The sequence below is a fragment of the Mixophyes fleayi genome, chromosome 2 (genome assembly GCF_038048845.1).
Source record: "Mixophyes fleayi isolate aMixFle1 chromosome 2, aMixFle1.hap1, whole genome shotgun sequence".
Classification (NCBI taxonomy): domain Eukaryota; kingdom Metazoa; phylum Chordata; class Amphibia; order Anura; family Limnodynastidae; genus Mixophyes; species Mixophyes fleayi.
The window spans coordinates 53,194,465-53,338,643 of NC_134403.1; the positions used below are offsets into that span (position 1 = coordinate 53,194,465).

At 40.6% G+C, this 144,179-nt stretch overlaps 1 protein-coding gene across 1 annotated transcript; it reads left to right on the top strand.

The window, feature by feature from the left end:
* Positions 1-14,685: 14,685 nt before the first annotated feature.
* On the top strand, positions 14,686-103,593 carry PDS5B (PDS5 cohesin associated factor B). Its single transcript, XM_075198980.1, has 34 exons — positions 14,686-14,861; positions 26,570-26,696; positions 27,792-27,995; positions 28,214-28,300; positions 28,384-28,481; positions 29,231-29,357; positions 30,446-30,526; positions 31,035-31,175; positions 37,487-37,602; positions 38,092-38,186; positions 38,850-38,995; positions 59,991-60,142; positions 62,103-62,216; positions 62,487-62,568; positions 64,639-64,687; positions 65,957-66,096; positions 68,380-68,495; positions 70,798-70,903; positions 72,558-72,718; positions 73,039-73,162; positions 75,556-75,714; positions 77,567-77,635; positions 78,741-78,877; positions 80,785-80,908; positions 81,401-81,605; positions 83,430-83,544; positions 84,566-84,698; positions 84,786-84,905; positions 88,065-88,127; positions 96,959-97,104; positions 98,917-99,468; positions 99,590-99,688; positions 101,097-101,220; positions 101,936-103,593. Exons 2-34 carry the CDS (start codon positions 26,589-26,591, stop codon positions 101,963-101,965), a joined length of 4,323 nt encoding a protein of 1,440 aa, XP_075055081.1. The 5' UTR covers positions 14,686-14,861; positions 26,570-26,588; the 3' UTR covers positions 101,966-103,593.
* The last annotated feature ends 40,586 nt before the right edge of the window (positions 103,594-144,179 follow it).

Sequence of the window (144,179 nt, forward strand, 5' to 3'; positions counted from 1 at the left end):
CACCGTTTATCATACTGACCTTCACCATTTATCATACCTGACCTTCAACACTTATAATACCTGACTTTCACCATTTACCATAACTGACCTTCACCATTTATCATACTGACCTTCACCACTTATAATACCTGACCTCCACCGTTTATCATACTGATTTTCACCATTTATCATACTGACCTTCACCGTTTATCATACTGACCTTCACCGTTTATCATACCTGACCTTCACCGTTTATCATACCTGACCTTCACCGTTTATCATACCTGACCTTCACCGTTTATCATACTGACCTTCACCGTTTATCATACCTGACCTTCACCGTTTATCATAACTGACCTTCACCGTTTATCATACCTGACCTTCACCGTTTATCATACTGACCTTCACCGTTTATCATACCTGACCTTCACCGTTTATCATAACTGACCTTGACCATTTATCATACCGACCTTCACTGCTTATCATACCTCGGCTCTTTCCTCTGCTGGTTCTAGATAAAGAGCCAGAGCAGTTGTTCCCCATGTTCGATGCCAGCTGCTGTCACCAAGGAGGCAGCTGAGATCAGCAACGGAGGAACAGAGACGACAACACCAATGACAGTGACAGCGATGACAGTTACTCTCACTAGTTCCAGCAGAACTGAGATGTATTCAGAAGATCTTCCAAACACCCCTGTCCTTGGTGTGATAACCACCGTTTGCCTTTACTTTGTGGGAAGATGATTATATTGGATGTAGGACACAGAGCTGATCTAATGCTCAACTTCTCCAACTGCCGTCCGCATGCCACCAATAATAATGAACTAATAATATAGAAAGTAGTTATGGAGTGTAAATACAGGTGCTGAGTTAGAGGATAGAAATTGTGGTCTTTCTAGTAAATGATCTTCTGCCTCTTCCCCTTCACTCCCCTTCCCTTATCCTCCTTCTCTCCCTCCCTCGTGTCTCTCTGTCTGTCTACCCCACCCCTTAGATTGTACGCTCCTTTGAGCAGGGTCATCTCTCCTCCTGTCTTCACCACTTTTAACTCTGCTCTCCAGCTACCTTGCCCTCCTCCTCCCCGTTCCCTCTTGCTCCCTCCTCTCCACTCTGGGGGTTTCCCTGCCTTCCGTGCCCTCTTGGGCTCCGCTGTATGCGGGACCTTCCCCTCTCCCCTCCCCCGCCCCTCTAGCTGTGCTTTGAGCTCACGGAGTTACTGTGCGTTTTGTTTACTGTATCGTGCTGTCTCACCTTTGTATTGTAACTTTGTTTGTCCCTGTACGGCGCTACGGATACCTAGTGGCGCCCTATAAATAAAAATGAATAATAATAATAATAATAAATGATAATATGGATCAGTAACACTTGTAATGCTAAATAACAATTTCATATTAATTCCCACCTATAGCTACTTACTGTATATCTTTACGGACTTTTATTCAGTATCATTCTATTTCCCATCGATTCTGGCCACACCATGCTTCTTTATTGCACCCTCTTACTGTATGACAGAGCTGCAGTGGAATGTTAGGGTAACACTGTTTACGGCTATGGTTCATATGTAAAAATTCCTTTAAGGATGTGTTTTACTGAAATAATAATTTTGAAGAACTTTTGTAGTATTTATTTCTAGTAAATGTATTTATTTTAGTTTAAAATGTTTTACGAGCTGTCTATAGCGAAGTAATACTTACTATAGCAATGTACCTTTCCTGGCACAATTTTACAGTCCAAGGTAAAAAAACGAAATAACTGATATTACAATTTCTATTTACTTGGTACTGTATTATTGTCACAAGTGGGAATCCCTTATTAGAATGGAGGAGATGTTCATTCTCATGGACCTAATAGCATAATAAAAGATTAGAGGGGAGATTGCTTGTACCTCTCTCCTTGTGGTACTAATTCATACACACTTCCAGAGAGTGTGACATTCACAATTAAAGGAGATATAATTGCTGTTCATTGCATTACTGGGAGAAGAAGTCCTCATCCTGTTTTTATTTAAATGTTTTTTAATAAGAGCGTTTATTAATTGTAAAATGCATATAAATAGGTCTGTGACTAGGGGCCTGATTCATCACGGTATGCAGTCTGACACTCACACTCAGTATTCTATGCACATATTTAGGCTTTGCGCACTCCCAAATTCCCCAAGGGACGGATCTTAAGATATGTAGCTAGATGAATTAGTTTGTAAGCCATTTATGTCATGTAAACTTGGCGTGTGTACCACTGCGGCCGGCTACATAACAGTGCCATGTCCGACATGGCATTTGGATTGCTATAAGTAGGGATGCTTAAGTTTACTTTCCAGGGATGTTCTTAGGAGCTGATTTTGCTTCATCTAACAGGAGTTTAATTTTATTTGAATCACACAACGTATTACAGATGACAGACCCTTCATGTAGGTGACCAATAAACATGTGTTTAATTTATATCATTAAAAATGATGTTTACACTTGTGTCTGTGTTGTACTTACATGTTTCTTTGGGCGATTACAGATCCCAGCATGACCATGCAGCGGTGGAGTATAGTTGTGCTTGTAGTCCTAGTGCTATTTAATTGCAGCCTGGCCATCCTGGGAGCTGTAGTGCGCCAGGGACAAAATACTTTCATGCATTACACTATTATTAGTAAGTGCAGGGGTGGGTACCCCTAGGGAGGGGGTGGAGCCTTGTGCCGACTACTCTGGGGTTGTCTGCCATCACGGTAGGGTGACCCCATGCTGGATTCCCTGCTATAGAGCCACCAGCCCAGGCAGGCAAAGTCTAGTGCTGTAGTAGTGAAGTTGGGGTGGACCCACGTTGCTCGGACCCTCTTCTTTTGCTAACTTCTGTCTAGACTGGCATCACTACAGTTGGTTAAGTCATTTTTGGGGGGGGGGAATTGTTTTTTCTTTATTTTTTTTTGCTTTAAGCTTTGTAAAAATGTACTGATTTATGGCAATATTGTGACTGTATCCCATATAATGATAATATCATAATGGCTTTGAGCCCTTATACTGCTGGATAGGGGGTATTCAATTGGCCGTGTTACTGTTAAAAGAAACTCATCCTGCGCAATATTACCGTTATGTGTGAAGCAAAAAACTACTTTGTTCATTACAGTAATAGGGGATGATGTTTACATTTTTGGAGACCTGCACACACTTCCTTATGATTAAAATTTTCTAGGAGTTAATATCTAGTAGGAAGGGACAAATGTATATTAGATATTCATTTATGTTGAAAATGTCCCATTATTATTGTGCAAATTTACATTAATACACATTTTATTTTTTTAAATAAATACACACACAGAAATATCTCAAACAAATTTTTTTTTTAACTAATGAAAAAAAAAAAAACTAACAAATTAACGATAGAACATTTCTCTAGTAGTGCTACATTTTTATTATTTTTTCGTGATTTTTTTTTTTGTGACAGTGAAGACAAGGGTGGGGGATTTTAGACTTGGTGAGGGGTGCGGGTATCAAGATCAGGACTGCTGGTAGGTAGATCAGGGCTGCTGGAAGGTGGGACAAGGCTGCTGGAAGGTGGGTCAGGGGTGCTTGAAGCCACGGCAGTGCTGTGGTGAATATGGCTGTAACAAAAAGGGAAAAAAATTAGATTACCAAACTTAGGTCCATTTGTCAACACATGTATGTTTAAGAATCATAACAGCCCTTTACTTTCTACATTAAGTTTACAGTTTAAATATATTATGATAAGTATCACATAATATTGCAGATTGTGTTATTAAATCTAGCTACAGCATGTCATATTGTCTACTCCAAAAACATACTGGTAGGTTAACTGGCTGCTATTAAATTGCCCTTTGTCTCTTTCGGTTTGTGTGTGTGTAAGTTAGGGGATTTAGATTGTAAGCTCCAATGGGGCAGGGACTGATGTGAAAGAATTCTCTGTACAGCGTTGCGGAATTAGTGTCGCTATATAAATAAATAGATGATGATGATGATGACATATGAAATACCGTAGCCTTCGACTTACCTATCTTGTGGTGTGATCATCTGCACTGCAGCAAGTGTTATTGCCATATTTGTTGTTCGGTTTAGTCTCATTTAGTGGAGTGAAATCTGAACACTATTATTTATGCCTTCAAATACAGACACATAAAAAGGCTGTGCAAGCTGCGTTATAAAACTACTCTCAGGTTCTCTCTGCTCATACAGGAATACTAAACAATCCAGCTCTACTGAAAGTAAGCCAATGGGCAGAAAATTAAAACATATATCAAGTACTGAAAGATAGATAAAGTTCTTTAAAATGTTTACAGACTGCAAAATATTCACTACATAAGACAGTAATTCAACAACAGTGCAACTGGTTCAGCTAGAAGCAGACAAACATAAATGCTGATGCAAACTAAAGACCAATTGGCCTATTTTAATGATTCATCCATGTAGCTGTTGCCAGTGTTGGACTGGGACACAAAGGGCCCACTGGGGAAAAGCAATGGTAGGGGTCCCCAAAATAGTGTGTGTCACCGCAAAGTGGCAGTGCGGCTCTGAAGGTGCGTGTTCAGCCGCCAGAAAGGCGTGGCCAGCCAATACAGTGTGCTGAAGAAAAGAACTACCCCGGTAACCTCACCAGAATGATTCTACTTTACTTCTGGCACAGTGCGCGTGGGGTGTAGGTACCATTTTAACGAGTGCAAGGCCGCTCTCCAACTTCTTCTCACCCACTTGAATATACACAGGCAATGCTGCATGCACTGTTAGGTGCACACAGCTTGCCATTCATAACAAGAGCCGTAAGAAGCGGGACAAACCTCCCAACTCCCAAATGCCCCACCAGAATCAGGACAGTTGGCAGACTGTCCTGCTCTCTCCTACCTGTCCTTTCCTCAAATGTGGCGGCCCTGTTTTGAAAAAATATAGGAACATGAAATATGGAAAGTGTAGCAATGTGTGATCGCTCTAAGCTTCCCTCTACCAAACCAGCCCCAACTTAAACCAGTAGCACCCACTTGTAATAATTAGGCCTCGCTTCTGGCAACCAGCCCCAACATTAAATAGCACTCAGTTTATGACTCTTGAAGACTGCACCAGTGTCAGACTCTTCTGGTACACAAGTAATAGGAGCCTGTTTTTGTAAGTGTAATTTGGCAAGGTGCATTGATGAAATCAGTGTTGGAGTGGGGCAGTAAGGGCCCCCTGGGGGAATACAATGATAGGAGCCCACAATTTGTGCATACGCCGCCACAAACGCACAAATTCTAGATGCCTCATGCACAAATTGTTCATGCCTCTTCAACGGCATGCTGCCACTTCGTTGCGGAGTGCCGCTGAAGAGGTATGAACAACCACCTGAGACAGGTATGTTCAGCCTATGAAGAACAAGTCTAGCTCCATAGTGTAGTAAAAAGAAAAAAATATTGGGCCTGATTCATTAAGAAAGTAGGCAAGAAATTGAGTTTTCTTACTTAGGTTCTCTGGACAAAACCATGTTACAATGCAAGGGGTGCAAATTAGTTTATTATTTTGCACATAAGTTAAATACTGGCTATTTTTTCATGCAGTTATATGTCACATGGGCAGAACTCAGAGCACTGCAAATCCCCAGGTTATAAATTCAACTGACTGCTATGTCTAATTTGCTTAATTTTTGGGGGATCCCAAGTTTTTTCGCCCCTAAGATTTTGCCAGTACCGGCTGGCAGCACTAGTGCTGATATTGGGAATTTCGAGGAGGGGGGCCATGCTTTTTGTCCCACTGATTTTCCCAGTACCAGCCTAGGCTGGCAGCACTAAGGCTTGTTATGCTTTTTTGGGAGTGGGGGTACGAAGACAACTCACATGTGAGCCCTGCTCACAAGCTATGCGTTGTTTGTCCAATCAGGTACAATATACAGTACATACCCACAGATGTCTCTCTTTCATTCAACATGCCATATAAAGGGGTACACATTTCCAACGTGAAACATGAAATGTTGACTTTATTTTCACACATGACACATAAATGTCATAGGGAGCGGGTAAAACAGGATTGCTATTGATTGTCCATTAAAAGCACATGATTTGCCTGATGTTCTGACAACGCACCAAGTGGGAGAAATAGAGACATCCTAAATTTATATACACACGCCCAGAAAGGAGTCGCTGGTTTAGGAACTATAGGCAGTTAGTCGAGCAATTGGTCGTGAATTCATACACACTGCAGGATCGGAAGGCGGTTGGAACTAAATTTTTAAACAGAACGACCAATGAAATGAAACGACATTCGGAACTTTGGAACAACTCTCTTTCATTGCGTAAGTATACACACTAATGCGCTTTCGGGCTAAATGGTCGTTTATTGGGTGTTTGGTCCGATAATTGGCCGAAAAACCTCTATTGTGTATCTAGCCTTAGAGTTGAATGCAGATAATCCTGGTGGTACCAAAGAGGGGGAAGAAAAGCACAACCTCCGAAGGACTCATAAGGACTGGAAGAATACCAGGCTGGTACAAAAGTATACAACCCTATGAAGATAATATCTGATGGTTTGCTATGGGCTACATGCATTTTGAGCCTTGTAATGTTTCATTTTATAACCAAATATATGCATGTTTTTTAAATAATGTTATCCCAAAATCAGCGCTCCCTCCCGTTTGCAGCCTAAGTATATAATAAATGCCACTACATTAAAAATAAATTTGATCAATAAAATACAAGGCGCATTGGGCAAGACAATATGACCAAATAATTCTTTGATCTTCCAATACAAAAAATAGGAATGAAAATATATTTATATTACTTTCTATCTCTTTTGTTCTCCAAAACGGGATAATAAAATCATGTGGTACTACAAATAAACTTAGCATAAGAAACTGTTAAACCAAATAAATAGTCCACAATGTCCATAAATAAGAGAAATCAATCCTTTCAGAAAAAAATAGAATATTCTTAATAGGTGTTTATCCAAATGGATGTCATGCAGTAAGATCCTCTCTTCTTTTGTGGTGTCTCCAAATGATTGGATGGACGGAATAGAACAGAAGTAAAAGGACACCTAGTTAGTAATTGTACTTATACATAAACTCTGTATCTCAATTCCACGTCCAAAAATATATATATAAACCAATCCAAACTGTGTGCTGACTATTAAGTACTCTAATCACCACCACACGTGTTGATCATAACGAAAGGAGCTGAATCACTTACATAGCACACAAAAAAGCGATCCCCATATAGATGTGATTTCCAAGATCGAGTCCTCTTAGTAAATCATTACCCGATCAAATCATATAGAAAGGGAAATATATAGAGAGAGAATCTGGCATATTATCTTCAGGGTTTATTTCGTAAAAAACGCACAACATAAAAGCATTAAAACATCAAAAAATCTCTTTCCATATGAGATCCAAGCTTAAAACAACTGATGGACTCGTACCAGATAGGAATGAGAAGTCAGCGTGTAGTTAGAATAGTCCCGGGTAATCACCGCTGTACAAATCACTCTCCTCCGGCTTGTGCACCACCGCTGTCAAATGGGCGGATCTCCGTTAGACCGACGCGTTTCGACCCCGCCTCTGGGGTCTTTGTCAAGGTATACGTAGACACAGAGGGAATCCTCCTTTTACGTATCAAATGTCCAATCATCAATAAGGGTAATGTTTAGATTAAGGTAATATCACGTTACGTGATTTACATTGACATTATTAAGTTTTGAACATTGCAAATGATTCTCTATGAGAACGGAAACCCTTATTGATGATTGGACGTTTGATACGTAAAAGGAGGATTCCCTCTGTGTCTACGTATACCTTGACAAAGACCCCAGAGGCGGGGTCGAAACGCGTCGGTCTAACGGAGATCCGCCCATTTGACAGCGGTGGTGCACAAGCCGGAGGAGAGTGATTTGTACAGCGGTGATTACCCGGGACTATTCTAACTACACGCTGACTTCTCATTCCTATCTGGTACGAGTCCATCAGTTGTTTTAAGCTTGGATCTCATATGGAAAGAGATTTTTTGATGTTTTAATGCTTTTATGTTGTGCGTTTTTTACGAAATAAACCCTGAAGATAATATGCCAGATTCTCCCTCTATATCTTTCCCTTTCTATATGATTTGATCGGGTAATGATTTACTAAGAGGACTCGATCTTGGAAATCACATCTATATGGGGATCGCTTTTTTGTGTGCTATGTAAGTGATTCAGCTCCTTTCGTTATGAGCAACACGTGTGGTGGTGATTAGAATACTTAATAGTCAGCACACAGTTTGGATTGGTTTATATATATATTTTTGGACGTGGAATTGAGATACAGAGTTTATGTATAAGTACAATTACTAACTAGGTGTCCTTTTACTTCTGTTCTATTCCGTCCATCCAATCATTTGGAGACACCACAAAAGAAGAGAGGATCTTACTGCATGACATCCATTTGGATAAACACCTATTAAGAATATTCAATTTTTTTCTGAAAGGATTGATTTCTCTTATTTATGGACATTGTGGACTATTTATTTGGTTTAACAGTTTCTTATGCTAAGTTTATTTGTAGTACCACATGATTTTATTATCCCGTTTTGGAGAACAAAAGAGATAGAAAGTAATATAGAATATATTTTCATTCCTATTTTTTGTATTGGAAGATCAAAGAATTATTTGGTCGTATTGTCTTGCCCAATGCGCCTTGTTGTATTTTATTGATCAAATATATGCATGTGCTTAATGACCGTATTCATACTATATAATATGACGAAGCCGAAAAATATTTACTGTGAGAAGTATTAGCAAATAAATGTACAAAGTTTAACTGTGTTTACATTCACATATGACAACTGCTTCTGGCAATGAAAATGAAATGCTTGTCTCTGTGGTAACAGAGCTAATACTTCCATTAGTTTCCTTGAAGCTATGCACAGATGAAGATAAAGTCAGCATTTTTGCACTGCGACACTGCACCTGGATCTGGTGCTTCATTGACAATTAAGAGAAAACATGCAGCCTATCAATTCTCTAGTAGCTAGTGATGTGCTGCACTGAAGTGTAGGATGACACAGCTAGGATGCAGAAAAAAGAAGGCTAGCGAGAAGGAAGTGGTGCAAGCTGAAGAGTATAATACGATCGATAACTGGCTGAGTGGGATGCTTGATTATACAGGATGCTACATAGTGCCCCATCCAGGGATGGCGATGCCTATGTTAAAGTACACTCATAATATACACAGAGCCTGATTCAGATGAAAATATACGTCATTATCTTTGCATTTCTTCGCACTGCGCATGCTCAGAAAGTGAACACACACAACTGTGTATGGGCAGCATGGTGGCTAAGTGGTTAGCACTTAGGGCAGCACTGGGGTCATGAGTTCAATTCCCGACCACGGCCTTATCTGTGTGGTTTGTACGTTCTCCCCGTGTTTGCGTGGGTTTCCTCTGGGTGCTCCGGTTTCCTCCCACACTCCAAAAACATACTGGTAAGTTAATTGGCTGCTAACAAATTGACCCTAGTCTCTCTCTCTCTCTGTGTGTATGTTAAGGAATTTAGATTGTAAGCTCTAATGGGGCAGGGACTGATGTGAGTGAGTTCTTTGAACAGCGCTGCGTTATTAGTGGCGCTATGTAAATAAATGGTGATGATGAACTGTGGCTATTCAGACCTGTAACTGACGGCACTTACGACTCCTTATGCCTGAGGAGGAGTGACGGGGAAGAGAAGGGGTGTTGTAACATAGGCTATGTACATTAAGTGCATGTTCGAGCATTGTAACGCATGACAATGATGAACACGGTCCTGGTTTGGGTGGTCACATGATTGTGGCTGGGAGGCGGCATATTCTGCAGTGTACATAAAGCTCACTCTCACACTCTAACAGTGTGAGAGCAACAGGTTTCCATACCCAGACTGACTCCGTTATGTAATATTGCTGCCGGCCTTGGTTTTCCTTGTGAATCCTTCTTGGAAATTGCTTCTGCCTGTTAACCCCTCCTGTACCAGTCCTTGTTTGTTTTGACCTCTCTGCCTCGGATCCTGATTCTGTACTGCGCTACTGCCTGTGTACCAGATTCCGGCCTGTTGTTAGACTTTCCTTCTGCATACTGATTTTGTACCTCGCTACCGCCAGTGTACCAGTCCTTGGCTAGCTGACCTGGTTCAGATTTTAATTTCTCTCCGCTGTATTACGCCTAGTGACTGTTCAGAGGGCTGAGACCTGCGTGTTCCTGGCCGCTAAAGTCCATCCTGCCTTGCGGCGGTTCTTGGTGAAGACCGGGGAACCCGTTAGACTCCGCGCCTCTGTTCGGCAAGTGCTAATCCAGGCTAACACATGTATCCATCTCCCCAGACAATTGTTACATTCCTGCTGTATTAGCTTAATGGTTGTCACACACACCAGGCGATCGGGCTGCATACCCGATCGCTTGCACTCTTACCTGTCTTCGCTGTCCGTCTGCTCCGTCCTGGCCGCCACCATCTTTCTATACATTTTCTCTGCTCCTCTCCTATTGGTTAATGATTTTAGCTCCACAGTTTAAAAGACACCTCCCCTGGATGTTTGGTGCCTGTTCTTTTAGTTACTTCCTTGGTGCTAGACATGGCTCCCTTGTACCTGTTGACCGCAGAGCTGACACTCTTTTTCTGCGCTTCACCTCAACTCCAGTGGTACCTGCTGTCTTCAGAACTGACACTTCCTAAGTGTTCCTGCCACCATCCCAGTTGTAACCTGCTGTCCACAGAGCTGACACTCCACTCTGTGTTTCTCCGCTATCCCAGCGGCACCTGTCTTCTACTCTTCTCCACGTGTTGTCTGCCGCTGCTGACAATCTTTTGCTTGTTCCTCTAAGGGGTTTTGCCTGGTTTATCTTAGTGAGGGCCGCGACCTGCGAGATAGAGGCAGCAAAGGCAAAACCGCCCTGCGGCTGGTCCCTGGTGAACACCATCTCCGCGTTAAGACTCCGCACCTTGCTTGAGTAGTGCAAATCTAGGCAAACCATAGGATCCAGCCTTCTGAACCGTGACAATTGTTTAAAATTATGCTTCATAGCAAATGCGCTCTTAACTTAAGTTTTCTTTTACATGTTGGCAAATTGGATGTAAGTGTCTCAGGGATGTGTCTGTTATCAAGCAGCTGCATCTGTTACTTATTTCGATCTGGACGCATCTTCCCTCGGAATACAGCGTACATATGCATACACTTGTGTGCTACTTTATCAATCGTAAGTTGCACCTACACTTGTGGTCCACCCTGATTTGGGACCTCATTATATAAGGAGTTTGGGGGGGTCTGTCTGGAGGAAATATGATGAGGCATTTAGGCTAAAGTCCCAGGTCAAAAACCAATGGATTTGGGGTAAGAGATGTAGACCTTTGGTTGAAAGCTTATAGTAGTATCGTAATGGAAAAAGAATGCATGGCAGCAAATACTAGGGCAGGAAAGCCTAGGCACAAAAGGCTTCAGTGCTAGGCTTTCAATGAGATGCAGCATGCAAGGATGCATTGTAGGTGTAGGCATGCGTATACCTTTCTGTGGAGGAGACCATTCTGCAAAAGAGTGCACAGGCAACATAAAGGCAACGAACCAGGTGAATCTCGGCAGGATGCTAATGTGTCTGGCTAGCTATCCAAGGCAGTTTGTTTTAGAGACGGGTATAGATTAAAGTTATGTCATCAATGTGCAGCCAAATGTGGCTATAGAGGATGTTGTCAAAGAGATTATGTTGGAAAGAATTGCTGTCCAGTATGACGATCCTCCCATGAAGGCTTTGCCTGGACTTGGTAGCCAAGAAGGTGGCTTGGAAGTTCAGGCTCATTTCTCATCTGTCCTTCCTGCTTGATGTGTAGCAATGTTTAGTTCAGTATAAATCATTTAACAGTTAAGTCAGGATGATTATATGGCACGGTAAGGGGGCCCTTACGCAAAGCTGAACATTGAGTCAGCTTTCCGACTCTTTGTTACTCCCAGTTTTAAGCTCATGTGGAATGAAGAGGAGACATCACATGATACACACTAAAAAGAAGCTTAGAGAAGACCTGATGGTATGTGAATGTTTCCTCCAGCAGTTCAACAGTGTTTGCTTATGGCCTAGTGGAGCCCTATCTACCAAATCATGCATTGCAGCTATTCACTGACTACTGGTTTTGGGGTGCATCTATATGGAGGAATAGTGGCCAGAAAAATGGATTAATAAGGGGCTAAGAATTTAGGTGCGCTGGCATTGTTTCCGATGCTGGTGGCAGAGGAGATTGAAGGCACAAGCTAGCTAAGAGGCACATCATATTTTGGTGCCACAACTTAGTGACGGTGCAAGCCATTAGCTATCAGTCAAAATTATCCCCAACCGTCATCAGGTCACTGAGGTGGTGACTAGGCGAGTTGGTGGTGAAGTCCTTGGCACCAAAGACATGGAGAGCGTATAGTGCAGCCTGGGAAAGATGGAGGCAATACAAGCAGAATAGGTTGTCGGAGGGTAAGGACTCCCTGCAGTTACTATTAGTGTTCTTGGGCAAGCTCCACAATGCTCGGGCCACCAGCGCTAACAACAAGCTGGGCGGCATTGCATTTTTCTCTGGGCTGCATGGTGAAGCGGATGTATAAACGACCTTCATAGTTCAAATATCATCCCAAGATTGTCTTGGCATGGTGCAAGAAGGGGGTTGGGGCATGGAGAGGTCATGGAGAAGAATGAACTGAACAGAAGCAAATGGCAAATTAACATTGGCATGATATGTGCGGGATTATATAGGAATACACCTGCATAAGTTGCATTAGACTTGTTGAACAACGCAATCCAGGTGGCACAGGAGGGAGTTTTGTGGGTGAAAACAGAGTGCAATAAGCCCGCAGCGGAGTGCACAATCACCCTGGGAATGGAGGTGTTCCTGCTCTATCTTCCACCTTTGGGCCTCCATGGTCAGCATGCCAAAGGTGAGTGGATTGTGTGCACCAGTCACGGGTTCGGGGGGCATTGTTTTGCGGCGCTAACATGGTGGGCAGAACATACTCCAGTTGGTGAATTGGAAAATGTTATAGCCTTGTGCACTGCTTTCTCATGCGCGGTCTTTGTGTGTGAATACAGCTGCAACGATTCTTTCACAACACCAGTTTGTGAGACGATATGTAAGCTAGTGTGTCAGTAGGGTGCCAGGTGATTGACCTATGCTCCCCTTACAGATTACAGACCAAGAATAGAAGCATCATTGATGCATCCCTCCGTCTAGAATGTATACTCTCATGGACATGGCCCTCACTACTCTTTGTCTCCTGACGGTCTGTTCTTCTCTGTTATATTGTATACTGCACATGGTATGCTGTATTGTGTTATTTACTATGTTAGCTGAATGTATTGTTGTATTTATTTTATTCTAATTTGCATCCAGATATTATTTGGTTATGTATTATTATTGTATTTTTGTATTATTACTGTATGAATTTTGTTTTGTATTGCTGTACCCTAGCTGTACAGCGATGTGTAAGCCGTGGCGCCTTATAAATAAACAATGATGATGTATACAACTGCCAGATCATAATTAGGATGCATTTAATATAGGGATATCACTAGGCTTACAGACGTTCCAGCTGCTTACATCATACATAGAATGAAGAGTTAAAACACCAGACCACAGACTTATCATAAATGCCGGTGTTTATAAAGCCAAGACAGGCTAAAAGCAAAGCCAAAGAGGAGAAATGGGAAATCAAAGAGGAAATGGTCCAAGAGGCACAGTTTGAAAGAAGGGACAAAGCTATCCAAATAACATATTCAAACATTCAAGCAAGACCCAAGGGTGTGCATGACTAAAGCTGGGTACACACTACAAAGTTTTCATCCAATAATCAGCTAAATCAGCCGACATACGACTGCTCGTTCAAAAGTGGGGTCAGTGTGTGCAGTGACACGATGGTCGAAAGTCTGCCCAAATGGACGATTGTCGCCTCATTTGGTTGGTCTTACCGTTTAATATTTTCGTTTCCGCTGGGTAGTGTGTATAAACTTCCGACCGATCCACAACAGTGAGTACGAAATTACAGTCATTGCTCACGACAACATGGCTGTAAATAGTCGCTAAAGGGACGTCCGCTCTTCCCTTTATCGTCCTAAACAAGGCTAGTGTGTATGCAGTCCATGGACCGAGCGATCGGACCATCGATCGCATGTAAAATCGCTCGGCATAAAAAGTTGGTGGAAAATTCTGTAGTGTGTACCCAGCTTAAGGCAGCAGGTTGTGACAGCATTAAATGGCAATGCATATATGAAGTCAGGACAAGGCTAGCAAAATACATGTTTTATAACTATAATAAAATACCAATATTTCTACTTTGCTGCTGTATCACTTATGCTTGGTCAGTATTGAAAAATACGGACATTTTCAGCGACAAAATCTGCAGGAGACACAACATAGTACAGTAAATGGATATTAGGGGCAGTTAGCATGTATTATTTCTAGAAACTGGGTTTAACCTAGAAGTAGTGTTTGTACCTGGACGGAACTTTTGCGTGTTTGTATATAACATAATTTGCAGGTTGTTACAATGGAATCTAAAACGCTTACCAAGGTACAAGAGAAACGTTGAGTGACCTAATTACACAGCATTGTACAGTACAGGGCATGTAGGGGCCCGGGCAGTCATTACACCCAGTAACACCACCTATCATATGTCTCACGCTTCAGCCAGCCTGGAGGTCGCAGGGGGCTGTAGTAGTAGATCACGGCCGGTGACGTGACGAGGAGGCGGGGCGGGACGCTTCTCCGTTTTGCCGCTTGGTGGCGCTGCTCTCCCGCTGTGTGCAGCAGGCCGCGCTCTTCCCACCGCCGCTTCCATTGGAGCTGTGGAGACAAATTGGCGCCATTTTGAAGCTCGGGGAAGGCGACACGGTACGGGTGACACGGACGGCTGAGAGGACGGTGGGGGTGTTTGAGAAGCAACATTAACGGCTGTGGGCGAGTGAAGGTGAGAGGCGGGGAGCTGGGCTGCAGAGCGGCGTTCTCTGGTGCGGGGACCTGTACGGTAGATGTACGGGAGCGGCCCCGGTGCGGGGACCTGTACGGTAGATGTACAGGAGCGGCCCCGGTGCTGGCAGAGGCGGGCTCGGGGATTCCTTGTGCTGAGGGGAGGATTAGATGTGCTGGGGAAGAAAATTCCCCCTGTGGTGCCCAGGTCTTCTCGGCCAACCCCTGGTATGGGTGTATAGAGCAATCACCACATCCCACCCCCTTCTCTTGGCTAGGGGTGTATTATAATATATATATATATATATATATATATATATATACACACACACACACTAATCATTGTATGTGTACACTTACTGCCCCTTACCTGTCAGGATGTGTGTACACTTTATGTCAGTAGTAGAACATCTCTCTGTGTCTATACTCTATGCTTAGTACAATATGCCTCCAGGTTGTGATGGGGGTAATGCCCCTTTGGTCATAGGCTGGTGCTGGTGGCTGGGTGACCCCCTCCTATGACATGCAGACTTGGTATATAGGTTTCTACATTCTTTTAAGCTATAAGTTTTAAGTCATCTTTCCTTAGCTTATAATGCTCCTGATGAAGAGCAATTAATTATTTCTGCTTTTTATGTGTCAAAAGATGTATTACTATCAATGATCAGTCTCCTGTATTGAGGGATCCGTGTTTTGATACACGAGTCGGGCTCTGTCATGTCCCCTCTTCCCCTGAAGGGGTTGTCATGCACTGTTGTATTTGTCTGTTAGCGCTGGGGGTCCTTCCAGTGACTTAGTATAATCCTCACTGGCCAGGGGGCTGCAGCACACATCGCTTTTTGAAGGGGTCTTCTGAGTTCATGTCATACTAAAGCATTGCTGACCCCCTGATCTCTTGTTACTGAGTGATCTTTCATTATGACTTGTGGGAGGATTCATTGCTATTAATATTTGCAGAGCATTGTGTGTTTCTACTTCTCTTGTGAACTTCAGCTATTTTGTATAAAAGTTGTGACTTTGCAACTTTTGCTCAAAAATGAAACTTATTTTTAAAATTCCAAACATTTTGTATGTAATACTGTGTGTTGACCGTAATGTTAAGTGTAGTAAATGTTAAAAGAGCTAAATGTCTGTCTGTTACTAGATGTTAACATCATTCCTGTATTTCTGCTAAAATTAGACAAGTATATACATTGTAATCTTAAATATAAGATACACATTCTAACATCACATTATTTTGGTTGTTTCCTAGCTATGAGCTCTTAAGACTAGGACATAAATAGATGCAAAAAAATATTTGTAACAATTTGTAAATGAACTCAGCTGACCCATTGCAAGTAAACTTTTGTGTTTAGTCCCAAGAGATACAGTGTGCCATTCAAACATTCTATGGGAAGTTCACATTGATCCTATTTAAACACCACTTCTCCTTTGGTGTTTTTGTTGCTCAAATCAGTTTAATGAGGGAGGAGGTTGGAGTAGTAAATTTTAATGGATTGTGCCTGGTTGCTATGGTGACAGTCTGGTATTGTTTTACTTCATCTGTTAAAGACATTCTAATGAGTATAATATTTCCTTATATAGACCATTTTTGTAAGAAAGTCTAGTTAAGATCTAATGTTGATGTTAACGGTTGAAGTATTAATATACTCTATAACTTCAACTGGGGTGTACTAGGTGTTAAACACCATTTACTAATCGTTCATCACGACCTGTTTCTCCCAGGAGACACGGTTTTATTTTACAATCTCTGTAATCTGAGCTGATCTAAATAATAGATATTATCAAGGTGTTTTCTAAATAAAAAAAAAACCACATGGTACAGATTTTGGAAAATAAGAATCTATGTAATGTGTCCATTTGAAAGAATCAATTTAAGGACTGTTAAATGAGTACTAAATGCAGTTTTCCTAAGTAAATGATCAAACTGGCATAAAATTAAGATTTGCAGAAACATTGCACTTTAGAGCTCATTTGCAGGGCGCTTGCCCTGCTTTGTCCCCTCCACCTGAGCTGCTGTCAGAGTTGAACAGCCAAAAGCATGTGAGGTGTCTTAATGGAGGGTTTATTAAACCCAGGATCTCAAGACCTAAATGCGAACAGTTAGAGTAATGTTTGGAGCATGCAGGATAGTATTGCTAGAAATAATTGAGAAAATGTGTCTATTCTCTGTCCTGAACTATCCTGAATGTGCATGTTTTTGGCCCATGCGCTCCACGTTGAAATGTGCTCTATTCATGCCATCTCGGGCATATATTTTGTGTAATGTGGGTAGTGTTCATTTGAATGAGCCTTTATACTCTCCATAAAGGTACTCTGTAGATCTGATTTATAGCAATCGGTGCATTGAACACAATGCACCAGTGCTTATATTAATTTATTAGACAAAGTGTGGTTGAAAATTTGAATATCTGATTATTGACTTAAAAAAAGATGTCTTATACTTCTTTCTTCACTAAACAACATACAGTTTAATAATACCCTGCCCTCCAGGTACTGTTAAGGCTGACATGACTTGGGTGTTTTACAATACTTCTAGCTATAAATTGTTTAGTCTCATTATTTAATTTAAACCCCTATCCCCTCACACTTATGAGCATGCATCGTTATAGCTGAAAAGCATTTAAATGACAAGGAAATGGTGTTCCACTGTTGAAAGCTATACTCTTCTAAATAGGCTTCTGATTGCTTGTGTGACACTGACCTATGGCACAGATTCTTTACTTCCTCCTTCTCCATCACTTATGTTTTTCAGGTCATTAGTAATCATAGGTAAAATATGTGGATGTTTACTGTAATGTTGGTTTTCTAACTCAACCCAAAACTACATTTTTTGTTTTTGGTTCAAGCATGTGTTAGACTAAAATCTGAAATGTTTCTGTCAGGTTTCCCAATCTAAAATACCTGCATATGAAATCCTGTCTCCTGTTTGAGCAGATTGTCAGGGTTGTGATATCCCCTTATCCGTGGACTTCTAATTTGCATACATAGGAAGTTCATGTGGGGAGGGCCTTTGTCAACCCAGTGTTATTGTGAGCAAGGCAGGTGTAAGGATCCACTGCTCTGGATCATTGCCTAAACTGTCAAATTAATGGTGTGCAGGTAAGTAATTTCACACAAGCCCCTGGGACTGTACAGCCAGTACTTAACTGGCGAGGTGGAGCCCAATCTAAACGGTGAAAAGACTTTGTGACGCACGTTCCATCCAGCGTCGATTTAATAATGATCAAAATATGATTTTGGCCTGTTGAGTAGATGCCCTCACAGAGAAAAAACTTCTTGGTAATACCCCTTGGTATCTGCTGCCATCGAGGGAGAAGGGGAAACTAACAAATGATTCTAATTATTTGATTAGGTTACCTTGCTATCCTCCATGGCATCTCTGGTGTTCTGTTATAGTTTGTATATTATATGTTCATGGATTGGAAACCCAGATGGACCCCTAAAGGAAAGTGGAGTTGTATATACCTTTTATACCTTCCACATGTGTTTTCTGTCCTGACTTGGCTAGAATGGAGTACCTTAGTGTCTGTTGCCATGGAGGCGATCAAGGAAAACTAATTAATTGGGTTAGTGTAAGAAGGAATTAACTTTGGATTTTAAAAAAAAATCCAGTCTCCCCATGTTTTGAAAATACAACAGTCTTGCCTTATTTGCTTACAGTTTGTTGGCGCTTCAGTAACAAAATGTTATGGCCAGTTATATAATCAGAAAGTTTACTGTTTAAATGACCATTGCAGCTGGTTGCATAGGATGTCATAGTGATGCTACGAGGAGCATAGGGTAGAGCAGGGATCAGCAACTCTCGGCACATGTGCCAGACGTGGCGCGCATACCACTTCTGTCTGGCTTGCAGGAGCTCTGCAGCTGCCTCACTAAAGCAGCTTGTGATGGCCAAAATGGAGGTTTTGCGCATGTGCATCAACTGCTTTAGTGAGGCAGCTCGTCATGGAATGGAGGAGGGGCGCTGACTCCAAAAGTATGTATGGCGAACACGATGAATTGAGGGCACAGCAATGTGGTTTGCTGTGACATGAATATTTGTTTAATTGTCAGTCCCATTACTATTAATATTATATCTGTACAAACTGTGCAAAGAGGTTTGTATAATACTTCAGCACTAGAGTGCTCCCCATTGTGGTGGGAAGTCTCAGAGATGCTACCAGATCCTGGGCTAGTTGTTCCTCTTTCATGCTGCTCAGTTGTGTTGATCTCTGCCAGACCATCTCTCCCACCTGGCAACGACAAATCCTATTACAGGTCCTAAAAACTCTCCTCGGTCCTTTATGCATTTAGGAATTGGTGGGTAGACCCTGGAGTTCCAAGTGCACCTTTCCTGGTCCATTGTGGAAGCCAAATTCACTGAAAATTGACAGCTATAAAAATAACTATCCTCACTTGACTAGGGAAGCCATCTGCTAGTCTTAATTACCCCATTACTATAATTTACTATCATCCCATTACTATTAATAATTACTATATTATTACCCCAAACTAAAGTGTCCCAACTAATCCTGCTGTCTTTACACCCCCCCAACCCAATCTAGAATGTAGGCTCTTATGTGCAGGGTTCTCTCTACCTTCAGCCCCATGTCTGTCCATTGTCCATCTAGCTTGTCTGTTACTTATCACGTCTTATCAGACACCTCAATGGGGAACTTTTCTGTATGATGTGCAATTTGTTCTGTTATTTACATCCATCCATTTATTATTCTGCTCAACTGTACCGATGTTCCTATTATATACAGCAATTGTTAGGTGCTGTGGAATCTGTGGTGCTGATGATGGTTTACACAAGTCCTTGGTATTCTGTCTCGTTACGTGGTTATGTTCTGATTACCATTTGGTAAGCCACTGACTGCAGGGGGTACCATGTAAGCTTGTGTTTCCAGAAGTGGATTTACTTATTTGCAAATATTTACATTTCAATGCTCAATTTCTTGTTCATCCTATTTCTTCAAACTGCTTTCTGCATGCTATGGTGGGTTCTGTGGAACGTCACGGCCAATTGAATCTTCCTCTACAGGTCATGATACTTCTGAGGTAAAATGTGACCATTAAGGCAGAAATAAATGGAGTATGAATGTGTGTAGTTCCCAGTGACTAACAATTGGTTTTGGACTAAAATGTGATTAGACTTTGGATAGACTGTAATATCTGGTTACTAGATGAATTTCATAGAGTGCACATGGTGTTAGTGGGCAACTAAAATGCATGCAATCAAGTCACTAGATCATATCTGGTGGTTCAGTTCAATTTGGGTAACATGCCTGTGTATGGCCAAATTTTTCGCAGACCTTGTTATTTTGCAGTTGGCCTGAGCAACCTGATTGCTCTCTTTAGGCCATTCAAAGTGTTTTCCTGGCCATTTTAAAACTATATTACATCTTCTGATGTACGGGCCTAATACACTTATACTGCTCGATATACCCATTTAAAGGTTTCTGGAAAGCTGACCATTTACTGAATGAGACGGGTTATGACTAAGGGGCCTGCAGTTCAGGACACATGATCCCTGCAGTTATGCTAGCTGACAGAGAAGATTTATTTTGATAAGTGGAGTTCCTTAAGGAAGGTAAATAGTGCATTTAGAATACTTAAATCATAGAAGCTATTCATTAAAACAATATTTATATTTAGGCTTACTAGTATTTGCAGTATAAAAGTCTCTGTTTAACAGGAGTGGTATTTATCCTGATTTGAATTCCTGCCTTCACCTATGTGTGCAGACAGCAGTAACTCAGGTCGTCATAAGAATCATTGATTCCTTTGCAGAAACGGTCAGTGTACACATGTTTTGTTTTGTTTTTTTTAAATAAAAATGCTTGCAGGATCAATAACTGCAAATGTTGTGCTAGCAATCCTGGGTACAGTGACTTAACAATCACTTCCAGTTTCAAACATGTTAATCAGGATCCATACTCCTGTGTAAAGCCACCAACAGAACTCCAATTATATAGCCCAAAGATAGTAATGCTGCTCCAGCAGCAGAACATACAGCCTAACAGCTATTGTTGTGCAAATAACAGGATATTCAGGTTCAAATGGTTGAAAAGTGGGGTGGAGATATTGCTGCTACTCAGTGCCCTGATAATGTGTGATATGCTGCCACTAGGGAAACGTGAGGAGTGAATTTCCAGAGAACTTCCAAATAGAAAATGGTACAAATATGGTTTCTCAAAATGCCTTGGAAAACTAGATTTGTAAAATAACAGGATAACGAAAGTCCACTAACATTTGAAGGGATACATTTGACATCTGGTCAAACCAGAGCCCTTCATCCCTCCAATAGATCAATTAACTGTTGACACGGGCAGTCTTTTGCGTTAAATAACTTCGATATTTTTAAACCAACAAATGTTACAATGTTCGGATCATGAAAAGTTGTGCAGACATCATTTTTCATGTTGTGAAGAAGCTTTTTAAAAACCCATGAATGGAGGTGGTATGTGGCGGTGACTTTTTTTTTTTTTTTTTTTTCAAAACCCATTTTTAGATTTCGGGAGCAGTTGTTTGATGCAGTTTAGAACCTTTTGAATTCTTGTAAAATGTTAGAAATAAAAAGCACCCCTGTGTACAATTATCTGCTGTAAATCTGTATTATAGAACATTTGATGATAAAGAGTGCTGTCTAGGTAGACTCAATCCCTATAATTTTACACACACACTGATAGAGGTGTATAAACCATATATTGTCATTTTGGTGTGCTGCCTTGGTGGTTTTAAAAATCTGGCTTGTGTAAATATATATATATATATATATATATATATATATATATATATATATATATATATATAATATATATTTTTTTTGGTATAAAATCAAGTAATCTTTAATGGCCAGTGTGATCTGTTCTGCTACTGTATCCAATCTGAATTTTAAACTGGGGTAACACAAAATCACTCTCATTTATTGCCTGTGCCCACAGGTGTTTTTCTTTTACTTTCTATTACAACTTGTCTAATGCAGCTGTTATAACTGCTCCGGTACATGTCACTGCTGCAGGATTGTAATTTTCAGGTATCGCATTTAAAATATAAAACAAAAAATTAAACCTTGCTGTGTCTTCTAAAATAGTGCTGCACGTTGAACTTGCTTATTACATTGACAAGATTGTAGGTTGTAGACCTAAATCTATGATAATTCATCCCTCCCATGCGCAGTAACTGTTTTTACCCTGTTTTTATATTTGATTGCTTGTAATCTAGTCAGACAGTTACCTGGGCTTTAATTATGTAGCTGGTTTTATAATTCTGTCCTCTAATCTTGCTCTTTTCTTGTGAAATCATGAGCTAATTTACTTGCTTTTGTCGCTGTAACACAGCACTGTTTAATTATTGAATTTCCTCAGCTAGTTCACTCACACCTGAAAAGCATCCACTTTCATTATTCTGCTTTTATTTAGACATCCATTGCATGCATGTGTCAAGATTGAGGGCTCATTCACACAGACATTCCGGGGAAAATGGGGGAGAACATGAAAACTAACACACTTTAGACGTGGTTTTTTATTGATGCTTTGGCAGGTTTTTCAGACCCTCTCGTTTTTAAAGCTGGTACATTTTGAAAGTCCTCTAAACATTAGATTGCAGAGAATTTTAATGAACAATTGCAAGGCATGAAATAATCGCCTGCCATATTACACTCGTACTTATCCACTTATCGCCTGCATGGTTTGGACAAGAAGAAAAAAAATTGTCCCCACCCTTTTTTACTGCTCACAGGAGGACCTCCAAACATCTTTCTTCAAATACAAGTAGTGGATAGAGGAGGGGATGAAATTAATTGTTTAACAAGCACATATGGATTGGTCTGGTGTGCACATACTTTTGGCCATCTATGTATGAAATGGTCATCTCTCTTCAGAAAGCATCTGACTCTTTCCTACCATTGGGGGACACTGCAAGACATTGGGGTATAGTAGGTGGGCTAGTATGTAAAAGCCATTCTGGTGGGAGCATCGGAGAGAGAAACCCAGGGGTGAATTTATGAATAGTCTTGGGGCATCTTTACCATTGAGTGGAAAGTTCTTATTGGGCCTTAGAGAGCAACCGTGGGTTGCTAGGTACACTTTGGTCTATGTGATGTGGCCATCCCGAGAATTAAGAATTAATCTTTATCCCACTACTCTGCAAAGCTGGGCTTGGGAGCTAAATATTTCCTCCTAAAGTGTTTTATAAATGTTTGATATTGTGTGTTTCTGGGGAGCCTGTTCTGTAAACATGGTTTCAAACTGGAATATATTTTGTGTGTGTATAAGTGCTAGCAATGACATGTTTCACATGCATTCTCACTAGGATTTTAAAGATTGTAGGCATTTTGGATGAGCTAACCAAAATAGAGCAAGATGTATTCTAAAAAATGGAACACTACACTGGTTAATAAAGAAAAGTTGGTCGGTATGGTGACACTAAAAAAAAATCTGAATTAGGCTTACCATCAATTACTTTTTTCCTTGAAATACTCCAGATCTGTTCTTTACAATGGGTAGGTTCTCTTTCCAGTTTAGGTAGAGATTGGTTAAAAACTCCACCAGACAGTATTTTAGCCCATGTTAAGTGGGCTCTCAATCTCTGGCACCTTTCGCCAGTTTCTCTTGTATACATGTCTAATTACTTCTGATCCATCTGGAAATGGCTTGCTTAGAAGGGGCATGCTCTTTGCTTAGAAGGGGCATACTCTTTCCAAGGTGTAGGAATCTCAAAACGTTGTTCTATGCTACTAAATCCTTCTGTCCTGGTTAAATAATACAAAGTCCAACAAGTGCAGGACTTATTCCTTTTCGTCACTAGGTTGTGGACAAAAGGATGGCAGTATGGTCACTTGATGAGAAATGTGGATGCTACTTTAGGCAGTAACTCTTTGGTTAACTGATTGGTTCTAAGTTTCAATTTTATCTGCATAAGTATTAAGAAAGGGTTCATTGCACCATGGTGCTTGCATTTGTACCACTCTGCTAGTAGTAGTAATTGCCACCATGGACACCCCATTTAGTGTCATTCATCTTGGAAATTCTTGTATTTCTGTAATTATTGAAGAGTTCTTCATTCTTGCAAGTAAAAGCGTGTTGATACTTGATCTGAGACTCCCTTATGACCGAGCAGTTTACATTCAGTCTCTGTCATTAAAGGTAGCCGATTTGGATAAAAAATTGGGCCTTGGTGCAGTCAAACTGACCGCAGAGGTCATAACTAGTCCCAGAGCATCTGCCAGGCTACAGGAAACCACAAATAGTATGACTGAACTGGATGGATCGCTATCGCTTCTGCTTTATAGAATGTGAGCAATGAGTGTAAACTGAGGGAGGCCCTAATCAAAACGAAATGTCCATGGAACAGTTAGATTGTATATTCTCTCTGTTCCTGCATCCGTGAGAAGAACTTTGGTGCCTTGGTATTCTTGCTCGTTACCATAATGTGAACTTGAAGAAGCTCAGATTTTCCTGTTGGTAGCTGAAATACTCCTAGTGTAGATTACTCTTCTAGATGAATCTGTTTTTGATTGAGGTAATCTGCTATTATGTCCGGCTTGTCTGCTACATGCAATGCTTAGAGTGACCTCAGATTTGTTACTTTCACCATCATGGTTCTGCTTCTGGTACCTCCGTTCTAGATGAAAGTGCTGAATTGCATACTGGAGTCTGTGAATAATATTATCCATTCTGGCTTTATAAGAGGTACTTCCCTTATCTTCAGATTTGGGCATCATCACTATCTGATACAAAAAAAAAGTTCCCCCTGGGATATTAATGACCTATTTTGTGTCCATTCGACTTGATCACCAATTTATCTGTGATAGTGTAGGTTAATAATTTTGTGTATTATGTAATTCTGCCCCTTTCTAGGTGCTGATGAGCAGAGGAATAGTAGAGGTACTTAGACCTACTATATTGCAGTCAGTGGCTAGAGGAGGGTTTACTCCCAGAAGACTTATGTGCCTCTTCATCACTGAATGGAGACATACCTTGTGATTTCTAAGTTAGACTGAGGCTTTTCCAGCTGTGCTCCATTTCTTATGAATGTTATTTCACTGCTTGACGTACAGGAGAAATATTATCCTTTTTTTATTTCAAGCTTCAAAAAAAAGTATTTGAGCCTCTGTGGATATTGCTTCCTCACCCATGGTCTTGTGTATACTGTCTCCACATTATGTAAAGTAAGCATTTTAGATGCATCAATTCTCTATGAATTCATTACTAAAGGAGTCTTCTAAATTTTTGGGGAGTATCCCATTTTAAATGAACAATTCTATCCCCTAACTCCATACTTCTCTGAGAATTTCCCTTGGCTGGAGAAAAACTGCACATTGTTCAAAGACCCCATTCAAACTCTGTGATAAACATTTTACAATGGACTCCACAGACTATGCTGTTGTGATATGCTCTCATTCTTTCCTTCTACAGCCTCTACGAGTGTACTGTGAGGACGTTTGCTAACTTAGTGAAATGCGTTAAGACCAAAGCACCCCTAACTTAGGGGCATACCTCAGATGGGTGTGCTTGGACTGTTTGGGGTTTGACTCTGGCTTCATTCAGCTGCAGATTTCCAACTGCTACTCTTCCTATGAGTGTGGGTGGAAATGGTTTACAGGTCAAGGAATGCTTTAGAGCAGTTAAGTCATCTTTTTTGCCTAGTTCTCCATCTTTGGGCCCTATGAGCAATGGCAGGGCACAGACTGTCGGGGATTAGCAAACAATTTTAATTTTTACACGATATCTGTTCCCTGGGTAGCTAGCCCTGTCCCTTAGCTTACACCATTGCATGGCTTGGTGCTGAGAACACAGAAGGTAAGCCTCATACACATTACTGACCTACATATTGTTGGAGACAGGAAAAGATTTCGGGAAAGGGGAGGAGCTGCCTCATATACTGCCTGGGGGCATTTCTAACTTAGCGCTCCCTAAACTAGAAAGGGAACCTACCCATTTAATGGCTGCCATGGAGGATTGAAGATGAAATTGGTTCTAGTGTCGGACCTATTTAAATGCATTTTATTAGTGAATGTTAGTGGGATTGAGCCATTTCAATTATGTCCTGACATGTAGAAACACAATTTGATAGAGAATGTACTTTCTTTTTCACATGATTGTTTATAAAGCTAGGCTCTGAAAATAATATTTTATGAAGTTAAAGCAATAATTGCTTTCTCTGTAATTACTTAGTCCAGTTGTCCAAATAACTGACTTTACACCCTTGCTTTGCATGTTGGTCCAGTCTCTGTTACTCTATGCAGGTTTTGCACCCTACAAATTGTACAACTCGTGTTAGGTATGGAGAACAAAATAATGCATTTATATTTAAAATTTCTGGATAGGGAATGATTGTTTTATTGTTGCCTATGTTGTTCTTGCTACAGGGTGAGTGTGGACAGTCTGAAAAAAAGATGCATCTCAGGGGAATGGCTGCAACTAGCTTTTCTTCTTTTTTTTTTTTTTTTTTTTTTTCTTTTCTTAATTCAATGTATTTTTGGGATAGGTAAATATAACACAATCCAAGTGTGTTTTTGCTTCTTTGCACTGCAGTCTCTTGCTGTAACTTTAATTGTGGTGTTTATAATCTATTCAGTTCGCTCATCTTTCTGATAGAAATAATCTAAAGCTACAAATGGACTCTTTGTAATCTCATGTCTGTGTAAAATGCTTTATTATCTTAACTATGGCATAAAGTTTGCGTGTGTGTGATCACTTTCTATGTGTCTTGTATTTGTAGCAATAGTAACTCTGCCACCATGGCTCATGCAAAGTCGAAAATAAATGATGGAAAAATCACATATCCACCTGGAGTCAAAGAAATCTCTGACAAAATTTCCAAAGAGGAAATGGTTAGACGACTGAAGGTGAGATATAACTATTCATACCGTACATTGTACGTCTTAGAAACGCAATCATTTCGCCTGTTCGTAGACAGATTTGTGAGCAGGCTAAAGTGGAACCAAACATTATGTTTAAAATTGATTGTGAGGTGCATCAATTTGTCCTTTTATAACTGACTAAAACACTTATCTATCTTTTTTTCAATAACTGAGCCTGTGCTGTATATACTTAGAATAAACCGTTTTATATTATTTCAATAACTCTTTTTGTTTACTGCAGTAAAAAGCTAAAATTAAAATGGCCGCTAGGCAGGATGGTTATTCGCATAGCCGACTTCTTTCCAGTTCTGAAAGCAAATGTGCAGCGCACCTAATACAGCTTCTCAAATCCCTTTTCTAAATTAATAGAACAGACCAGGCATACTAGCATAAAAATAAAAACAATGACCCACAAAATATATAAATAAAATTCCCATCAGAATGTAAGTATGCAGGAAACATGACTAATGTATTAAACCTCTCGCTTGGAGGGAGGAATAGTTTAGATCCAGGGGTCTGCAACCCCTGACACGCGTGCCAAATATGACACACAGACCACTTCTGTCTGGCACGCTAAAACAGCCGAAGATGGGCAAGATGAAGGCGCTGCGCATGCGAAGCGGCTCCGTTTCATTGCTCTTCGTGGGGTGGAAGATCAGCATAACTGTGCAAGATAACATAAGCTGGGGTGACAGGGGCTGGGGGCACAACTGTAAGGGTGACATGAGCGTTTATTTGTTGGTCCAATTAATAATGTTGTTGATGGCATGATAAAATAAGAAATAATTTAAAAAAAAATGTATACATACATACATACTAGTTGAAGTGGCTGTATGGACCATATGGCATACCACTGTATAACAGCACTCTTCAACCACTAAATAGATATATAGTGTTATAAATGGCACTCCTGGGCTTAGAATGATTTTTGCCAGCGCTCTGACAGGAAAAGGTTGCTGACCCCTTGGTTAGATTATGTGTTGATGGATTATGAGGTGCAAGTGAATGAGAAATAATTTATATCCTGTCATGCTTTTATTTATGTTATTGTATCATGTATAACTCTTTCCCACTCCCTAGATGGTTGTAAAAACCTTCATGGATATGGATCAAGACTCTGAAGAAGAAAAGGAGCACTATTTAAATCTTGCTCTTCATCTAGCATCTGACTTTTTTTTAAAGCACCCAGATAAAGATGTCCGCTTGCTTGTAGCTTGTTGCCTCGCAGATATTTTCAGGATTTATGCCCCAGAAGCTCCATACACCTCTCCAGATAAACTGAAGGTAATTATCACACTGCACCAGAAATTCTTTATCGGAATAGGAAATTACTGATTGCATAAACTGTATTAGATGAGCCCAGGTTTTACCTACATTTTTTTTTTTTTTTGGGTGTTTGTTGTTTTGCTCTTAAATTGAGTACTATTATATATTCTCATTTCACTAATTAAATGATCAATTTATACAGTACTATTAAATGCTAATACCCTGTATTTTCTTAGGATATATTTATGTTCATAACTCGACAGCTGAAGGGGCTTGAGGATACAAAGAGTCCCCAATTTAATAGATACTTCTATCTGCTTGAGGTAAGTATGCCTTTTGGTTTTCTTTATTGCCTAATTCTAAGTCCTATTTTATTTTAATGCTGCACTTTGGCTCTCCTGAACAGAATATTGCCTGGGTGAAATCATACAATATATGTTTTGAATTGGAGGACAGCAATGAGATATTCACACAGTTGTACCGGACATTATTTTCAGTCATCAAGTAAGTGCACTAAGGACCCAAAATAATTGCTGTCCAGCTATAAGAATGGCATTGTTTGCTTTAGTACCAAAAGATTTGATAGATGTTTTCTAAGTGCTGTAACTTTATGGAAATGTGGTTGTGCTCCATTTATGAATGCACTTTACGTTTTAACACTTACTACGGTCTCAAAACTTTTTTCATATTTCTGCCCAACAGTATATTTATTTTTGTCCCTTGAACACCCCCCCAATTGGCCCACCAGACCTGTAATAATGCACACATTTGCTTTCAATGTAAAATATTCTTCAGAATAGCTATATATATATATATATATATATATATATATATATATATATATATATATATATATATATATATATATATATATAATTATTATTTTTATATTTTTTTTTCATGGTTTAAACTGATTTCTTGAAGGTAACAAAGGCAACACTCAGAATATATATATATATTTTTTTTTTTTATAGTACTGATTGCAGAAGCTATTTTTTATGCTTTTTATGTTAGATTTATTTTTGTACCATACTCTCTTTAGCCTGTCCTTACTCGGTGGCTTGATACTTTTTGTTGTGCTGTAAAACAGTAGCTAGCTGAATATTCATCTATAAGCTGTTAGTTTTGTAGGATAACGCTATATATTTAGAAGAATAAAATGTAAGTGTTCATCAATCTATCGTCCCGGTTTGGTTATTTTATTAAGCTTACTACTTTTTTCCCTTTTACATTTTTCTTTTTGTTAATTTCAGTAATGGCCATAATCAGAAAGTTCATATGCATATGGTGGATTTAATGAGCTCAATTATATGTGAAGGAGACACTGTTTCTCAGGAATTGCTGGATACTGTCCTGGTAAATCTGGTTCCAGCACACAAGGTACTTTGTTTAATGTTTTGTCTCTTTTTGCCTATGTTTTGTTTTGTTTTTTTGTTTAATGCAATTGAAGCATTGTTATTCTGTGCCTCACGTTTATCTTGATTCTATAATTAACTTAATTGTGCATTTCAGGTTCCCCTGTATACTCCATTATTTAATGTCTGTGTGTGTGGTATTTATTTTTTGTTGCTTGTTTTAGCACCAGCTTAACGTTTTGTTCATTAACGTTTTACAAGTACTACTGTGTATTGGCCATCATTTATTTCCTGTTAAATGGCCTAAGAAAGAGGTTCAAGGACAAGTAAACGTTGCTTTAATGCTGAAATGTCTACTGCAGCACTGTTTTCAATGGTAAAATGTAAGAATATTTTCCCTCTACCACATATGGTTGTTAATGACTGCTTAAAAGGTACTTATATAGGGTGCAAATCTCAGATGACTATATCTTTTTTTATACATGGGCTTAATGACTGTATCTGTCAGATTTTAACATGAGTATGTGATCAAATTCTAAAAAGTTTGAGAGCACAACTTAGTGAGGCTTGGTCTTGGCTATACAGTACTGTCAAATCTGGTCAATGTCTGACTAAATTTACCTGTCTTTAATGATATTTGATTTATCCCAATCAGCATAAGTGTGTGTGTGGTGGTTTGTGTTTCTGGGTTGTGGGGAAACAGACATGAAAATTGTAACCTGTGAGTGCTTTTTGGAGGTGGTTTTTGTGTCCCAACTATTGAACTTCAAGGCTAAAATTCATTCTGACTTCTTGACTGTCCAAGAGCGATGTAAAGATATTTTAAGAAAACGGATGGACCTTATAGCCTACTGATCATATTTAGTTTTGTATAAACAATCCAGTCATGTAATGTATGTGAAACAACAATGATGTTTTTATTTTGTCTTTTTTTTGTGTGTGTATATATATATATATATATATATAATTTATAAAATCTCACCATTAAGGAATAACTGTCATTGCCTTTATTCTCCATTGTTTGCTAACTGTACCTCAATTGTAATCCCAACTCCCCTTCTGCATGCTTAACATTCACCATCCTTGAGACTAATTGTTGGATTTGCATTTCAGAATTTAAACAAACAGGCTTATGACTTGGCAAAAGCTCTGCTGAAGAGAACTGCTCAAGCTATAGAGCCATACATTACAAATGTAAGTTCATATCCTCAAAATTAGTGTGGGCACTTTTTTTTTTTTTTTTTTTTTTAGTAGAAGGCACAAAACAATGACTTCAGTGGAAGTGTAGTTAACAGGCATCTTTAATAATTTAAGGAAAGAGTAGCAACCAGAATAAAATGACGACAACTTTCACTAGACAAGGGCTAGCCGGTGATTTTGAATCCAGTCATTAATATTGAAGTAATGAGGTTAATATCTGTTAATTTTTTTTTTGTTTTGTTTTTTTCTATTATACATAAACATACGTAGTGGGGGGAATCCATGCCAACACTAGGAGAACTTGCAAACTGTTTAACTGATTAGAGTAGAACCTATGGAGAAATGGTTTCCCTCCATTGAAGTTCTGTGCCATCAGCTGGAGGAGGGAGTATTCCTGTTTCTACATGACAAATACATAGTAGACCCACCTGTTCTTCTACAACTATAGGTTTTATGCACATTAGGAGATGCAACTCACCCCTTTCACGTTTTGTTTTTACAGTTCTTTAACCAAGTTCTTATGCTTGGAAAAACCTCCATCAGTGACTTGTCTGAGCATGTGTTTGATCTGATTCTGGAGTTGTATAATATTGATGGCCACTTGCTCCTCTCTGTCTTGCCTCAATTGGAGTTCAAGCTGAAGGTAATTACCCTTTTGTTCCAAAACGCATTATATAGGACAATGGTGTAAATGTTTTGTTTCTTTAAGTCTGCTGAAATTTACATATTGAGTAATCCACTACCTGTGATCAGAGCTTTGTAACTTTTTATTCAAGCTGTTAGTGTCTGAGGCTTTTATATTCATGGCAGTTACTGTTTACATTTAATTTGCTTGAGTCTTGCAATTTATACTATTTTCAGGTCCCTTCCATACATTCTCATGAAACCTCATTCCTGCTTACAGTTTGGCTGATTTTGGCTTTGTACGTTCTGCTTGATCAAATTTGGTTGAACTTTTTGATAGTTCAGAATAACTGTTTGGTGGACACTCCTTAGAGGTCAAGGCAATTTTGGAATGAAAAGATAAATTGGGTGACCACATCGGCTCTGGTTCAGCCATCATTGTGCCGTAGTCGCTGTCTGTTCAGTGTGGGCTGTTACAGCTGCAGTTTGCGACTTGCTCCTCACATCACTTGTCCTAATCTCTTGCTGCCCTTTGTTTTACTACAATGCACATTTCTAATTGGCTGTAAATGTGCATTAAAAGCCCATAGCACTTGTTGTGAACAAGCCTGTAGCATGAATAATGTAGGACTCGGTAAAAGCCACATACTAGTATTGTTTCATTAAATGCTATATACATAAACAATGATGAACATGGTTTAAAAAAAAAAAAAAAAAAAAAAGTCTAAGGGGGTGTTAGGGAGTTTAGACTGTAAGCTCCAATGGGGCAGGGACTGATGTGTATGACTATGCTCTGTGTAATATGATTGGCAGTATATAATTGAACAGAATTACATAAATAATGATTAATACTTAATCCATATAAATGCACAGTAATTAGGCATCATGTCTAACCTGCTCCTACAGGTCCGGAACCAGGATTTCAGACTTGCCTTATTGTGTTCTTACTATTGAAATGTTTTAACCGGCTTTAAAGTCATATTAATGGCAACAGTAATATCTCTAACCTGCTCCATAACTTGAGATGCTGTCGGCCCAGAGGTCGAAGGCTTAATTTTAATACAATGTTTCCTTCTGCCATTTAAAACATATACAGTATGTACAGTTTTTACGCAAACGATGGTTTGAACTGCTTATACACTGTATAATATGGTTTATTATATCTTCCGTTTTCTCCATTGTATTTAGCGGGTATAATTATTTTAAAATATTTATATTCCCCCTCAGTCTCTGAGCTAATCATTGACTTAAAGTATAATGTACAACATGGAGGGAAATTGTCTAACAAATAATGAAATGTTTTATTTATACAACCTATGTACAAATTGCTCTGATAAAGGTGATACAATGTTTAGTTGCCTTTTTGTGACTCCTCACTGAGTAAGAGGTTGGTATTGTGGAATTCTCCTAGAATATAAGGATCTGCTCTAGAACTGCCAGGGGTTTGAGTATTCTGAGTGGGATACATTTTTACTTATTGCGTGGATTTCTCCATACAATATGAATCTCATTTTATTCTGAGACCTCGGTCAAGAAATTACCGTAAACTTCATTACTTCTGATGGTCATGGTCCATGTTATGAGGTTTTCTGAGTGGGAGAACATCATTTTGTTAACATCATTAGATTGCAACACATCTGATGGCTTTTAGTTACCACAGATCAGTTGATCATTTAGGATGTGATCCTTTTTTTAAAAAAAAAAAAAAAAAAAAAAAAAGTCACATAGCTTTGAGTAAAGGGGTGGATTAAAACCAGATCTAACAAGAATGAGTTTTTACAAATGTTGGAAATGGTCGCACACTGTGTGGTGTCAAATGATTGCTCATCAGTCATCAATATTTACCTGTCATATTATGGACATGCAGAAGATATAGAATGTGTTTAATGAGTTCCGTTAAGTCTGTCTTTCGTGCTTGCCTTGGAGGAAAACCAACATGCATTTAGATTCTGTCGGGACTTGTTCGTTTGCCGTGGTAGTACTTTGCTTAAGAAAACTGACACGGACAATCCTTCATATAAGAAATAGTGACGTTGTTTCTGCAGGATTATTACTTGAGGAGCAGGTGTTCCCTCTATTTGTGTAGAATGTAATTTATTCCTGCCGGTAGTGAGTTCCGGAATTATTTGCATCTTTAGTAAAGAGGAATTGCACAGATAAAGGGCTATGTTTTAGGCCCCCCCCCCAAAATAAAAATGAAAAATGCAGGCTTTTATCCAAATACAGTTATTTGAAAACAAAATATTTACATGAATAATATTACCTATTTCCCAACTCGAAAACATAAGATTCACAATGACTGCCTCCCCTGTTTTGTTAAAACCAGAAAACCCCACACACAAACATGTAATGAAACTTCAGGGTGTATAAGCAATTCCTAACCCCCCCCCCCTATTTTCTTCCTATTTCATTTTGGTACTGAGTTTCTAGAATTCTTGAGCCCACTGTATATGCCAGTCATATCTGAATTAAATCTGACACAGCTTCTGTACTATAGGGTGAATAGTTGCTTCAACTTACATTGTTCAGTTGCCAGTAACGATGTACTGACTTTACTAGACCATCCGTTTCTCTGCTGACTTTAATTGTGTACAGTGTCTTTTTTTTCTTTTTTTCTTTACAGTAAGATCCTACAAGTGAGAATTTTCCTACAGTCAGGGTTTTGTAGAAGGTCTTGCTGGTGTAAACACTAAACGTAAAGCAGCACTTAATGACTGCAGGTACTAGGGAGATTGCCTGCCTGTTCCATACATGCTTTAGTTGATGCAAAATATGATCTACATACACACATATATATATACACACACTGTTTTTCGGTCACATTGTGTTAAAAACAAACATTGATTATGTTTGAAAGTCTCAATACCTCAGGCGGGGGTCAGATGGCTCCTGAGAGATACTGAAATTGATGGAGTGCAATTGAGCAAGGATGAGCTCCAGCTATATAAAGCTTTTTACTGTACTTCTGGTACACACATTTCCAAGTGGCTGGGTTTATACTTGTGGTACTTGTTTTGAAGATATTGCACTATTTGGTTCTCTCTCCTTTCCACGAGTATACAAGACTGGAGTGGATCCATATGATGGCAATGAAGTATCCCAGGCTTCTTGTATTGATGAGCATACTTTCAAGTATATATTTGGTACGCATATGCACACACCTTTGTTTCTGGGACTATTATCCCTAAAATACTACACCATAGGCGCCTTTCCCTTCTGTTTTGTAGATTTGATTATTGGTTGTATCACCCAAAGTTGAAGGGAGGCTGACACTTTGTTTGAAGGAGATTTTCCTGGTGTAGACAAACTTTGACGCGCGCACTCACACTCACACTCTGTTTTCGGTAATATTGTGTTTAAAAACAGGCATTGATTATGTTTGACAGTCCAGTATCTGTTTTTAATTTTACTTCTATCTGATGAATGGTCCCTGTTTTCGGTACATATTGTGCTAACGCAGCTCAGCTTCTTATAGATGGATGTGTGTTCTTATGAAACCATTCGTATTGGGTGGGTTAAAGGTATAGGGCAGTTTGTTTTTTTTTTATAGTGCTGGTTCCCTGTTTATGCTTACATGGCCAGGCAACTAGTCAGTGTATATGCTGTACCATTTTGTTTACAAGAACATTATTTCCTTACAGTACCTGTATACAAAATATCCACTGTTTAGCTGCTGCAAAAATGTATTGCCTATTGGGGATACGAATAGTGCTAGGATTCTTTTATATTTTATGTGATTCCTAAGGGAATTTGGGCTGCAGTTGGTTTGAGCTCTCTGAGAATTTATGCACATATTTGATTTAGACTTTGTATATAAGAACATGATGATTTCCTTACACTGGCTGTATACAATAAATCCACTGTTGAGCATCTATTCATAGAACGGAGCTCAGACTATTTTTCTGCGCATATTCACATAGAAATAGCGATGACTTTTCTATACTTGTGCTGTGAGTGAATTAAGCTGGAATAGAACATACAATAAGAGGATTTTTGTACTTGCGTTAAATCTATTTCAGAATCCATCTGGGGGGATTTATCAACAATATGAAAAATTTTTGAGATGTTTATCAAAATTTTTAAAATATGGCTTTTTGAGAATTCAAATTTTGAAAATTGTTAAATTTTTTAATTTTTATTGAAACATGATAATGTTGCATCATATCAAAGCCCATAAATAGAGGTTTAAAATGAGACCTTACTCAAATCTAGCTCAATCAGGTGAGCTACAAATTCAATTTTAAAAAGCAAATTTGTCGTTAAAGTGCAACTTTAAAGGCATATAACTTCAAGACCAGTGTACATATCGGCCTAAGATTTGGTACTTTTCTTTACACCCATGGCAGCATTTATTATACCAAATTTCATTGCAATCTGAAACGGTCCGTTTTAAACCCTGTGTTCATTTTGATGTGGAATGACCTGGTAGCCAGATAATGTTGGAAGAAAACTGACAGTTCCCTGAAGGTTCAAGTCTCTGCTCTAAGTCGAAGTCTAGTTTCCAGACTATCTTTCAGAAAAGCCAGGAAACAGGACATCCGGAAGACTCTGTTATAAACACACCCTGTGACATACAGTATGTGACCTGAAATACGCCTCAGGGTATCCACTACCCTGGAGGAAAATCATTTAGGCCTTTTCAGAGATTGATTTCAACAGCAGTAGCCCCAGTGATCTCCCGGGCAAAGACTTCTGGCCAGGACAAGATCTTATTTGCAACTAGCATGATGCCTACAATTTTTGTTCTTCCATGACTGTTTGCCACGTCTCTGGCATTGCCCTTTTTGTAAATGGATCGGTTTCCCTTGGAGGAGGTGTTGACACCCCCGAAGATCCAGTTCTAGTATATTGAGATATTGATAGGAAGTGATGCCTCCATGCTGGACCAAGGTCCTTGCAGGTGAAGATGAATCACCACCTCCCCCCAGCCCTGTAGACTGGTATCTGTTACCAGGGTCCATGATCAAGGGACAGAGGACTGATCCATCATTAAATGGCTCTGATTCAGCCACCAACAAAGGGAAATGCGAGTTTCTGTGGAGAGATGGATCCATAGGGTGTTGAGATTGACTGACTGAAGACTATGACCTTTGCCTTAAAAGGTTCCCCTGGAATGTGCGAGAACAAAACAATCCGTAAAGGACCGTTTTGAGGTGGATACAATGAGCCCCAGAAGCTTCAAGTCTAAGAGCAGGGAAGGCCGGGAAAGAGTGAGAATTATTCTTACCAAGATCTTTAAAACAACAAAAAAGTACAAACTGATTGCTTTGCAGCTTCCGGTCATTGACTATGAGGCTCATATTGCTATTACATCTCATGACATATTTAACGATTTTCTCCAGGGATGTCACTTATACCAGCAGTCTTAATTTTATATATTTTATTAATTTGGCAGAAAATAAAGTAATCTCATTCAGTTACGGTTAAATACCTGGAGGCCTGTAATGTTAGCACACTGTTTTGTTGTTTTGTTTGTTTTTTTTTGTAAATGTGGTTGTTTGCGGTTTTTTTTTTAATGTCTTATAACTTTTCCTGAGTTTGCTAATCAAACTTTAGGCTACATACTAGGGCAGCAATGGGCAACCCAGTACACTTCTGTGTGTGCAGGAGAGGTCACATGACGCGGGAGCAGACTGCTCTCATTCAGTCTTAATTGTGGCTGTTCTAAATCTGAGAATACGTCAGTGGGAGTACAGAGCTGGTGGCTGCAGGTGTGAATACTTCCCAGTACACTTGTTGCCCCCAACTGTCCTATATAAGGTGGGGGGTAAAGCTTAAGTTTTTAATATTGTCATACCCAACATTGGTGATGAAACGGTCATATGAGCCTGCGTCTACTGCGCACTCGCTCTTTATTTAACTGGCATACTATTGGGAGACTATGTAACGTACAGTACAATATTTACACTGCCTATTTTTGGGGGACTGACTTATGTGATGGGATTTGTCAATTTTGCATAATCTTCCAGCTGATTCTGTTCATCTATAAACCAGTCACACGCTCTGAAATGTGATAATTCTTGTTTTACGTTTATTGCAGTGGAATGTTACCCTGCCACATGCAGGTCTCCTTTCCATACTATAAAGCAAATCATATTGTTTTGATTTGCAGGCATGTTTGGTTGTATGACAATCTGCTTGTTTTGTTGCTTACCAGAATAGGGATTTTCAAATCCTACTGCTTTTGACTTGCTATATTCATATTTAGTAGAATGTTGCTGTGATTATGTGTGCATCTGTTTTTTTTATGTAAATTTGTAGGTGTTTTTCTATTGCCTTTTATCTGCATATGTAAATTAAGAGCATCATATCTGTTTCTTAACAAAACAGAGTAATGATAATGAAGAACGACTGCAGGTGGTGAAACTTCTTGCAAAAATGTTTGGAGCGAAGGATTCTGAACTAGCTTCTCAAAACAAGCCACTGTGGCAGTGCTACTTGGGGAGGTAAATGTTTCTAAAGTACATTATAAACTATCATATATCACTTTGACCATTTTTAAGTGATGCCAATGTAGATTCAGCATTTATAAACATTTATTCAAGCAGTAGGTATTTATATAGCTAAGGTTCACCCTGCTAACAGGGAATTATCTGTCCACAAATTTATGCATGAATGATCACTTAATACCCCAATACATAAGTCTCTTGAGCTTAGTAACAACCTAATCCTGTCGCCTTTGTTTTTGGCCGTTTCCGCGGACCTATAGACTTGTGTACTGCAAATTTTAAAAGGACCATGCTAGTCATAAATATAGCTCATTATATTTACTGTCGGTAGCACTTGTATAGGGGACAGCTGCATGATTCTTGTATTAAACCATGCAGAAATGTTGGGCATTTCCACTTCATCACTGCTACTTATTTGAAATATAACACAGTATTAATGGTTTATTTTCTTTTCTTTTCTTTTTTTTTTTTTTATATCCTCTGCAGATTTAATGACATACATGTACCTATTCGTTTGGAATGTGTGAAGTTTGCAAGCCACTGCTTAATGAATCATCCTGATTTGGCAAAAGATCTAACCGGTATTGGAGAACTTTTGGTTTTATAGGACTGTATATTCCAGCTTTTGGATCATTAGATTCTCTGGGAGTGTACAACAAAATAAGAATTGCAGCAATGTTTTTGTATTGTGAACAAGTTAACCCGTGCATGATACTCATGCATTCTAGTCACATCAAGCTACTTAAGGTGTTAAAAAGGTTCTTGTCATGCATTTGGGCCTAGCTCAGGCCACCTCAGGGGAAGAGCGTTACTTCCCGAGTCAAGCGCCCTTTTTTAACGTGGTTTTGTCCACATGTCACCACCTCATCATTTTTCATCCTTCATCTTCATCGCCACATCCTTCATCAAGCTACTTAAGGTGTTAAAAACTCCCCACTGTCACCCCCGGCAACCACCAACCACTCCCAACTGTCACTTCACCTTCAAGAAATATATAGGTCAGTGTATAACTCTGCCCAGCAGGTGGCGCTGCAGCTTGTTTTTTTTTTTCCACTAGGCATTTATATAGTAGATAACATAATCTATTCTATTCAACCTGTTTGATGCTTTTATTTTGTAGACTTGCTGCATTATTCACATAAGAACATTTTTACTTTAGTTGGCATATAGTAGAGTATGGCAGCACTCTACACTGTTTTCCTTATGTAAGAAATAAGACTAACACCGTAACTTGTATGTTTCAGAATATCTTAAAGTAAGATCCCATGACCCAGAAGAAGCCATTCGGCATGATGTAATTGTGTCTATAGTAACTGCAGCTAAGAAAGACCTTCTGCTTGTTAATGATCACCTTCTTAATTTTGTTCGTGAAAGAACTCTGGACAAACGGGTAAGTGTGAAATTTGGTTAATTTTACTTTTAAACTTATAGCACTGTAAACAAATGTAGTTCTATAGCTTAATTTTAATATTTGAAATAGTGTGTGTAGCCAACCAATATTAAAGTGGATTCAGTCCAAATTTCTCAAACATATTTACTCTTAGCTGTATAGGCAAAAGCACATGAACAAATGTAGTTCACAGCCTTATCATATGTGTTTTAAGAAAGTCTTGCGTTTTATTATTGGTATATTTTTATTTTTATTTTTTTGCACTTTGTAGTTTTTAATTGACTATTTTGTACAGAAAAAAGAAAATAGAAAAATCAGTAACCCAAATATGCATACATCCTAATAACAAATAGAAAAATACAGTAATCAGGTATAGAGATGTGGGGGGAGAAGGAGATGCAGCCAATATATTAGTGATATTCCAGAGTTGAACATTTAAATCAACCAACCTAGCAATCGTCATAAGTTCTAGACTGAAGAGGAAGTATGCGGTCAAACCCGCTAGTCCATATTGAACTCGTGCAATGAATACCATTTAATCAAAAGAGAACGCAGAAGAGGAGTAGTTGAACCCGATGGTCTCCATAACTTAATGGCTTTGAATTTTAGCGATTATTTTAGAGAGGCGAAGGCGTTGGAAACTTCCAGTGTTGAGCTTCTACTGCCCTTTTGGCAATAAGGATATGCCCAGTGACATTGATTTATTCTGTTGGAACTGTGGAGCTAGAGATACAGAAGGGCGTGGATCATCGTAGTAGTAACCTGATAATTCAGGTCATCTGTTACTCCGTTTCCCAGAGTGAGTTGAGTTTTGGGCAGGGCCAGAAGATATGCATAAAAGAACCGATCTCCATACTGGCTTTAACAAAACTTAGACACTGTAGGCCAGATCTTGTGAAGTTTGTCCAGCGTGTGAGGTACAGTCAGTGTACCACCTTAACTAACATCTGACTGATTAATACATCTAGACATTTTGTAGACATTCCAGAATATTTTTTCCCTATCATCAAGAAACCTGCAAATCCTCTTCCTTTTGAGTCTGGATCGGTAGATTGTGAGATTGGTCAGATTTAAGATTATAGAGACATTCATAGTGTGTGTGTGTTAGGGAATGTAGACTGTAAGCTCCAATGGGGCAGAGACTGATGTGAGTGAGTTCTCTGTACAGCGCTGCGGAATTAGTGGCGCTATATAAATAAATGGTGGTGATGATAGTAAGAAGAAAAATGATTTGCAATGTCCAAGGGGTTGACGATGCGAACACCCTGATCAGTATGTAAAGCTTTTATCCATTTGAAGGCCTTCTTCCCTCTTAACTTGCGGGCTAAAAGTTTGCTTGCTCTCTTCCCCAGGGTGTAAAACTTCTGGTTGTCTACCAATAGCGTTATTAATTTGCAAGAGAGAAACATCATTAAGTTTCATATGCAGAGCAGCAAGGTCAAGGTGGGATTGAAGGGATTAGATTTATGCTCAGCTTCCAAAAGTGCTAACTTTGGGACATATTCAATTGTTGGCGTTGCTGCCTAAAGTAACGTGAGCGCGCGCACTATTACCGTCCTTACGGTAAGTGCGCATAAATACCGTTATTACGGTACATTTCTCGCTGGATTTCAGCTTGCGGCTCAGGGAGCTACGAGCTGAAATCTGGCTTAGTATTACCGTAATAACGTAATACTTTTTCTCCGGCGGAAACCGACAACAATTGAATATGCCACTTAGATTCATATGAGGCCTGCACTTTGATTTGAGTCTTTCTAATCTTAGTAGCAGCCTGACTTGCCACCCTCATAACTGCTTTAAGGGCGCAACAATGGGTGTAAACCAAGGTATCCTCAGGTGCTTTAGTTTGTAGGGAAGACTCGAGAGCATCCAACCTAATCTGCATGCCTGCCTGCCTACCTCTAAGACATAATCAGCCAATCTACAGGGCCTAGGAGGACTGTCTCCAGCAATGGGTTCCAAGCTCCATGACAAGGGTGCATGGTTTGACCATGTTATAGGTAGGATATCTACATTAGCTATTTGTTGTAAGGACCACTTATCCGACAACATGAGATCAATTCGGGAGTATGAGTTGTGAACATGTGAGAAATATGCAGAAGAGACTAGTGAAGGAGGCAAGCGATTGTCTGGAAAGGGCATAGAGTTTGGGTTGGGCGTTACGTTAAAATTGCCCATATAAAAAATAAAAAGCGATCCCATTTTGACATTATGTGTAGCCTGACATGTCCTTTAGAAAGGGGAGTTGTCAAGACTTGGGGGCATATAAGGAGACTAAAAAGATATATTGTTGACCCCATTTCCCCAGATCCACTACCAGTCTTTTTGTCAACAACCTTTTTCTCCAGCTTAAATAGGCACTTGGCACTTATCAGAATAGTGACTCCATTGTCCTTAAAATGGCCAGACACAGAGAAACAAGTAGGGCAGCGGTTCCCAAAGTGTGCGCCGCAGCTCCCAGGGGTGCCGCGGAGCTGTCACTGGGGTGCCGCGACCAGCCAGAGGGAAAAGAAAAAACACTTACCAATCCGCGCGGCGCCGGGATCCAGCATCCTTCTCTCTCCTGCAGCTTGTCACTGATTGTCGGGCGCGCTGCAGGAGAGAGAAGGATGCTGGATCCCGGCGCCGCGCGGATTGGTAAGTGTTTTTTCTTTTTTTTTTTTTCTTTTTCCTCTGGCTGGCCGCGGCGGAGGGGGGGTCAGAGTGGCGGTGGGGGGGCAGAGTGGCGGCCAAGTGAGAGAGAAGCATAGAGAAAGGGGCAGAGAGTGAGTGGCAGAGTGAGAGTGGTGGCAGAGTGGCAGGGGCAAAGTGAGAGGGGGGCAGAGTGAGAAGGGGGCAGCGGGGACAGAGTGAAAGGGCATCGTGAGAGAGGGCAGAGTAAGAGGAGGCAGCGTGAGAGAGGGCAGAGGGGCCGAGTGAGAGAGGGCAAAGGGGCAGCATGAGATGAGGCAGCGTGAGAGGGCAGAGGGGCAGTGTAAGAGGAGGCAGCGTGAGAGAGGGCAGAGTGGCAGCGTAAGAGAGGTCAGAGGGGCAGAGTGAGGAGGCAGCGTGAGAGAGGTCAGAGGGGCAGCGTGAGAGAGGAGGCAGCGTGAGAGAGGAGGCAGCGTGAGAGAGGAGGCAGCGTGAGAGAGGAGGCAGCGTGAGAGAGGAGGCAGCGTGAGAGAGGAGGCAGCGTGAGAGAGGAGGCAGCGTGAGAGAGGAGGCAGCGTGAGAGAGGGCAGAGGGGCAGCGTGAGAGAGGGCGCAGCGTGAGAGAGGTCAGAGGGGCAGCGTGAGAGAGGGCAGAGGGGCAGTGTGAGAGGAGGTAGCGTGAGAGAGGTCAGAGGGGCAGAGTGAGAGGAGGCAGCGTGAGAAGGGCAGAGTGGCAGCGTGAGAGGAGGCAGAGTGAGACGGCAGACGGGGCAGCGTGAGAGAGGGCAGAATGAGAGAGAGCAGAGGGGCAGGGTGAGAGGCAGAAGCGTGAGAGAGGGCAGAGGGGCAGAGTGAGATGAGGCAGCGTGAGAGAGGGCAGAGGGGCAGAGTGAGATGAGGCAGCGTGAGAGGGCAAAGTGAGAGGGCAGACGGGGCAGAGTGAGACGGCAGACGGGGCAGCGTGAGAGAGGGCAGAATGAGAGAGAGCAGAGGGGCAGGGTGAGAGGCAGAAGCGTGAGAGAGGGCAGAGGGGCAGAGTGAGATGAGGCAGCGTGAGAGAGGGCAGAGGGGCAGAGTGAGATGAGGCAGCGTGAGAGAGGGCAGAGGGGCAGAGTGAGAGGAGGCAGCGTGAGAGAGGGCAGAGGGGCAGTGTGAGAGGAGGCAGCATGAGAGAGGGCAGACAGGGCAGAGTGTGTGGAGATGAAGGAGGTCACAGTGTGAGTTAGTTGTCAATTATTCTTTGACAGAAATGTAATTGAAAACAATATATAAAGATATTATTTTTTCCTTGGATCTATGCATATTATTTTTGCATACAACTAAATAAGTATTTCTGTCCTGACCTAAATACTTATTATGTTTTTTTGACCCAACTACTTATAAAACAGGACTGCTCTGTAATTATTTTGGAGGGATGCCTTGAAAAAATTATGGAGACTCTAAGGGTGCCGCGAACTGCAAAAGTTTGGGAACCACTGAAGTAGGGTATTTGTGATTATGAAACAATGTAGAGGGACAGAAAATGGGTTACCTGAATAGCAACTCTTTCACCTCTATTCTTTATTGAAAGAAACTAAACCATTGTAACAATTATCACATTCTTGTGTCTGTGTGTGTCTGTGTGTGTTAGGGAATTTGGACTGTAAGCTCCAGTGAGGAAGGGACTGGTGCGAGTGAGTTCTCTGTACAGCACTGCAGAGTTAGTGGTGCTGTATAAATAGATACTTGACACGTAGCATAAGAAAGAGAAATGCATAAGAACCTATGGAGCAATTAAACATGTAATGAGGACACTTAAAAACAGTAGTAGTGCATCGTAAGCCATAACATAAAAAAAGGTAATAATCACATAAAAAACACAGTATATTTGAGAAGAGGGTGGATAGGCAGACAGGAGCCATTGAGATATTTTACCAGCTGCTGAATATGGAAACCATGGCAAACTGAAAGTATGTATTTAATATGCGTCCGTCAGCAAGCCAGGTCCATAAGCTGTCAGACTTGGTGTGACAACAGACAGGAGAAACTCTGAAGTGGTTGATGTTGCCCATTTCCTGGGGACGCGGCTAACATTGTGGTGAGGTGTCTGTTCTGCCACCTGGACATTAGTCTTTCAGTAACGACAGGTGTTTTTCCAGAGTCGTAACTACGATGTAGGCACCTTTCCTATGAAGTGTCGTCTGACATCATCCAATATAGAGGGGGCTTCCAGAGCGTAAGGCAATGGTGATCCGATGGAAAAGTCTGCATTTGGCCAGAGGAGCGGAGGAAATACCTTGGAGTTGAAGGTCCCCAAAAACCTTGCTGGAAGAAGAGGAAGGTAATAATGCTTAGAGAATCTGTTCCTTAATGCGAACAAAGTACACTCTGACCAGAGTATCTTTGGGTGCGGAATCCGCGGCATTCCTGCATTTGGGTGGCCAATGGATTCGGTCGATTAGAAGATGATTAGATTCAGACGGTAGTAATTTGTGAACCAAATCTGCGTTTGCAACGGTATCTGGTATTCCCCGAATTTTAATGTTCTGGCACATTTGTCCTCTAGGTCAGCAAGTTTGCCTTTGATTGTGGACACATCATCCTGCATTAGATCATGAGCAGAGGAGATCAGGTCATTGTGAGAACAGACAAACTTTTCCATCTTACTCAAGATGGTCCATTCTAGATCCAAGGCTTACCAAGTCTGTTTTGATTGATTTCAGAGGCGATATCAGTTTTGAGGACTGTTAGCAGGGAATGAATTGAGCTTAGAGTGGCAAGGCAGTCAATTTCAAGTGCTTGGGAATCCCCTCATGGACATGGTCTATGGAAGGATCCTGTTGTGATCTGGGGGGAGATACCTTTAGAGGTTGTCATACTGCCTTAGCTGTTGCTTGAGAGTGAGCCGTGGTGGAAGATGTGATAGAACCAGTTCCAAAGAAGTTCATCAGAGGAGCCAATTTTTAGTTTATTTCACTTTGGCATGGCATTGAAAGGTGACAAGGTAACCAGGTTGATAACAAGAATGATCAAGAAAAAAATAGACAACCCCGCTTGTAGATGATCTGGATGGAGTTATGACATAAGACATCAAGGTCTTGTAGACTTATTGGAGGCAGGTAGTCTCAGGGAGAAGTGTCACTCAGTAATGTGCTGGTGAGTATTGGCTATCCCCAACTTGTAGCAATCGGACAGGTAGGCAATGAAATGCCACTTGAGGCAGGTGTGGAGCAGGCTGCCATTTGGGAACAGCAGCCAGGCCAGCAATCACCGGGAGCGTCCTGTAGGAAGAGGTGCCAACTGGGACGGACCTTCCCGAGTTATATCCGGGACATGTAGGGGTGAGACAGCTGCCCAACAGTCTTAGGTTCAACGTGTCTGCTGAGCACTTCTCCGGGAGATGAGATGTTCTCTGCCTTCCTGTCTGACAGTGAAGGTAAACAGGAGCCAGATACTGAGTGGAGTCCCCAATTTTAGCTGCTCAGGACACCGTTCTCCGGAGCTCAGAAGAAGGACTGCACAGTATGACATCTTAGCCATGCTCCCTATATGTAAATTTTTGAAACTTATTACTTGTGCTATCCCTTACATGGAGAGTAAAGAAAGTGATGGCACTACTGAAATTCTCCACTAATCATTCTCATGATCAGTATGGAAAATGCTGGGGTTTCGTGTGCTGAAGTGTGTATTGGGGTATTTCACTGTTTCCTTATGTGTTCATTGTCGTACTGCAGGCTTTACACACTTGTTAATATAAATATTAAACATGTGTTAGAGCTAACAAAATGTTGAATCTGCTTCTCATTCAACAAAGTTTGTAAAAACAAACGTAAAGCCTTTTGTTCACATACTAATACAGAGATAATGTATTAGATTTTCCTCTTTTGTGGAGATACTCCTGTATCTACAGCTTCTCCACAGTTGGTGTATTTTAAAACAAGAACTTCATTATGATGAGTAAAGAACAGTAAAAGCACATCTGAGAAAAGGACATTTAAAAGCGGAGATCGTGGGAAGGATGTAAGATTTTAAAGGCTTTTCTTACCATCCCTTGGTGCTGGCCGTTCATTATAAAGATATTGATAGCTTACATCACAACTGAATTATTTTTTTTAGAACTAGCTGTCCCTGAATTGAACATCCACATTTGAAGAGCACTTGTCATAGGGTCTCTTGCTGGCCTCCTCTATACCTGACAGAACTGACAACTAGGGGTAAATGTATGAAGCTCCGGGTTCTTCAACACCCGCGAGTTTGGCGTCTTCAGCGCTTAAATTTAAAGCGGCACTGCCTTGTAAAGGGAAGTTTCCTTTCCCCCTAGCACTCAGCCCACTATGTCACATGTATATGCCTGGATCTATCTCCCTATTACCAGGGACGTCTGGTTCCAGGTTTCCAGCACGAATCAGGCGGATGCGTCAACTTCCAACTAGTGAGGAATGTTGCAGGAGAATATAAAGCTTCTGAATACAAGGGGATGGTGTTAGGAACTCCCAAGCCAGTACAGTGAAACTCGGGGACTACTCTGAAGGCCCGGTGTTCGCTGGAGCCCCTAGTGGCGGGGACAGACTTGGCTGCGGGCCGACCGAGGGTCGAGTAATGTATGCTGCCTTAAAGGAGCACCCAGGAGTGGAGTGATTGGCGGGCTGTAGTGAAGAGGGGATCCAAGGTCAAAAGTCACTAGCACAGGTACAAAATCCAGGGGCAAGCGAAAGGTCAGACACACAGGCAAAAGAAGCAAAATCAGAATCCAGGCAAAAAGGTCAGGGTCAGAAGCGAAGGTTCAATGGTCCAGGAACAAGCAAAGGTCAAAAGACGGGTAGTCAATCCAAGGTAATAATAACCAGCAGAACTGAGGACAGAACGCTATAACCGGCAGTGAGGCTGCAGACCTCACTGCCTTAAATGTACAGGTGAGCCAATCAGAGTCTAGCTCTGCAAATTACTCCCAGGAGCTGACTGATGAAATAATTACAGCCTAATAGCCAGCAGGCTATTGGGTCCCTCTGCGCACGCTCCCGGCTGTCTCCTGTTGCCGGGACGCGGCGCTACACTGCTGGGCGTCCGGCCGTTGCCACAGCAATGCGTGGGGAGTTAGAGGGATGTGACGTCCCGGTCGTCATGGTGACGGCCGGGACGCTGGGGCAGGCAGGACCATGACGACCGGGACGCTGGGGCAGGCAGGAAGCGAGCCGCGGCGGCTGTGAGAACCGCCGCGGCTCGTGACAAAAAGATTTCTTGAAACTCACACTCCTTCTAAGGGTTCACCATTGGTGAGAACTAATACCTGTGCTGCAGGTCCAGTCACAAGCCTTGCCTTTCTGTTTTAACTAGGTAGCAAATAGGTTTTTCTTTTTTCCCCCTCTCCATTCATTTCCTTATGTAAGAGCATGCATTCATATTCTGCAGTACTTGCAGGATGTCTGAGGTAGAAAAATGAAATTTTGAGCTGAAGCCAAGCCCATAAAGACCTCCTTTACTATTAACCCAGGAAATTGTTGGCAGTGGGGGTAAACAACTAAGCGGGACATTCTGGAAGTTTCATAAGGGGAGAGTTAGGTTTAACTTGGATGATATTAATTGGTTAAGTAAAGTGAACCTGTCTTGCATTTTACAGTGCAGCAGTAGTCCAGTCTACACTGTAATTGCAGTGTAAAATTAACACACACTATTCTTGATAAAATATGCTATCAATCTGTGAACCACCTTTTCTGTTTTGTACATCTTGCATTATTTAGTATTTATATAAACTGTTTTTCTGGGTTGAGTAACCTGTGACACTGATTTCATCTGATCATTCGGAGCCACTTTTGAGTCGTCTTGAAACTTACAATACTTTTTACAGTTTAATTTCTCGGCAGAACAGTCGGAATGTTCCTGACATTGACTGGAATGTTCTGTCCTCATACACATGAATAGTTATGGTTGTTACAGCTGTACAGTTTCTTAATTTGTGGCAAAGTGAATATCGCCTATAGCTTATGCTTTTTGTGGATGAGTCCGTTTTTAAAATAGTGTCCAGTACCACTAATAAAGAAATGCACAATAGTCTCAGAAGCTCAACAACGCTCAAATTTTAGGTGGCAGATGTTGGACAACAAAAGTTTATCTACAATTTACTTATAAAGGAGCTTTTTTTTTTTTTTTTTTTTTTTTTTAAGCCCATAATTTGATAAATTAGTAGTTTTTCAGGGGTTTAGGGTTTAGTGTCTGCATGCTCAAGATATGAAACCTTTTAAACGAAAGAGGACCTCGTTGTGTGAGGTTCAAAATTCCAACCAAAAGGAAAGCCCATTTTCATTCTGATGAACCAGGGATTATGACTGACTGGTTTTTCAATGAATAAGCTTCAGACAGAAGAGTAATAGTGAGATTTTAAACAAACACAAGATGTACTTCCACAGGTGGAATTGTGTTTTGCTTTTTGTTTTTACATTTGTCCCTCAATTCCCCCCCCCCCCCCCCCCCCCTCCCCCTTCCTCATCCATTCAAGAGGATACTGCTACCATGAGGTTGTATGAAGGGACTCAGAAGCTGCCACTTAAATAGTTTAATTTAGTGGTTGTCCTGACTGCTGACAGCAGCGCCTCCCTCTCTGAACCCCTTAAGCTCCTCCAGTGTTTTCTATTTCTCTGTTTTCAAAACCACCTGACACAGGCATCACATGTTCTAAAAAAAAGAAGACCATGCTGATTTAAGACATTAGTTTCAGAGGTATCGGTCAAGGACATCATGAGTACACTGAAGTATACATTATAGAGGTATTTACAATACATGGACTAATAAGAAACAGAAAAGGTGAACAATGTTGTCATTAAAACAAAGAAAGTGGTGCAAACATTGTGAGCAAGGGTGATTGCGGGTGTCTAGTCCAGTAGATGGTCTTGCCATGGAGAGTAAGTCAGCGGGGGAGTCCAGCCAGAGTCCCCATATGCTTTCATACTGCGAGGGGCATTTCCTTCTAGTATATGCAAAAATACTCATGGCCCATCTTGTCATTAATTAGATTAATCCAAACACGAGCAACAGGACCAGCAGGGCCAGCTACAGTATAGCACTACAGACCTTGGCTATCATAAATACATTTATTAAGTATTGACGCGGCAGTCTGTTTACCATATCCTCCAGCTGCAAACCAGGAATTTACACCCTCGCTGTGGAGCATAACATAAGTGATGTTCCAAATCTTTACAGCTTGAAGGAGCAGGGGAACTAAATGTGTGGGGGCAAACCCCAGACAGTAAAATTTGAAGAGGCGTGTGACAGCTGACCACCTGCCTAAATTCCTAATTAAGGTAATGATGATCTGGTTCCTGCCCAAAAGCAGAGATGAAATGATCAATATTACAACACAGAGAGGAGGGCAAAAATAACTTGTTGCAAAGCATAAAGAGACTTAGGTGGTATGTTTTTTTTGTTTTTTTTTTTAAATATATATATAATGTGTGTGTGTGTGTGTGTGTGTGTGTGTGTGTGTGTGTGTGTGTGTGTGTGTAAATCTTATCCTCCTCGACATTGAATGAGGTAGTTTCCACCACATGTGAAATTTTAGGTTTCAGAACATCGTTCGTTTTGGGGTTGAATGTTCAGAGGCACATAATCGCATACATCAGTACAGGTCCAAATATATAATATTCAAAGTTGTCCATTTCAGGGGAAACAGACTTTGTAATTGAAAAAAAGACTCTGTCCCAGTTGCTCTTCAGCATGAAATAAGAGCCAAATACATTCACTACTGGAGAAGATTATCCATGGAGCCCCGTGCGTCAGATAGGAAAAGCAACATGTCATCCGCATAAAGATCCAGGTTGTCTTCTCTCTAGTAGTAGTTCTAAAACACCGAATGGTGGGGTCGTTGTGAATTAAGCGCCTCAACTCGCATAGCAGTATTGGCACCCTCCATGTGCTCAAGGTATGCCAGAAAGCTCCCCGCACCGTGTGCATCCACATAATGGACATGTTTGCTGCAGAGCAGTTTATGCTTGGATTTGGTTAACAGGTAATCAATCGGTCCACTTTTTTTGCGAAAAAAGCCATTTGTGATGGGAATCAGTGGAACGAGATACCAAATAGCCAGATTTTAGTTTTTTACCTTAGAAAATGTTTTAAGAGCTGCAATTCAATTCATCAAAGTACTCCAGAGATGAGCTTTGAAAGAGTCGCAGACCACTGGGGTTCTTCCAGTGTGTTTATTTACAGCAAAGAAGCCTTTCCACTGAGCAATGAACTCAGAACCAGCCTACATGAGAGAGAATCAAAACTGGTTACATTTCCAGAGGGCTTGAACCCAGATAATATAGTAAACATGTAATAGTTTAGGGGAGTGGTCAGAAATCTCTTGTCTTATATTGCGCGACCTGCACAGCATGCATTATATAGGATGCAGAGTGAGAAGAGAAAAAAACGGGAAAATTGGGTAGAACTAGGGTGCCTCAATCGCCACATATCCGCAAGGACCATTTTGGTGACCAGGTCCTTTAAAGACCGTTACTAGGTAAGTCAGAGGACTGACCGCACCGGTCAGAGGTTTTCATTATTGAAATTTCCAATGTAAGCAGGAGAGTCAGGAAAAAGTGCCATAAAATTGCCACCTTGTTTTGAGGACATTGCTGCGATATGTGGGAGATGGGGGTGTGTGTGTATGTATATATATGTGTATATATGTATATGTATATGTATATGTGTGTGTATATATATATGTATATGTATATGTGTGTGTATATGTATATGTATATGTGTGTGTATATATATATATATATATGTATATGTGTATATATATATATATATGTATATGTGTATATATATATATATATATATATATATTATGTATGTATGTATAATCACAATAATGTTGATATTGATCAACTACAGTATCAAAAAAGAAAAGTTCCAGATGTGTAGATAACTCAAGTATGAGCGGCAGCCACGATGTCCTGTAGCCAGATGGTTAGTCCGGAATGGGAAACACTGCAACAAAAGACAGGCAGGGCGCCTCAATGTGTATTATTACTTGTATAGTATTAATGAATGTAATATATTGCGTACCGTGAGGTATTAGTAGATCGTCTAAACAAAGATGGGAGATCCTCCTCATGGGCTGTTCCTCCCAGTGGTTCAAATATTGGACAATGCAGAAAAAAGGACAGCATAGAGTAGTATTGTCAAGATATAAAATCACACCACCTGTGAACATGTACACCACCTATAGGGCTTCCTTATCGTGAAAAAAAAGCACATAAGCCCAGGGTAGAAACAACTATAGTACATAGGAAACCCGTGTGCTCCAACCATGTATAGAATTATAAACTGCGTACCAGATGGTCTCTAAGCACTATCATGAAGTTGCTTCTTAGAAGGTCAGACATGTACTCTCTCCATCCCAACCTCATTCATTGGCTGCTGACATCCAATAGTGAAAGTTTAAAGCAAGTAAGTCATCTCCTAGCAGCACTCTGACATATTATAAAATATAATGCACAAAATCTGTGTGTGTATATCAGAATTAATTGAGGCTTTCAAATACACAAATCTGCCATGAGAATAGATACACTCCTGCAGTTGGTAGTATGGGAAGCATGATATATGAAACGCCCGTCCAACCCAAGGCTTTTTCAGCGAAAGAGTCTTGCTCCCCTTCAAATACGTCTTCAGAAAACCTGTTGGGGTCATATTTCTTAACATACCTAAACACCAGTGATTGCTTTATTTTATTATTCACCCCTTTGACATTCCAGGATAGAAGACGAATGTCCTTAATCACAGAATGTCCCGGTACCATTGTGAGAGGAGTAGATAGTGTAGTGTGAGCTAAATGAACAGCCCACAAGCTGACCTAGAAGAAAAAGGATCAGTGACATAAACATACAACAAATGAATGTGATGCACTAACATGCAGAAAGGGAAAAAAAAAAGAAACATCCCCGCCCCCCACCCTGTACACCCACACCCAACCAAGGCATACCTGAATCCCAGGCCTTAAGAAACAACACATTCCTGAAAGAGACGCTCAAGCGGCTGATATCAATATAAAAAAATTACAAAATACTTGTATTAACGTGTAGAACTAAAGACTAGAGGAAGGAGATGGAGTTGGACTTGACATCATGGTCACTCTGCCCATAGTTGGAAAGCGAAATCCCAGTGAAAACTATGGACCTGGCCGCATTTAACATAAACAAACAACAGCAATGAGCACAGAAAAAGCATATTATGAAGATTTGGCTTATCCTGTCAAATAAGGAACATAAACATACGATACCCAAAATGTCCAACTGCAGCACAAAACGGAATGGTACTGTTGTTGTAAGAAAATTAGTATGAGGCAGTGCAGATGAGGATCGGCAAAGACACTGTGAACCAACCAGGTAACTGCAACCTGTGGAGAATCTTAAGATGGGTTGTACCATCCGCAACCACACAAAGTCTTGCATGGAAATGTCTAGCATAAGGCAATTTGAGGATCCCTCAGCTGCCTCTTAACGTGTAGGAATTGAGCCCTGCTCTTTTGAACATCGATGGAGCAATCAGGAAAGACATCCAAACATTGATTCTGGTGCATCAGAGGACCCTTTAGTTATCAAAAAACAGCACTCCTGTCCTTATAAAGGAGGATTTTTGTAATAAAGGTGCGCTGAGGTGCACCTGGCGGTGGGTGCATGTGGAAGATGCGATGTGCTCCATCAATTGCAAATTGATGAGAAAATTCACCTCTACCATACAGTTGAATCAGTCAGTTATCCAATAAAGTCTCGGGGTTGTCACCCTCTGCCTTTTCAGGAAGATATACAAATCTAATGTTATTGCGGCGTAGACACCCTTCAATGTCTGACAGCTTCTGCTTACAGGAAAGCATTTGCGAGTCCCAGTTAGCAAATTGACGTTTCATCACAGCAGTGTTGTCCTCAAGAGTGGATATGCGAGCCTCTGCCTCACCGACTCTCCCTGATTTTCTCCATAGCTTGATGCGATGGGGACAAATCAACCTGCGTCTCCCTATTTTGTCTGTCACCCATTTCTCAGAGGGATTAAGAAAGTAAGAATTCCTGCAAGGTAATGGTAGGTGCTTCATGAGGCCAAGGCTTTTACCCGACTGGGGCCCATGAGAGATCCAATCTGGCAGTGGCGTAGGAATTCTTGCTCTTAGTGGAAGATGGTTACAGATAAATGGGTACAGTAAGTGTGCCTCACGGACCAAAAATAGGCCCTAGGATTATACCAACCACATGAATAGCAAGAACTGGGTATGTCACAAGAGACAAGAAGGGGGTTGTTGTAGTTGTGAAAATCGCAATGCATCAGAATGCAGAGGAAATTGGGGCATAAAGCTAAAGGATATGATTCCCAGGGAATGCAGGATATAGATATAATTACACTTAAACAGAGTATGCAGATTTAAAGTTTGAAAAATATATGTAGTGCCTCACTGACTAGGCTCTGTGGGCTTAATGTGAGCCACATAGCTTTCACAACCAGGAGAAAATAATGAAGTTACTTGCCACCATTTAGTGGGCACATGGTGTTGCACTGACCTCCCAAGATGTGTGCCGGAAGCCTAAATCAAGTGCCGTCGGGAACGATCCATTAAGGCCACACGCCACTCACCAGAGCGAAGTGGCACAAAGAAACAGGTCTCTGCAGTGCCGCTAGCTGCTGGCTCAGCTATCACCAGCTGCACCACTAATGGATTTTCATAATTTATTTAAATCCCTTTCTCAGATTTACATCTGGGGGGGAACGGTATTCCCTCTTTTTTTCCCCACTGGTTAGCTGGATACTTGCTTGTTGTGGTTTTCTTCCTTGGGGCTTTTGAATTACACAAGGGTTGCAGAGTGGAGGAGCTTCTGTCAGCAGTTGGGTTAACAGTTAAATTAACTATTTTTAAATGCTAACTCCTGAGTTTCCTCATACAACCCTTGGTAGCCATGTTCCCCAGAGGAAATCCGAGAAACGGATTTAATAGGAGTATAAAACTCCTTGTTCAAGGGCTGAGAATGAAGTTGACTGTACTTTATTCTGTTCACTTGAAAACCCTCAGAGGGAAGCAGACTGGTGTACGACCTATATTTCCTAAATGCGTCTGTACAGCATCATACCTTTTAAGTTTGAATCTGTCAAAACTACAGAATTACTTAACAAAGGACACTACACGGCGATTCCTATAAAAATCTAGACTGTTTTGCGATGGCAGCTCTCTAACATCAAAGCATTTTCTATTTGCTGGAATTAAGGGTGATGCCTTAGGACCTGTCGTTCTTTCAGGAAAAAAATGTCACCAGTTGGCTGCTATTAATATATTTGTACAATATTCTGTATTCGCATGTCTGAACAATAAAGGAGTGATGGGGTCCATGTCTCTTCAAGGACTCGCAGACCATCTACACTTGGGCAGAAAATCTGTTGAGCAACCCATGTTAGGAGTTCATAATGAGCTGGCATACTACCTGGCAAAAATTACTATTCACAGCAGCAAGTGGTCAATAAATTAACAAGTGTCATTATTTAGTGCAAGAGAGATTGGTACTCCTTATAGACGGCAAGATAAATGAGAAAATAAAGACTTTACTCTGGAAGTGGCTACCGTGTCCTGGTTGTGGACAATTAATCTCACATATTTCTATCCCTTCATGTTACTAAGAGTTATTTAATAAAAGAACAGGTCAGAGCAGAGTGTGCATTATTCACCTTAAAGGCACTTTTTTTTTTGTTTGTTTGTTTTATGCCATGGACAGCATGGCTTACAGTCGCAGATTCAGTATAACAGTCAGTGAGAATTACGCTGAGACATTACCGGCCCTGATCTCAAAATGTTTCTCTCTAGCAGCTTGTATCCTGAAAAGGAGCTATTATAAATTGTGAATTCAGCAATCATTAATGGTGCTGTTTGAGGTCATATACAAACATATTATTTATTTAGTATGTGTGCTTGTTATGGTGTTTAAAATAACAGAAAAACTCCCCATCTCAAATGTTGCATGGTTTTTATTACACTATTCCCAATTGCTTTTCAGTATTGGAGACTATTTTGTGAAAAGGGAATATTTTCTACAAACCCTCTTTTGGGTCCCATCCCCCCCATTGATTTTTCTAGATTGTTTTATAAATGTCCTGATGCAACTACCCCGTACAATAATTCTTAAGCTCTATCATTTTGAAAAGTGTATAGTGATTCATGAATCCTATCATTAAGTAGTACACAATATTTTCATTTTAGTCTTAATTTCTTATATTAAAAAAAATAATTAATTATCTCTATAGCTATGCCACACAGGTGACCCATTGTCATTCCATGGCCTTGTATGTGTGCAGACCTTTCAAATAATTGTGTAGATAATTTGGATATATGGCTTGTTTCAAACAAGAGGTGCATTTGACACAATCAGTCTCACAGCATTAGAATTAAGAGCCTCACATCTCCATGAAATACGGAGTCAAGGTTGTGGAAAAATCAGGGTTCTCAATAGCAATTTCTGATTTCATCTATGCACTATATAAAAATGCAGTAAACATTGCTGCCTCGGCGGACACTGGACGGCGATGTTCTGCTTCTATGTAAAGGGGTCTTCCTTTGAGTCCACAAAGCTGCCGCTGGGTGTCTGTTGTCGCGGTTTGCCCCTCCCCTGGGCTCGCCACAGTTATAACAGAATGCTCAGTTAATTGATTTTCATTGATATGACTTTTTTTTTTTCTTTTTTTATTATCCCCTTGTTTGGTTTCACATGCTTGGTTTATTTGTAAAAAATTCATTATTACAGTCCCTCTTTGGGTATTCTCATTCCCTGATGTTTGACCCGTGATCCCGCTCCCGCGACCCCTCAAAGGTCGTCTCCTCCGTTCGCCCTTGGCTGTCCAGGCCTTGCCCCCCTTTTTCCGGTACCTATGTTGTACCTCTTATCTCGAACCTGGACTGGCTTCCCTCCGGGGAAGTTGGTCTCCCGCCTTCCCTTTTCTTTCTTCTTTCTGTCCTTAATCGCTAGCGCTGTTGCTCCGTCCAGGTACTCAGACCCACCATGACTCTTAAAGTTATCTCCATTAATGCTAATGGCCTCAATTCTCCCACCAAACGCACCATGGCACTTCAACATTTTAAACGTCTCAAGGCTGATCTTGTTTTCCTACAGGAAACACACTTTAAGATTCCCCACCCTCAAATGACATGTAAAACTTACCCACAGACTTATTATGCATCTTCCGATAGTAAACAAAGGGGCACTGCTATTCTCGTACATCACAACATCCCCTTCTCTCTGGAATCTCTTTACGCCGACCCACTGGGCAGATATCTAATCTTAGTTGGATCTCTAGGACATGCCAAACTCACTCTAGTCTCGCTATACGCTCCTAACGTGGGACAGGGTGCCTTCTTCTCCGCATTTTTTGAACAACTCTCCACTGTTGCTCAAGGACAAATTATTATAGGTGGCGATTTCAATTCCACCCTGGATCCCGGGATGGATCGCTCCTCTGTCTCCTCCTCCCATGCCTCTGCTCGCCGCGAATCTAAAACCTTGGTATCCCTCCTTAAATCTTATGACTTCCATGACGCTTGGCGCCTTGCCCACCCCTCTGGTAGGCAATACACCCATTTTTCAGCCCCACATAACATCCACACTCGCATTGACCTCATTCTTATTGATCGCCTCACCACCCAACAACTTATTGATTCCGACATACTCCCGGTTAGCTGGTCCGACCACGCACTGGTTCTCCTCGAAATTACCCTCCCTCGCCTGCGCTCTTCTCCCCCAAAATGGCGACTGGACGATACTCTCCTTTTAAAGCCCGATCAGATAACCTCAATTTCCGACTCCATTAAGGAATTTATCTCTCTGAACTCTTCGCCAGATATTTCGCCCTCAATTCTCTGGGAAGCGCATAAAGCTACCATACGCGGCACACTGATTGGACTCTCCGCCTCTCGCCGTAAAGCTGAACTCATCCGCATTGCGGAACTCGAATCAAAAATCGCAGCTCTTACATCTTTACACGAACGGTTCCCGAAACGCAAGACTCGCCTCAAATTAATTAATCTTCGCGGACAGTTGCAGCAACTCCTTTCTAAAAAGGCAGCCAAAACTCTTGGTTGGCTCCATCAGAAGTTCTACGAGAAGGGAGATAGAGCGGACAGACTCCTAGCCCAGAAATTACGAGATAAACTTACTCGTAACCGCATCGCCTCTATCAAAAATCACTCAGGAGACCCCACTTATGATCCGAAATTAATAGCCGATACCTTTAGAGACTTTTATTCTTCCCTTTATAATCTCACACCTCAAATTCCAGATCCAATCTCTTTGCAATCTAAAATTAGTGACTTCTTGTCCTCTATTGCCCTGCCCACACTTACTTCTGCACAATCTGATTTTCTCAACGAGCCGTTCACATCTGATGAAATCGCCCAAACAATTAAGGAACTCAAAAATACTTCAGCTCCTGGCCCCGATGGCTTCACAGCCGTGTATTATAAAACCTTTACCAACTCCCTTATGCCCATGATCCTTGAACTTTTCAATTCCATGCTCCTTGGCTCTAAATTCGATCAGGCAACAACTCGGGCAGATATCGTGGTTATACCCAAACCTGACCGCGACCCCCAACTTTGCGGAAACTATAGACCCATATCTCTACTGAACGTAGATCTCAAATTGTTTGCAAAACTCCTTGCTAATCGACTGAATTCTGTTATCACCTCTCTGGTTCATCCTGACCAGGTCGGATTCATTCCGGGCCGTCAGGCATCGGACAACACCCGGCGTTCAATTGACCTGACCTATGTCTCTAACTCACGCAACATCCCTACCCTGCTCATAGCCTTAGATGCTGAGAAGGCTTTTGACAGGGTTGGTTGGCCCTATATGCAACAGACTCTTGCGATCATGGGCATGAGAGGCCCCTTCCTTCGGGGCATTGCATCTCTCTACTTTAATCCGACTGCCTCTGTTTTGGTCAACGGCTTTCAGTCCTCTCCCTTTGAAATTCGAAATGGTACGCGACAGGGGTGCCCACTATCTCCACTTATCTTTGCATTAATGATTGAACCCCTGGCTCGCAAAATCCGTATCAACCCTGATATTTCTGGTGTCCAGGTGGGCTCCTCTGAACACAAAATATCTCTATACGCAGATGATATCCTTTTGACAGTTACAAACCCCCTTATATCACTTCCAAACCTACTTAAGGACATCTCTCTTTTTGGCACTCTTTCCAATTATAAAATCAATGCCTCCAAATCAGAAATCCTCGACCTTAACATCCCCCCTATTCTGCTTACATCCCTCAAAACCAACTTCGACTTTAGATGGCAGCCCCACAAACTAAAATATCTCGGGGTTTACCTCACTCGCTCCTATGACCAGCTGTACGCTGCAAACTTCCCCTCTTTATTTTCAGCCATTAAAACTGACCTATTAAAGTGGGACAAGCTCATTATCTCCTGGACGGGAAGAATAAACTCCCTTAAAATGAACATTCTTCCTCGACTTTTATACTTGTTTCAGACCTTACCCCTCAAAGTCCCCGCTAACTCCTTTAAACTTCTTCAACAAATGGCTACTAAATTTATTTGGTCAGCTAGGAAACCCAGGATTCGTATGCAGATTCTCCACAAATCAATCCAGGAGGGAGGTCTGGGAGTTCCCCACTTTCTCAAATATTATCGTGCTACCCATCTCACCCAGTGTGTTCTCCTTCACTCTCCCCCGGGACAGAGAGTTTGGGTGGACATTGAAGCCGCTCTCACAGACACTTCCTCGCCCTCTTTGCTTCTTTGGCTTAAACCTCAACACAGGCCTCCTCCCTCACGTCTCCCCCCTCCACTAGCATTCTCACTTGCTTCCTGGTCTCACACAGTCTCCTCATATAACCTAGCTCCTAACTCATGGCGAATGACGCCTCTTTGGAATAATCCCATCTTTCCCCCTGGACTTCGTCCGATCCAATTTCTCTACTGGACGCGATGTGGCATCAACTTTCTCTCCGACATCATGCCGCTACAATTCTTTCCCTCTTTCGCTGATATCCAAGCGCGCTTTCGTATTCCCTCGTCCTGCTTCTTTCAATACCTACAACTTCGACATTTATATAACTCCATTCGACGTACAGTCACTGATATACACCTTACCTCTCCTTTGGTCTCGTTTTGCCGTCTTCACTCTTCTTCTCCTCAGGGCTTGATCTCCACATTCTACCGCCTTATGGTAAAACACAATTGCCCTTCCAAGGATTCTCACGAGCTTAAATGGGAGGAGGACATGGGGGAGACGCTCCCTCCCGGGGAGTGGATTAAGATTCGCCTGAACCTCTCAAAGACCTCTATTTGCGTTAAGATAAATGAAAACAGCCGCAAAATCTTCTACCGTTGGTATTTGGTGCCTCACCGTCTTCACATGATATATCCAAGCTCCTCACCGCTATGTTGGCGCCAATGTGGTCGGGAGGGTACCCTGTCTCATGTATGGTGGCACTGTCCAAAACTACTTCCTTTCTGGAAGTTGGTCCATCAGTTAATCTTCAGTATCACTCAGATCTCTCTTCCTCCATCTCTCTCGTACTCCCTACTTCCGCGCTATATTCCCAAGATATCTAAATCAACGCAGAAACTTATTACACATATACTTAGTGCTGCTAGATGCCAAATTGCCCTCTTTTGGAAAAACCCGACTCCACCCTCCTTGCCCTCGGTTATCAACCGCATCTGGCATATCTTCCATATGGAGTATATGACTAGCATTCTCCGCCGTACTCCTATTCAATTTGATAAGGTCTGGAGTCCTTGGACTGAGTATCACGGAGCCTCCCCTCCTCTAGCATTTTAGGGCCTCTGAGCCCTAACTACTAATCTTTAGCCTTGTCATGGTTCTCCATCCTCTCCTCACTTCTCTACCCATCGCCCTCGCTAGCGATTTCCCCTGTCCTTCTTTCTCCATTTCCTTTCTTCTCTCTTTTCCCTTCCTGCAACTCTCCCTAAATTTTCTTTTGTTTTTTCATATCAGCAACAATACGCTACTTACATTACTTGGAAACCCTATTGCAATTTTGTTTTTCCTGTATTGTCTGTTTCCTTCTCTCGCTGTATTGTAAAACTCAATAAAATATCTTTTCAAAAAAAAAAAAAATGCAGTAAACATTTGCTTACTCTCACAAAGCTGAGCTGAGACAATGTAATACTACAAAACACATGTAATGTACATATGAATTATAATGTATGGATCTTGCATTGATTTTGAATTTTGTTTTTACAACTTTATTTTAAATATTAAAAATAAACTAAAATGAACACCTTCAGGTTTTCTAGTAGATTGTGAAGCTCAGACACTGCATGGGGAAAGAGGTAGTGAGCCATAATGGGTTACTGATCTTTTCCTTCCCATTTTATTTTTAATCTGCTACAGTGGAGAGTCAGGAAAGAAGCGATGATGGGTCTGGCTCAGATCTATAAGAAGTATGCCTTGCAGGCAGAAGCTGGGAAAGATTCAGCCAAACAGATTTCCTGGATAAAAGATAAGCTGCTGCATATATATTACCAGAACAGTATTGATGATCGGTAAGCAGTTTATGTATTTCATTGTGTGATCATCTTTTTTTTTTTTTTTCTGACTATGGCATTTTTTTTTATGTAAAACATAACCTCCTTACCTTTTTAAATGTGGCTTTAAATTGGGTCTTTTTTTTTTTTTCCTTTCCTTTTATTCTAGAGCATTTGTCAAATTCGAAAGACTAGAATAAGTGGTACATAGATTTTGATATTTGTACTGTTGTTTTAATTTTTTTTTTTTTTTTTTTTTTTTTACTAAAATTACCTGTAGCCAACAACATAACTAAAGAAAATTGGAATAATGCTTTAAAATCTGAACAGAATATGAAGATATTTTAAAAGGCTTACAACGTACACCATCAAAACTCTTAAATAACACAGCTCAGACAAAATTGGATACATGTGGGGGATGAGGGACAAAATGCTGAAATGGAAAAGCAGTGTTTAATTTGTCTGCACCTATGTTTAGTTTAGATCTCACCGTGTGTGTGTGTGTGTAAAGATTTTATTTGTTCGCTAGGACACTGCAAGCTGTCACCCATATATTGTTTTCTGTATTAATCCACAGTTCTGTGTTTTTTGTTTTTTTAAATAAAGACATTTGTTTTAAGCTAAGATTAGAAACCACATGCTATGGTTCTCCTTTGCAAAGCTCTTTTAATATATTGTGCTGTGTTTTCAGCTGTTTTCTTCTAAGGCCCACCAGTCATGGTGAACAGTGCAGAGCAGTAACCTACAAAGTGGAAATATAATATTTCCTTTATCAAAGTATTGTATTTGGTTTCCTTGCTGCATGCGAACCTTTCTGGCATTTGAAAGTTGAACGTCTTTCCTCTGTGGCTATTGGCATAATGTTACTATTCATTATGTTTTCTACATTTGGACTATTGTGTCCAACAAGAAATACAAATTTGCTTTCCTCTTCTGAGGCATCAGTCGTGTTTCAAATCTTTGTCACCTGCTCATACATTTCCAACCTTAATTGAGACCTGTATAAATAAAATAGTATACAGAATGCGTTCCCACGCAGATTTGTGAAATATCCCATAAGTTACCTGCTGGTCCCCTGAGCTCACTGGTCCTCAGTGATAGCAGGTGTTGTTTTCGGTCGTCACTATCTGAACATATCCAACTTAAGAAATGTCCTTGTTGTAAGTGCCCTCCCATCACCATCAGAGACTGGGGCACCTTCCCTTGCAAAAACAAAAAATGCAAAATCTGCACCCATGTCCTACCAACAAAGAGTCCGCATACCCAACACACAACGGGACTATAAAATCACTGACACATTCTCATGTACATCCTCCATTGTGGTGTACATGCTAGTGTACAAGGTGCCCTGAGGGAATTTACATTGGAGAGACCAAGCAGAAACTGTAATCCAGGATGAATTTACACAGACACACAATAAAGAAGACTGGACACCCCCGTGGGTAAACACTTCTCTGGACCAGGACACAGGATGACAGATTTAAAAGTCCTAATACTGAAATGTCTTTTTTATAAATGACAGAGAAAAATATGGGAATTCAAGCTGATAAGAACATTCCAGTCATTGACTAAAGAACTCGATCTAACACCTGGATTTATGACCCACGACATTGACACACTTAACACCCCAGTGAGTGCAGACCTCAGAACTTGTAAGACTTTCACCTCCATCCATAAAGACAACCTCCTTTTTATTACTTTAGCTTATCTTAATGATGAATCTCCCCCACTCCCCCCCCTTACAAATTTCTTGATGTACCAGCTCTTAAATGTTGTTCCTTTTTTTTTTTTCAGTCATTCATTTGTAAATTGCCCGATAAAGGGGCATCTCTGCTCTGAAAGCTAGCAAATATAATATTAGGTTTTTTTGGTTAGCCGATAAAGGTATCACTCCTATAATACTTTTTGTCTTTTTTGACTTGAAAGTATTGTAACATCACATAACTGTTTGAGAAAACAAATTCTTTTTTTTTTCAAGGTTGCTGGTAGAACGGATTTTCGCGCAGTACATGGTTCCTCACAACTTAGAAACTACGGAACGAATGAAGTGTTTGTATTATCTTTATGCAACGTTGGACTCAAATGCTGTTAAGTAAGGGTTTCAGATTGCTCTGCCTACATTTTCTTTTCGTTTTTTGACCAAAATTTAAATTCTAGTTTATTTGCCTTTCATCATTTCAAGTGGAATGTAGTGGATCTGTTTCTTGCAATAATAAAATTAGTCCAGTTTAATAGACATAATGTATCCCCTGAATTCTTTTTCGCTGTAACGTTGTTGCAGGATCAGTCATTTAGTCCATATTTGAAGGTGATTCCCCATCACTGCCTTTATTTATTTTTTTCTCTCTTCCAACTGTGGCAGAGCATTGAATGAGATGTGGAAATGTCAGAACATGCTCAGGCATCATGTAAAGGATTTGTTGGACTTGATCAAGCAACCAAAAGTAAGTGTAATGCTTTAGCTATTTAGCCCCGAGATATTGGCAGTGTTATTGCTTTTTAGAGTTTGGTATCAATTCTATCTCTAAACGTTATCCTGTCTATACACCATACACCAGTGATGGGCAAACTACGGCCCGCGGGCCAGATCCGGCCCACTTAGAGGTTCTATCCGGCCCGCCAATATTTATTTTTTTTTTAAAAAAAAATAATTAAAATATGCATAAAATAATTAGGGCCTAGCCTCTGTGTCAGAACCTTCATTTTTATGCCTTCCCAGCGATTTCCTCCATTACACTTCATCCTCCTTCCTAAAAGGACACTTCGTATGTCAATCACTCAAACACCTGCCCGCCCCCTAATGGCTGAAAGTCATGTGAGAAGAGATGGGCTGGGCCATATACTAAGGCGGATTTCGATTTGGCTGCTGTGTTGTCAGTTAGTGGCTCACCAGAAAGACGGATCTGCGACAACCTGCTGAAATAAGTGCTGTCTGTATGATCGCTGCACTTATAGAGGTAACACTGCTATATAACACCCTCCTGTCCCATTTAAAAAAAATTGTATTATATATTTAGATATTTGAGTTTTTTTTAATAAATTATATTGGCCCGCCTAAAGTTTTTCTTTTTCATTTGGCCTGCTCCTGAAAAAGTTTGCCCATCACTGCCATACACCATTGTCTATACACCGTTGTCTATACACCATACACCATTACACAAAAGTTTTGCTGCATAGGAAGCTATAAATGACTACACTGTACTTTGCTTGTAAGCCTGTGCAGTATGTAGAAAACATTAGATTTTCATTCGAAAACTCTGAGGAAGCCACATACAAGGATGCACCCTTTATACTAATTGCCTACATATATAAAAGGGGCAAGGGCCCAATACTCAAGTTTTATTTAATTCTCTCTTCAGCTGACTTGCGCCCTTAGGCTGTGTTTTTTTGGTTTATTTTTCCCTTTCTTCCTTTGAGGCTTAGGGAACAATGTGTAGAAGCTTTGAAGAAGTGGGTGGACAAACTATAAACCGCATCCTTGGGGATCTTTTTCAGCGAGTCAGTTTACAGTCGTCATTGGTCTAATTAGGCGACGAAGCCCTCTAATCCGGTAGACTAGCACCGCTGAGAGGTTCCAAAGGCCTGGCACGCAGATCCAAGTCCTAAGAGGTCCTTAATCTGTCTACTCATAAGAGAGCTAGTCTTTATTTGGACAATAGCTGAAGGAGGTTGTTGGTCCTCTTCAGTTGAAACACAACACATTAGCATAGAATCTTTTGTAACACGGCCACTTGGTTCTCTTTGCACACCTTTTTTTCTAACTTTTGCCTTGTGTTGTCCTCGGCAGAAGGTGTGGAAAGCAGTAAATTCCTAATAGGTTCCTCTCTTCCCTCTGGTTGTAGTACTGTTTGGAACATTCCCATTGTAATTTCTTTTTATCCCCAGGTGGATGATTATAAATAAACAATAATTCAGTATCAACAACAACATAGTGCTGTACAGAGAGTCCCTGCCCTATTGGAGCTTACAATTTAAATTTGCTACCATACACAAACACTAAAGTCAATTGGCTGCTGACAAAAATGAACCCTTCAATGTTTTTGGAGTGTGGGAGGAAACTAGACGTCAAGTAGGAAACCCACGCAAATGTGTTTAGACCATACAAACATCTCACAGATAAGGCCCTAGTCGGGAATCAAACTCATGACCCCAGCGCTGTGAGGCATGAAGGGCAAAATTGGATTTTTTTTTATTCTGCTGTTGAATACATTTCTCCAACTCCAATGGTGGACTCAGACGATCTACGCTTGGAATTGTTCGTCCGTTTCTTGCTGCCTATTTGACTTATTCTAGTCTGCTCAATCCAGTTTAGTTTTCTGTCCGAGCTCTCTCCACTCTGCAGTAATAAACTGAAAAGGGGGGTTTAGGTGTTTGTTTGTTTTTTTGTTTTTGTTTTTTGTAGGAAAGTAAATGAAATTCAAATTTTAGCATTTTTGTTTGTTGTGAATGGACTAGGTTTAATCTTACTCCTTTTATTGTAAATAAAAAACCTCATACTAATATTTGTCTTTCAGACAGAATCTGGGAGTAAGGCAATATTTTCAAAAGTGATGGTTATTACACGTAAGTCCCAGTTGTTATGTCTTTATTTGAAAATGGTTTCTGACAGATGTACAATTTTGGTTTTTAATTGGTTCTTAAAATGCATGCATCCTTAGTCTGAAGAAGAGAGCAGCCACAGCATTTTCCCTATTGTGGCAGTTCAGCTTCTTTCTCCACTTTCCTTCTATCGATTCCCCTGCTGAAGGCAGCCATTGTAATTGACATAGAGCTGCTATAGTAATAGTGAAGGCGCTGCTACTATTTGATGTTTGGAGATATGGGGAAGGAACATCGATCCTCTGTTTCCCGAGCACTGATTATGGTGGCACGTTGAGATGAAAGCTGAATAGTTGTGATTCATTTTGCAGCGTAAATCTAACAAATGCACATTAGCAGAGGCAGAGTTATGAGATGCAGTTAATGGAGGGATGTAGGAGCATAACTGGGTAAACAAGTATGGAAATAAATTCACAAAGGTCAAGAGGCAAGCAAACATGGGTGACATAGAGTTGGGTTTGAGAGACTCAAAAATAGAAGAAACAGACTGGGAGAAAGGTAAGATCACATGGAGAGAGTTGCTGGGGGTGAGAAGAGTACACAGCACCAGGGCACACTAGGCGAAAAGCACAAAGGGGTTTATTGTATGAGTATATTTACACACTACATGCCTAAAATATTTATATATTTCTAACTAGTGTTTGATCATTTCAGTCACACCCATAGTGACTGCTAAAATCATGCATCATGCAATCTCCATAGCCAAACGTTAGCAGTAGAATGGGGCCAAAACATCTCGGCCATGAAAGTGGTAGCAATCTCGTTCTGTGAACTTGCGTTGCTTAAGTACTCTAGTCTCTTTTTAAAATGGCCCCCAAATTTGGATATCTTTATTTTGTGCATTATAAAAGAGATCATAAACTGTATCCATCTGATAAATAGCTCATGGCTGTGTTTTCAAGGAGTGTCTTGTGTTTCACTGTGATAACTTACTCCTTGATGATAATCTTGGGTAATACAAACATTGTACAGACTGTCAATTTAAACATGGAGGCCTTAATCACAATTTTTCTTTTCCTCAAAGGGAGGGTTGGGAATATTGTCCCCCACCCTCCATGATATTGGTCTGTTTTTGAAAATTGATTCGTGAAGCATTTGTCACAATTGGTGACACATTTGTTGTGAATACACTGTCACAGAAGTTTTGTTAGCAATATTTTTTTGAGTGAGGTTTTGTTGTCTTATCTCATGAGTAGTTCTGAATAGTAGCTGAAATTTAATTTTTATTCTCAGGAAACTTGCCAGACCCTGGCAAAGGGCAAGACTTTTTAAAGAAATTCACACAAGTTTTAGAAGAAGATGAGAAAATAAGAGGTCAGCTGGAGAAGCTTGTAAGCCCGACCTGTTCATGCAAGCAGGCAGAAGTGTGTGTGGTAAGAGGACTACAGGGGATGGTTGTGTTGCGGTTTTTCTAAAATGCACACCCTTTAACAAGGACAACTATATAAATGGAAAGGGAAAACATTTTCCTGATGGTACCTGCATGTTTGGCCTGTATGGCTCCTGTCCTGTGGGCAGTACATAGTAAACTTGTGCCTGTATTATTCAGTGCTCTTACCTGAATGGATACAAGCTTGGCGAGGTGCAGTATGATCTATGATGTGTGGCCCCTTTTGTACACTGTATAGATTAGTTGGTGTATGCAAACGGATGTAGTTTAAACTGACCTTTGCTGCGCTTGCTTTTGGTTAGTGACGTGCAGTGAAATCTCGGGGAATAAAAACGACCTAGGCATTGGACCATGAGGAGTAGTAGGCATGAGTCATGCTGTTTTATGATGTACAGCCAATAGCCAGTTCATACTTAATCTTTGGCTTTAAATGGACAGCTTCTTTGACCAGTCTGCCTCCAGCGTAAGGAGAAGGGGATAAAGAGTAACCCTTCAAATGGTACTTTATTTACCTGATAAATGGAGGGTGTAAATGTTAGTGGAGTGTTTATGCTGCTTTGGTATTTCTGTGTGTGACAACCCCATAGTTGGGGTTGTGGCACCAGATACACAAGGTGACTACTGCTCCACATGGAATTACATTTGTGGCTTCCTTTTGACTATATCAAACATTGTGCCACCAAATAGCAAGTGATTTTCTAGGAAAATAGGGTGGTTACTGATACAATATAGTATAGGTTTTTTTAACAAGTTTATAAAAGAGGATTTGGCCTTCAGGTAAGAGTACACTCTTGCACGGGTTGTGATTGTACACACTCTAAAACAGAGGTCAGGGAACTTTTTTACCTTTTACCCCAAAATATATTTAGATACGTTACCCCCTTGATTTAAAAGGAAGGAAGTCATATATTATTAATTATTGGAATTCCATACTTTTGTTACCCCTTTTCTTACTTCCCTCACCTTATGTGCCTCTGTTATTTTACTTTTCTATTGACTTTCTCCTTTTTTTTCCTTCTCTGGTCTTCTTGTCTTGTTTTCTTCTGCCGCTGCTCCTCACTGAAAATGACGTCAGGCCGACTGACATCCAGTGGGAGAGAGGAGGACAGGAGACTGCTGGGAGCCGCCGCGCGGTCATGTGATTGGGAAAAAAAAAATCACATGACCGCCGGCGGTATCTCTCGACAGCATTACCCCCAGGAAATTCATTTTTACCCCATTTGGGGTAATTTACACCGGTTACCCGAAAACTGCTCTAAAACAAACTGCTTTTCCCAGTCCAGAGAACTACTCCGTAGAGGCAAGAGATGGGGGCATGTATGAAACTGGGTGCAAAGATAAACTTCACCAGGCAACACCACACTTTCTTTGACTTAGGCCCCTCTGATATATATATCTTCTTTAGCAATGTAATTAAACCATCCACCCACACCTCCATTCCTTTAGTCCATGGACCAACTCTTCCTCGTTTCCACAGAAAAGTAGAATTCTTTTGATCACCGTTCCTTAGAGTAAATAAATAAGAAGAAATTAAAGAAATATCTATACTTTTACACAAAGCATTTAAAGACCATGTCTTATTTTCTTTGTTTACATTAAATGAACTGTATTTATCTTGCTATCTGTTTTTGGAATCGTGCCAGTGTAGTATGGAAAAGGGTTATTTTTTTCTATGTACCGGTTGTATAAATTGTTTCAGTTGAGTGATGTGTTTCTATGAGGCGAAGCATGTATTTTTATTAAACAATTGTCACATGCTGTGGTTCAGCAGAACATATGTTAAAACTGGTGTTTATGCATCACAAAAATCTGCTTTGAAATATTGATATTTATTCACTGGGAAGGGAAGGTGTTTTTTTTTGTTTTTTTTTTTAAATCACATGTAAAATATTCAATGTGCTTTGCATTTTCTATAGCTAAATCAGAACGATCTATAATATGAAGCTTATAATTAAAATATAAACCTTAGATCTTTCATAGCAGCTCTGCAAAAAGCACATCACTTAATGACTCATAAAATGCTGAAAAACATACAGCTTTTTCATGTAAAGCTTGGCAAGGCAATATGCAATAGCTGCCTGATATAGTTATATGAATTTGAACACTATTTTTTTTTGGCTGTATTTCTTATCTCTCTGTTTTCTGTTTCACTTTTCAAGAGGGACTCAATTGATGTATTTAAGAGATATAATGAGCCATTGGGGGGGAAAGCTGAAAAGTAAATATTCTATTTTTCTCCCTCCCTACATAAAAATGAATAACAAAGCGTGATATTACAAAGAAATTAGGCAATCCGAAGCAGCCAACAAACCCTTTTCTGGAGATGATGAAGTTTCTGCTTGAGCGAATAGCACCTGTGCACATAGACACAGAGTCCATAAGGTAAGAATCCATTTCTTTCTATTGAAAGCCATGATAGACCAAGCTTTAGGTGTGATTGTTTATATGCACAATTTTTCTCATGTTCATAATTTTAGTCTTTAAATAGAGTTTAATGTCATTGTCTATGGTTGTGCTGTACAATTATTTCTCAGTCATCCAATTTGGGGGACACTGCTATCATTGGGTTGTAGGAGGGGCACTCAGAGTTGTCACTTAAATAGTTAACTGCTGCTGACTCCTCCCCTCTGTTTCATTTAAGTGCCCAAGGAGTTGGACTGTGTTATGAGGTGCTGCTGTTGTTTTGTTTTTTTTTGTTATTTTAGGTATAAAAGTGTTTTATTTGATTTTTAGTTTCTATCTGTAAGACCGTGTAGACAGATACAGGTGCTGTGGATTACCTGTTATCTCTTAGGTCAGCGATCCAGACGGATGAATGAAGACCACCTTTTGGGTTCTAACTGTCCACTCTGAGAAGCTTTTGGGGCTTGTTATTAGGGTGACAGCAGAGGATCGTGGCGGCGCTGTCACCGCCGCTACTTCGGGACTGGTGTTGCTAACAGGCAGATAGTGCTCAGTCAGGAGGGAGCTGGACATGTGGGAGATGCCATGTTCCCCGCTATGGTGGAGGGAGAGCCTGAATCTCCGGCTCAAGGGGCCAGTCCATGGCAGTGCCCGACTAGATCAGACTGCAGAAACGCTGGGCACAGGTTTTTGTTGTTTTTTTTGTCGCTAGGACCGCAAGCGGTTTACACAGAGGGTGTGTACTGCGCTGCAGTTGGCTGTCAGGAAGAGTCTGGGAGAAGGGGACAATGGATGTTTCTCTCCCCCCTGCCAGTTGGTATGTCCCAGGAGCACAAAGCAGGGCGGTATTGAGGACAGTGCCGCCTTTTCTGCCGAAGGTTGTGTCTGGTTTCCATGTGAATCATGATATAGTGGTTCCTGATTTTCGTGAGGATTCATTGTTAGATGTTGTGCAGGCTTTACGCACTTATGTGGATAGGACCTCTGCTTATCGCAAGACAGACTATTTGTTTTGTATGACTCTCATAAGAGGGGTTGGCCGGCATCCAAGCAAACCATTACCCGTTGGATTACATCTACGATTCAACAGGCTTAAGTGAGTTCTAGCAGGCCGGTGTCAGAGAGGCTCACAGCTCACTCCACGCGTTCAGTGGGGGCGTCCTGGGATGCTTGTCATGGTGCCTCGGCGGATCAACGGTGCAGGGCTGCTCCTGGTCCTCTGTTCACACCTTTCCCAAATTTTACCAATTTAATGTTTTCGCTGCCTCAGATGCTTCCTTTGGCCACAGTGTTTTGCGTGCAAGGGGCTCCAGAGCAAACCCTCCTTTAGGGCCTACTTTAGAAGGTCCCCATGGTAGCCGTGCCCCCCAGATTAGATGACTGAGAAGATTTTGGTACTTACGGAAAATCTCTCTCTTTGAATCCATCTGGGGGACACTGCGTTCCTTCCCTTTTGCTCTTCTGCTGGATGTTGTTTGGTTCCTTCCTTGGGGCTTTTATATTATACTGAGGCTGGCAGGGGTAGCAGAGGGGAGTAGTTAGCAGCAGTTACTTAACTATTTAAGTGCCAACTCTGAGTGCCACTCCTACAACCCCAGCAGTGTCCCCCAGATGGATTAGGAGAAAGAGATTTGACGTAAGTACCAAAATCATCTTTTCTATGCCGAGTGCATCCGATATTTTATGGAGGTTGTCTTGATGGTCTAGGCCATTAAATTCAGCTTGTTTGGCTGGCCGTTGTTTCATGTAGAACACCATCTGTCTGCAAAGTGTCTCTCTGTATTTGTAGTACTTGATGTGTTTTACTACAGGATGTGTTTGTAAAATGTTTCTGACTAAGGCAGTGGCTGATCCAGAGTGGGGACTATTTGGGCAATCACCCCCCGCCGTGTCCCTATCGGCAGAGAAAAGCAGGCAGAGGTTTTCTTACTAGTGCTTTTCCAGCTCCTGCTAGCACTTTTCAAGCGCTCATGTTTACTTTTTAAATTGCTTGCTGAACGAGTGCAGTAATACTAAACTTTGATCACTCATAAGTGGAAGTATTCTGTGTAATAGCATCTGCTCAGTTATAATTTCCTGGGAGAGCGTATTTGAGTGCTGTGGACACATGTCCAAAATGCTGCTTATTTTCTTCATAGATGAATAATTTAAATGTCAAGCTATTGGACTCTGGGCTTTATGTGAACAGCCTCCTTGTGATATTGCTTTAGAGCTCATGAATGTTTCTGCTGTGATCCTTGGTTGTGTGCTGTGAAACTTACATTTTGTATTTATTTTTAAGTTCCCTCATTAAATTGGTGAACAAGTCAATAGATGGAACAGCAGATGATGAAGATGAAGGTGTTGCCACAGATCAGGCAATCCGTGCAGGCCTGGAATTACTCAAGGTAATGGACAGAATGTTCTTATGCTGCTTAATAATACTGACTGACATAGAAGTTGATTAAAAAAAATTAAGAAAGCGCCTGATCACATTCACCAGTTGAAAATGCAAATGTTTCCATATCATAACAGGAAGAGATATATAGACTTGCTTACAAAGTGTCGTCCATCACCCAACCCCCCCCCCCCCCCCCCACCCCCCAAGCATATCTGATAAGATTCCAAAACATTTTCATATCCAGAATGCTTGCGACTATATTTTTTATAAATTCTCCTGCAGAAAATTTGGAAGTTCCAGGTCTTAAATCTACTCCCAAAAATATGGTTTTCCCCATACTGCCCTAGGCTTTCTGCTCCTCCTTTCCTTGTGACTGTAGGAGGAGACACGGTGATCATGGCTGTGTGTCTGACCATCCATCTGCCAGGGTCTAGGTGGAAGCACCCATGTTCAGGTGTGTGTGTATGATATTGTTAGCTATTTTTTATTTTATTTATCATTCTGATTTTCATAAATTTGAGAGCTAAAGTAAGACCTTCCTTTGGCTTTTCACTTGAATTTGCTTGTTGTTTGTCATCCCCACCTCCTTTCAGATGGCAGAACTTCCTACTGACATAGAGAAAGGTCAAGTGCACTTTCATTGGGACATAGTATATTTCTTTATTTTCTTTACACACAAAAACTTTATAAAGTTTCAAAAACTGGAAATTGACAGTCACAATGATTAACGGGAGCATACAGGCAAATAAACAAGCAATAAAGTGAGCAAAGGGTACACAAAGACTAGACCTAACTACACAGAATAGAACAGTAAATAAAATATCAAGCACTTGAGCATATTGTCGGCTTTGGTAAAAGGATCAGAAATGAAATGCAGCAGGATTTTGTATAAGGGTATGATGTGGGGAGGAGTAAGGTGTAGGAAACGGGAATTGAGCTGGAGGCCGGGAACCCTGCAAAATTGTGTCGTGTTCAGCGGCATAGAAATTTTTAATTTGAGACAAATAAAATTGAGATTTGAAGGGTATTTATGGAAAAGCAGAAGTGGCTTCAACTTTTACCTATATACCTTTTAGATGACAAATTGGATGAATCAAGTTGCTCAACACTCTGGCTTAGGGACTGAGGGGCCCTGTTCATGCAGTTGTATTTCGGTCATCGACAACTCATTGGTCATTTTAGACTTTGGCCCCAATTAGATTAAATTGGCTGTCAATATGACAAATCATTGTGTAATATATAGATATGTTAAATAGATTACAAGCTAGGCAAATACCTTCAATATGAATTATACATTAACCACTTCATGACCTGAGTGTTTCACCCCATCACGACAAGACCAAATTTTAACTTGAGATGCATCTGTTTAAGAGGGAGTAACTTTTTTTTTTTGTTGTTCTCCCTCACAGTGCCTTAGTCTACCCATGTGTGTGTTGGAGATGGAGCTTTCTTCTTGGTAGTAAATGGGAACAAATGTGTCTTGCTAGGGTTTTTTTTTTATTTTTTTACATAAAGTCCTATGTGTGTGGCTGAGCAGCAAGTGGTTAATCTAATGTTTTCATTAAACCAATAGATAAGGGGAAATATAATGGCACTTCACCCTGGATTCAGTGATATGTATCTTTTTTTGCTGCTCACAGGCTTTAATTTTATTTTCCTAGGTGCTGTCTTTCACACATCCCATCTCCTTTCACTCAGCTGAAACATTTGAATCCCTCTTGGCGTGTCTCAAGATGGATGATGAAAAGGTAGCGGAGGCTGCTCTGCAAATTTTCAAAAACACTGGAAGCAAAATTGAAGATGATTTCCCACACATTAGATCGTGAGTGTTATCTATTTTTTTTTATATATTTATTTGGGACATAAAATCTTTCTCTATACATATAAACTGTTTTTACACATAGTAATCCGTGTACATTGACTAAATATAGTGGGGTTTTTTGTTTTGTTTTTTGCAGGAGCATAGTTTTGTTAAATGTTTTGTAAGTTTTACATTTGATTTAAAATGAGAAGCACATTCCATAATGTTGAGACTTTGCTGTAGCTCTATACTGCTCTTTCTGTTTAGCTTTTATTGTTTGTTGTATTTTTTTACTTATATTCTAGCATATTCTAATTACATTATGTATACTTTTGTTTAAGAGCTTTGCTACCAGTTCTACAGCAGAAGGCTAAAAAGGGCCCTCTCCGGCAAGCAAAGTATGCTATCCACTGTATACATGCAATATTGAACAGCAAAGAGACACAGTTTGCCCAGATATTTGAGGTAAGAGTGCTGCCTAAAATGAAATAGCTTTTTGTGTATTATCTTCTCTTTTATTTTTCTTCTTTGATTTATCTGCAATTTGTCTGCATGCTGTGTTGATGTAGCTTTTCTCTAGTGAGACGGATCTGTATGGCTGCTCATTTCTAGCTGTGTGATGGGAATTTTATTTGTATATTCATATTCACATTCTCCCTGCACTACAGCCTATTTAATATAGAGGACTTTGATTATTTTTGGGTTTTATTTTAGTTTCTCTGCTTGCTGTCTTAAGATTACCGTGTACAGTTATACATTATAAACATGCATTTGCCTGGACCTTTGATGTATTTTATTTTGAATTTGAAGAAATCAAATAGATCACAGCATGTTTCATTTTATAGATTCAACATCTTTGTGAATTTGTGGACTGCATCATGACTTTTTCTATTTGCTACTTTAATTCAGTTTTAAAGTTGTGTTTGTTACTACTTGTAGCTGTTTTTTTTATAGATCACATATTAAGAAGCTAAGTGATTAACATTAGCATTAAGTTAGTCCTGTGTCAAAGTAGATGTTGAGTATAGAGCATATTAACATAGATGTTAAAGTAAAAACAATCTGGATATATGTAGTCATTTTATTGTGTATCTATAATTTTGAGTTGATCTTCCTATGACATGTGTGATTACTGCTCTTTTTTTTGGAATGTTCATTGTGACAATTATAACTGCCAAACCCTAGGGCTAGCTTTTGACAATAGCCAGAAGCAATTATTGTTTACTTAGTTACTTTTCCTCGAGTGAACTTCCACAGCTAATTAGAATTCACATAAACTCCAATTGGCATTTCCATTCACTGGAGAAACCACTAATAACCATGCTGTTAACATGTATTGCATTGATACTCCCTGTTGATATGTTTATTCAAGCCTATTCTTGGTCCAGAAAACACATTGTTCCTTTTGACCCATTGTGAACCTCAAGGCCTCAATTTCTTTGGGAGGACAGGTTCAAGATGGAATCATTGAGATCATTCCTCAACAGCATGGAAACATGATTAGTTTATGGTGGCCATGGATGTCAAGGATGCTTATTTATATGTACAAATCTGGGTGGGTCGTCTGCTCAGATTTGCAGTTTGGGCCCACCATTTTTAGCTTCAGGCCCTGCCCTTCTGTCGCCAGCCGCATAAGATTATGGCTGCACTCTTGAGGTCTAAGGAGGGTAATGATCATATATGGATGGTCTCTTGATCAAGGCAGAATCTGAAATACAACATGGTTCCTAACCAGAAGCTGGTCGTCTGGGTCCTAGGCTGCAAGTTTTGGTCAGAAGCTCTGTGACTCTGAGCGTACCCACACGAATGGGCAGCTTTGACATGTCCCAATGATCCAGTGTTGCCCAATTAAATGAATGAGAGAACAGGATTTTTAATCCTTTTTCTCTGAATCCATTGGGGTGAAATGAGCAATTTGCTCATTCATCTAGTTTAACAAAGTTGAATGGTTGTTTTGGGGTTTTTCTGGGACAGTGAACTAGTTTTGATTCTCTCGTACTGTACTGTGAGGTTTTGTTGGGCAATTAATTAATTTCCCTGCAGGATGGGGATACAGAGGAGGGACGAGTTTAAGAAGTTTTTTATTTAAAGTGCCAGTATCCTGAAGGAGGTTCTGTTTCCCCAAGTTCCAGTGTCCCCCAATGGATTAAGAGAAAAGGACTTATTAACATAAAATGATCTCCTTTTTGTTTAATAATGGGTAAGCTTTGTGCACATTGTACTTTTGCAGTGGTGGTTTTTTTTTTGTTGCATTAATATGTAAATTTTCCCATTTAGCCATCAGACTGTGGCAGGAACCTTTTTTTGTAAAGTGTAGCATAATATGGTGGCTGTATGTGGTGTTCATTAGGTATTTTGTTTGCTTGACCAGTTGGTTTGTACTTTAATGCTGCCATAGTATTTTGTGTACTAGTTCAAATCACAGTAGCATGCTTGATTATCCTGTATTTTACACAGGGAAATACTGTCGTTGAACTAATGCCCTTGTTGCTTCACTGTTTTTTACTGAGTACTTTTATATCATCCTGTTTTACAATACCTCAATTCAGGTAATGCATGTTCATGCAAGCAACATGTATCATGTCAAAGCCCATGTAATTATGTATCCTATTTTAAATTATGGTAAGGCACATGGGCATAGTTTATGTTGCATAGAACTTTATTTTTCCTATGTCTGCGTTCTCATGAGTGGACGAGTGCTGTACCAACCGAAGTAAAGTTCTTCAGACTGCGATGGTACTGTTTTCCAAGTAGCCTGTTTATCATGAAAAAAGTAAACCTGGTTTTCCTTTTCAACCTAATCAGCTCTGTATATTGAGAGTATATTGGTCCTCTGACTTGATTTTTCTTCTGTTTAGCCATTACATAAAAGTCTGGATCCAAGCAACCCAGAGCAGCTCATTATATCCCTCATCTCCATTGGTCACATAGCTCAGCTGGCGCCTGATCAGTTTGCTGGCCCTCTAAAGTCAATGGTGGCAACTTTTGTCGTGAAGGACTTGTTAATGACTGACAGAGTAAGTTCTTGTTTAATCCACATCCCCCTCTTCCACCCCCACCCAAAAAAAGGTGAAAAACATTATCTTTTATTTTGCAGTAACAGTATATATTAGTGTTGTCTCTAGGCTATATACACATGGGTGTTGAGAATCCTCTTTTAAAAGCGAAGACAAAACTTTATAGTTTGTCCTCACTTGTAACATCTCATTCCTAACTGCTATTAATGCACTTTACAGCTTCTAAGTAATGCCTGAAAATCTCCTTTAAGAAGTATAATGAATTTTTTCTAATGTGCTCATTCTCACCATAGTGTACTAAAATTTGAACACTATCTACCATTTTGGATGCAGCACAATCTATTGATCACATCCATGTGATAAAAATCAATGAAGCAAGTATTTTCTTGAGTTTATCCAGCACATGTGTGATCAAGCACTTTAAGGAATGTAGTTGTCAACGCTGCAGTATACTTTGGCATTGACCAACTGAAAGCATAAATGCTTGTACACACAGACTTTGAAAGCAGTTGTTCAATGCAGATTCTTAAAGGCTGCTAAATGCTCTTTAAGTCTAAAGGGTCGGTTGAATTCTCTGTGCCGTGCCGCGGTGTGCCACTAGAACGGCACCCACAGAATGCGCAGAAAGGTCTGTTATGTTGTATACTACCCAGAAATGTGTGCGGCCGAACATCGCTGAGAATTGAATCGGCCCCTAGTAGTCCAAAACAATTATGTAAGCTATTGGCCTTGCACTTTTGAAAAGTGATTTTTGTCAGCATTCAGTAGGGTCCAGAATTGTTAATGCTCTGTAAAATAATGCTCTGTAGAAATGCTCATTAAGTATGTAGTATATACTGTGCTGCAGAGGCGCTTAGAGACAGGATAATCAATGTACTGATAAAGTGCAGAGAATGTTTTTTAACTAGTGTTTTTAAATGACTAGTTGTACAGTCCCTTACCTCAAAAATCCGGAAGACAAGGCAACCACTAAGGCTGGGTACACACTACAGATTTTTCAGCCGACTATTGGGTCAATCACATGATAACTGTTCGGCCCGATATTGCATTAAAGTGTGCGCTCCAGCGATGAACAATAACCGTTTCAAAGCACCGGCCATCATTTGTTTTGATTGTTCAGCAAAACTATAAATCTCGTTCAGCTATGGAACGACATCCTTCCAATCCTGCAGTGTGTATGCTCTCATGATCAGGATCTCCATAGAGTTTAGTTATGATCGTTTCAGCCGACTGTTATGACAGATGAAGAACACAGATCTGAGGGTACATCTTTTCAAACATGTATAGTGTGTACGTATGAATCAGCAGGCTGATCGAAACTGCTGTTGGTACAACCGTTGTAGATAACAACATTGGTCGGAAAATTCTGTAGTGTGTACCCATCCCTAAGAGACAGTCACTGATTTATAATGTGTGGTGTAGTACAGTAGATAAATGTTCAGTTTTTTTATTAATAGCCATAATGCATTTAGATTACGATTATGCAATACACAGACTTACAAAAGAGTTTCTGAAATTTTGGTACATTCAACAAATCAACAACTTCTGTGATTATAACAGCAATACTAACTGCACATCTTAAAATATCCTATATAATAGCGGTCGCTTTCGATGAATCGGCCACTACTGGTAAAAAGCTGCTAAGAAATGGCTTAATTTCATCATAAGGCAGAGATGTTAACATGGCGCCTTTAGTCTTGGAGATGTTTCTTTCCCTATGCTTAACAAAGTTAGAGTATATTAACCCTGGCTGTATTGAGTTGTTTCAACAAAACCTTCTCAGATATGCCATTGTGTCTGAAATGCATATTAATACTATTTAGTCAAAGATGTAAAAATGTTTTTGTCTTAGTGTCCAGGCAGAAAGACCACTAAACTATGGGTACCCGATGATGAAGTGTCACAAGAAACATTGGTCAAGGCAAGTAAGGATTTATATACTTTTCACATGAATGTATTTAGTGAATTGTTGTTTGTTCACACTTAATAGGAAATAAAACAAAGGCTGAAATATACTGTAATAAAAGAAATTTCAGAGCGATCATGAATTATATTAATTGTGTTTCATTTTCATTGTAAACAAAAATACTTGTTCACAGCTGCTGTGATTTGTAGTGATGAAAACGGTTTCAGTAAACTCCCAACCAAATATATGATCTCCTTAATTCCTACATGAGAAAGGAGAATATAAAAATAATGTAATATAGTAAAACAGTAAATGATTACCTCAGTGGTGCTAATCAGAAAAAATGAAATTAAGTTATCCAGAGATTATTTTTTTCATCCCGTAAAGACTTCCAGGTGTTAGGAATTGTATCTCCCCCTTTACACTTACTGTATGCAACCTTAATACGAGCATGTTCAAACTCTAAGGCAAATCATTGCTTTTCACTCCTAAAATTCTACTCACTCCGGTGAATTCCACCTGTGTGTATATGTATGAACATATACAGTATAAAATGGAGGATCTAGCACAACATCTTTGTTTATACTTTTTTTTAAACTGTCTTGTATTTCAAAAGTATACATCTATTTAAGTATACTTTTTGGAATACATGTCTGTGCAAAAACTGCATACGACCTATCATTGCAGTGTCTTGAGAATTACCGGGGGTGGGTTTTCATGATGTATTGAGAGCAAGAAAATCAATCTACTAGAAAACCAGCATTGCTAGTATAGCAGGGGATGCATTTCCTGTAATGCAACAAGGCTTTGTGATTATGCCGATTTGTGAGCAAATCAGCTCTCCAGAAAGCTGTAGTTTCCTGTCAGAAAATTGTGAGCTTCTAAAATGCCTGTGTACCTTTTGACCTTAATCGGGGTTCTCCCTGCCCCACATACAGGATATTTTTGAATTATTCTATTCAATCTTGTATATTTCAAATTCAGGTCAGTTGTCCTTTTTAGAAAGCAATAATTAACTGCAACATAAGATTTTTTGGCTTTGATTTTTATTATTGTAGAAAGTGTATTTCCAAGTCTTTCAAGTAAATGCATCAAGTAATCTATATTTGTTTTAATGTAGATTCAAGCCATTAAGATGATGGTACGTTGGTTAATTGGAATGAAAAATAACCATAGCAAATCTGGGACTTCTACATTACGGCTCTTAACAGCAATATTACATGCTGATGGAGATTTAACAGAACATGGAAAGCTGAGGTAAATGCTTGCAAGTTAGTGTTTATTTTTTCCTTAAAATTAATAACAATGTATGGCAGTAACTTCATTTTATTTACCTAATAAGACGTGGAGCCGGGCAATTATACAACTAGAAATAGGACATAACTAAGCAAAATAACAAATGCATGAGGCAATTACGCATAAGAAGCGCAGACGAGTGTGAGTAAAACTGTGGGGACTCGCACAGAATGTAGCCGAAAACGTGACCGTACAGTAGACCAACATGAGAGAATAGGTACAGTGAACCCTGCCCCTGAGAGCTTTCATTCTAGAGGAGGGGGGGGGGGTGAGAGACCCGATGTGTATTTGACGTGGTTTGCTTGCTAACACTATACTCTTAGCTTTTCTACAGTTACTCAGTCTTATTGCTCAGATCATGCAGGCTATGAACACGAGTTATTTAAGCTTTGTGACCAGTTAACTTTTCGAGGGCCCAGGATCTGAGAACGTTTTATGCTTTCATTTGGTAGCGCATTTTAATAAATTACTTTATTTATGGACACTTTGTCATGCTCCCCATGGTTACTTTTATGTAATTTGTGCAGCCCCAAATGTACTGCTGAAACTACAGTTATCAAATTCTTACACTGTGTGAAGACCCAGGGTTTTGGGGCCTAAACTCACAAGGTGTACCCTGGGACTTCTGGGTCAAGTCACGCAGAAAGGAGGCAGTGAAAGATACAACAATATCTTTATTAGAGTTGTTTAATACAAGTACTCTAAAACACAAAAAATATAAACCAGACCAACATGACCCAATAAACACCAGTTTATCGCTAGACTTCCCAGAACTTTCCCACACTGTCAGTGATTAATCCCTAACCGATCCGGATGGGATATGGTGAAGTAGAACCACAGGAGTCTTATGGAGCTACTGTTCAGTAGAGCCAGCAAGTCCCAGATAAGTTTGTAGTCCAGTAATCGCAGTACACCCAGGCCTAATCTTAAGAACACTGGCAGAAGCTCCCATGCCAGTAACTTTCAGAAGCAAAATGTGTCACACCCAGAAGCCTCTCAAGCCTCTCCTGCTGCAAGTCTTTAAGGGACAAAATTTTTCCATGCTGGGAATCCCTGTATGCAGTGTTATCCCCAGGTCTTAGGAAGGTCTTCCCTGATATGTAGAGCTCAGAAAGGGGCTTTACAAGAGTGTAGTCATGTCTCCGGTCCAAATGATTTTCTCTCTACTGGTTTCAATGTCTGACTCTGTCCTATGGGAGAACAATGGGATCTTGATGTAGTTCATCCCTCGGTGATGGTGGGTGATAGACAGTCACTCCCTGTTTTAACCCCTTCTAGTCACTTGTGATGTCAGAGGGGCTCCAGCTGCTCCCAGCTACCAGTCCATAGTGTATTTACAGGAAGTGACTGGTGTAGAATAAAACATTAAACCTGGCCCTGTTTAAGAGCATTAGCTGTCCACTCAATCCTATACTTCAGTTGACTGCTGGGAAATAACAATCCTAGTTATGTCCATTCCCTCACACTCTGCTTGAGGTCTGCTGCTGTGTTTTTGGTACAGTGAAAGTGTATATTTTAGTTTTACAACATTCCTTCTGTCCTTTTGTCATGACTTCATATCTGTGGTATAGTTGTATTTTGGGTAGAAATAATTTGATATGGATTGCCTAACAATATTGGGGAATTTGCTCCATTGCAATCTGATTTAGATTGTAATTCAGTAAAAGAACTGAACTGGATCTAACCTTCAACCCCTGGATGTCCCTACACACAATTTCCTTTTGTGAATGGAAAAGCTATGTTCCAGTAATTAATGCAATTTTAAGAACCATTCTGTTCAGTTTCTGTGCCCTAAGTTAGCTTTAAATAAAAGTAACACTGCTAATAGAATTATTGTAATAATGTACTCTCATTTTTATTCTGTTCAGTAAACCAGATATGTCACGGCTCCGATTAGCTGCTGGTGCTGCAGTTGTCAAGCTGGCGCAGGAGCCGTGTTACCATGAAATCATTACCCTAGAACAGTATCAGCTATGTGCGTTAGTAGTCAACGTAAGTACTATACAGGACTATACTCGTGTGCCTTCCTATACTTCTGATACATGCAGATGTCCAGTTTGTTTCTGTGTTTTATGCAAAATCGAAAGTCTGTTCAAAACATTTGCACAATTTTATCACTCCTCTAAACAAATCTTTTATTTGCATATAGTCCTATTGGGACACTTTTCTGCTAATAAATGGAATCAATAACTCTTATAGAAGTTAAAATTATATACAGGCTGAAGACCACAGCCGGCATCTTAAATGTATATTTCATTATTACAGAGTGACTTAAGATTTTGCTATAATCCTCAGCAGGGGCATGTTATTTAATTATTTAGTCTATAGAATTCCTAATGGGAATGAGATCTAATTATATTTTACTGATCATTATACATAAGTGCAGAAATACTGTCTGTCACTGCACTTATTTGGATGATGATTGTGCTAAGAACAGTATCAAATGTGTTTTTTGTTTTTTTTGTTTGTTTCTGTTTGTAATAGGATGAGTGTTACCAGGTCAGACAGTTGTTTGCGCAAAAACTACACAAAGGCCTAGCTAGATTACGGCTCCCTCTTGAATATATGGCTATCTGTGCCCTCTGTGCAAAAGACCCTGTGAAAGAGAGGAGGGCACATGCCAGGCAGTGTCTGGTGAAAAATATCAATGTGAGAAGAGAGTATCTGAAGCAGCACGCTGCAGTAAGTGGTAAGTGGGAATACCAGTAACACCACTTGGTTCACATCTGCTGAGTTTGTATTTAAAGGGGGTCTATAATCTAGTGGAGGCTTCCATTTTGTGGACTGATCCAATTTTAATGAGATTATAGCCCATCAATTAACTAGGGACCAGTACCTCCTGATTATGCTGTCATTTTCCAGCAACAATAGAGGAGAGTGGAAAAACACAGATTCCTGTTTCTCCTGCATTTTTCTTCCAGTGCCTAAAGAGGAAGTTGGTACAAAGCTTTTGGGCCCTAAACTTCCTTATAGTGACTGGTAGGTAGTGCATCTTCACCAAGGGACACGGCATCGGATATCTCCAGTGATGGTGCGATTGCATCACTTTGGAGAGACCGCTTCAGCTGTCCTCATGAGCATGGCAGTGTGTAATACACCAACTCTGGTGCTGGTCCTCTGGTTTTGGACACCGTAATTAGACATTAAGGACTAAATGGCGGCCTTAATGATTTATGTTCCCTAAGAGCAACACTGCTCGCCTGCTTGATCTAGAGAGCAAGAAGCACCTGCACTAAGCAAGGGTTTCAGATCCGGCTCCTACCTGAAAGGTTCACAACTAATCCGGTCCTAGAAATATGACTTATACTAAGCTCAATCCCTAATGCAGTCCTTGTCTCGCTATTAAAGTTTCCCGTTTTTGACAGGGTATGGCCAGAGCATATCCTCCATTTCCATCTTGGAACCTGCCTGGTCCTTGATATATTCCTTTCTCGGGAGCTTAAGGTTCTCAATCACACTTTAAAAAGCGTTCTCCAATTTGTCTCTTGGGTAACATATGAAACTATCATTAGACCTTTCCTCAGACAGGATTCAGCCTTCTTTTTAAGTAGCCACCATGTCTGAATCAGATATGTCCTTTATGACTATCTTATAATTCTCGTCCTTTTCACCCTAAAAATTTCAGCACTCTTAAGGGCTTTGGCAGCCTCAGAAAATTTACTTGACACCTTATTTTACCATCATGCTAGATATTTAAAGAATTAGGGTCTGCTGATCTGAGTTACTCCTTTCCAGGGTCGCTTGTAGGTTACAGTCAGGGGATATGCCCTTCTCCCAAATATCTAGGATTATGGTGATTGTTCTTCCTGGTTGGTGACCAGACATTTGGATAATTGGATTGTGGCACACAGTCTTCTGGCTAATGTTCTAATCAGCAGATAACACACCCTCAAGTTCTTGTTATGCCTTCTCTTTTCTAATAAGGCACCCTTTGGCCCTGTCTTGTAAGAGATCATCATGGATACCACAGGGAAAAAGCAGGAAACCCGTATTGCTTACTGACATTCCTGTGGCAATGAGCAGATCTTGTATCAAGAGAACAGCTTGGCCACAAGAGGGGACCACACAAATAGATCTCTGACAGAGAATATAGTTGTAGCTGTTACATTGCTACCAACAAGGGGTCATTTTACAGCCATCCTCCTCACTATGTGCTCTGCAAGAGGCTGTAGATGGAACGGACAGAGGTCACAGGTTTACTCGCAGATTCCAGCGCCATCCCTAATTTTCAGTATGTCCTCTTCTGGGGCGTGACTTCTTCCTAATCTATATACACCGGTCAGCCACAACATTAAAACCACTGACAAGTGAGGTGAATAACATTGATTGTCTCTTTACAATAGCACTTGTCAAGGGGTGGGATATATTAGGCAGTGGGGTACAGGCTGGGTACACCATTTTAGTTGTATGTATTAAATATTGCTCTACTATTGAGAGAAAATATGTTCTTGTTTTATCTCTGAAGGCGATGGTGATTTACTCATTTGTTTTGTTTGTTCCTTGTTTCATCCAGAAAAGTTACTGTCTCTCCTACCGGAGTATGTTGTTCCGTACACCATTCATCTTCTTGCACATGATCCAGACTATGTGAAGATTCAAGATCTAGAACAGCTAAAGGATATAAAAGAGTGAGTCTGTTCTTTCTACTGTATAAAGCTGTTTCTCCTCTTACTGCAGTCAGACCTTCCATTCTTGTCCTTAGCTGCAGCAGATGCCATGCTTCAATAATAAATGTATTGTGCAAATCAATTGTGAACTATCCATTCTCTTTGAGCAGCAAGTAGCTAATAATGGGTATATTGAATGCCTATACAGTATGCTTGTATCTTTTGCTTATTGAAGTGTATACTATAGTGTTAAGAAACAATGAATGAAGAGATCATTAAGTGTGTAAATGAGACTTCTTAAAATGTTCAAGCAGGCTGGGGTTAAAGTTTATCCATTCTGAGCTGTCTTTGATTTGCGATCAAATCTCATTAATACATTACTTAATGCTGTTTTATTATTCCATGAACTTAAAATGTGGTTCATTAATTCCCTGTCCCCACACTAGCCTTACTTACCTTTATAACTACTATTAAGCACCCAATGTTGGCACTGCAGGGTTTGTATCGCTCTTGATTCCACTCTGTAAGGTGTTTTGCATACATTTGGTGAAATTTTCAAATTCCTTCCCTATAGCGTATAACTATAATTGGTGGCTATTGGCATGTTCACAAGAAACTCTGTTTGACACATTTAAGCGTAAGCACACAGAACCTGGGCTTGTGAGCAGTGAAGATCCTGCAGTGACCAGCAGTCAGAGCTGGGTATCAGTTATAATGCTAGTTTGTACTAGCAAAAATAATTTCCTTTAGAAAAGGATGTGTGAAGGTGAAAAAAATATAGTGGAGAACACATTTAACCCTTTAAACAGGGCATGAAATATTATTAAACACTTCTGGAGAATCATCATTAACAACAAGCATTTACATTTTCCTCGCTAAACTACTTGAATTAACTGCTGAGAAAAAAAAGTTGCCTTTTTTCATGATAGCTTAATAAAAAAATACAGCAATATATTTTCGGGAATGATTTTCTTTCTGTCTTTATTTTTATAATTTCAGTGCACGCATTAAGAAATATCATTCATTTTTACTCTTTCCATAGGTGTCTGTGGTTTATTCTGGAGATTTTAATGTCAAAAAATGAAAATAACAGCCATGCATTTATCAGAAAAATGGTGGAAAACATTAAGCAGACAAAAGACGCTCAATCTCCAGATGACCCCAAAATTAACGAGGTACAGGTTTTGTTCACTCATCAGTCATGTTTGTTGATGGGTATAAAATTAGATGACTGATGTGTTTTTTTTTTTATTCTTTTTCAGAAATTGTACACTGTTTGCGATGTGGCAATGAATATAATTATTTCAAAGAGTACAACCTATAGTTTAGAGTCTCCTAAAGATCCAGTATTACCAGCACGTTACTTCACCCAGCCAGACAAGGTATGCTTTGTATTTATTATTATTATTTATTTATAGGGGGAATTCAATTGGCCGCAAGATATTTGTTTTCCCGCAGCGTTAAAAAAAACCTAATAAAAAAAAATCCCGTTCAGGTTTTTACCTTGTAGAGCGACCGGTTTTTGTTAACGCAGCGTTAAAACTCGTGCAATTCAATTGAAAAAGAGGTAATGCTGCCCCCGCGCTTTAATGTTTGCGACTTTTTAGGGGCGTGTATAACAAAAAAAGGATCGACATATATTTGCATACATTAGATTGCATTACACAACCATTCTGTTTGATAATATCTACTGTACTTTGTTTAGCATATTTTTTTATTTCACTATTTTTTCTACTATAGAATCATCTATACCATGTCAAAACACATTAGTACATACATATTTGTACAAAACATACATATATATATTTAGTGATTTTTAAAAAAATTTTTGTTAATTTTTTAAAATTAAAATTAACTTTTACATGTTATGCATTACTGATAAACATATTTTTGTTTATTTGTTTCTCCATTATTACATGATTTCAAATACTTTTCTTAGCTATTTTATTTTTAGCACACCCCAAAGAGGTGCGAAATAAAACAGCATATTGGCCTGTTTAACGCGCCGTGTTAAAAAACAATTGAATAGCTTTTAAGGCAGCGGGCTCTCGCCCACCCTATACTTTCAATATACCTTCTACTGGAGCGCGATAGGACTGTTTGAAAAAAAAAGAAAAACGGTGCGTTAAAAATGGAATTGAATCCTGGGTAAAATTAATCTGCTCGAAAATGATAAAAAAAAATCAGCGTTAAAATGACTTAACGCGGTGTTAAAAAATAACTTGCGGTCAATGGAATTCCCCCCCATAAGGTGCCAGAGATTCCGTAGTACCAGATACAGAAGCAAGTTACAAATAGACGAGGTAATACACATAAGTAGCACAGATTAGTGTGCATACTGCTATGGGGACTCCGAGTGCAGCAAAATACATGACAGGACGTAAAATGGAATCAGACAGTACAGACATGGGACAATAGGTAGAGAGGACCCTGCTTGTGAGAGCTTACATTCTAGACGGAGGGGTAATGAGAGACAGTAGTACCAACTGGAAGTAAATGGAGATGGCAGGCGAAGGAAGGTGATGGATAAGATGGTCAGGAGGTGGTAGGATAGGCAAGCTTGAAAAGGTGAGTTTTGAGTGATCATTTTAAAGACTGAAGGGTTAGGAGAGAGTCGAGTGAAATGGGGTAGGAATTTCCAAGGAATGGGGGCAGCGGGGCAGAAGTCTTGGAGGTGAGCATGGGAGAAGGTAATGAGAGGTGAATTGACGCGGAGGTCAGAGGTGAAGCAGAATGGTCAGGTAGGTATGTTCCTTGAGACAAGGTCAGAGACATAAGGGGGGAAAGTATCAATAAAGGCTTTGTAAGAGTAAAGAGCTTGAACTGAATTCTGAAACGGATGGGGAGCAAATGAAGGGATTTACGTAGAGAAGTAGCGGAAGAGACGTGACTGGAGAGGAAGATGACCCTAACCGCAGCATTCTGTATGGATTCAAGGTCAGAAAAGTGAAAGCTAGTGAGAGGGAGGTTGCAATAGTCAAGATGAGAAATGAGTGAATTGACCAGGCTTTTGGTTGCTTCTTGAGAGGAAGGGGCGGATTTTCCTGATTTTACGGAAAAGAAAGTGGCAGAATTTGGTGAGGATATAAGGGGTAAAGCTGATGGCAGAGTCAAGGGTAACTCCAAGGCAGCAGGCTTGGGTGACAGAGAAGAGAGTTATGTTGTCAACCAAGAGGGAAATATTGGCGGGAGGAAAGATGATGAGCTCTGTTTTGGAGATGTTGAGTTTGAGAAAGTGCTGTGATGTCCAGGTAGTTACAACCGAGAGACAGCTAGATACTTGGGTTAGGAATGTGGGAGAGGTCAGGGGAGACAGCATTTCCATGTCATCAGCATAGAGGTGGTACTGGAGCCCAAGTGATTGAATAAGTTCATCAAAAGAGGTGGTGTAGAGAGAGAAGTGCAGAGGGGCAAGAAAAGAGCCTTGCAGGACTCTAAGAAGGGGGGAAGGGGATCTAAAGCAGAGACGCTAAAAGAACGGCCAGAGAGGTAGGCCGCAAACCAGGAGCGAGCTGTTTCGCGAAGACCTAGGGAGTGAAGGGTGGTGAGAAGAGAATGATTGACTGACTGTCAAAAGCAGCAGTGAGGTCGAGGAGTATGAGAAGGAAGTGGTGACCTTTCTACTTAGCTGAGAGTAAGTCGTTAATTATTTTAGCAAGGGCAGTTTCAGTAGAATGAAGGGGATGGAAGTCAGACTGGAGAGGGTCAAGCAGCGAGTGGGAGGGGAGAAAGTGAGTCAGACGATTGAAGACAAGTGCTTGAGAATTTTAGAAGCAAAGGAAAGCAGAAATGGGGGCGATAGTATCTGTAAAATTGCTTACTCATGTTTAAGCTATAATTCAGAACGTGCTAGGTCACGTACACATGATGAAGGCAGCCATTTTGAGAGCTAAAGCAATTTTCAGCACATCTGGTCAATAGAGACTTTTGTAGGGTTTTGGATTTCCCAAGGCCGTCCCATTTATTTTATTTTAACCCAAAACGCATTATTCAGTATACTTCTGCATAATTTAAACTCCTGATAAACCCAAATTAAAAGGATCGGTTAGAATAGGTTCTTCTAAATGTGTTTTTACACCCTAGCGAAAGAATGACCAGATTTGTATAACCTGAGAAAACTTAACATGGGCGTTGATGTTCTTCATGCCAAAATTATTGAAACACTAAAGCATTGACACGCCTGAGATGTGAACAACAGATGTCACTAGTTCCAAGTGTATTTATTGAATATAGTCTCATGAGTATTATGTCCCACAAAATGGCAGCAACCATTGTGAGTTAATGACATAAAACGGCTTACCTTTTGTTTGCACCCTCCGGCAGTTTGCTGTTCGTACCACTGTGTGCACATACATGAGTTTGACAGCTTCATCATGCAACACTGCCAGAGAAATGGATCTCTTTGCTGCTTACTGCCAGAGAAATGTCTGCTTTATATTGAATTTGAGAAATTTGGGACTTGTGTCCCTTTGTCTTAAGATTGCTTGTGACCCTCCATATTGAAACTGTTCTTATGACGTGCATTTTTCTTTTCCTAACAGAATTTCAGCAACATCAAAAATTATCTTCCTGCTGACATGAAGTCTTTTTTCACTCCAGGGAAGGTGAGATAATCTCTGTCTAGGTTCCCACTCTTTTGGTGTGTCATTCATTTAGTGTTATAAAACACTTGAAATACAACTTTAATACATGTTTCCTGTGTGGAAGGACTGTGGTAACAGCAAACTAAATTCTTTGTGCTAAATTCTTAAACTTAAAAAGAAAGCTTAGACTATAATACATAGTCCCTTATATAAAAGAATTAGTAACATGGAGCTGCTGGTATTGGCTCCAGAATTATTGGCACCTTGATAATGATGAACAAGTAAAAGGCAGTATTAAATAAGACAGATAAAGAGCTAATTGTTATGGCTAAAGAACTTCAAAATACTGGCTTTTTATTATACAATTATTTTAAAACTATTTATCTTTCATCCAGTCTGGGGGACACTGCTTACCATGGGTTGTGGAGGGAGCTTGGGGAGTTGGCAACTAACTAGTTAACTTTTAGTACTGCCGACAGACCCCCTCCCCTCTACAATCCCCCTGCCCCCTCCTGCTCAGTTTTTTTAGGTGGCCAGGGAGTTGGGCAGTGTTTTTTTAGTGTTTGTTCTTTATGATGCCAATAAGAGAGGCTGGCCAGCCTCAAAACAGTCCATTGCAAGATGGATTACGGCAACCATCAAGCAAGCTTACATAAAGGCTAACCGTCCTGTGCCGGAGAGACTTACGGCCCATTCCACCAGATCGGTAGGGGCGTCGTGGGCAGCGAGAAATGGGGCTTCTGCAGACCAGCTTTGTAGGGCAGCTACCTGGTCCTCTGTCCACACCTTTACAAAATTTTACCAGTTTAATGTTTTTGCATCCGTGAATCCAAATTTCGCTCGTAGTGTTTTACGAGCGGGGCTTTCAGAGCAGTCCCACCCTTAGGGGTCTGCTTTAGAACGTCCCTATGGTAAGCAGTGTCCCCCTGACTGGAGAAAAGAGGATTTATGTACTTACGTTAAATCCGTTTCTCTGATTCCGTCTGGGGGACACTGCGATCCCTCCCTTCTGCTTTTCTTCTGTGTGCTCTTGTTTGACTGGCCTTTTTTCCTTGGGCTTTTTAATTAACTGAGCAAGAGGGGGCAGGGGGATTGTAGAGGGTAGGGGTCTGTCGGCAGTACTAAAGTTAACTAGTTAGGTGCCAACTCCCCAAGCTCCCTCCACAACCCATGGTAAGCAGTGTCCCCCAGACGGTATCAGAGAAACGCATTTAACGTAAGTACATAAATCCTCTTTTCTTTAGATGTTCTACTCCTTTCCTCAAACATACAGGGTTTGAAATATATGGATCCACTATAGTTTTTTTGTTTGCTTTTCTTAAAACAAGTAAAATTCAGCTTATACAAGCAAGTCATGAAGTTTTCCTTTTTTGGACATCTTGTGCCTTCAGGGTATAAAAACAAAGTAACAAGGTTAACAAATCCGATATTGAATACCAAAACATTTACCAATTAGCGCAATCTGGGAAATAATAAAGACTTAAAAAACCCAAAACTAAAACACTGATGAAGTTACCAGGAAGAGGACACAAGGGTATCACAATATAAATAAAAACCACAACGCTGAGAACTGAACACACTACTGTCCGTAAATGAATCCGTGAAATTTAAAAAGAAGTATATTTTAATTGAACATTCACTAATAAACCACAATATGTAATAAAAGATGTACACATAAGTTCTGATCAGTGTACTGCTCTAAAAACCACTATAGAAATTCATATAAGCTTATTAAAGGAGTATTATCTCATACATCATACAATGAGTCTGTGTAAATCGTCCTCCACAAGGATTGAGAAATTATGTGCTAAAGATTCAAAACGGGATCCAATCAATAGTAAACTTCAACTCTCCATCTAAGTCTAATGAACTTATATACCAACAAAGCTATTCACAAGCTCATTAGCCCTCTTGGGTATATGATGTTAATAACAACAGAACTGTTCACAAGCTTATTAACCCTCTTGTGTATATGATGATAATGGAGACGCACACGATTGTGTTAGTGACTTGCTCGTGATCAATTAACTATCAAAAGAAGCAGATGGTCGGCGTGTGAAGCAAACCTATATTATGCCATCAAACTCACAGTCCACTCTCCTGGTTCAAATAAAACTTTCACAATCTCGCCATTCTCCTACTGCTCGATTTGCTGGTTTCTGTTTTGTCCTCCAAAACACGCTGATTTTGCTGTGTTTCTCCCGATGATTAAACACTGAGGAGTTACTAAGGTTTCAGACCTCTTTAAGCAGGGTATCCTGGTCCTGTTTTCCTCTCTCCAGGAGCGCTACCAAATCCCAACTTTGGACTTCTACAAATACCTTCGGGTACGTCATTGGATCCACTCGCAGCGATCTTGCCCATATCAGCCACGCCCACCTGCCGCTCGTGAAGCGGTTGATACTCTCGTTCCCATGCTGGGGGCATATCCGCTTGGTACTAATGTCTCTTGACAGCTCCCAAGCACTGTAAATTGCAAGTCCAAGTGCAATGAGAAACTGATCTGGGTCAGCCCCTGACAGATGAGGACTGGGACCATGTTTTCAAAAATGTTTTCACCATATTGAAATGTATTAATCACTCAGAAATGCTCATTAAAATGATCTATAGATTATACTTTACCCCTGTTAACTTAGATAACATTTGGCCCACGGTTTCTCAGCTCTGTTGGAGGGAGTGCGGGGAACCGAGACCTTCTTTCATATTTTCTGGTCCCAAAATCAGACCTCTATGGGACGAAGTTTTTGGATTAATACGACAAGTAACTTCGCTGTCTATTACACCGCCTCCATCTCTTGCCCTTCTCCAACTCTATTTACCAGACTTTCCAGCTCACCACCGTTATGAAACGGGACACATTTTAATTGCTGCTAGAGCGGCCATCGCTGAAGACTGGAAGAGCCCGTCTCTCCCGCCTCTCTCCAAAGTTATAGCAGAAACTCAGCATAGTTACGTTATGGAAACTATAGGTTTCAAATATTTCACTTCAGCCTCTTACTACCCTGAAGAAGTGGTGCACTTGGTCTGATTACTACGCTACTCATAGGACTGCACTCACCCTCTGGGTCCTACTTGGTATATACTATCTTTTCTTGACCCCCCCTCCCCTAGGGGACTATTGCGTACCCCACCTGACTACCTACTTATAGCAGCTCCAGGAGTTGGCTCCATCTGCCATACCCCTCACCCTCTCCACTTTTATCCTTTCGCTTGTACTATACCCCTGTCTTTGTCATTTTGGTTTGTATGTGTTAATACCTGATGCTTTTAAATGCCACTTGACCTTTGATTGTTCAGGCATAGGTATACTTACTCTGTCATATTTCACTTGTGTTAATTTTAGTTTTTTGTTTTTCTTTGGAAAATCTAATAGAAACCTTTTTTCTCTTTCATCCATCTGGGGGACACTGCTAACCATGGGGTTGAGTAGGATAGGGAGGAGTTTGGCACCTAAATAGTTAACTTTTTTAGCTGCTGACAGGCCCTCCCCCTGCCAACCCCCAACGGAACTCAGTTTAATGTAGGTGCCCAAGGAGATTGGGCTGAAGAGAGAGGGCTGCTGCACAGTGAATTTTACTGTTATGGGTTTCATTTTATTTTAAAATGCTTTATTTTTATTTTTTTTTACTTTATAGTACAGACGACTGCTCTGTAATACAGAGCACACTCGTGTTTGAGAAGCAGCTTTCAGCAGAGAGCAGAATGGCTCCCGCTGACAGTTTAAAGAAACTGAGGGCTTCTCACAAGCGGTCTGTACAGTCCGCTCTCAGAGAGCGCCGGCTCTCCTGTAAGTCCCCGCAGGCCATGTTCGGAGGACAACGGTGAGACAAAGTGGAACGTACCAAGTTCCCCTCCTGAGAAGGAGGAGGGGAAACTTGTGGAATGGCCAGGCAGTGTGAGCGCTGCAAAGGGGCACTTAATGGCAGATATAAATGGCGACTCTACTTATAAGAGAAGTAGAGATTGCCGACATTCTGCTAGAGACCACAGCAAAGGGGGAGTTGGTTATGGAGAAAAAGAAGCTGGGGTTTTAATCCAACCTCTTCTTGGCCCAGGAGCAGGATGGCTCGTTCAGGCCAGGATTGAACCTCAAGCAATTAAATCTCCTACAGCACCAAGGGTGTTTACAGAGATAATGGCGGTAAGGGCGGCTTTTCTTCATGCCAGAAGGGTGCAAATAGTGCCCTATCTGGACATTGGTTAATAAAAGCTGCATCAGCACAGTTGTTGAAACAACATCTGCAAGTTACCATTCAGGTTTGGGAGAGACATGACGACTGAACCGCCCGAAGTCACAGTTGATACCTTTTGAAAGGAGGTCATTCATGGGGCTAATTATGCACATGGTGTGTCAGAAGATTTTTCTTCCGGAGGACAAGATAGGGTCTCTGCGAGAGGTGATGAACAGGATTCTGTCCTGTAAGAGGTCCTTCTGTGTATGAGGAAAGATGGTAGCGTCTTTTGAGACTCTCCCTTATGACAGGATCCACTCTCGGGGCCTGAGTCATTAAGGCAGACAAAGGAGTAAATGTTCTCTGGGACAAACCATGTTACAATACAAGGGGTGCAAATTAGTTTATTATTTTGCACATAAGATAAATACTGGCTGTTTTTTGATCTAGCGCACAAATATTTGCTAGCTATATTATTACACTGAAATTTAAAGTTGATCTAAGACATGCCCTACCCCAACTATAAATCTGCCCCACATTTTAAATTTACCTCCCCCTCCAATGCAACATGGTTTTGCCCAGGTGCAAATGTTACTCCTTTTTTATGCTTTGCTCTCCTTAATGACTCAGGCCCTCTGTGTTTTCAATGGGATATGTTGAAGTGGACAGGGTCCCATCTGAAGCTAGATCATCAGATGGTGTTCTCTGGAGATGAGACAGTCTCTCGGATGATATTGCGTCACAACAGGAAGGTTACAGAATTTAGTGCAAGACCAGAAGAGATCTGATAATGGCAGTGTATGTGTTCACAATGCCATGGGACTTCAGGTTAGGTTACCTGTTTGCTCCTATATCAATGATTCCCAGGGTCCTTTGGAGACTCAAGCAGGGAGATCGGCCGGTAATTCTGGTGGCGCCAGCTTGGACATGAAGAGTCTGGTGTCCAGAGGTTCTTCTTATGACATTGGACCTGGGTATTCGGTTACCCCTTTGGAAACTTCTGCTGATTCAGGGACCATTCTTGCATCAGAATCTAGCCCATTTGAATTTAACGGCGTGGCTTTTGAAGCCATTCTGTGGAAATCCAGAGGGTTTTCTTCCAGGGTAATTGATACCCTAATCAAGGCTAGAAAGCCGGTTCGGCTTGGATTTATCGCCGCTTTTGGCGTACGTACGTACGTACGTACGTACGTACGTACGTACGTACATAGATGGTGTAGGAATAAGGCCTGCTGTTCAGAGTCTTTTTGTCTTGCTTTTATACAAGATGGTTTGGATGTTAAGACTTTCTTACAGGGAGTTCTTCAGATACAACCTCCCTATGTTCCACCAACGAATCTTGGGATCTTCGTTTAGTCCTTAATATGCTGCAGGAGCCTCAGTACATACCGTTAGTCGGTAGAGTTATGGTTTTTAACTTGGAAGGTGGTTTTCCTTCTTACTATTCTTACTATTGCCACAGCTCAAAGGTTATCTGAGCTGGGGGTTTGTTGTGAAGCTTATCTGTTTTTTTCAGAATGATAGAGCAGGCCTAAGGACAATTCATCATTTCTTCCTAAAGTGGTGTCTGGTTTTAATGTAAACCAGGAAATGGTGGTTCCTGTGTTCACAGAGGATCCTCAGGGATCTGGAACAGGGAACATGAAAATTTTGGATGTGGTCAAGGCTCTATGAATTTATGTCAAAAGAACTGCAAAGATTCGTAGGACAGTTTATTTATCTTGTTTGATTATTTTGGACGTGGATGATCGGCGTCTAAACAATCTATTGCTAGGTGGCTTACTGCAAGCTTATGTCAGTACTAACCGTCCGGTACCGGAGTGTATTATTGCCATTCTACCCGTTCTGTGGGGGCGTCTTGGGCTTCACGGAATGGGACCTCAGCGGACCAGTTATGCAGAGCAGTTACCCGGTCCTCGGTCCATACTTTCACAAGATTTTACCAATTCAATGTCTTGCGTCTTTGGATGCCTCAATTGGCCGTAGTACTCTATGTGCTGGGGTATCGGAGCGGTTCCACCCTTCAAGGGGGCTGCTTTAGTAAGTCCTCATGGTTAGCAGTGTCCCCCAGATGGATGAAAGAGAAAAGAAGATTTATACTTATGATAAATCGGTTTCTCTGATTCCATCTGGGAGACACTGCGTTCCCTCCCTTCTGCTTTCTTCTATGTGTTCTTGGTTGATTGGTCTATCTTCTTGGGGCTTTTTTAAATCAAACTGGGTTCCAGTGGGGGTTGGCAGGGGGAGGGCCTGTCAGCAGCTAAAAAAGTTAACTATTTAGGTGCCAAACTCCTCCCTACCCTACTCAACCCCATGGTTAGCAGTGTCTCCCAGATGGAATCAGAGAAACTGATTTATCGTAAGTTATAAATCCTCTTTTTAGTTAAAAATAGTGTTGAAAACTTAAATGGGGAGGTATAAAGATGGAGATAAAATTAGGAAGGCCCCTAATACATAATGTATTGTAGGACTCATCTGTTCTTTTATAAATTGAGCCCAGTTAGAAATATACTCAGGCAATATGAATGTATGTTAGGCAGCTGATGTGCTTAGTAAGCAATTGTATAAAGCAGTGATATGCAAACCTGTAACTAGACATTTTAGTGACCTGGGCGAGACAGGGCACTGGCGCCCCCCATCTAAGTGGGAGTGACAATTGTTGAGTGGGCGTGGTCAACCTACTGTGGGGTGTGGCTAGCGCTTTACAAGTTTTAGACAGCACTGAAACCCCCTCCTTCCCCATTCTTCACGTTCTGGTTTTGTAAGGATATTTATGTAATAGGCTCCATAGAATCGCAGTGCTTACATGCTAGCTGTATAAAAAAGGAATTGGCTATTGAAATAAAATGCACTGAAACAAATTGAAACATAATTGGAATGGTACCATTTTTATCACACTGCCCCTTCATCACAGTTTCCCCTTTATCACATTGTGCCATGGAGATATATATATATATATATATATATATATATATATATATATATATATATATATATATATATATATATATATATATATATATATATATATATATATACACATACACATACACATACACACACACCATAAAGAGCATCCTAGTGTCCGCCATACAATACAGAGACCATTCCTGTCACTGCCTCACAATACAACCTCCCTCATCATGAATTAACCCAACCTCCCTACCCTCATATCACACATTATATTAATACACCCCCCATTCCCTCACACATTATGGCAGCATACCACCCCCCTTCCCTCATAAAGCATAGCAGCATGTAGTACACACTCCCATCTATCATAGAAGCACACACCCCCTTTTATCATAGCAGCACACATTTCCCCCAATCTCCCTTTAACATAGCAGCACACCTTTCCCCCCACCCTCTAACATAGCGGCACACATACCCCCCCTCCTCTCTCTCTAACAAAGCAGCACACATACCCCTCCTCCCCTCCCTCTAACAAAGCAGCACACCCTCTATCATAGAAGCAAACCCCCCCCCCCTCCCCGAAGCTTTTGCTTGAAGTCCTACCTTCATTCTTCTTACTTCTTGTCCAGCTGTCGCTGCCTAGCTCTTCTCTGCTGCCTAGCATCGTTGTGACATCAGACGCTGAGTGGCAGAGGGCAGAGTTCAGAAGGGCCGCTGTTTTGGATGCACCAGCAGTCTGATTCTGAGGCCTGTCGGGTGTCCGTAAAAGAGGCAGGTAGCGGGCAGCCGCTGCACCCCTTGGGCTTGCGCACTGGGCGACGGCACCGCCCGCACCTGCCTAGCTACGGTTCTGCATTTCCGGGGCTGCATGGTGCAGCCCTCTAACTTTGCACACTGTCCTTAATCTCTGTAGTAAGCTAAAACAATACATTTAATCCAATAAAGACACCTGTCTGTGATAACACATAAGCAAGTATTACAAGCTATAACAAACAGATCTGACCATAAAGCCGGTCATGTATGCCTATAATTCTGGAGCTCACTGTAGATGTGTTATATAAATATTTTTTTATGATCCATAATATACAGCAGACATCCTGGCTTGAAGTACTATGTATGCCACCTCTTTTTGTTCCTATTGAAGAAAATGGTGGTTATTGGTGCACTTGAATTGAAGTCTTTATTTTGTATTTTTATTTGGTTTGCAGTTTAGTACAAATATCACGCTCTATCTAGGTTTGGCTTTCTGTACAATATTTTTCTGAATGTTATTAGTATCTCCTTTTTTATATAGCAATTTTGTGTTTTTAGGTTTAGTGGTCTTGTATAGAACCATTTTTTATTGGGAACCTGTATTCTCGGGAGTAGTTATCAGCGCTTCAAAAAATATAGTGTATGTAAATCAAATGCCTTTTGGAGTCATTTTGCCTACAGAATTGCTAAAAATGTATAATCTGCTTGATGTGTTTATAATGTTTGGATCAGAAATGGGCATCCTGATGCACTTTGGTGGCCCTCTAACCATCAAAAGAGCTGCACATTACCCTCAATCTCAGTAATAAGTTAAATCAATACATTTAATTAAAGCCAGATACTTCTATTTGTAATATATCAGAGAACATTTTTAGTGTTGCACACTAAAATAAATCTGACAATAAAGCAGGACGGAGCTTAGGGCTGCAGGTGAAGGCTCAGAGGGCGCATGTTACACATGCCTTGTTTATATGGTTACATTATTATTAAATGGTTCATGTTTGCACATTTCAGCCTAAATCTACAAATGTTCTTGGAGCAGTGAACAAGCCCCTGTCTACAGCAGGAAAACAAATGCAGTCAAAATCATCCAGAATGGAGACTGTAAGCAATGCCAGTAGCGGGTCTAACCCAAGCTCACCGGGAAGGATTAAGACAAGGTATGAAAGACATCACCCTTTTCCCCTCTAAGTATATTCCTTAAATCTATTCACACTTCTTCCTACCTGAATAAACTTTAATAATTTGAATGCATGTAAAGTATACAGTTATGGGAATCTAGTGCATCAACTGTACATAATTTAAACTTGATGATCAGTCTTACTCAAGACTCTTCAATTACAAATGACTATACCAGCTCCCAAAGGCCTAAGATGCTTTGTAAAATGTTACTGCTTTAGACCAAAATCTTAAATGATAGAGCAATGCATGTCTGTTATGCCACTTTGGATTTATCCACCGGCCTGCAGTCTACATAGAGGATTTCTTTTATTTTTTCCCCATCAGAAAAAAATGTGGTGTTCAACTTTTGTAATGTTATACATCTTCTTTAAAATTTTTAACTATAATAAGTTAAAATTAAATCCACGTCGGCGTAACAAGTGTCGTACAATTAAACACACAAACATTCAAGCATATTGTAAATTATAGAACAATATTAGTTAAGTAGGTTATTTAAAAATAGATTCAATGTAATAATTTTTATCTGAAGTGTCTTTAGTCATTAACATTGGTCTTCTTACTAAAAAATTGAATTTGACGATATCTGACAGAAGTAGTAAGAGGATCTTTTAATGTTGAGGCTAGGAAGTCCGCCACACAAGCACCATGCTCTTGGTGGTAGTTGAAATTCCGAATCAAACGAAATTACACAGACCCTGAGTATACGTACATAAAAATACCAAACACTATGAGAGCGACATAAAAAAAATATAGAGATTTTCCAACAAATAGACAAAATTTCCAACCCGGCTTGGACTCTGCTCCTATGAATTGCAACTGAACAAATTGCCTGCACATGGAATTGACATCAGTTTGCGTAGCGACACTAACATTTCCTGTTTTAAAGCGGAAATGCCCCCCGCCTCAGTCATCCAAACCAAGGGTTAGTGTTAATATCAGCGTAGGGCGCCGGGTTCTGGCATTGCAGATTTCAAAAAGGAAATTTTAGTGTTGCTATGTTAACGGACGTCAAGTGCAGCCATTTTTTTTAGTCGCAATTCATAGGAGCCGACTCCAAGCCAGGTCGGAAATCTTCCCTATTTGTTGGTAAGTCTGTTTTTTTATTTTATTTTTTTGTGTCACACTGATAGTGTTTGGTATTTTTATGTAGATATACTCAGTGCCTGTATTGCTGTTATCGATCAAACATACCACACCTGCTCTTCTCTAGTGTGTTTCTTCCTTTTTTGATTTTAATATCTGCTTTCGCTAAACCACAAAAATGACATTTTGGATGGATCTTATTTCAGCAAGTCTCTGAATGATGGCACAGGCTGTTTCTCAGGAACACAGTGAGCATGCTCCTGCAGTTCATGGGATGTGCATATTCACAATGTTTATTGATATTTAAAGCTTCACATAAGAGAGCTAACTTGCAGGCATGTAAAAGGTGACAAAATTACACAGCTGTATACACATAAATATGTTGTCCATCAGGTTGACAGCAACTGCTTTTAGGTATACAATACATTTCTTACTATTAGTTGTATTCATTTACTTGTAATGCTTGTTTCTTCTATATATATTTGGAGTGATCTATATTGATGTTTGGTTACTATGCAGGGTGAGGCTGTTATGTGTTATAATGCAATATTTGTAGTTACTTTTGCTTGTATTTTTTTTTTTTTTGTAGAACTGCTGAAACTATATTACTAGATGTCATGAAACCGATGTGTATCGTTAAATATAATCTGGCATATCACAATTAACTTTAATATGTTTTGATCTCTCACAAACTTTACCATGTGAAGACTTGACAGCACTGAACTGGATCATAGTGAAAATGAGGATTATTCTATGATGTCCTCTCCTCTATCCGGAAAGAAAGGAGATAAAAGAGATGACTCTGACATTGAGAAGCCAAGAGGACGAAAGAAACAATCCCTTCTAGACCAAGATGATAGTTTGAGCTTGGATGAATTATCCAAATCTGCTCCGGAACCAAAACCCAGTGGTGGCCTGCGTGGAAGAAAGCGAGCGACGGTGGCTTCAGAATCGGATGACCAACAATGGCCAGATAAGAGGTTAAAGGAAGACTTGCTTGAGTTTGAGGATGAACAAAATAGTCCGCCTAAAAAAGCAAGACGAGGAAGACCACCCAAGTCAGCCAAGGTGGCAGCAGCAAAAGAAGAGCCAGCAGTAAAGACCCCAAGGCGAGGCAGAAAAAAAGTTGTTGCAGTAGAAAGTCCCCAGGAGGATGAAGTGGAATCGCTCGATATTAATGAAGAACAAGATTCTGAAAATGTAGAGCAGAAAAGGAAAGGCAGAGTCTCATCAAGGACCCCCAGAAAGACCACACAAAAGTAAATAGTCTGTTTTGCGGTTTTTTTTATGGTGGGTGGAGGAGCAGAGAAAGCTTTAGGGTTGGGTTTATTTCCTTAAGAAGGTATCTAGTTTGTGTTTTAATTATAATTGCATCAACAGGTCTGACCAATCGGAATCTGCTTTGGAGTCCTCTCCATCTGCACCACAGAAAAGAAGAGGAAGACCACCGAAAACACCTCCAGTACAGGGAAAAAAAAGGTAAGTTTTTAGGAGATGAATTGGACCCATTGTGTTTTCTCACCGCTAAATGATAGTCTGGGCACAACTTGCATGTTCGTTGTATTTAAAAAAAAAAAAAGCGCGGTACTTAAGCATATTTCTAAGTGTATTCAAATCCAAGTATATCTCAAGATAGGTTTCATTTGAATCCAGGCATAAATAAACTCTGCCACCACAGTACTTTTGCTCTACATAAACAGAACAGACTGCTGTATGCAGACAAACATATGTGCAATATAAGATCACATCAGAGCGCATAGAAAAAAAGCTGTAAAATAAATTATCCAAATTTTTATTGATATACTATTACAAGTTAATTTTGTAAAAAATATATATATTTTTAGCATTAAATACATAGATTCTTATTAATGAGTACTGTACATAAAATGCGTTTTTATAGTATTTCTCACTTGCATAAACATTCTTTGCTAGCTAGCTGCACAAATTTGTGTATCTTTTAAAACAAAGACTCTGCCGTGTCAGTCATCACTATCAGTCGGCATTTATACCTGCCCTGTAGTTTGTGCAAATGATACGGCTGAAATCGAGCTTATTGTGCCTACATTAGTCTCCCCCTCTAGCGTTCCACCTCTCAAGTCATAGGCAGTCTTAAGTGTCATTTGCTTTCGGGCATAGATTGCCCGAAAACGTATGTTTCTGAGCATGCGCAGAGCTGTTTCACACAAGACTTGCATCCAATCATGAATCTGACCCATTTCAACTTTTGCCACCTTTGTTTACAATTAGGTTTTTTTTTTGTTTGTTTGTTTTATCGAAAAACCTAAAAGGTTTTTAAAGTCTGTTCATAGCAGTGGTTGTTTACTTAAAGTTCATAAAATAAGTGATTTTATCACATTTGTATTCTTTAATGTACCCAGTTATCTGCCTAGTGCTGTTTCCTCTGACACAGCATACATTTTTATTACTCTGTGCACTGGTTTGTTTTTTATTATATAAAGGATACATATTTTCTTATTACCTGCTTGCGGAGTAGTTTTCAACATAACACACCTAGGTATGAGTATCATCTGGGCATGTGTAGTGTGAACAGCCAAAATAACTTTAATTATGATGTAAGAACCCAATAACTAGTTATTTTGCACGAACATATGCATTACATTTTGTAGCATCATATGAAGCTACATATGCTTAGAGGGTATCAAACTTTAGATATATTTGCACATAAAAAGTATAATAGTGAGTTTCGGACTTTGTTTGCTCTACTTTTTGGGGTCACTTACTGTGCGTTTCACACATCATTCATAGTAGGAACCAGTTCTTTAGAGCAGATCATTAAAAACATTGTGTGATGTGATTCTTATTCAATATATACATTTAAAATTAACACAGTAGCTCCTTACTCATATGTGAAACGGTGTTTGTTTAGGAATGTAGGGCGGCAGAGAAAGGCAGTCAGTAGAGAGCCCGACTCTGATGACGAGATGGAGAATAGCCTGGCTCTTAGCGATGATGTTTCCAGAGAAGAAGAGGAAGAAATTGCTCCTTTACCTGTAAGTTCAACGCATTTTGAAATTGTGCTGGTCATGAGGCTGCCGTTTGTACTTTATAAACTAATTTATTGCTCCCTCTTTTTAAGCCTAACTCTCGCTATGTTGCTCTTGCTTTAGTGCTATTTTTAGACTTAAAGCTGTACTGAAGTATGTACGTTGCAAGCTCATTTGTAATGTGGGATCTCCCAGAATATTAACAGAACCCTTAAAGTCTATAGCATAGATGTCTTCTGCTGTCCCTTGAAGTCTTTACTGCAGAGTAGAAAGAAACGCTGGTAAGTCCGGATGGGGGTCACTCGGCACCCATACGCCTTTATTTAAAGGGGCACTATAATGAGACTTTAAATACATTGTTGACTGCTTTTACATAATTCTGAGAAGGATCTTCAGACATTATAATGAGGTAAAAACAAAAGTAATTTAATAATGGATATTTATTTTGGTTCTGCCGTTGCTCCCTTTAAAGGCAGCACTACACCATGCAGCTTTATTCAGTGTCAACACATGAACTACAGCTGGTTGAAGCCAGTCTCCATTGACCTAAATTATCTTTTATATTTGTCATTGTCCTTTCATCACTTACATAATGCTTATCTTTTCCATTGGACATGCTTATTGGTGTGTGTGGTTTGATCAAGAGTTTGGATATGCAGGAAAAAGAATGTTTGACTTTCTTTGTGGTAATGACACACTATCAATTTTTTTTATTCCTCAGGCACGGCGCTGGTCTGCAAAAAAGCGATGAGGAAGCATGAAGTGACTGCCCTAGCTCACGGAGGAGTACATGAAATGTTTGTTGTACAATGGCAAAGGACTGAGGCTGTTTGTGCAAATAAAAAAAAAGACGGAAAAAAAAAGGGTCACGCACTAACAACAAGAATAGACGTCTCTCATACCCCTGCAACTGCAGCCACCATTGTTTATCATTAGCTGTGGGTATTTGTGTGGTTTGTAATGTGCGCTGGACACGTAGACCTGAAAATGTAAATAGCTCCTTTTTATATATGCGTCATAAAGTGCTTGTATAGCTTTTATTTTGCAGCTTTAAACTGACAATAAGCAGATGACCATCAGATTTTCCAATATGACAGATGAAAATGAAGCAATATTTGCCATTGTGTGTGCTGTAATCCCCTTGGCATTTTACTGTGAAAAAATGATTCTAAACTGTCATAAATGGTCTTTCAACTTTCAATAATTTAATGTTCTGTACACATTAGAGCAGTCTTTGGTCTTTCATGGTGCTCCCCATCAAGTATCTGTTTTTTTATTTTTTTATTATTTTATTTTTTTTGTCTGTGTTCTGCCCCAAAGAGAGTACCTGATGTCCACCAGGATAACACAATGTAACCCTGTCAGAATGCTGTCAATTTTCACCTCTATATTGTTGCCAGACCTGGCTGGCTGTCCTGTGGCATTGCAAAATTGTAAGAAATATGAATTAAAAACTATTATAATTTTTAAAGTGTTTGCGCTATGAAAATAATGTATTAAAGACGCCGCCTATTTTATCTTTCTTTCTAGCTTCCATTAATTCACTTCTGCAGTTCATTTCTCAAGTTGTTTTTTTTATGTCCCGTCCCCCAGTGCCACAACTACCCCCTTTCCCTTTTTAATGAATTTAGGGATTTCTTCCCAATTGTGGTAAATGCTTATAAGCTTGGCTGCACTTTGGGTAAAAGGAAGTTCCTAGGAGGTGGAAATAAGTTTTATATTAAAGTATTAAATGTTTGAAAAGGTGTTACGACAACATAAATGGAATTATAAAGATGCAATGTAGTGGTATCAATTTTGTGCTAGAATTACACGTCTATGCCTTTTTTTAGGGTTTGCATGTCTATGATCAGTGGGGGGGTCGATGTAACTTTTTATGAATAATGGCTACTACAAAGCTGCCTCATCCTTTTCTGTGCCAACTGGGACCTCCACATTGACAACTATAGAAACTTTTCGTTTGGTAGAACACGATTATCATTTCAGGAAACCAAGAATCTTGTGAACGTAATGTAAAACTTTTTTTTTTTTATTCTATTTACTCCGTTAACAATTACCAGTATTTGACTGTAATCTCCACCTACATACATCATGAGCATCTTAACGGCACTGTACATAATGAAATGCACCTGATTGTCTCCAGGTTTTAAGTATATTCCATTTAACAAATGATTTTATTCTTTAAGGAGACAGTGCATTACACAGTAAGCCTGACCTGCAAATGTTGAACAATGTTGTATTTTATTTCTAGTTATCCATTGTGTTTATATAATGTGTATATTTCCATATTTTATAAAGAAATGGCTGTATAAAATCTTACATGTGTGAAAACCCTTGTTCCTTACTGGGACTTGAAATATAAAACACATTTCTCATTAACGTGGTGTTTGAATTATAGAGCAAATTCAATTTTTTAGCAGCATAAGTAAACAGTTTAATTAAAGTAAATGTTTAAAGAACAACTTTTAAAAGCATGCTCTCTGCACCATTATCTGAGCTATTTTGTGTGATTCTACTGGACATCGGTTATGGTTGATATGAAAAGACTTTTGAATGGAGACTGAAATATTTTATTTGCTTGGATATGTGCTAATGCATACTGAAGCCTTCCTTCATAAATACAGGTCTCACAAAATATGACAATCCTAAGCCTGCGATTTCAGGGTTATCGGATACACCGATCAGCCACAACATTAATGCCACTGACAAGTGAAGTGAATAAAATCAATTATCTTGTTACAATCACACCTGCCATGGGTGGGATATATTAGGCAGCAAGTGAGCTGTACGTTCTTAAGGTTGATGTGTTGGAAGCAGGAAAAATGGTCAAGAGTAAGGATCAGAGCGACTTTGAAAGGGGCCAAATTGTGTTGGCTAGATGACTGGGTCAGGATATCTCCAAAAAGCCAGATTGTCTGGTCCAATGCCATAGAAAAGCTGCTGTAGCAAAGATTGCTGAAAAAGTTAATGCTGGCTATGATAGAAAGGTGTCGGAACACAAAATGTGGCGCATCTTGCTGTGTAGCCAAAGAACGGTCAGACTGCCCATGCTGACCCTTGTCCATTACCGAACGTGCCTACAATGAACACGTGAGCAGCAGAACTGGACTATGGCGCAATATAAGAAGGTGGCATTGTCTGATGAGTTGTATCTTATGTGCATTTTTTACCTCTGGAAGAGATGGCTCCAGTCTGCACTATATGGAGAAGACAAGCTGGCAGAGGCAGTGTGATGCTCTGGGCAATGTTTTTTGTTGAGAGAATTTGGGTCCTGGCATTTATGTGGATGTTACTTTTGACATGTATCGCCTACCTAAACATTGTTGCAGACCAAGTACACCCCTTCATGACAACGGTATTCCCTGATGACAGTGGCGTCTTTCAGCAGGATAATACGCTCTGCCACACTGCAAAAATGGTTCAGGAATGGTTGAGGAACATGATAAAGTTGAAGGTGTTTACTTGGCCTCCAAATTCCCCAGATCTCAATCCTATCAAGCATCTATGGGATGTGCTGGAAAAAAAAAATCAGCCATGGAGGCCCCACCCTGCAAATTACAAGACTTTTGCGATCATCTTGGTGTTAGATACCACAGGACACCTTCAAGGGTCTTGTGGAGTCCGTTCTTCGACTGGTCAGAACTGTTTTGGCGGCACTAGTAGTGCCTACCAAATATTAGGCTGGATTTAATGTTGTGGCTGATCTGTGAATTTCTTAAGTGATGCTTACTTAAAGTTTTAAAAGTGTGGCCACAGTGACACTTAATACAAGTCAGTGGTTCCCAAACTTTCTCAGCTCGAGGCACCCTTAGGGTCACCATAATTTTTCCAAGGCACCCCTAAGCAAAAATAATTACCGGGTAGTCCCGTTGTTTAAGTAGTTGGGTCAAAATGATGTAAGATGTATTTAGACCCCTTCACCATCACATTGTGCCCCTTTATCATATCACTCTGTATCCCCTTCGCCATCTCACACCCTGTGTCCCCCTCTTCGCCATCTCACACCCTGTGTCCCCCTCTTCGCCATCTCACACCCTGTGTCCCCCTCTTCGCCATCTCACACCCTGTGTCCCCCTCTTCGCCATCTCACACCCTGTGTCCCCCTCTTCGCCATCTCACACCCTGTGTCCCCCTCTTCGCCATCTCACACCCTGTGTCCCCCTCTTCGCCATCTCACACCCTGTGTCCCCCTCTTCGCCATCTCACACCCTGTGTCCCCCTCTTCGCCATCTCACACCCTGTGTCCCCCTCTTCGCCATCTCACACCCTGTGTCCCCCTCTTCTCTTCGCTGGATGATGGGTAAGTTTTGTTTTTTTTGTTTTCTTTTTTCTTCTTTTTCTTCTTCTTTTCCTTGCTAGGGATCGCGGCACCCCCGTGACAGCGCCGCGGCACCCCAGGGTGCCGCGGCGCACACTTTGGGAACCGCTGGCCTAAGTGATACAATATCATTGAGTAGAATCCACTATAAAAACTCAAATCAACCCCTTTCCCTTTGTTCCTGATTAGACCTAATCTCCTATTTTAATATCAAGTTTATTTTATTTATTGAGAAAGGTAAAAGTGGCTATATACAACTTTCACCAAGTAACCATATAAATATTTCAAACACAGATTATGCTCAATACACTCTAAATGTAAGTTTAATACAACTTTCTAGTAGAAGGATAATATGTACACATAAAGGGAATGCAACTTGCATATGTAAACACTTTGCATCATGCTGAAAGGACTTAGAAATAGGGAAATATAACAACTCTTAACACACAGACGATACAATGTGTAGGGTGCCCACAGGTTCAATCGAGATTGTATTAAGACCTGATTGTACCAAATGAGAATGTGTCTACCTATCCAGTATGTGCTGAAATTTTAGAATGCTATTTCTACTAGAGTACTCAAACTTCTCATGTCTAATGTTATCATTTACTAACCTAGTTCAGTCTCCTATATTAAGTGAGCTATTTACCATCCAAGTTCCATCCATGTAGGGTTGAGATATATCCTATGCATAATGTAAAAAGGAATTGTTGCAATCAAATAGAGTAGCTTCCCGATGACTGCATACTATGGTCTGTCATTCCTTGTTCTGAAGGAGTCCTAGTTCCACCTCCAACTTGGCACCAAAGCATCCCTTTTTGATTCTTTCAAAAGCGAGGCATATACATATAAAATTTGCTTTCTTGGGCCCAGTGAGTGAAAAGGTGTCTTGCCAGGCTCTTTGTTTAGAACAAAAAGATGGAATTAAAGCTGGGTAACAAAATTATACTTGAACTGTGCATCCCTAAAGTAAAAAAAACACCTTGCATTAGGGGCACCAAACTCCACTCGGCTGTTCAAGTGTATTGATGGAGTATAGTTGTCTTAAGGCCATAGCATAACCAATCATACCTAAACAAGCAACTAAAGATTCAGAAGTTTTGAATGGAATCTCTTCGTTCAGTTTTAGCAGGTATAGAAGAAGGGAAATACCTAGCCTCCGTAGATATCAAGGATGCCCCTCTGCGTGTCCCAATATGGAGGGGACACCAGGGTCTACTGCGCTTTTCGGTAGGGAGATTCCATTTTTAGTTCAAGGCCCTCCCCTGCGGCCTAGCAACTGCATCCAGGGTATTCACCAAGATCATGGCGGGTCTCTTACATTAGAAGGGAATAATCATAATTCCTCTTGATCCCATTCCCTTACAAATTGGTATGTCCCTATCTCCTGTGCTCATTTCCCCTCTAACTAAAATCTGTAATCTATCTCTTTCTACTGGTATTTTTCCATCACTATTCAAGCATGCAGTGATTACTCCCATTTAAAAAACAAAACAAAACAGAATTCTGACCCTAACTCTCTTGTAAATTACCGCCCCAGCTCCCATGCCCCTCCAAGCTTCTCGAGAGAATTGCCTACACTCGCCTCACACACACTTTCTTACAGCAAACAACCTATTGGATCCTCTTCAGTCAGGCTTTCGCTCTCAACACTCCACAGAGACTGCGCTGACCAAAGTTGTCAATGATTTGATCACAGCAAAAAATAACCATTACTCTCTTCTAATTCTCCTGGATCTCTCAGCTGCATTTGACACTGTTGAACACTCTCTCCTCGTACAAAAGCTACAATCCCTAGGTATTGAAGGCACTGTCCTATCCTGGTTCTCATCCTACCTATCTGATTGCTCTTTCAGTGTTAATTTCTCTGGATCCACCTCTGCTCCGCTTCCTTTATCAGTTGGAGTTCCACAAGGCTCAGTCCTAGGTCCTCTGCTATTCTCTATCTACACCACTTCTCTTGGAAAACTAATAGGCTCCTTTGGATTTCAGTATCCTCTCTATGCGGATGATACACAAATTTATCTATCCTCTCCTGATCTTTCACCATCTGTGTTGTCTCACGTTACGGACTGTCTTTCTGCCATTTCATCTTGGATGTCTTGCCAACTCAAACTCAATCTCTCAAAAACTGAATTAATAAGATTCCCACCCAAAAACAGAAGCTTCCTCCCTGACATTTCTATTTCTGTTGATAACATGACCATAAATCCTACCCTGCAAGCTCGTTGCCTAGGTGTAATCCTTGATTCACAACTGTCGTTTATTCCCCACATCAACTCTATATCTAAATCATGTTACATACACCTAAAGAACATTTCCAGAATACGCACATATCTGACACAAGACACCGCAAAAACATTAATTCATGCACTCATCATCTCCCGCATCGACTATTGCAATTCCCTCCTTACTGGTCTTCCCAAAGTCAGACTTGAACCCCTACATTCTATTTTTCACGCAGCAGCTAGATTGATTTTCCTTACAAACCGTTATTCCTCTGCTGAGCCACTCTGTCAGTCTCTACATTGGCTGCCTGTATTTCAACGAATCTAATATAAAATGCTTCTACTAACATACAAGGCCATTAACAAAATTGCACCGACATGCATTTCCTCACTTGTCTCGAAATATCTCCCTACTCGACACCTCCGTTCTGCACATGATCTACGTCTGTCCTCCACTCTCATCACATCCTCCCATTCTCGGTTACCGGATTTTTTCCGGGCTGCACCCACTTTGTGGACTTCCCTCTTACGCACAGTAAGACTTTCCTCTAGTCTTCAAACCTTCAAGCGTTCACTGCAAACCCACCTCTTCATACAAGGTTATGATATTCCTCAACCATCATCTTAATTTCCCTAGATTACCCTATTACCATCCTCTACACTGCTAACGCAAGACAATTACCCTCTGACCAACATTGCCACACACACAGCACACTCAATACTTTTACCTTTGCAGTCTAGCTGGTCCATTGTGCAATATGATGTAGCACATACCCTTGTGTTTCTAACTCCCATTGTCCCATAGATTGTAAGCTTTCGAGCAGGGTTCTCTTACCTCTCTGTATGTGTTACCCAGTATTGTCTTATTAATGTTTGTTCCCAATTGTAAAGTGCTACGGAATTTGCTGGCGCTATATAAATAAATGTTGATGATAATTCACTATCTGGACGACCTTCTCTTGAAGGCTCTGTCGGCGTCACTCCTAACTCAGCAGATAGAAATCACAATGCAGTTCCTTCGGACTCGTGGCTGGGTGTTGAACATTCCCAAGTTATCGCTAGTTGCAGCACAACAGATGCGTTTCTTGGGTCTAATATTTAACACACAGACCCAAACAATATATCTCCAGGAGGACAAGGCCCTCTCGCTGCACAAGAAAGCCAGGGCCCTGCTAGCAAAGAAGGTTGTGTCTATCCTCCGTTGCATGAAGCTACTGGGGGCAATGGTTTCTGTATTCAAGGCAGTTACATTTGCACAGTTCCACTCACAACCACTTCAGAAGGAGATTCTTCAGAAGTGGTCAGGATCTCAAAATCACTTAGGCAGATCATTCGCCTGTCCCCCCACACACGAGTCTCTATGGCCTAGTGGATATCCAAGGACAACTTTGAAAAAGGTCAGTCTCTGCAAACCTGGTCATGGACTCTGGTCACAATGGACGCGAGTTTTTCAGGAAGGGGGCGGCGTGACAGGTCCTCTGAGGCTTCAAGGTCTCGTCTCCCCAGGAATCCTCACTTAAGATAAACATCCTGGAGCTCAGAGCAGTATACATGATGCTAACAAGAGCTCGGGTTCCTAACAGGAAAACCCCTACAAATTCAATCGGACAACGCCACCATGGTAGCCTACATAAATCGCCTGAACAACCCACGCAGCGCAGCAGCCATGCGAGAGACTGCACCAATAATGACATGGGCAGAGCATGTTCCTAAAATATCAGCCATCTACAACCCAGGGTTAGAGAATTGGGAAGCCAATTTTTTCAGCAGGCAACCGTTCCACCAAGGCGAATGGGCCCTAAACAGGCAGGTATTCTCCCTCTTGGTGGATCGCTGGGGCAAGCCGGAGATCGTCCTAATGGGGTCCAGATATTTCCGCCGATTCCCATGTTGGCACGGGTTAAGAGAGCGGGTCCCCGCAATCTTAATAGCCCTGCATTGGCCACACAGAGCGTGGTTTTCAGCCCCTCCCTTCCGCCTTTCCATGCGACCAGATCTAGTTCAGGGTTCACTTCTCTACCAAGGTTTGGATCGGCCAGCTTTGACGGCGTTGCTGTTAAGATCCTAATTCTCAAGGCTAAGGGGTTCTCACAGGAAGTGATTTCAACCATGATCAGAGCTAGAAAGGCATCATCTGCCATATATCACAGAGTTTGGAAAGCGTACATACTGTGGTGTGAGTCCAAGAGACTCCACACATCCAGATTTAGACTTCCCTGCCTGTTGGCCCTCCTACAGGCAGGTCTACAAAAGGGTCTCCGCCTAGGATCACTCAAGGTACATATATCTGCACTTTCCGTATATTTTCAGTGAAAGCTAGCAGAATATAGGGACAATAAAATTTTTCTTCAGAGGGTTCTACATGTACAACCCCCATTCTGCCATTCAGTGGAACCCTGGGACCTCCGTCTAGTACTCAAGGCTCTCACCAGGCAACCGTTTGAACCTTTATACTCGGTGGACTTAAGACATCTTACTTGGAAGACATCGTTCCTCTTGGCTCTAGCTTCAGCTCATAGAGTGTCGTAACTAGGGGCGCTTTACTATGTCCCCCTTTCCTCATCTTCCATGCTGACGGGGCGGTACTTCATACAAAAGCTGTATTCAGATTCCACTTGAATCAGGAGATTGTTGTACCGGCGTTCTGGTCCTCCCAGGAAGAGGGTTTACAGTTACTGGATGTAGTCCGAGCATTACAGTGTTATATAGACTGCTCGGCCGCAGTTAGAAAGACCAGGGATCTTTTTGTCGTCTATGAGGCGCATAAATGTCGGGGGCCGGCGTCAAAGCAGTCAATTGCCCGCTGGATTACCTCCACCATTCGGGAGGCCTACATAGGGGCCTCGCAACCTGTCCCGCCCAATTTTAAAGCACATTCTACCAGGGCAGTAATCACCTCTTGGGCGGCCCGACACAGGGCGTCGGCAGAACAGTTGTGCAAGGCAGCAACATGGTCTTCTATCCACTCCTTCACAGGGTTTTACAGATTGCAGGGCTTTGTATCGGCTGATGCAAGCTTTGGACGCAGGATTCTATGTGCAGCCAGTCCAGTGCAATCCCTCCCTTAAGGAGGTTTTGGTACATCCCCAATGTCTCGCAGTGTGCCCCAATTGCAGTAAAGAGAAAATAAGATTTTTACTCACAGTAAAATCCATTTCTCTGACTCCATTGGGGGACACTGTCCACCCTCCCTTGCTCTGTATATAGTTCTGTGTGAAAATTATTTGTTGTATGTTAAAAAGGTTTAAGTCCTTCTGAGTTTTCCACCTTTCCTCTCCCGCTTTGTTAGTCAAAACTGAGGAAACTACAGGAGAGGAGGGGCATAGTAGGGGAGGAAAGTAAAGATCAAAGTAGATAAAGTGACAAGATTCCTGGACCCACTACTATACCCCAATGTCTCGCAGTGTCCCCCAATGGAGTCAGAGAAATGGATTTTACGGTGAGTAAAAATCTTATTTTCTAATGCAGCACCTGAAGTATGTACAAGTGAGTAAAATCATTTGAGACTGCAGCCAAGGACAATTAAGACCAATGTGTATGTGCAAACTAAAGAAAAATGTGTAATATGTGTCAGCATGTACATAAAGGAGAATCACCATCACTGTTGTAAGAAGTATGCACAAAAGAAAAATGCCTACAGCACCTGGTATTCCCAGTTGGTCTCCAATCCAAGTACTAACCAGGCTCCAGCCTGAATGGCTTCAAAGATCAGACGTGACTGGACTCTCAGGTGCTGTTACCCCTTTGCTGTCTTTATAAGCTGTCACTGCAGTCCACAGGCCCTGCTGGTTTCGTATCTCTGCAGGATGCTGCCCAATCTGTCTCCACTTCAGAGACCCCTCCAAAACCAGTACATGAGTGCTGCCATCTTGGATTCGGTTACCTGGTCCCTCTCAGCCAGTCAGAGTGCTGTTTCAGCTTAGCTGACCGCAGCCTCCAATAATTGAAAACTGGGTACTATAAAAGGACTTCCTGGAGCCCTAACCTGTTGCCAGTGCAACCTTGATTCTTCAGATGCGAACCTGGTTCCCAGCAGTCTGCAGTCGTGTTTGTTATTCCTGCTCAAACAATGCAGTCTGCAGTCCGTTTTCAGTCTGGTCTACTTTGCTAAATCTGACCACCTTTTTTTGTACATAGTCACCAGTTCTGCTCCAGAGACAACCCAGCCTTGGTATCAGTCATTACCAGAATTACTTAATTTGTATAAATATTACTTGTTCTATGTTCTAATTGTTTGTAACTTATTATCGGCTGTTTAATGCGAATATGATTGATTGATTAAATCTGCGTATTTCCTCCTACTTAGAGTCGGCCCAAACACAGAATTTCATTCTGGCTTTGAGAATGTCTCATTACAGGGTCAGCCATTTTTTTTTTTTATCTTCATATGCTATGGATCTGAGGACCCTTGTGTATTATTACATCTATCATATCAATAGGAACCTATTTCATGAGGAACCAATAAGCTCTAACTTTGTTCCTGCATAGACAGAGTAATATGGTGCGCACCACATTGCGGAGTTCAGCTACTGCCGGAGAGCCGCGAGAAGACAGAAGCAACAGGGAGGTTGTAAGTGTTCATCCCCTTCCTTTTCGTCATTTGGATAAACGCAGGCTTGCTAATCCGGAGAGTGCATATTCGCAGGTCATTCCTTTCAAAGTACAATCTATTGCAGATGAGTCAATTCTAAGTGGGATATTGCTCTACAAATTAACTTTGAGTTCTCACTGTTCCGTTTTCTGAGGGTCCTATCCGTTTACCATATATGAGGTGATATCGGAGGATTTTTATTTATGCAGCTTCTTTTTGTTTTTTGTACATTGGCTGGTACATTTTGTGATTTAAATGTTTTGTTCATGTTCATTTATTAAACTGTCTTTTAATATCTCTGGTTTGACCGACTACGGATTCTGATGGGTTTTTTTGTTGTTTTTTTTTTTTTTTATTGATTTTTGCCAGCCCGTGTACAGACAGATCCTCCAGTTTGCTCTGGCCTAATGGATGCCACTAGTGATGTGCCCCAAGAAGCAGGTTCAATGCAAATCCTGGTGAATCGGCATGTCCAGGAATCCGCACAGAGATAAATCATGCAGTTCCTTCAAAAATTGTCCCCTCACCTGGATCGCATTCAAACTACTCTGTGGGTCAGGTAACTTCTGATCCTGCACAAGCTCCACCTATTAAAGATCCTACCACGGCTTCTCATCTTCATTTTCCAACTTCTACCAAGTTCAATGGAAACCCAAAACTGCAAAGGGTTTTTGAACCAGTGTGAAATCCATTTTGAGCAACAGCCCAGCAATTTCTCTATGAAGAAAGCAAAATTGCATACATTATCTCCCTCCTATTGGGATAGGCATTAGCTTGGGCATGTCCTCATGTTCTGGATTCATAGCAGCCTTCCGTCGGATCTTCGATGAGCCAGGGAAAACTACTTCAGCATCCTTAGATACTCTACGCCTTCATTAACGTTCTTATCCCATCAGCCAATACCTGGTTCAGTTCCAAATACTGGCTACAGCGTTGGAGTGGAATGATGAGGCCTTGATCACAGCCTTTTGGAGTGGTTTGTCAGATAAAATTAAGGACAAATTATCCACTTGTGATCTGCTTCTACCCTTGATGAAATTAATTTCCCTGTGTACCAATGTTGATTTTATGCTTTTAGGAACATGCCCTGTAGAAAGCAAAGCTTGAAAGTGTTAAGTTGTATAACCACCTTTGGCCCTGGCAGCACTTGACTCCAAGTGATGAGCCCATGTAGGTGAATTGTTCTCTTAACCCAGGAGGAACGTGTAAATTTATGCCTTCACTGTGTGGCTCCAGGATACTTACTTGATTTCTGCCCTAACTGTCCAGGAAATTCCTGATCCTAATCTGTTATGGAGAAGCCAGGTTAGGAATCCTTCCCAACAGTCTGTATAGGCAGGAATAACTGAGAAGACTGCAGTGTAGTCAGTAATCAGATCCCAATCTGTTCCAGCAATCCTATCCAGCATTCTGTTTCCAGTCTGGTCTCCTTTGCCAAATCTGACCACTGTCTTGCTATTCTTCTCTACTTGCCAGTCTGCAGTGATATTCATATTTTCTAGTCTCCTGAACTCACAACAGACATAATTTGTACCAGCCCTTTCTCTTCCATGCAAAGTAACCTAATCAAGCCACCCCCCCCCCCTTTTTGCACATAGTCACCAGCTCTGCTCCAGATATACACTTCAGCCTGTGTACAGGCACATCCTCAGCTGTGACACTGGCTTGTTCAAGGTGATGTCACTGTAGAATTAATACTGACTTACACCTCTTACTTCTCCTTTGTAGGCGAGTAAGAAACATAGAGCCCCTATTATTCCCAGGTGGTCTCCCATCCAAGTACTAACTGGGCGTGATCCTGCATGGCTTCCCAGATCAGATGAGTGTGGACTTGCTCTGGGTGCTTTGGCTGTGGGCATTTAATTAATACTGACTTACACCTCTTCTACTTCTTACCACCGGTATTGTAGGAGAGAAAATACCCTACGACACCTTGTATTCCCACATGGTCTAAGTACGAACCAGGCCTGACCTTGTATGTTTTCCAAGACCAGATATGATTGGGCTTGTTCAGAGTGGTGGTAGTCATTATTCTGTCTGCAATTTATGCCAACAAAACTTAGACCGACCTAAAATATCCGATTACTGTAAGGCCCACAAGGATGAATGCTAAAAAATGAAGAAAGTAGGAGAATCAGCGGGCCTATGAAAGGTTTTGGGAGTGGGTATTGAAATGCTGCTGTCTATACCCTTATGAAGGTAGTCCAGAACCTTCATAATAAATAGGAGAAAAGGTAGAGAGGGTATGTGGACCATAGAGGGGGGAGGGCGGAGTTGGTAGTTATTGTCTAGTGTTGTCAGGTATAGCTCATGAATAAAATGTAACACGTTTGTAAATATAAAGTGAGCACAGTTTATTTCACAAGTAATTATCTTGAAATAACGGGTACACTTTAAGGTCCACAGTAGCAGAATAAAGTCTTTGATGGGGAAAAAGTCTCTTGAAGATGGGTTTTTCTTTATCCTCAATATGTTTCACATGTAATGGCAGAGAAAAACAACATAGTGTAATACTGTATCTGATAAAAAGAGATGGCAATACTGGATGCACTTACAGTATTCTTTATCTTTATGTGCAGTAGAATGTAGAGATGCTAGTAAGCAGAGTTGAGCGAGCTTGATGCTTGCATTCCAATTTCCTGCTGTTACTTCCGGCATTCTTATCGCAGTCGCGTTTACGTATGTAAATAAATAAACAAGGAAAAAATGGCATACATAGTGAAATAACATCACTTACAGTGTCAATTGAATATCCATGAAACCAGCAAGTAGACTATTCCATAATGGGACCCTCTGAAACAGATTGATACGCATAACATCTGAATAGCCGTAAGTGTCCATTCGGCACACTCCAAAAACACATACTTGTAGGTTAATTGGCTGCTATTAAATTAGTCTCTCAGTCTGTGTATATTAGGGATGTTATGTGCGTATTGTCGCTAACCAATAACGATTGTCGAACCTGGATTTGTGTTTCCAAAGCACAAAGATTTATTCGCAATAAGTGGAATAATATGCTCAAGCGAAGTAATAGTAAATACAGCCGTTACTTATCGCAGGCGCTCTGGATCCAGTGCAGTCATTCAATCCTGAAGTCTGGGGACAAGATGTCTGCACTCTGGATCACAAGCTGCTGCTTATATACACAATCAAATACAGTAATACAATGAAGATGGTATAGCTTGCATCTATTGGTCAGGGTCTCAGGAATGTCCAAGGGGTCGTCAATCATTGGCTGGTTCATCCTAAGGAATCCAAAGGAGGGGGTCATCTCTGCAGGGGGTATGCTCTGCTCTTCCCGCCCGGATTCCTTAGTCTTAAGTAGTTCATAATTCCCTATCATTCATAACTTGCGTATGCACTCTGCGATTCCCTCGCAGAGTGAACCAAACAGTAGGATATGTAATAAGGTTCATTATGATACCACTCATGATGTTATTCCTTTAACCCATTCCGTGTATTTCACTAATATGCATGTAACTCTGATATAACATATAAATACTACTATATTTCGACATAACTGACTATGTGTTGCAACTACCAATAATGTGTACTATTTTATAAGTATGCGTGTTTGTGCGAATGTATGGTAAAAGACCGATTACTGTTGCTGCCACGTGTAGTGGATGCGTACGCCCTTTCACGCCGTAGCGTGCCCTTGTACGTCATAGCGTACCGTACGCATCTTTTCAGACAAAGACAACCAAGTTTGCTAGACTTTAATTGAAATGACTTTATCCAATTTGCTGACTTCGACAGGGAATTTAGACTGTAAGCGCCGATGGGGCAGGGACTGATGTGATGTTCTCTTTATCGCACTGTGGAATTAGTGACACTATCCCAATAGCTGCTGCTGATCTGTGAAGACTATGAGCAAGAACCACATTACAATCAATTCACCTTGCTGAACATGCGCTAGCAGGGAGCCTAATTTTTTGCCAAATTTAAGTTTGGAAAAGTTAGGGGCATATAGGTTGACAAGGGGGCAGGAGAGGTTATTTATCAGGAACCTGCCCTCTTTGTCTCTTGGCTCCATATAAGAGTCTAGGAGGTCAAATGTGAGGTGGCAGGCAATGAGGATCAAATCCCACTTTTTTTTTCTTTTTCTGTTTGAGGTCATAGGTATAATAGGTCAAGGGGTACATTTTAGATTGGAGATGTTTAATGAAGTAAGTCTCCTGGAGGAAGACAAACTCACCCTTCAAAGTTTGGAGAGAGGAGCGTGACCGTGGTGTGAGGCAGTGTGGGTCCAAAGACAGATGGCAGTGTAGCACAGAGTACTGGGGTCAGTAGGGACTGGTTTAGGGAGTTTCAGGACTGTAGACCCTCTTTGGGGGTCTGCGTTTGTGGTGTGGAAGAGACCAGAGCAGATTTGCTATGTGAGTCCGAGGCAGAAGGAGCCTGGGGACATAACACCAATCCAGCGAAGAAGATTGTGGGCTTCATGCAAGGATTTAGCCATACGTTGTTAGTTTTGATGCCCAAGGAAAACCCCCAACATTATTTAATATTGTGCTCTCTGAGGAGCAAAGTCACAGGCCGAAATTTCTCTTTTCCTCACCAAGGAAGTGGGGAGAGATCTTGGAATATTTGGAGGGTATCATTCTCGTATGTGGCCGCCTGCAGTTACCGCTTCCTTGGTTGTAAAGTAATTAAGGCAGAGAATAACATCCCTGGGTAGAAGATGTAGTCTAAATGTCGACATGTTCATTAGGCCGACAGTTTGTGACTGTCGACAGGTTGTAAAGTCAACATAAAGAATTAACTTTAAACCAACAATACAGTAGAAAAAAATAAAAAATGAACAGCAGACAATGTAAAACAATGCGTACCTCCCCAAAACAGTTTAACCAACCCTAGTGCTGCCAGCCTAGGATGGTACTAGCAAAATTTGGGGACGACGACAAAAAGTGGGGTGTTCCCCCAATTTTACCAATACCAGCACTAGGCTTTGCCAGCCAGGGCTTGTGGCACTATAGCAGGAGGCCCACTGCCATAATGATAATCCAGACCCAGGCTGAATTCTCTAGGGAGATCGGGTCCAAAAATAATGCAGACAACTATTCTCGTAGGCGTACCTAGAGCTGTACTGAAAGCACTAGGGCTCTTACTACACCCCGGGATGGTAGGTGTAAGGTATTAGTAATTGACTTGCCCAGACACTTATTGGCAGATTGGTTATGCTGGAGCTTGTAGTACTTCAAGCACTAGCATACCTATCGCTGCCAGGGCATGCTGGCTCTTGGCACCTAGGGCCTGCTAGGACCTGTAGTGCACCACAGAAAAATGTAAATAAAACACATACCATTGTAAAAATTACTTTAATAAAAATAAAAAAAACAACTAAATTACCTTCTTGATTACTCACCTACATCTAGTGGTCATCATCTGTTATAGATCCAAGCAATCCTTGCTTGGCAAAAAACAAACAAAAGATAAATACATCCAGGGGCCTTCATCTGTTCATATATCGAAAGATACTTGTTTGGCAAAACGAAAAACCATGGTACATGACACTAAACTAGCTCTAACGAGCTCCCAGCAAAATGTGAGCTCTGATCTATTTAAACATGGGGATTTCCCACTGTTGTTTGATTCGTGAGGAAGGAGCTTGTCATTAAAGATTAATTTAAAGTGCCAGAGCTTTTCACAACACATCTGTACTCCATTATGACTCCAGTGTCCTCCATGGATTACAAGAAAAGGATTTTAATTATCAAAAATCCCATTTTCCATGGCAAATTCAGGGAAGACTGCTACATGTTGAATGTTATACTTTATAGAACCATGTTGCCTGAGCAACTTAAGAATTGCGTCCCAGTCTTTTTATTGAAGGAACTTAGAGGTTAAAGGGCAAGGTGGGCCCCCCAGTTACAGAGGTTGTAATGGCAGCTGATGCCCTCTTTCTACTGCAAACAGTGAGGTGAAATTGCCAAATTCTTGGACCAGACCACTTTCCAGGAAAGTCTCCATGTTAGAGCCCTCTACCTTTACAGGTAATCCCAGAAACCTGACATTTTGTCTGCACAAACGGTCATCAAGAGAGCATCTGTTAACAAATATTAATTTTCAAAGAAAGGTTGGTAACCTTTTCTTTCATAGCACCAGTGGTGTGCTCTAATGTAGAAATTTGATGTTCAATTTCACTTCATCCTTTGAGACAGGTTGTTGACAAGAGACGGATGGCTCTCCAGGACCGCTTGCTTGAACTGATCTTGCATATCTCTTGAGTCTTGCCACTGCGGCCATTGCCTGGCTAGTTTTGCTCATCTCAATTAGACAAATGTTGGATACCTTAATACACAGAAGAAATGGCAGTGAGATACCCTCTAATCCCAATGCACTGCAAGACTTTAAATAATCCCCAGTTCCCTTGTCTTAACAACTCCCTTCAGTTTGTAGCAGATTACACTGATGTACACTATGTGGGCAGTATTCGGATGCTTGACCATTACACCAACAGGGACTGTAAGGACATTGTATTCAAATACATATACTTTAATATGGAGTTGGTCCTCCTTTTGCAGTGATAACAGTTTACACTCTACTTGGAAGGCTTTCCACAAGATGTTGAAGTGTTTTTGTGGGAATTTGTGCACATTCATTCTGTAGAGCATTTATGAGATCAATGATGGATGAGAAGACCTGGCTTACAATCTCCTTTCCAGTTCATCCCATAGGTGTTTGATGGGGTTGAGGCATGGCCGCGCAGAGCCCTGTACTGTTTTTTCACACCAAACTCATCAAACCATGTCTTTGTAGTCCTTCCTTTGTGCACTGCTGTACAGTCATGTTGGAATAGAAAAGGGCCTTCCCCAAACTGTTGCCACAAAGTTGGAAGCATAGCATTGTCCAAAATGACTTGCTGAAGCTTTAAGATTGCCCTTCACTGGAAATTGTCTGGGTTTGGCCCTTCTTTGTATGAAACTGTTGGGGAAGATGGTGTTGACATTCAAGGCCATCCAGTATGCCAGGTTCCAGTGGTTGTTCCAGTGGAACATCTTGAAAAAGTGGTCAGGATCCAACTGTCACCTGGTTTTCCAGTTTATCAGCCTGTCACCGAAGAAACGTCAATCTGAATGAAGGCAGATCCTTTCCGTCACCAGCGTGGGTCATCGTGATCATGGACGCCAGTCTCCTGGGTTGGGGGGGCAGTCCCCTTTACCTTCAGCCTCGGTGACTGTGTCCCTGGGAAGAATCAGCTCTTTCCATTAATGTGCTGGAACTTTGGGCATATTACCTTGCTCTGGTGGGGGCCCAGTCGGTCCTAGCAGACAGGCCGGTCCAGATCCAATCCTCAATGCCATGACTGTGGCATATGTCAGCCACCATGGGGAATCCTCTTGGATTTTGTCTTGGGCAGAAGAGTTTGTCCCAACAATATCTGCAGACTTCATCCCCAGGTGGGGAAATGGGAGGTTGACTTAATCAACAGACAACAGGTTCTGCCCAGAAAAATTTGCCAGCCGGGTGACATCAAGAAGTAGCCGGGTGGGGGCCTTCGCAATAATTAAATTTTAAAATCCTGACCTTATATTGATTCAACCTCAAGATTAACATTTTATATATTGTCTCTTCTTCACAGGCGCCCAGTCGTCTGCAGCGTTTTCATTATCAAAGTCTGTAGGTTCTGGTCCTCTAATGAAATCAGCATCGGATTAATACGTGTGCTCTGCTTCATGGAATTCCTTAAACAGGTTTTAATTCATTTTAGAGTAGAAAATCCTCTTTCACATTCAGCTGTGCTTACAGGTATGGTCAGTCCAATAGCAGCTAGTTTTGCTAAATTTGGAAAAGATTCTTTGAGCCAAGTTCTTGAAAATTTATACATTATTTGTTTTGAATGTAGATTTTTGTAGGACTCTATTTCAAACAATTTAGATGCAACTGCCCATTCTAGTTTACTATTTTCATAGCTTGGGACTTCCATTTTTAGAATAATGCTCAAAAAGAATCTCACGAGCCTCATTTTGATCATGTCTGTATTGAAAACTCTTAAAACAGGATATGAATCACTGTGTGTTCTGACACCTTTCTACCCTTTCAAGCACCTGCTATGAGCCTATAAATTGATTGAGCAACTTTCAGTATTGTTTGTTTGAGAGGCATGTTCTGGTATCAGCAGCTGATGGGGAGTATTGGTTCTATATTGCCATTTGGAGGCTCCTGAGGAACCTCTTGGTTCTCAATTTAAAAACACATATATGTATGACCCAAAAACAGGGACTCTCATTGTTTAGAACAGTCATTCCCAACTCCAGTCCTCATGGACCCCTAACAGTGCATGTTTTCCATATCTCTTTGCTGGAGCACAGGTGTAATCATTACCGACTGACACATTTTGAAAGATCCACAGGTGGTCCTAATTATTTCACCTGTGACCTGGAAAACCTGCATTGTTAGGGGTCCCTGAGGACTAGAGTTGGGAAACAGTGGTTTAGAGTTAAGACCAGCGCTGCCATCAGGGGGTACGGCCAGTACAGCTGTGACTGTCCGGGGCCCTCAGTCTGACCCACCGCGCTGCCCCTTCTCCGTGATGCTGCAGCTCCCAGGCTCTGATAGGTTGGGAGCGCCCCATGCTCGCAGTCTGTCAGTGACTGGGAGCTGCAGCATCGCGGAGCAAAATGTAAGTTAATTGGGTATACATTTGATAGGGGAGGGGCAGATAGAAGAGGGGTACATTTACTGTGATTGCAGGGAGGGAGAGGGGGACATTAACTGTGATTTGGGGGGTGAGAGGGGCAAATTTACTGCGATTGTGGGGGAGAGGGGAACATTTGTTGTAATTGCGGGCAGGGGAGAGGGGGACATTTAGTGTGATGAGGAAGTGGGGGGGGGCATGTACTGTGATGTGGGATAGGGGGCGCTTGTATGGGGAGGGGGGCCCTGCCAGATTAATTAGCACTGGGCCCAACAGTTTCTGATGGCAGCCCTGGTTAAGACCACCCTATTAGCAGAAGCACCTTGACGGGGCAGGTGGCTTATAGTACATTTGCAAATGTGTGTAACTGAGAATTCTGCATTTTATGTACAAGTATAAATAGTAGCTCTTTTACTGGTTAAAGCAGTGAGCTGGGAGCTTGTTCCTTTCTGGATAACCCCACCCTTTCAAGCACTTGCTGTGAACCTATAAATTGATTGAGCAACTTTCCTCTTTGTATTATTACCTTTCTATCATAGCCAGGTTTAACTTTTTCAACAATTTGTGCTACAGCAGCTCTTCTGTGGGATTGGACCAGATAGGCTATTCTCCCACGTGCATCAGAGAGTCTTGGGCTCTCATGGCCCTGTCACTGGTTTACCAGTTGTCCTTCATTAGACCACTTTTGGTAGGTACTAACCACCTCATACCAGGAACCTCACAAGACCTGTAATTTTGGAGATGTTCTTACTCAGTCATCTAGCCATCACAATTTGGCCCTTGTCAAAGTCACTCAGATTCTTATGCTTATCCATATTTCCGGTTTCCAACACATCAACTTCAAGAAGTGACTGTTCACTCGCTGCCTAATATATCCCACCCCTTGACAGGTGCAACTGTAACAAGATAGTCAATGTTTTTCACTTCACTTGTCAGTGTTTTTAATGTTGTGGCTGATCAGTGTATATTGGTGTACACGACGTGTGCTTTGTGGACATTGCGGGTTATCTTGCTGGAAATAGCTATAACTGTAGAAGATGGGCAGACTGTGCCCATAAAGCACATGCGTAGCAGCAATACTTTAGGCTGTGGCATTTAAACAATGCTCAATTGGTATTAAGGGGCCTAATGAGTGAAAAGAAAACATTCTTCACATAAATACACCCCCACAGTGTGCACCATTCACACAAATGATAAATGTAGGCGCAGGGAATGTTTTAATTGACACCCTGAGTACTTTTTTGGCGACACAGACTAGGGAATCACCTACAGGAGATGCCTGGAAGTTGGCAGGTGAGCTTATCCCAATATAGTTATATTGTGCACAAAATACTCCTGTTTAAGTATATACTGACACATAGTGATTTCTGCATTGCTTGTTTTAGAGGGCCGGATTATATTTTCTTTTGTTCTCACATACACAGTGGTCTAAATTGCACAATTTCAAATAATTTTATTCACTTATACACATTTCATTAATTTAAAGAAGTGCACCTTGTTTTCACCAACACCTTTCACACAAGGCTGGATGGATCCATGGATTCCATGTTGTTTACATGGAAATTCTGACCCTACTATCTGCATGTCACAGCAGAAGCGGAGATTTGTCTGACCAAGTGACATTTTCTTTTTAAATCTTCAACTGTCTAGTTTTGGTGATCCTGCGGCCACTGTAGCCTCAGTTTCCTGTTCTTAGCGGACAGGAGTAGAACGTGTTGTCTCTTCTGTTTCTGTAGCTTATCCACTTCAAGGTTCGACGTGCTGTGTGTTCTGCACATCAATGTTGTAATGTATTACTATTATTATTTTGTTACCATCACCTACCTGTCTGGCCTATCTCCTCTGACCTCAATCATTAGCAAGGAATTTTCCGCCCACAAAACTGCTGCTCACTTTTTGTTCTGCGCACCATTATCTGCACCATTATCTGTAATATCTAGAGACTGTTGTGTGTGAAAATCTCAGGAGATAGTCAGTTTCTGAGATACTCAAACCACCCTGTCTGCCACCAACAATCATTCCACGGTAAAAGTCACTTAAATCACATTTCTTTTCCATTCTGGTGTTTTGTCTGAACAACAACTAAGTATCTCTATCTATCTATCTATCTATCTATCTATCTATCTATCTATCTATCTATTTCTGTTGATAATATTTTATTTGCTCACAAGATGGCACCAACAAGCACTACATGGATTTCATAATTTTCTTCATTATGCCTGTTATTTTATTCATAATGCTAATTAATTAACTTTCGCTCTCACCTCCTTAGACCACACTGACAATACAAATGTCCCAGCACATAATGCATCCCACCCCAATTATGTTCATATGAAGCAATCACAAATGTGAAATATGTCTTAGGATCATTTCAGTTCTGAATCTTAGAAATCATGTCTTACTCTCTCAAAAGTATATTTAAATTGGCATCTTCTGCAGTCATCTTTGTTTCTGCTAGAAAATAAGTCCTAATATCTAGATTATATATGTGGATAATAATGGAGACTTACGAAAGGTTGTGGGGACGGGTGGGTGCTATTATTAATTGTACTGTTTCCTACCTAACCCCCCCCCCCCCCCCCCCTCACATATAATAATACTTTGGTGATCCCAGCCCTATGACTCAGGCCATATATATATAATTATATATTATTGCCAAAAAGGGCAGTTTGCCACATACAGCTAAAGGAGAGACTTATGGTTTATCTAGGAGTCCACAGGCTCATGCTGCAGACAGGGTGAATCCTGCACACTTTTCTACACACAGAACACAGGTTCACATGTAAAGCACATGGGTGTGATTAGCTACTGGTTTAGTTAGTTTTGGGGAGGAAGCATAAATAGCTGGTTTTCTGTTGTGGGTGGGTCGAGCGACGCCAGATAGTGGCCAGTGTCGAGTGAGGAAACTGGATATTTAGCCAGAATCAGGCTAAACTCGTGCTGACTGTACCATCCTGACATTCCTGAATAAACTGCAGCAAAGTGGTTCAGCAATCTTGTGTGAGCATCATCTGTTTGACCTGCATATCACACACATTATATATATATATATATATATATATATATATATATATATATATATATATATATATATTATAGTGTGTAATATATATGTTTTTAATAAACACTAAGCTTGCAATGTTCAATCTGAGTTATTTGGTGTTATTATTTGTTAAGTTGTTTGATTATCTTTGATAACTATATATTAGTAGCATAAGTACAACTTTTATGAGTGACTTCTTTCTTTGATGCTGTTGTCTGAGCAGATTAAAGGTCTTGGTCTATAGATTTGCAGAAAAATATTGGCATTGTAATCAGTTGCATAGTTTTGTAGTTATTTTGCAAAATGTTCACCCGCAATTTAAAACAATGTATTACCAGTGTCTTCTGGAAAATGTGAAAGTTGCCAGGATTCATGTGCACTTGCTGGTTTCTTTGGAAACTCTGACAGTTAGTGAACTCTCCTTGTGCATCTGCTGAGTGACCTGGAACATGTGACCTGCTGGGTGGTCTAGAAACTGTGACAGTTATTTGCAGCCACATATATTAGCGTGTCTTGTGGGGATAATGCCCAGCAATGTAACTTCCATGGAAGAAGTTATACAGATACTGTAATGTATAAAGACATTTTTTTGGTCCTTTAATATAGTGGTTGATAATATAAGGCCTGATTCATTAAGGATCTTAACTTAAGAAACTTCTTATTTAAGTCTCCTGGACAAAACCATGTTACAATGCAAGGGGTGCAAATTAGTATTCTTTTTAGCACATAAGTTAAATACTGACTGTTTTTTCATGTAGCACACACATACCTGATAGCTTATTTGTACACTGAAATTTAAAGTTGATATATATGTGTTACATGAAAAAACAGTCAGTATTTAACTTATGTGCAAAACAGAATACTAATTTGCACCCCTTGCATTGTAACATGGTTTTGTCCAGGAAACTTAAATAAGAAGTTTCTTAAGATCTTTAATGAATCAGGCCCATAGTTAATTGGCTTTTATCAAAATTGACCCTAGTCTCTCTCTCTCTCTCTCTCTCTGTGTCTGTGTATGTTAGGGAGTTTAGACTGTAAGCTCCAATGGGGCAGGGACTGATGTGAATGAGTTCTCTGTACAGCGCTGCGGAATCAGTGGCGCTATATAAATAAATGGTGATGATGATGATGATAGTTATTTATTCATTATACTTTATTGTTAAAATTTCTACATGTAATGTAGTGTATAAAAAGTTATTGAATTCTGTTAATAAAGTAATTTAGTCATTGAATTTTAGTTTAATTCAATGCGGTAACCGCCAGGTTTCTCTAATAAATAGTAATACAAACACATGATTGTTTTAGTGTAACACTAAGATTTTTTTTTTTTTTATTGTTGCAATATAATAAGGCAGTAGACTGACACTGATATTCTGTGTTGCCAACTTGAATGAGAGGAGGAGACTAAGGGGCTAATGTTACATCTGTCCCCTTTAGTATAAAATAAAACTCCTTTAAACTGAAAATATGTAATTCACCATATTTAATTATTGATATATTTGTATAAAAGAATATGCAGTATGGAAATGGATATATGTAGAAATATAGATAAGTCCATATAGTATATCTATATACATGTAACACCCCCTCTGGTGTTGTTGTTCACACTCTATAGTGACTGAATGCCTAGCCCAGTGTTTCCCAACCCTAGTCCTCAAGTATCACTAACAGTGCAGGTTTTCCAGGTGACCAGTGATATAATTATACCACATGTGGATCTTTCCAAATGTATCAGTCAGTAATGATTACAACTGTGCTCCAGCAAAGAGATATGGAAAACATGCGCTGTTAGGGGTACTTGAGGACTACGGTTGGGAAACACTGGTCTAGCCCGACACAGAGGAGACACAGCAAGAATGTTGGTTACCAACATCAGGCTGGTATGAGGGGATCAGATGTGTGTGTGTGTGTGTGTGTGTGTGTGTGTGTGTGTGTGTGTGTGTATAGAGGGAGTGTGAGCCAGGACCGAGGGCAGTTCCTGGGACCCCCCTTGTAATCTGGGAAGCTGGTCCATCGCCTGCTGTCACTAGAGGCCATAGTACAATAAAACAAACAGAATACTAGTGACATGGGACAGATTTCAGGGATAAATTACCTCAGAATGTGACAGGATGATGGAAAGGAGAGACAGCAGGCATTGGATGGGAGAGAAATATTACCCCTGCAGAGGACGGGAGAGTGAACACTGCTGTGAGAGAGAGATAAGGGTGTGCTAGAGAACCACCATTTTGGATGTGACTGCACCATTAATATTCTGTCCATGTAGTCCTTAAGAACTGTGCAGAAGGAGACAGTAGATGTATATAGGAACTGTACATGTTTATTTTATCACTGCAACAGTTTAAAAATGTGCTGGAGTGAAGAAGGTGTGTTTATTTTGCAATAAAGACATGGGGGTAAATGTATAACCATGCGGGTTCTTCAACACCCGCGTGTTCGGCGATTAAATTTCAAGCGGCGCTGCATTGTAAAGGGAAGTTTCCCTTTACAATGCAGCGCCGCTTGAAATTTAATCGCCGAACACGCGGGTGTTGAAGAACCCGCATGTTCATACATTTACCCCATGGTCTGGTGCCTAAATTGTTGAGACATCTGATTGCACTGCACCACAAAGGTACATGACCTATGTCCCAACATCTTCACAGAGACTCTGTAAAAATAACCTGCATGTGCGAGGACCCTCTGGTCATCTACATCCATGCCAGGAGCTAGCCAGGGCTGAGAAGGAGATGTACTGCCTAAACTGTGCACCTCAACACTACATACAGTGACATGATAGTGGGTGGGACTTTACAGTGACATTTTACATTAGCTGACATATTCCTATCTGAATCAGAGGCAGGATTGTAGTCTTTTGAAGCATCGCATCCAGAAAGTAAAATTATCATCCATCATCTTTTATTTATAAAGCACTAACTTATTACATAGCACTGTACATTGAGGGGACCATAATACAAATAAATAACATACAATAACATGAAACAGAAGGTAAAAAATGGCCATTTCCAAATAATTTTAGAATCTCAGAGGTGTAGGGAACCATTGATACAATTGATACATAAGTTAGCGGAATACTAATTGTAGCTGGTGATGGGGAAAGTGTAATGGGGTGTGTAACAGAGCGGATGGTTGGCACCCCAGAATTAGTGTAAGAAAGAATTCTACAGGCCCAGTGGTATGGTAGAGTGGCAAAGGTTCCCCCACTAGTGTTGGAATGAACAAGGGACAGAGAGTTAAAACTACATAAACCTGTTGGTTTATTCTCTTGTGGAGTAAGCTTTTACCACCATGGCCGATATATAGCAGTAGTGTAGAAAATACCACAAGATCTTCAATATGCAAGGTCACAAAATAAATAACAATTTAGGAATCTTGTTTCAACAATATCACTAATATACAAACAAATCACTACAACACATACGTCACTAAATAAATGTATCTCACTTTGAAGTTAGCACTGTGCTTCAGTGAAATGGGTTTCAATAGTTAAATACTTTTGAAAGACAACCGGTTGATAATCGGTTAGACAATTACACTAAATGCTGCTGCAGCAGATTTTTATACGGTAATTTAACCAAATATTTGGTCACGGCCCCAAGGGCTGCGAGCAAAAATCTGCATTAAAATTACTGTACTAATGGTAATAGGTAATAGAGTACAGTCCATGTTATTACTAGAATAACGCGGCCGAACTGAATTAGCCCCTAATTATACAAAATGTATCACACAAAATCAGTAGGGATGCAACAAGTGTCTATTCACCTTGTTCAGACTTGATGCTTTAGAAGAGATGACTGTAGATTAGGGTCACAAATTGCCAATTTCGTCACTTAGGGGCCGAAATGACATAATTCGCCGCGTATCGGATCATTTTGGTTCCCGACGGCCAGGTTGCAGGAGAATTGCCTGCTGTCCCAGGAGTCCGGGAGATCTGCCCAGAATTCGGGAGAGTGGGCAAGTATGAAAATAAAGCAGAATGGTCTGCTTTTCTAACCTACCTGTTTTCAACATTAAAGTGGGATAGTAAAAATGCAAAGGAATAGTTAATTACTAAATGTATGCTAGGAAAAATCAGACACACACAGGAATATCTAATAGGATAAGGCTATAGGTGCAGAACGAGGTCACAGGTTATCATACATGGCAACCCTTACCAGACTATATAGGAGCTGTATAAGGACAGAAGACAAAACCACAACAATAAAGGACCAGAAGAGAAGGTAACATGCATAACAAGATATCAATGTACTTCAACCAAGAGTAAAGCCAACAAGCACTAACAACAGAAGACACAAAGGCCACAGAATCAGACACTTAATACAATATGAAACATAAGGGACTGGGTAATCCAGCCCTGAAGCTGAATGCTTCAAGTAAGCTTGAATAAGGAAATGATCTGCACTTGGCTTTATAGACAAGGTAAAATACTCACCAGGTATGAGAAGTAAAGAGCAGGACTATTATCAAGGCAGACAAATTAGAATTTAGAGAAATATGTCAAGTCACAAAGAGCTTAGGGGAATTATTTTGACAAAAGATTGCTGCAAATTGAGGCTTAATAGATTTTCCTTCTGTGCAGTCTGACTTCACATCAATGTAATGAGGAGATCAACTTTCTCTTGTTGCCTTAAAGGTCATATTATTTTACACTCATCAAATCGGTTGGCTAATGAATTAGGTAATAAGCCTGTTTCTTTCAACTGGGTTTCTGAAAAGAGGGTTAAACATGCAGCTGGTTTATTTTCTATCAAGGTGGAGTTGCTTATGTTGCATAAATTACAAATTTTGTATTTTTCAAACAGAATTAACAGTAAACCTCTCTGTGTAATTATTACCACTTATGTAATGTAACTGGTTTTAAAATGTAACTGATTTTCTTTTGTTCTTGACATTCTGATACCATTATATCTTTGACAAAACTGTGTAACTTGCATGAAGATTACATTTGCATCTATCTCTAGTCTTTTCCTTAAACTTTGACTTTAAATGGTGTACAGGTTAAATGAGCTATTTGGGCACTAATTTGACACCCTCTTTTCAACCCCTCGATAAAACCAAACTTCACTCCTGCTTTTAAAATCTTAATTGAAATACAAGCTGGCCTGGGAGTGTCCATTCCTGCAAATTAATATTCTCCCAATGATTAGAGATCTGTTTAGACCTCTTCTTATACTAACTACATTTGTTTGGGGCACCTAGGCAGTAAATTAAATCAATTTACACAGTAGATTCCTAAATTAAAGAGGGAAATACAATGCTTAAAGTTATAAAATACTACTACGTTACTCAACTAGCTCATTTAATTGAAATACATAATAACCACAGTCCACACTGGTGAGTGGTGATGGACATTTAGACGCACCCCCCGAGACCAGTAGTATCATTGTGTGGATATTATCCTCCTTATTTCGATCCTCTTCTCTCGAACATTTTCAAAATACCTTTATTGTTACACACAGCTATTGCTCCTATTTTCTCAAACCCAACCTTTTCTCTGTGTCCTTCCAGAGTCGGCAGTTGCTGGCAAAAAAGGATATAGATTTTTAAAGAATTAAAGACATTATTCATTCTTTGGTGTCTACACCTCATAATATTTTCAAACCATAATATCTTACAATCTGAAAAACTTTCCTTGTAAACAAACACACCATTATTTGTGTCTCCTAAAAACGCTCCACAAAGTGTGTCCGATCACCTACAGGGAGAAACAATATTTATATCCTTTATAACTTATTTTCTTCACCCTCAGATACATTTCCACACATGTCTGCCTGGCAATTGGATCTGGGAATCTAAGATTTGTATATAATTTGATGTTATACAGCTATAAAGCTCTATCAGTGTAACTCCTGGAGGCCAGATATAAGGTTTTGATCAGGTGGGGCCCCAAGAATAACTCATTTAAGTTTTCCAGGGTGTGATTGGATATGAACTATGTCTTACACATGGTGGGTTTGCCCCAAACTGCGTAGATCTTGCATTTATGTCTATTGCATGATTAATTCTGCAGCCCAGGTTAACCTTGTTAAACCCCAGTTGGAAGCTCTGCTAAATGAATGCCACACCTTCCCAAAGCACATTCACGCATGCTTTCATATGTGTTTTGCTGTAAATTTGGAATCAATATATAACGGTGTACATCTATGGTAAATATACCATAAGTTAAAGCCAAATGTTCTTACATAGTGAGAAATTAAACATTTTAAATTTCACATAGGTGGGAGGTATTCTAGGGATCCTGAAAATTTTGGTTAATGTACTGTTTCACTGAGCATTGAGGAGTGGTGCGCTCTCTCCTTTTTCTTTTATCCATTTAAGGTTTTTTTTCTCTAATTTTGTTTATTTAAAATAGTAATCAGTGGAAAATTGAGTTTACCTGCTATATTCTATGAGTGGATTGATATATTTGCTTTGGTTTTTTTTGTACCCTGTAATGTTTAACTGTCTAGGTTGTGAAAATGTGGAAAATTCAATAAAATAAATGAATATTAGGCCACATACCTACTAATGTTTTATTAAATGCGTTTTACATTTGTTTTAACATTTGTAAACTGCATGTTAATGGGTCTGACATTAGAAATAATTATTTGTAGTATTGTAATAACTAGTGGTTCAGTTTTAATTGTTACATTTCTATGTATTGGAAAGCTTACAAATCAGTAAAATGCATACAAAATGTCAGTGGCAATGTGGCCTGAGGTTGGTAAATGATAAATGAATCTACTGAATCTACTCCATCCGTCTCTCTCCCACTCTTAGCTCCTTCAAACGGGCACTAAAAACCCACCTTTTCCTCAAAGCCTACCCACCTTCCACCTAACCCTGCCTCCCCTCCTTTATACGCCAACTCACTCCCTCTGTACTTGTGTTTTGTTCACCCTCTCTTAGGATGTAAGCTCATTGAGCAGGGCCCTCCACCCTCTTGTGTCCTTACCAGCTCTTCTGCTCCATCTCTACTGCATTAGCCTGCTTAGAGCTCCTGAAGTGTCAGTATTCTTTGTTTACTGTTCAGTAATGTTATACCCTGTACTGTCTACTGTTTGTGCATTGTACGGCGCTGCGGAACTCTTGTGGCGCCTAACAAATAAAGGATAATAATAATAATAATAATACTGTGGGATGGTTTACCTATATCTGAGGAGGGAAGAGGTGATGTCTGATGGTTCCACTATATTCTACTCTGTGAACCAGGTGTAAAGTATAGTTGACAACTAAGATGAATATTCCACATTCAAGGAATACTACATTGTGACTTCAAAGAGTATGTAATGGGGCGGATGGTTGGCATCCCAGAAGTGGTGTAAGGAAGGATTCTACAGGCCTTGTTGTATAGTAGAAAGGCAAAGGTCCCTCCAGTAGTGTTTAGCTAGTAGGGCTAAAACTGCATAAATGTGTGGGTTTATTCTCTTTGCTTGTGGCATAAGATTTTACCACAGCAGCAAATAAGTAGCAGTAGTGTAGGGAAGTAATACACCATATTTATCACACAAAAATCAGTAGAGATACAACAAAGATTAAACCAGTTGGTTCAGGTTAGATGCTTTAAAAGAAATGACTGTAGACTACAGTCACTTTACGATATACAAAACCCAAGGGAGTAAATTTTAATCCACACATTTAAGTGAAGTTTCAGCTGACACATGAAGCTTATAAACTTGTACAGGTTGAAATCAGTAGTCACATTGATGCTTGTGTGACTCCTGAGCTCCGTAAACAATGGCATTTTTGCACAAGAAACGGTTTCCAGTATAAAGGACTCAGTGTCCACTTAGCAATCCGTCTAATGGAAAAAGCAGCTCTCTCCAAGCAACTGTAGGGTTAAACAACTTGCAATTCTTTAATCATCAACCATTTTAGGCAGTTTCACAGCAAAATCAAACTTCTGATGCAATACAGACAAACTCTTGTGGTAAATGATTGCTCTTTATGTCCCAGTCAGCTTGCAGATAACTTTAAATACAGCAGATTTGGCTGGAACAAACTCTTCCTTTAGAGAGTGCTATAACACCTCTCAATAGCAATATTACAGTTCTGGTCAGAGGGTTTAATAACATGGTTTGATGTCTCACTTAAATAGCTTGAACATAGCAAAGCAAAAGAAACTTATCTGTCTTCATAGGAGTCCTGCTGACATCTCATGGGCAGTGGCAAGTTAGATTTTTTCCTGTCCTGAAAGGGTGCTTTTTTTTGGTCTGGCTGAAAACATCCCTCAGGACAACAATTCAGCCATAGCATTCAGTGGCTCTTTGTGGGAAGATCCTTCATTAGCTCAGCCAGCAGTCACACATCACTTCTCACACTAGCCATTCTGTTTTTGACTCCTCTCCTTTCTCCAAGAATCTCCTGGAACCTTCTAGTTCATTCATTGCAGTTTACCCATCCCAAAATAGCAGATGCAATTTGCATTTAACTTTCCATAGGCCCTCTGGGGAACTGTAGTTTTCTGAATGAGTGCATACAGTAATATACCTGTGATTTGCAGGGTATTACAAGAGGATGAGAGACCCATTATCTGTGCAGTGCTTAATGTGGCTATAGGTCCTACTGGTCAGCTTGGTGGTATTCAATCTCTGATACACTTACTCATCTAAATACTATAGCACATTCTACTGGGTTGAAGCACTATTTAAACACAGACAAACATTAATCAATTGCATTACCTGTTATCAATTTTATGACAACTTCAGACTGTTAATTTGCATTTATATATGATGATTTTGAATGCTGAATTTAACATGATGTGCTGCTATTAAATCTTTAGCAGTAATAAAGACTGAAGTTTTATAAGAAAATCTGTATGTATCAATGGATGCTTAGCTTTCACACTCCCATATTTTTGAGTTTTTACATAAACAATAAAACAGTTTGCCTATAGTTTTAGGGCTTGAGAGCAGACTACCAAGAGGCAAAAATGTTGTCACGAACAAGGTAGTTGGAAGGCCTCACCTGCTGGTATCTGCGCTACTACACAAGGAGGCACGGAGTCGAACCATGCCCCAGGTCTTCACCAGGGAACACCGCAAGGAGTTTTGGACTTCGTAGTCAACAATACAGGGTCAAAACCGTGCAGGCAACGAGGTACAGAGGAGTCAGGCAGGAGAGTAGTCGGGGAGATCAAAACAGGAACTTGGGAGAATCCGAGAGAGTGGTCAGGCAGGCAGGGGTCAGAATCCAGAGATGCAGGCTGAATGAATATATATATGTATATCACAGGGGAACCAAGAGACAGGCTAAAATACTAGATGCTCTGGCACCCTAGTGATGCCAGAGCCTAGTTTAAATAGTGGTGCCAGAACTGTCATTGGTGGGAGTGGAGGTCGGCAGTCAGCTGGTCTGACAGCTGACAGGAAGCGCTGCTTAGCGTCGCGATGTTCGGGCGCATGCTAGGCAACGGGATGAGCGGCTGGCTGCAGAGAGGGTGTCCGTCCCGGCACCAGGTAAGAGTGCGGGACGGCGCCTGACAAATGTATTAACACCTAGCCCAAATGATGTGTCTCATGAATCCATTAACTTACTCTTTTTTGTAGAGATGAGCGGGCTCGGATATCTGAAATCCGAGCCCACCCGAACGCTGCCGGATCCGAGACAGATCTGGGTATTCCCGCCAATTGCAAACCTGAAACCGAGGCTCTGAGTCATAATCCCGCTGTCGGAACTCGCGATACTCGGATGCTATAAATTCCCCGCTGGCCACCGCCATCTTCACTTGGGCATTGATCAGGGTAGAGGGAGGTTGTGTTAGGTGGTCCTCTGTCCTGCTATATCTCGTGCTGTGCTGTGCTGTGCTGTGCTGGGGAAATAACAATGCCCTTAGAAGGACACAGCACAGCACAGCACAATTTTTTTTTAAAAAAGTTATAAAAAAAATAAAAAAATAATAATTATAAAAAAAAGAAATTAAAAAAAAATATCCAAAAACAATCCTGCAGTATAAGTCCATTGGTACTGCAATATTACAAAGTTCACTGATTCTGCAGAATAGACTGGGAATTTGTGGAAATGATTGTTATTGAATGTTATTGAGGTTAATAATAGCGTAGGAGTAAAAATAAACCAAAAAACTTGATTTTAACACTTTTTATGTTTGTTTCAAAATAAATCCGAATCCAAAACCTTAAATCCGAACCAAAACCTTTCGTCAGGTGTTTTGCGAAACAAATCCGAACCCAAAACCTCAAGCAAATCCGAATCCAAAACACAAAACACGAGACACCAAAAGTGGCCGGTGCACATCCCTACTTTTTTGAAGAGCCTGTTGCAGGGAAGAGAACAATGAATGAGCCATTGAAGACTGGCCCATTCCGATCTGCGATAATTCTTAATTATACTGACACCACTTGGAAACATAGACTCCACCCACCTGTCATTCCAGGGAGAATTTGATTATTTTGAGCAAGTGCTCAGCCTTGTGGTGTTGTTGTCCCCCCCCCCCTCCCCTTCCCTGGAGCTTCAATTACTCTCAACTTTATACCTCAGGTTTCACCTGACCTTCTCTCTCTTGATATGGAACTAGCAGCCTTGTTGAGAAAAACAAAAAACTGCTGAGTCTGAGTGGAGAAAATCCACAGATGCCCCCTACCCAAATTTTGCTAGAGGTACTGTTCTGCTCCTGCCCTTCACACATCATACACTGTCTAAATGTGACAGGTACCAAATCTCCCTGCATTTATTCATTAACTTAATTGATTGAGGCAAGATATTGGTTTAGGCTCCCCTCTCCCCTTCATCCCTGCAAAAATTACTTAACATGTATACATATAACACTAACATCACTAATATCCACCACCTAATCCCCTCAGTCACTTTTGACACAACCCCACATGATTTTCATTGTCACAGATTTCCAAGACCCCAACCACCATTGGATCACTAGATACCTGTAGAAGGAAACATACCACGAAATGCATGGACACTTATCAAGGGTTAACCCATTTGTGATGCATGTGATTATCATCACCTTTAAGTGCATCTTACAAAACTTCCTGGCAGGACTTGATCTATTAGGTCTCATTGTTTTCAGCTCTCCCCACATATTGAATTCAACTTCCTCCTTCATTGATGTGGAAGTGATCACTGAGAATAACCCCACTGGTGGATCACATGTTTTTATTCATTCACCGTACTGATATGCGGGCTGTGCTCCCCTTTCCTGAACGTGGGAATTCACTGGAGTTCACGCAATGGATCCCCACTGTATTTACCTATGGCAAACGCAAAAAATAGAACCAGAACACAAACGGAACGTTACCGCAACTCTAGTAAATGCTAGTTACAGCGGTGGTGGGTATGGTGACACTAGAAACAATGTATTATAGTCATAATTACATGAGCTTTACTAGCTTTAACAATCTAGTAAAATGCATGTAAAAAACACCAGTGGCTATGATCACTTAATACCAAGTTACTGGTGCAAGAGATCTCATAAATGTCCACCATGGGTGCTCAGAAATGGAGGAGGAACAGGTAGTAGAACATGTTTATTTTATATGCTGCCCTCTGCAATGTGTTTCATTGTGCTCCAATTTATGTTTCTACTATTCTACTGCAACCCTACAACTCAGCTGACCTCTTCTCTTTTTGTAAGTGTATTTACCTTGCAAATTATATACTATGAGAAACAGCTGAAGATGACATTGCAATGAAAGGGACACATTCATTTCTAATAACAGGGCTTTCTGACTTGTTTTGGGGTCATGGATTAAAGGGATACCGGAAAGGACAGAATGTGTTAATTTTTTAAATGTCATCAAAGTTGACATGACCTACGGCACGTGACTTAAGTGTGTAGACACAAAAACCTGGAGATTTCAAAGCACAGAAAATATAATTACCCCCTATTGATGTCATAGTTGTTCCAAGGCCTGAGGGTTATGTATGCAGGGGAAATTAGAGAGGACCATTACTTGAAATGACAGGGGAAGATATTTGTTGTTAATAATTGCTCTAATAATAGCCTGCAATAAGATTCAGGTATTGTAGCCTTGAAAACAGATCAGATCAGGCTAAATTTGATCTGATTTAGTCTGCCACATTGACAAGCGGAGATGATTCTAATTATGCTCTGGTGTGAACTAGGTTTTCCTGTGGAAAATTACATTTTACAGAGCCCTGCTTCTATCTGCAGCCTCACAAGTACGCTCAGCAGGATGGATTTTCAGAGAGTTTTCTTTCAACGCTTACAGCACTGTTCATAATAACCGGGGCAAATGAGACACACAGATGGCAACAGTAATGCAGTGGAGTAATAGAAGGAGCGTGCGGCCAGTCATTCTGTGTCATCATCATCATTTATTTTTTATAGCACCACTAATTCTGCAGCGCTGTATAGAGAACTCACTCACATCAGTCAACTTTAAATTTCAGTGTACAGATAAGCTATCAGGTATTTGTGTGCTACATGAAAAAACAGTCAGTATTTAACTTATGTGCAAAACAGAATACTAATTTGCACCCCATGCAACATGGTTGCAACTAGAATACATGGTTAATACATGGTTAACATGGTTTTGTCCAGGAGACTGAAATAAGAAGTTTCTCAAGTTAAGATCCTTAATGAATCAGGCCCAATATTATTAACAGGTGACAATAATCGAATACTTTTCTTTTCTGTGCGTTCTGCTGGGACTTTATGTAGCACATATATATCGCTCGCATCCCACAGTGTAATGTGTCTGTCTCGCTACGCAAGTGCCGTATAAGCACAACTTACCTGCACCTGTATCCAACAAGAGATGTTTCTTCAGTTCCGCTTGTAGTTGAACGGACGTGCATAAATAACGGACATTATTAAAAGCACATTAGTTTTGTGTGCTGTAAAGAATCAGGCCTTAAATGTGCAGTTTCTATCACTCAGAGCAGAAGCTTATTGAAGCATCTCGTCCTTTTATACAAAATTGTGTTTTTGTATATGGACACAATATGCATTCCTATGTCTAGACTGCACCTAGCCTAGGACACCTCAGTGCAACCAATTCCTCTCATCAGATTAGCAAAGGTTTGCATTTGCAAAATATATGTGTTTCTTGGTAGGTCTCCCGGACTCTTGGGATAGGCGCTATTCTCCTGCATCCTGCCCATTACCTAGTGAAGTTGGCAGGATGGGGCCTCCATGACGCAATTTTTCGCAAATCGTATAATTTTGGCTCTTCCCCCACTGCAAAATGCTGTGATCATGGCATTGCATCATGGGGGCATGGCTAATTGTCTGCGATGCCCCGTACCACCTCCATACTTGCTCGTCAACTCCCCCTCAGGATCTCCTGGAGTGGAGAGGGGAGAAAAAAGAAGTTGGTAAGTATGTGATATCTGCAGGCCCCAAATGCTGGTTTACCCTCCTGAGGTCTCCACTTTGCTCTTCTGAGAATGGACAGTGTAACCCCACTGTCAATGCTCAGTAGAGGCCCCTGCTCTGCTCTTCACTGCTCATGTACTGCCCATTCTCGCATACTTGTCCCTTAAATCACCTGACCTAATTTTTGTTGCAGCTTACAGAGTCACCTGGCAAAATACATCTAAGATAAAACAAGCTAAGTATTGCCACATTACCTGATTCTTTAGTGTAGCTTTGTGAAACTCTTTCACAATGATTGATATCAAACAATTAGGAGTGACCTGTGTTTGAAGGTACACTAACACTATTTTGCTTTTCTGATTGTCTAATGAAAATATTGACAGATGCATATTTAATAATAATAATAATAATAATAATAATAATTATAATTCTGGTTGCATGACTTTACCTAGCTTCTTTAAAGATGTTACTGTCTTGTAGAGTTAACTTTGCTCTGTAGTATGGAGTTGTTTTTGTTTTCCTTGTCCCACAATCCACTTATCCAGAAAAGCTTTCCAGTAAATTTTAATCATGTGGAATAAATCTCAAAGTGAAACAGCTTTGGTTTAGCAGGGTGTGCTTGAGTTTAAAGAAGTGGAAAATGTCAGAGGGCAGGTAAATACGAGACAGATACAACTGCCTAGGTCTAGCATAAGCTTTACTTTTGGTAAGCCATCATATCTGGACTAACTAATGAATCTTGTTTATATCACCAGCTAGCTTGAATTTATTGACACAATCCCCATCTCCACAGGAAGGACTTGGTGAACGCAGGGCCATCTTAACAACATTATGGGCCCCCGGGTAAAGCAGTGCACCGGGGCCCCTAGAAATAGATATATAGATGTATACAGATACATATATAGATATAGAGATAGAGATAGATAGATAGATGTACTTGCTCAGTGACCCTTGTAGGTTTTTTTTTCAGGTTTTTTTCTTTTGCAGGATTATTTATTCTCATTAAGAGCCGTGCTTATGGGGCCCCCTTGCCCGTGGGGCCCCCGGGCAGCTGCCCATCGAGCCCAATGGAAAAGATGGCCCTGGGTAAAAGAGCCAGCCGGACGATTTCAACTTTGCTGACAACTGCTTGATATAATAACTATAAGGTTCTGCTGGGGTTGTAGAACCCAGGACCCCAGTGCTTCAGTACCTGCTTTTTAGCTTCTGGTATAAGAGCGGCTGCTATAGACACAAAAGCACTCTGTCACTGGGAATCTGGTTCTCTTTATTATTATTATATATTTATTTATAAGGTGCCACAGATTCCGTAGCGCAAGATACAGAAGCAAGTAACAAATAGATGAGGTAATACACATAAGTAGCATAGATGAGTGGGAGTAATGCTATGGGGACTCACACAGAGTGCAGCCAATGACATGACTGGACATACAAGGGAGTCGTCAGACAGTAGATAGACATGGGACAATATAGAGGACCCTGCCCGTGAGAGCTTACATGCTAGAGGGAGGGGTGGTGAGAGACAGTAGGACTAGCTGGGAGAGAATGGAGATGGCAGGCGAAGGAAGAGGAGGTGATGGATAGAATGGTTATGAGGCGGTAAGATAGGTGAACTTGAAAAGGTGAGTTATGAGTGAGCGACTGAAGGTTGGGTGAGAGTCGAGTGAGGCAGGGTAGGGAGTTCCACATCTTCTCTGGTAGCCGCCATCTTGCCTGTTGAGTTTATGTCTTGTTTATGTGTTCATTTTGAATCCTGGTATTGAGCCTGACTGACTCTCTGTTTTATTTGATCCTCAATTATCTCTGCCAGCTCTGACCCTAGACCCGGGCTTGTTTGCTTCAATCGGTGTAACGATGTCTATTAGTGAAAAAACTTTCCTATATAAGGTTTCAAGCTACCAATTCTGTCCGTCTATACTGATTCCGTTCCATTTTCCTTTTTGATCAGCAAACTCCTGCTGGTCATAACATAATTATCACACCAGGCTCTCAGGTTCTCTCACTTACCTCTTCGCAGCCTTTCTAAGTTGTCCCTGCAGTCCTCAGGCTCTGCTGGTTTCAGATGTTTCTGGAAGATGCTGTCCAGAGATCCATCCAGAATCAGAGTAGGGGCGTGACCATCTTGCATTCGGTCACATGATTCCTCTCAGCCAATCAGGTGATAACAGCCTCCATTTCAGATTCCCTCCAAAACCATTTTATGGGTGCTGCCATCTTGGATATAGCCACCTGATCCATCTCAGCAACTCAGAGCGCTGCTTGTGCCCAGCTGACTGCAGTCTCCAATCAGGAATCAACAACAACTAGAAAAGGACTTCCTGGAGCCCTTACCTGTTTCCAGTGCAGCGTTGTAATTCAGACGCCAACCTGGTTCCAGCAGTTTGCAGTCTTGCTATCTATCTAGCTTGCTACAGTCTTGCTATTAATCCAGCTCTGACAGTGCAGTCTGCATTCTTGCTCCAGTCCTATTCAAGCACTCTGGTTCCATTCCAGTTGCCGCATTCCAGCTACAGACTGGTAACAGCCTTCTGTTACAATGATTTACTTTCAGCAATTTGATTACTTCATTCTGGTTGCAGCGATCCACTTCCAGCATTCTGGTTTTAACATTCTGGTTCCAGCATTCTGGTTCCAGTCCGGTTCCAGCACTTCTCTTCCAGCATTCCAGTTCAAGTCCGGTTACAGCAATCCTCTTTGAGCATTCCGGTTACAGCATTCCGTTTACAGTCTGGTCCAGCATTCCGGTTTCAGTCCGGTCCAGCAATCCAGTTCCTGTTTCCTCTCCTCTACTAGTGTAATCACCATCGGCACCAGTCCTTTCTGTACATGCAGAGGAACATTATCGAAGCTTTGTCCACGCAGTCACCAGTCCAGCTCCAGAGACACAACCCAATCTGGGTACAGACAGATCCTCAGGCGTAACAATAATGAAGCAGTAATCATTAGCGCATAAAGCATGCCTTATATAGACTTGGAGATAGATTGGACTGCACTGCAGTTGGGCTCATAGGGGGTGGAAAGGACAAGAATGAAGGAAGAAACACTGAACACAAAAGAACATCTCTTCATAAAAGCTCTACCAACTCTCCTCCAAACCTACCCCTGCTCCCCCTATCGCTCTGTCCCGACTCCTCTGTGACACCTCTCTTTGTCTCCCTCTACACTTTAGATTGTAAGCTTGTGTCCTCCGCCTTTCTTTATCTACACTACCAGCACACCTGCTTGTCTTCCCTCCGCTCCACAATAAGTCACCCTGAACTTGTTTGCTGCACCCATACTCCTGGGTACAGGCTCTGTTTGTGCTGAATTGCTTCCCCACCTCTTGTGGCTCTTTCTTCCTGTCTTAGTAGAGGCTTTTCCCTGCAAAGCACCGGTCTACTGCTTGTCCAGCTAATCAGTTGCTGTGTATTATACTATTTTTGTATATTGTAGCATAGTGCTTTTGGCTTTTGTTTATGTCTTGTAATGTCTTCTACTGTATACTGTATGTTCTCTGTGCAGGGCCTCAGAAACTATGTGGCGCCTTATAAATACAAAATAATAATAATAATAATAAGTAGGGCTATAAATATCACAGCTCCTGTTACAAGAACCCAGAGGCTAAAGGGCAGCTGTGCTCTTGTGCCTATAGCAGCTGCCCAACCCTTCAGGTTCATGTACCCAGATGCCCTCAGTGTTTTGGTACCGACAAAAGAATATTTAGGTTTAGAGTGCCTTTAATGAGAAAATATCAGGTGAGTGCAATGGTTGTTTTTTTTCACAGAACAAAAGCACTAAACAATATAGACAACAGCAATGTATTGCTACACTTCCCAAAATACCTCCTGTAATTCCTATCTTCATTCCTCTTCACATAGTGAAGGAATCTTTGTAATGTTCTGCTCAGACTGTCCTCAACCACGCAAGCATGTGTAAGTGCTTATTACAGAAAGCTGGAATGCCGACTGTTTTATTAGTTCTGGTAAATGCTACTTTGTAAAGATTGTATCATTAATCATAGGACTCCATTCCACCATTCATGCGTCGTTATACTTATATATGTTTTTGCTATCTGATATTCACGTACAACCAGAATTGTGTAGAGCTAAAAAAAAATGAATTCAATGGTTCCTAATAAATGCTCATTTATTAACTGACAAAAAATGTGCATCCTCACTGCTTTTGTATTTGTGCAATGTGCCTACTAGCTCAGCTAACACAGTTCAAGGTGCATGTCCACTTGCTGGGCCTTGGAAATACCCCAGTAAAATTAATATGCGCCTAACTTTGCAGAAACACCTGAACAGGTGCATGATGGGAAGAGAGAAAGATCACTAAAATCCAGACTACTCACTTTAAGATCTCTCTTTAAGGGCCTGATTCATTAAGGATCTTAACTTAAGAAACTTCTTATTTAAGTCTCCTGGACAAAACCATGTTACAATGCAAGGGGTGCAAATGAGTATTCTGTTTTGCACATAAGTTAAATACTGACTGTTTTAGCACACAAATACTTGATAGCTTATTTGTACACTGAAATTTAAAGTTGATATTTGTGTGTTACATGAAAAAACAGTCAGTACCGCAGTCCCCATAATACACAATGGTGATCTGGGCATATTTATCAAGCTCCAAAAAGCTTAACTTTTCAGAGCTTGACCCTGATGGCTAACTCCATCAGAAGATAGGACACAACAGCTAGCGCTATGGCGAGACTATCACAGGAAGATCCTTCTCCAGCAGGCTTGGTGCTCTCCCCTCCGTTAAATCTCGAAAATGGCTCTGCGAATACAGGAACTAAGGCCGCACATGCTCATTAAAGACTCCGGGGGGTAAATGCATTAAAGTGCGGATTTTGGAAGGGGACTTTGCAGGGGAAATTTAAAACAGCAATGACTTTAAAGGCAAAACTTGCTGCATTTGCTTAACAGTATGATGCCACAAGAGGGCATTTACACAGTAGGTTTCATTTGTGCACTTACATAATGGAGCCTTATCTTTACATTACAGGACTTTCTACTAGACCATTTTGACAGCAGATTGTGCTTGTGACTTACTATGAGATGGTGGCCATTCTTTAATTTTGTCACAGCATGGTATTTTCTGAATTATGCAAATCTATATAACCATGTATAAAATTCAGCTTAATGAACACAACTAACTTTGCTATAAAATGTACTCACCATACATAACATGTTTTTTGTTACACTAAAAATATATCTTCACAAAATGTAAGTGAATAGTTGATAACAGTGAAATAAACTAATAAAACTATCTGAGAATGAGCTTCAGAATCAGAGGTATGTCAATGCTTGTTTCATTATGTTATGCTGACCAAGACGGATTAACATGATTTTGAAGACCTCCCTAATCGTGAACTAACCCCAAACTGGTCAGCTCATCACTTGCTAGCTACCCTGAGCCAAGTAGAGTGATTTAATATTGACCACAGAGTTCACAACTAAAGCCTCCCAGAATCCTTCTATATTGGACAAGCCTTCCATAAGACTTTCCATCATATAAATATAATGTAAAGTAGTGTTGCTTTTACTTTTTTTCTTTATCCATTGTACGCCAATCACTGACTGCACTGAAACCCACCCAACAATGTAATTAAAATCATTTTAATAACTTACCCCCTCGGCCCTTGATCGCATATTCTTATGGAAGCAAAAAATGCTGAAAAAAACTGCATAAAAATCATCTACCCACACGACAACGCCATCTGGCTCTTAGTGGATGAAAGCGGGGTTCTATTAGACTTCCCTCTGTTTGGCTGGATATGATTCATATGTGCTTGTTGCTAAGTAGGTCACTTTTGGATATTTATCGAAAAACTTCATTGAGTTTTTATTTTGTAATTCTTTTGTGTTACTTGAGGTCTCTCTATTATTAGAAGCTACAACCTCTTAAACAACTTGGGGAAACATATGTTGGCAACTATTGAATTAAAAAAACATGTCAAGAAAAGTAACGTCTTAAAGGAATTACCGGAAATTATTCAAAACCACCAGCAATATTGAAATTTCTGGGAAGAAAAAAAAAATTCTTGATGAAACATGCAGGTTTACAGATCCCAGAAGTAATAAGAATCTTTCGTTCTGTATTAAATATTTAAGTTTTAAGCTCTGTCTGACAGTTTAATATGTACACTTAGCGCAGATTACTGTATAAGCTGTCTTAAAGTGAGACCTTGAAATAATGTTTCTAATTAAAATATACTAATGAAATTTATCCTATGGGCACAATCAAAACCTTCTTTATTCACCAAAGATTACCTTTACTTTGTGCAGAAACAACTGTTAAAAGAGAGATATAAATTTATATAATTACATTTCAAAGTATATTATATTTTTAACACTGTTGGCTTTTAGAGCTGATGATTATGTTTAATCATCGTTGTTATTATTATTATTATTAATACCTCTGTAAAGTTACACAATGCTATACAAACATGGGATTAATGTGTGTAGGAATCAGTAACTCAATGAATGTATAAGCACAGTTATATAAGGATGGTGAACTTACGCATAACTTAATGACTCCATAGCTTTTATCAATTTTGTCGCCTTTCTATGAACCCTTTCTGTCTTAAAAATATCTTTTTTATAGAGTGGTGCCCAGAACTGTACTCCATATTCAAGATGAGGTCTTACCAATGATTTATCCCAATTGTAAAGCGCTACGGAATTTGCTGGCGCTATATAAATAAATGTTGATGATGATAATTTATACAGTGACAAAATTATACTGTCTTCCTTTGCATCTATACCCTTTTTATGTATGCCAGTACTTTATTTGCCCTTGCAACTGCTACTTGACATTGAGCGCTATTGCTATTGATAAGTCTACTCTCTACTCCCAAATCCCTTTC

Bases quoted from the DNA above. Each gene is read 5' to 3' on its own strand.
- PDS5B (XM_075198980.1), top strand. From the start codon at position 26,589: ATGGCTCATGCAAAGTCGAAAATAAATGATGGAAAAATCACATATCCA. The intron at 26,697-27,791 runs GTGAGATATAAC...CCCACTCCCTAG, and splicing joins AAATGGTTAGACGACTGAAG to ATGGTTGTAAAAACCTTCAT. The intron at 84,699-84,785 runs GTACAGGTTTTG...ATTCTTTTTCAG, and splicing joins ATGACCCCAAAATTAACGAG to AAATTGTACACTGTTTGCGA.